The sequence below is a fragment of the Rhea pennata genome, chromosome 6 (assembly GCF_028389875.1).
Source record: "Rhea pennata isolate bPtePen1 chromosome 6, bPtePen1.pri, whole genome shotgun sequence".
In the NCBI taxonomy this organism is placed as follows: Eukaryota; Metazoa; Chordata; class Aves; order Rheiformes; family Rheidae; genus Rhea; species Rhea pennata.
The window spans coordinates 14,255,207-14,399,385 of NC_084668.1; the positions used below are offsets into that span (position 1 = coordinate 14,255,207).

The window sequence follows — 144,179 nt, forward strand, 5'->3', positions numbered from 1 at the left end:
CCTAAAAGTAGAAGACAGTGAAGAACTGGGGCCAGAAGCCCTCTAAAGAGCTCACGATCTGCTGCCTTATTAAAGACAGTATTGATTTGAGCAATAGCTGCTCGCTGGATACTTGCCTGGCATGTGTGCGTTGCCTACGTGATCCCACAGCTGGACTGTCTTGTCTTCTCTATAAAAATACAAGCTGTCAAGGGATGCATTCCTAGATGAATCCATGGTGGACTGTGTTGTTGGGCCTTGAGGATGTTATACGAAAATAACTAAGCTCAGCTACTATCACTGCCAGGGTACTGAAAGCAGCAGTTAGTGTGAGTGATAGCTAGAGAGCAAAGGAGGATGAGCATGTGGAGGAAGAGCTGGTTTGAGCGGGAATGGGAATCCCAGCTTCTCCGTGGAGTGTCCCACTCCATTTTACGCCTGCCCTGGAGTGTGCAGCTTTGTTGTTCTTATATAGACATTTTTAAAAGTGATTGACAATATGCTGTTTTCCCGGGACTGTATATGTGCGAATCGCACTCTCACTCCTTCCATGTTACACCTGAGGCATCTCATGGTGTCCCCACAGTTCATGCAATTACCCAGTGACAAATTCAAACACAGAAAAAAGACCCTGGTTTTCTGTGCCAACTGCTAGGATGTGCTGCCTTGTTTCAAGCAGTCAGTAAAGGCAGAAATAAGAATTTCAATCAATTCTTAGGAAAATTCTCTAGGCTTTTCTGCTTTGTATTTACTTGGACATCTCTGCAGCACCTCTGCGCTCTGTGCCAGCACGAATGCTTTTCCTGAAGTGAAAACCCACTCCAAATGGCTGCTCTCTCTCTCTCTCTCTCTCTCTCTCTCACACACACACACACACATAAAATTATTTGTTTTCTACTGTTTGTCGCTTTCTGGGAAGAAGGGGAAGACAGTGTGACTTGGGTAACAGCAGTCAGTCCAGAGTTTGCGAGATTTCCAGGGCTAAGCAGAAGCAGAGTTGGAAAACCCCCAAAGAGAGCAGCGTGGTGTAGCAAAGGGGACTGGCGGTGGCTGGCACAGTGGTGAATTGACGTGAGATGAGAATCACAGCTTGATGACTTTTTACCTCTTAATAGTTTCCATGTGAGAGTGTGTCATAGAAATGGATAAATAACAGAACACAGTAGAAACCACTACTGAAACCAGTAAGTACCAAAATGATATGAGCTGCTGCTGTGTGATTTGCCCATGAACATGAACTGTGACTCTGCTTTGCAGGCATGAGAGCATCTTGCACGTGGGAATGTCAGAAATTGAATCTTATATCTTTTACATAAAGTATTTGCTCTGGAGGAGCTACTGCTGTTATTCACTCAAAAAAATTGGAAAAATACCCTATATCTTCTGACTGCTTGGTACAGCTTAAAACTGCCTTTGAAGGGCTCTTAGCAATATGTTAGTAGAATATTATACTTCTGAATAGTTACAGCAGCTTTACCTAGTACCAACATTAGTATGGCCATCAAAAAGTTCGTCATGTTCTGTATTTCAAAGCTCCCTCTCCCACCCCGAGGTCTTAGCCAAACATCAGACACCAAACACCAGTGACCACACTGCACCTTCTTGCACGTTTCTCTGCTGTCTGGGAAGCAGCACACTTTCCCCTCTTTCACTCATTCAGATTCCCCAGGGCTATCACCCCTTCCTGCTGCTGTAACAAAAGTGGTACAAACAAAGCTAGACTACCCCGAGCTTGCATCAAGACTAACAAAATTATGCTAATGCATCCACACAAGAAGTTTTCCAGTAGGAACCGAGAGGAGCAGGAATACGGAGTGCATTTTTGTTCTTTGCCGGATAAATGTGGGGGGATGAGGAGGATATCAACAGGCAAAAGGAAGAGGAGGTTTTCTTTCAAACATGATCTGTAGTTACATTTTGAACAGTAGCAGAGCCTAAAGCAAAGAGCCTGAGCCACTAACCAACCCGCTCAGTGCTCCTCAATGCAGATGCGTCAGAGCAGAGTCCAGAAAAAAAAAAACCAAAACTCACACATCTGATCAGTCCTGCACTGAATGAAAATTGTGGCTTTGGGATCCAAGCAGCCAACTGATTGCTGGTGCCTTGTATCCTGGGCAAGCTCAGGTGGAACCCCTGCAAGGTGGGTACCCCTGCACCCAGACGCTACATGTACCAAAACTGAGGTACAAATAGCTTTATTGTCCATAGCTGCTGAGAATATGGATGTTTTGTATGTGGGAACATTGCTGCATATGGTAAGAGACCTTAGATAAACACAAATTTTAAATAATTTTTGCTTTAATGACATTTAAATGCTATAAAGAACCGTGGAGGAAATAAATAGAAGAAAACATCTTAGGAGGTACAAGAAAAGCTTGCTCACGTTTGATCTGTCTGTTGTACGCTTTGGAACTAGTTATATTTATTTACAGCACAATCTAAGGCCCACTAAAGTCCGTGGGAAGTCTGCCACCAGCTTTGCAGGCAGTGGGCTGGTGCCTTGAAGGGGTTGTCCTGCGAGCCCGCTCGCTGCCTTCGCTGCACAAGGAGCCACTAATGCGTGCCCTTTGGCTGCCTGCTGGGCTAAACCCATTTATCCGAACCATGACAGCATAAGAAGCAGTTTTAGCGATTAACCCAGTTTTGCTGCCATAAAATTAATCAAGCTGCTTCTTTTTATTTACCGCAAGAGTCTGTTAAAGTTTCCAGATGCTCAACTGCAGGGGAAATAAAAAAGGATGGTGGTGGGGGGAGAGCGTTTTGCACATTTAAAATGGAGTATTGTTTTCGTTTAAGAAGCAGGAGGGGGAGAAAAGATGACGACTGACAACCGGGCGGCCCCCGAAACAGAAGAGGGCTTTGTTTCTGCCAGCCCGGCCACGGCGCCGACAGCTGTCAGGTCGGCCTCTCCCATGCGGGCCCGCTATTAACATCAGGAAGAATCACTGTGTCCAGTTCAACAGGGAAAGGCTGAACACGGTCATCAAAGCAGCATACGGGAGCTGAGCCAACAGGTTGGGCCAAGTCCCAGGCTGCAGATATCTGGAAATCAGGGTCCAGGACCAGGATCTCCCTAGAGATTCAGGAGCGTTTAGATATTCTGCACTTCTGCAAGGTGGTGGAACTAATCTTTGGGGAAACTGCAATGTAAGAAACCTGTCAGATACTACAGAGAAGCATGGTTGGAAGGTATGACTTCTCTTTGATGTGAATTAACAGGGTTAAGTGTGTGCTTTGAAGATCAATTATAATCTGGAACCATGATGCATCCCATCTCCCGCCTGCTAATCCTGGCCAGGGGCAAGGACCAGCAACTCCTGTCAGCAAACCCGATGCGGGTGGATGGAGAGGCAGGCGACTGAGGAAGCCTTAAACTAAGGGCTCAGTTCACATGGAAAAGGCCTGAGCGCCGCTGATCCGGGAACGGTCCAGGGGCCTCAGGCAGCCGCGAGTTACACAAGCAGCCAAGTTGCCTCACTTTCTCCCTCACCGCCCTGTCCTGCTCCCCTCTCGCTGACCGTGCTGCTGGGGACCCCCCAAACACAGAGCCCTGGAAGGGCAGCACAGCCCCAACCCATTTCATTAGCGATGGCACCTTGTTACTGTGCTTTGTCCCTGGTGTTTCCTAAACCACAGGCCACATCTCCTTTCTCCTTGAGCTCCTAGCAGCCATGAGAAGCTGCTTAGATATATAAACAACTCCTTGTCCACCAACTTGCAACTCTACCGCTGTTGCCAACTATTTTGGCATATCGCTTCCACCAGCCCAGATGCTCCAGCTCTACCAGATCACCCTCGAGCTCATCCAGGGTTATATTTCAGTTGGGGGACTAAGGGAAAAAAAACAACTTAGGAAATGCTACCTTGAGAGCATTAAGCTTTGTACCTGTACTGGGACCTTTTGGAGGCGCTGCCGCAAGCAGGCGGAGGCTGGTCGTCCTGCCAGGCTGTGTTACATGGGGCCAAGCAGCTCGTGCTTAGGCAGAAAGGCCAACCTCAGGCATGGCTGCGGCAACACTGGCAAATGGCATAAATGCAGATAATAGTCTAAGTGGAGCAATGGAGCAGTTGTTAATAGCCCACTTTGATTTGAAACTCTGGAAATGTGGAAAACAACTGGCTTCAACTCTTATTTTATTCTGCCTCCATTAGTAGCAAGTACCAGCAAAACTAATTAAGACAGCCAGAAAGCAGCTTTATATGTAACAGTAACTGGTTCTGAATTGCTTGGCAATTTTAATAGTTTTCAGCTGACTCAGGCAAAAGAGGCTTTGTGCTACAGAAATGCTGAAATGAAATGAGCACAGAAAGGAGACAAACATATCATAGACCTTCCACACTTAAAAAAAATAAAATAAAAAAAGAGAAAAAGCATCCTTCTTGCAAGGGTTTTCAAGTACTATCTGGGTGTCCCAGCAGGGAGGAAAAGCCTGAGAAGGGTGCCATTAGCTCTTACGAATTCTTCATAGGAGTGACAGACATTACAGCAAAAATGGTTTGCCTGAAAGCAGCTGGGACCTTCCCAGCTTTTATACTTTGTACTGCGGTGCAGAAGCTAATGAGGCAACAGAAACAGCAGTGCCTCATCGCCAACATAAAAGTCATAGGCAGGGGAAAGGAAAGGTCCTGGTGAAGCCCTGGATCTTGTAGGAATGAGTCAATTGCCCAATAGGGTATATATCATGAGAAACAAATAAGAAAAGATAAAATGTGTAATAGTAATTGAAAAAGGCTATCCTTCATTGGGTTAAAGCACGGTATTTTTTGCTGGAGGAAGAAGTCTGAAGTTGTCTTTTGGGGAACAAGGAAGTTCTGAGCAGTACTGAGGAGATGTGAAGCCCTCTCCCCCTGAAATGCCCCCTCAGCATCTTTTTTGCCTCTTGGCAGGTCCAAGCCGGCACAAGACATAGCTGATCTGATGCCACACGGGTGCTGACAGCTGGCTGCCACCAAGCACTCTTGCTTTTCCCTCCAAAGAGCCTTTAGTAATTTTCTTTTCCCTTGAGCCATGAGGTTTTCTGCATGGAGCTTGTGGGAACATTTTCTCTGGAGGCCTCCATCCTGCTGCCTGGTTTGTTTATGAGGCCAAGAAATTCAGGTTACCGTGAACGGATAGAGGGATGGACAGAGGGACTGCGCAGATGCAGTCTTCTAAGGGAGCTATGTTAAGAAGCTGGGATCCTATATTTACATACACCTGAAAAAATAAATCTATGATAAGAGAAAAGCTTCTTTTTAACTAGCCACCAAAGAAATATTTCTGGAGGGAGATAAGAGATAGCAAATTGCTTTCTGTGAGTCACCAGAGACCAGGCAGGTGCCCTCAGAGAAACAAAACACATTTCTACATGCTCAATTCCCCCTTCGGGGGACGCACCTTCCTCAGACTGACATTTCAGTTATGTTCAGTCCCTGAGGCATTTCACAGGAAAATACAACAACATATTTGCTTGGGTAGAAAGTGCTGAACTTTACATAGATGACATTTGGAAACACAGAGAGATCACGACTGGGAGCCCCAAACTGCTTTGAAGGAAGCGGAGCTGCTGGACTCAATTATGTAGAAAAGTAAGTTTGGTGTAGCAGAAACAGCACGACAGGGGGAAGAAGTTAGCGTGGTTATATTGCACTAACCTCGGCTTTTTTTTTTTTTTTTGCAGTGAGAAAGGCTCTGTGGGCAGAGCTGTGTTTTCTATTACCCAAAGCGGCCATCAGCGCGATGGAGTCGGAGCCTAACGAACGCGAACCGTAGCTCTCAGTGAAGGTTTTAAGAAATCCGGGCTGTTTCAAAGGCCCCCCGGGCCGACAACGAGCTCAAAATGAAAATATCCATCATGCATTTTAGATACCGCTTCGGTTAAGCGGGCAGAAGCTTCGGCAGTGTGCCGGGAAGCGCCGGCCGGGGTACGTTACTGCTCAACGGGGTCACAGGGGAGCTACGGCGATGCGAGGGGACGGCCGAGCCGAAATCCCGACTCTTCCCCGGCGCTAGCAGGGAGACGCTTCGCTCTGCAGCAGCCAGCGGCCTCGCGCGGGGCGCCGGGGCCGTGGACGAGACGGCGGCCCCCGAGCCCGTCCCCAGGGAGCTGCCCTCGCCCGAGCCCGGGGGCCGTCACCCCCCATTTCCCCCGGTCTCGGGGCCCGAGAGCCGAGGAGCAGCCGTACCGGCAGCGCGCTTTCCCGGAGACCGGCGCCGCAGTCGCGTGTGCCGAGCTGCGAGACAAGTCCGCATAAAGCACCAATTTCTCACTCGGCCTCTCTCATTTCCAAGTAGATCTTGAAATACGTCCTCGTCCCTTGAAAAATCTTCCCTCCCGTCTTTTTCCCCAGCCGGGGGGTGCAAATGGATTTGCGAACCTTAGTACATCGTTTATCGCTGCTGTAAATCTGGGGCAACGTGCACTATCAGATGTGCAGGTCTCATTTATAAAGCAGGATTTACGATTTCACCCCTTAGATCTGCAGATGGGTCTTACTGTGATTTATGCTTTTGTGGTGAAGGACCATATATAAGAATTACCTGATGTTATCGAGGGACCTATTCTTTTTGTCCCTTATCTTTCTTCTCAAAGCAGAGACTACTTAATCTCTGTTAGCTATATACTGAGTGTAGTGTCCTCTGTGATTTACCCATATCCCTGTTTTCAGTATTATTAGCTTGTGACGGTAAAACTAACCCCATGAAATACCTACAGCACATGCTGACTTGCAACTACATATATAAATTATAAATGGTTTTTCAGTGACTGTCAGTAAATAATTATGATCTTTTTAAAGGAGACATTGCACCAATATTAACTGAATGCTCGCATCAAATGGAGGTACAAAACAGGCTTTTTGGGTCCTCTGAGATCAGATTTAGTAAAGTATTTAGATTTTCATGATTATTGGTGAAGACTAAACTGCAGTAGCCTAAGTTGTAGGGAGCATACTTAATTCACATTTCTCAGAAAGGTGGAGATGAGATTTCTGAAAATATACAGGCATTTAATTGCCACAGATTTAGAAAGCAGTCAGGTTTCAGAAGATCTCACCTGGAAAAGTAGAGGGACACCTAACGAGGGTTTCAAAACACCCCATGCATTAGGTTCCCATGGTTTCACTAGATCTAGGTACCTAAGAGGTTGTAAGGAAGCCACTAGGTTTCCCCATACCACTTTCAGTGCTGATATACACTCAGAAATCAGGTTGATAATCTATTCTTCCTTGAAAGGTCATGACTTCAGCTCCTGAAGCTGTTTTGGTGTCTTACAGTCATTGGAATCACTTTTGAGGGCTTGGGTCTAACTGTGTAAGCCTGTGTCAGCTATCTGGTTTTGAAGGTCAGCAGCAATTTCTAGGAGATGCTGCAGTGATTGAACAGGTTTAGTTACTCTCTTGCGTACTAGTCACCAGGTGAAGGCCCAAATGTGAAGATCCCATAATGCATCCTACTGTGCAAATGCTCCCTCACCTTGTAGCCTTTATAGTCTGTTCCTCCTTGTCTGGTCTAGGAGAGATGGGGGCCTTCTCCACTCAAAAATCTGTACAGTGATGATGCGCCGTCTTGACAGGCAACTTTTTGACTCTTTTCAGCCAAGGAGGAAATTAACCCTTGGCTTCCTGCAGAGCCCACCACTAGGAAAATCACAGAAAATGTGGCATTACAACTGCCTTTCCTGCAGCTGCAAATGTGTGATGTAAGAGAAGAACCTAATTCTGTTCAAGGCTATCTCTGCACGAACATGCTTTTAAAGCCGTAAGGCCTGGCATCAGGTACCACAAAGCTAATATATGGGCAAGCCTCACGTCTTGTCACACATTCATCCAGATGGACAAGATAATCATAGAGCAACATCCTAATTCCCCCTGTCCTCCTTCCCCCTTTTCCCCCAACCATTTCTATCTCAGCAGCAAGAAGGGCTCCCTGCGTAAAGGTAGGGGCAATGGGTGATTGCAGAGAGCACTTTCTTACCTCTGCCTCTCTGAAGCTTTTTGTCTTCTAGGAGAAGAACTCACCTGGCTTATGGCCATGCTTGTACTTTGCTTGTTGCGATGGTGACTTCTCCTTCTCCCACGGAGAGAAACAGCAGATTTCTGGAAATAAAGATGGGAATCTGGGTCATCTAAAAGATTACACAAAGTACGTTGGGGGCTTGGTGGAATGGTTTGTTTAAATAAAGTTAGCTTCAGGAAATTACTCTCGGACTTGAATTCTGGTTATTTTTCACATCCACACGAAGGTATGTGATGTGCCAGGACTTTGATCTTAAGCACTGGCAGAGAACCCACAGAGGGTGAGATGTCAGGCATCAGGCTTAAGCTTTTGGTGAACTATACATGGATGCTATAAAGTCCTTTTAGGAGCTTGCAAATGGCCTAATCTGTCTGCGTAGACACAGATGGTTTGTCTGAGGTATTCTTAGTGCATGCCTACCAGGCTGAGCTGCTGCAGGGATTTAGGGAAAGGAATGCTAAACTTCTGGATCCCGAGCAGCTTTAGATGGGTTTTACGTGCTGAGCCGCTCAGCCTCGACAGGACTAGGGCACTCTGAGTCAGAGAAGTCGCAACAACTCTAAACATCTGGGGAGCTTTAAACGGGGAGGTGCTGTTGACGCTAACACATATTGGAAGCCTGTCAAAAGCTGAACAGGGATTTTTCAAGATCACAATTTTAGATTTAGGCACCTCCATCCCACTTTAGGTTTAAGTCCTTTACGGGATCTTGCTCATACTACTTAAATTAACTTCAAGAACTCTTCCCTTGTTCTATGTCTGGGTCCCTTTTCCAACGGATGTTCCACGTGCTTTCAGGCTGACAGCCTAAAGCACCCCAATTTAACATTCTTAACTGCTAAGTAGCATATATTTTTCATCAAAGCAAGTACAATTTTTGAATGAGATCTATATTCTTACCAAAGTTTTAGCTTTCAGCTAGTCTTACCATTTTCATTTATAAAGGTGCAAGCAGGGTTTTTTTTTTTTTAAGGATAAAATTAATTTCTTCTTCAGGCTCCTATAATTCAAAACGCAATGCAAGAACTACAAAAATAAGACTCATTCTGGTGCTTTTTGCCTGTGTGTGCCTATTCTCTCTCTCACACACAAAATTTAAGAACAAAATCCTCAGCCCCAGAGGGGCATCTGAGATAGCAGAAGCGTGTAAGAACGAGAAGGTGTGATGCTCAGTGTTTTGTGACTTTCTAAGTAGGCCTGGAAACATTTACAGCCTTAGCTAATCACATTACATTGGCTTAATTAATGGGAAAAGCCTGTGTTAGAAAGCTGACAGGTGTTGATAGATGAGTACAACTGCCCTGGCTTCCAGCAGCATGTGTGGGTGCTTAATGGGATGACGGGTGGTGGTGGGGGGGGTTGGGGGGGGTAAAGGGGGTGCAAAGCAGAGTGCAAATATGCTATATACTATGTAGATACAAATGTATAATGTATATGTACATACTATATGTATACACTATATACAGGCAGAACTCCAGAGACTAAGCGCTAGCTCTAAGCCGCCTTTGTGTTTGCTGTGGTCTGTGGCTGTGCAGAGCGCAGCTCATCGCTGCCATCCGACAGATGAGCCTTTGGCTCCTCAGCGTTGTCCTGAGCCGCTTGCACTGGCCAGCGAGCCCCAGGGAACAGCCGTGCCCGCTCCCGACACAGCCCAGTCTCGGCCCCACGCAAGAAACCCAGGGATGCCCAAGGTCTCCAGCTCCCACCTGCTTCAACATCACTGCAGGCTGCTGCAGCGCCTTCAGAGAGCCTTATTGCAACAAGGAGCTGGCTATAAATAAAAGCTACAGGAAAGGAAAAGCGGTAGTGGTTTCCTAGGAAGGGGCTGAGAAAGCCTGCTGTGGGCAGCATAGAAAATCACCTGTGTCGTTCAGGGCTTCCCCTGTATTTAAATCAGAAAGGCGGTCCTGTCTCTTGATTAACTGCTCCACTCCTGTCCAAATGACCTCTTGCATGCTTACCTTGTAGCACACTAGCCTGAAATACATGTAAGCAGCTGCCAAGCCAAGCAGTCTGATGGGAATAGAGCCAGTTGTACACAGCTTCATGCATTGTCCCCTATCGCGTCCTACTCTCACCCATCGTGCTACCCACTGCTTCTTGGCTGTTTTCTCCAGCAAATGGACTTCGTCGGTATAATTTGCATGAAACCCTGCAGACTCCTGCTATGGCAGCAGTGCAGTTTCTCTCTCCCCGACCTTCCTTCCACTGCTTTCTTCCAGCCTTTAAGTTGTGCAGCAAGGCCAATTAGGAATTCCAGCCAGGTAGAAAGTGAATATACAGTAGCGATAACAGCCAGCGACGTGATTGATGAGGCTTGTACAAATGCTACTGGCTTCAAAAATGGTGTCTGGGTTGATTCCAGAAGCTGTGCCTAATTTCAAAAGGATCTTCTGAAAAAAAAATGTTTAGCAGCGCATGGTACAGCAAGCAACTTCCACAGGTTACTCCATTCCTGAAATATCAACCATTTACTAGCAGTAATGCGTGAGAGCACTAACAAGCGCTTTCACTCATACTGATCCTCCAGCACATTTCCTGAAATAGGGATGAGGCTTTCTTCTGTGAGCTTCCCAACAGTCAGTGTTGGTCTAAATATGATTTTAATCAGTTGCAGGTAGTGGGAATCCTGGCTGAAAATTAAGAAAAATTGAGAGGCTATTCAGCAGAGTGAGAAAGTACACACTGGATTTCCTACTGATGTAACTGTATTTGTGCAATTTTTTCTGAGGAAGCGAGACCTTTTCTTGCATTTCTGTCAGCCTCTGATTTTTACGGAAACTCGCTGGTGTGTGCCCTGATATGGGGCTGTGCATTTTTTCACAGCTTCTACATAGTCAAGCCAAAACCTGTCATCCCCTATCTGTCCTTCCTCATCAGTCAATGGCCCCTCAGTACTATCCTGCCCCGGCCCCTTCTGCCAGCCAAGTCAGGAAGGGAGCTGAAATGCTGCGGACAGGCGTTGACCCAGATTTACCCTGGGAGCAGGCGAGCCCAGGAGCGATGGAGATGAATGCCGAGCAGGCTTTGGGGAAGTGTGTGCAGACCTGCCAGCTCTGCACAGAGGCAGGTGATGAACTAGTAGACATTTGGCTCTTCGCCAGCCTAGACTACCGGACGTCCAGAAACCCCGAGCGAATGCGGGGGGACCCGGCGTCCTGGGCCCTGGGAGACATCAGATGTGTCTGGGATGCTTTAGACTTCCCCCACAGGCATGGAGACTCTGCTGAGCAGCTGGGGTTGGGATGCTTTGAACCATGCTTTTGAGTTAACAAGCTGTTAGGGTTATGTTAGAGACTGCAGTGGGATCATGAGAGCCCAGAGGGGCAGGGTGAGAGCACAGGCAGACCCGTGCAGGGCAGGGGAGCCAGGGGACTCCACTGAGGTTGACGCCAAGGCAAACACTTGCACAAGCCAACCTGAGCCAGCTAAACGAGGTGTCCAGGCCAGTTCAGGAGTACAGTCTCTTTAGGCCCTTGCATGCACCATGGAGGGACGCAGGCTCTTCCAAAGTCCAACGCACAGCTTGTGCTTCTCAAGACAGGAGCCCATCTCCCTGATAACTACAGAGAGACCCTGGTGGCTCAGATTCTCTGCTTGCACCTCTAAGCTGAAACCACAGAGTTATGCACTGTGACAAACACACTGAGCCACGAGGGGAAAAGCCTCATATGCAGGTGGTTTAACAGATGCCTGAATGGGACCGGACATCCTTGGCGTTAGGCACAAGACCCCTAACACTTTACTGGAGCAAATTATGGCGGCCCAAACAAGAACTGTTTCCTCCTAGGCTGTACCAGGCAGAACCACCACTCCTGGCCATTTCTAGCTCTTGGCAGTATTGTAAAATATTATTTTCCTTTAACCAAGTGTCTGAGCAATACAGTGGGATCTGACTGGCACCTACCACCTTCAGCCTGTTTCCTGAACTGTGGTGCAACTGCTGTGTGACTCTGGTGGATCAAGACTCTGAGCACCATTAAGAGCAGTAAGACATGGGGCAGCATAAGAAGTCTCACCTCTTTGAAAGCTTTTGCTCCTTTGAGGACTTCTAATTCTTTGCCTTTAAGGTGGGGGAGCTCTTTAGCATCAGTAGGACTCTCCAAACAGGTTTACATTCTTCTGGGTGTTGACCATTCTTTTATTTTGTAAATACCTAGCAAGTGAGCTGCAGCTAGATGGGTAGGTAGCTATCACTGAGATTTCATTTAAGACCTTGTTGCAGCGATTCATTAAAAAGCCCTAGGGAATTAGAACGAGGGTTTTATTTTAAAAGCTGTAATCTCTAGGACATTCACAATGCTCTCCCAAGCAAAATTCGTCACAGCCGGCGGCTACAAAGCAGCCGTTCTCTGCTGTAAGCCAGCTCCAATGCATTGTCATAATTGACAACAGATTTTTTTTCAAGCGACACTGGAGGAGGATTGGAGGATGACAGCACATGGCTGAATAAAATTTTAGTTAGGGAAATATAGGAAGAGCTGACTCTTCCCAGAGAGCTTGGAGCTCACAGGCAGGGTTTTCTTTTGGTGTTTGAAATGGGATTAAGCCAGGAGGCTCATAGATTTACTGCTGTTTGTGCTTTGGTCCTTTATAAAATCAAATAAACCCAGGTCTATTCTGAAAACACTAGATTAAGACCTTCAAATTTTGCAGGGGTTTGGGCAACAGTGCACGTCCCTGTGAAGGCCCTGTGTGCACCACAGAGGCTGGAAGGACGGAGCGAGCCCACCCCACTGGCCTGTGGCTTTCCAGCATGGTCAGAAATGAGCTCCTTGGGCTTGCCATGAATGCCTCACTTGGCAGGCACAGGGGGATCTCCAATTTTGATTGCAGAGGGTGAATGATGTCTCTCTCCCGCTAGGGTTTCAGATGAACAGCGTTACACTCGTTTTTGTCTACTTGCTGCTTCCCATCTATCTATAAACTCCCACCACTCATCGAAATGACCAAGACTCTTCTTTGTTCAGATGAAGCCCCTGCTCTGGTGCCACCTTACAGGCACAGCCCTGAGCAAAATGCTCCAGCTAATAACAAGCCTCAAAGAGATGGAGAGTCAGTGACAGAAAAATAAAACAGAGACTGCTACAGAAAGGCAAAGCAATAAAGAAAGGGTCTTACACCTGCTGCAGAAGGAAGACAGAAGCTAGAGATGGACGAGTGAAAGGAATAGCTAGGAGAATTAGGAACTGAAAGGGAGGAGAAAGATATAAAAGGGAATACGATCCAAGTGCTAATTTGTAGGGTGCACGTTTACTCTTGCATGCTGCAAAATACAAGTGCTCTACTTGAAAGTATCCTGCACGAGCAAGGCTAAGCAATTTTGTCCATAATGGATGCATTTGTTCTGCACTTCGGCTTATGTTGTAATGGCCTACCATAAGTCTCTTAAGCATAACTGAATGTATGTTTAAGTGAAATGGTTTTATGAGGGGAGCAGGTCAGATAGATAGACTACAGCCCCTCTGCAAACCACGAACTTGCTGCACTGGCTCAGCAGATGTTGCGGGCGCTGGTTCTTAGAGCTCAGATACATCTCTCTTCATTTTCGTATGGCAAAAATGTGGAACACGCGTGTTAACAGGCTGCCTCTGCAACTCACCACTGCATGTCACTGGTATTATTAGCTGGTCTTGTATTAATAACCCCAATGAAGACAAGATCCTTGACTGAGCAGGGTACTGCGCAAACAGAGCAGAAAGCCAGTTCTCAAAGCAGAAGAACTAGCAGCGCTCATAAGGCAGAAAAATAAAAAGAGGCTTTTATTTAAAAAGGCATAAACTGCTGTGATTGATTTACCCACATAGGCGTCTTTCTGCCTGGTAGAGAAATGTTACTAGATGAAGACAGGAATAAATTATGTAGCAGAATTGAATGTTTTATAGAGAGGTCATTTCTTAATTGAAATTGTCCAGTAAGAATGATGGCGATGATTTAAGGGATAATTGCAGAATTGCATGCCTTTTTGTATGAGTAAAGACACTGGTCACAGCTTTTCTGTCAAAATCATTGAATGGAAAAGCACTGGTGAAGCTGACACTTTCTGTGGTGTATGGTTAGTTCATAGAGTAAGTGTCCAAGTCTGTTACTAGAAGGCTGAATGTTGCAACGTTTAAGTCACATTTTTTCCCCTCCTTTCACAGTTATCTGAAGGAAAAAAATATCAGATTTGTATTTTGGCTTTCTTGAAGACTGTGAACGTTTTTCTGCATTTCTCTTTGCTGCCCTCCCCTGTATGCTGACTAAGAAATGAGAAACATAGAAATTGAGCAGCTACAGAGCGCAGCCTCTCACCACCTCCGAACGGACAAGGTGCTTTTGCAGTGACTGAGGCGCCTTTGAAACCAACAGTAAAAGCATCTTTTCTGTGGAGAGGCACAAGGCTCGCGGGGGCAAGAGCCTTTAACGACACCATTATCTTCCAGGCAATTAGGCCTGGCTGGCGCAGTGCAGCATTGGTACAGCCACCGGTTTGATTGCACTGAAATGGCTTTGTGAAACACAAACTGCTGAGACTTCTGAACAGCGTTAAACCGCTTTTAATCTCAAACCACCAGCATGGACAACACTGTCCTAACCCAGGCAGAAACAGAATTCGCAGCCATATTTTTATTTTCTCTTTTAAAAACATATGCCTGGGAACAAAATTCTCCCCCTCACTGTGTGTATACATGATCTGTGCAAGTCTTGTTTCTCTTCTAACCTGCTGCTGAAGGGGGGTCGAGCCTGCCAGCTGCGCGTGTTTGTTGTGCATTATGGATTACGCTTTAATGACTTACCCTAAGCCTCTTGGGCACGGATGCACGGGCGTCCAACTGTCCGTGCATTCGGGCTGGTTTGTGAGGTAGAGGGGTCAGACAGATTATCCCGATTTCTCCGCGAGGGAGCTGTCCAGGAATTTTAATGGTGCTTTCCAAAGCCTCCCCGCTCGCGAGGTGTCCTTAATGGACAGTAGTCCTGGCTGCGAGCGCTCCCTCTCGCTGCGACGAGATGCCAGCCGCAGGCTCCGCGAGGAGCTCCCGGCTAGCTGGAGGCACAGGCAAGGCAGGACCCCCGCGCCGGGCTGCCAAAAGCCCGGGGACCTGTTTCATTAGCCTGGAAAGCGCCTTCAGAGCGCAGGGAGGTTATGTGGGTCATGCACTCATGCCTGCTGCCTTGCAAAGAGACTTCGTTATGAAATTTCACTTTAATTAACGCAGTGCGCCGGCTCTTAATAATATTCCATCAAGACATGTGGTAAAAGCACGTTAGCTATGGTTTCATGTTGAGGCACAGCTGAGCAGAACCCCATGCAGAGCTTGGCCTTTGCAACGTGTTTTGCTTCTGCATCTCCTCCAAGCTTCTGATTAAAGGAACTGTGGGACTCCGGCGTAAGAGGGTGATGCAGCCCAATCCAGAGCCTGCTCAACGTACAAGAAAGGCTCCAGTTGGCATCCACCGGCTCTGAAGCGAGCCTCTGAAGAATCAGACATCCATACTGCACTTACGTACCAGGTGCTCTCGGTACTGCTGCTGATCTATAATCCTGAATATAAAGCAGCTCTCGTGCTTTGTTCTAATTTTGTTTGAAAGGCCAAAGTCAAACGGTCTTTATAAACCATTTTCTTTTGTCTTAAACTTAGAGCTTTTTTCTCTCCTAATTTTATCTCTGCATAATTGTTTGTTTTAATACTTATTTGATTATCTTCCCAAATTAATGTCAGAGCAGCAGCTTTCCAAACAGCCATATTAAATATTCACATCCAAATGAGATTTTTCAGCCCTTTGTTTTACAATGATCTCCTGCAGTATAAACATGAAGTCTCGAAAGATTTTAGTTACTCAGTATGCACTAGGCCATGATTATTTAACTCTAATCAACGGGCTAAGAATCTTTGGAAGATTAATGTGTTTGGAAAAAGTTTGTGAACCATTTCAAATCCTCTGTTTTGTCTGAGCCTGACTCCTGCACTTTTCTCTCACTTTGCTCTCTTTTTAGGGGGGAGGGGGGTAAGTGTCTGAATAACAAGTAACAGCAGTAATAATGAACATCCTCCACTAAAAAATTTCAAAGCAAGCAAAGATCTTGGCTTTACATTCTTGCCCTTCAAAATTTTTCACTGTTGTTTCCCAGGCAGTTTAACTCCCAGCCTTTGCGGAGAACTAACACAACAGACTAAGATGTTTGAAAAGCCTTCTCTTGCTGCTTATTTATTCCTCAGGTTATTTTATGCATGGGTTTCTAAAAATCCCTGCGGGTTGCCCGTGGTGGCCAGCTCCTGGTGGTGCTGCTGGCAATGTCCGCACCACCTCTAAGAGGAAGGGTCCTGAGAGCACATCCGCGTTCCCAGTTACTCCAGCCACGGGGCGGGCCGTGAGCTTGATGCAGCCTTAGAGGCTGCTCTGCACTGGGGACTCAAACCCAAGCCTGCACCACCAATTCAAGGCACTCTTCTCTCTCTCCAGGGAGGAGCCCCAGCTCCATCCCACGTTCACAGGATCTGTTGTAAGAGGATATTGCAGAGAAAAGGCCACTGGGTAGTGAAAGATGCTGTGGTGGAGCCCAGCTGCCTCTCTAGGGACTTTTTTTCAATGCTGCAAGCCCCACACTGGCCGTAGCAGGGGGAAACCCAACTGAGACTGTTCCTAAGGTTGAATAAGCTTAGCTTCAGTGAGCAATAAAGTATAGAAAACATAGGCAGCCTTCTTCACCGTAGTGTCTATCAGGCTGATAACCGCTGCCCAAGGGTAGAAGCAGAAGGTAGTTTAAACAGCAGCGGCGTCATTCACATTATTTTATATGGCCAGTCCTAAAAGTCCTCTCAATGTTAAGAGGAACGGCCATTCTGGCATCGAAGAGGATCGTTTGTTTGTTGTTGCCTTAGGACAACATTGCCAATGGAGTTGTTGTCATTTTAAAAATAAGCATTACCCTTTGCCCCTTGGAAACTTGAAACTGCGACCCAGCTGTGTGCTCGCATGGCTTATGCTGCATGCTGGGTACACACCTATATGCTCTCCCAGGCAGCCCATCATCGATATAGCCATCGGTATTGGGCACGTGATGGAAGAAGCAGGATTCAAGCTTTTGTTCTTTAAGAAAAACACAGCAGTCACATAAATAACTCCAACGGCACTTTACAAAGAGTTACAAAACATTTTGTATTTTTTTCCTAAATTAAGTAGAACTTGTGTCCTTTTCCATCCTTAGTTATCTTCACAATGTGATAAGCTGAACTGCAAATTAGGAAGAAGATTGATTGTTTAGGAAAATAAATTGAGAAACCTGGGAAATATACCATTTCTAGAGGCAGCAAAGATCTGGTAGATATTTACAGTATGTATCACAGACTGATCTCACAAGATAGCCGGTCCTCAGACCCCTTCTTTCAGCATTTAATGTTCATCTTCAATTAAGTCTATGCTAATTATAGTTTCTCAGCTTGAGGCAAATTGAGTCCAAGCCCAGCAGCGCTAGGTGTCCAGACATCTCACAAGCTCCAGCTCCTTCTTTCTCCACATCGCAGACCTCTGTACTCTCATTTCTGCAGCCCTTAGAAGGAGACGTGTTGCTTCCGTGTGCCCAGACTGCAAAGTTATGAACGCGTTTCTGAAAAATGCTTTAAGATCCTTCAATGAAAAATCCTTAGTGCCACTTAGCTGTTCTTAGGGGAGCAAGTACTGTCTGAATTCTCCAAGGGTATTTGTTACATGCAAGAATAAAACCAACAAAAACCTAGCAGAGGCTCACCTCTGACTTTAGGGAGTTAATATCCGTGGTGTGACACTTTTGCTTTCCTCCTCTCCTGCTGCATACATCCTCCTCTCCATGCAACACCTTCTGCCAAGGATGTCCAGGCACCCACGCATCAGAGCTCTAACTTTTCTAGCCAAAGGGTGGTAGAGGAGACAGGACAGACACTTCACCTCGCTAGGCAAAAACGTGGGAACGAAACTCTGCGACCAGCTCTGTGGAAAATTCAATGCCAGAAATCAGCTTAAAACTCTTCTCAAGGTTTGGAAACCAATATGAGGGAAAGGCAGGAAGTTCCTAGGGGAGGGAAGGGGAGCACTCTGTCCCCAGCACACACCATTGTGCTTTGTTCGGCCTCCACAATTGTGTGAGCAGAGCCTGGTGCATCAGCCTTCACTTTGAATTTCCTGCTTTTTGTCCGTTTGCATCCAGGGACTGTTGTTTCAAACACAGCTTTTATTATGAAGCTTACACAGAAGAATGCCCAGCACCATGAGCATGTGCCCGGGCCTTTCAGCAGGTTCCCAGCGCTAAGGCACCAGCTTTAAGGGGACACGGGCTATTGAGATGCAAAGAGGCATGCCGAATACCTTGGTTTCAGACTGGTTAGGCATGATTACTGCTGTCAGTGGGAACTGCTGTTAGGCAGAAGTTACAGGCTAGCCACCGCTGCATGCAAGACTACTTGTTCAGGCTGACTTTTCAGCAGTGACCGTCCTAACTATGGTCCTACAAGTGTCTCTTACCCAGACTTGCAGAAGATTTGGGGTTTGGTTTTACAGGAGAGGTTCTCATTTGACTGAGCCCCTTCTTTCTCCTCTAGCTTCTAATCTCTTATCAAACAAATATAGGATTTTGGCTGATTCCTTCCTCTTTGGCTCCTGGACCTGATCACATGCCCAGCTTGAGCACTCTGCCTGTGTTGTCCATGCCCTGGTCTGCACGATAGAGACCTGAGAGGAGGGATAGAAATCAGGCCAGAGAAATAGTAACTCATGCATCAAGTCCAGCTGCTGTGTTAGGCTTGGCACTTCGCTCTGCCTCGTGACATTGCTGGTCCCCTTGGGATTTGGCAAAAAGAAAGCGTCCTGGATTCAAAACAAATACAAAAGCTCCCCCTAAACTGCTGGGCTGAGTGCAGATGGGATTAGGTGATTTTGTACTCTGCTCTGCACGCATTTCTTCTTGCTATACCCTTCCCTGTCAAAGCGGTTTAGCCCTCAGCCCTGCCCTCGCTGCTCTGGAGGGGCTCACAGGCTAAATATCAGCCTTCCTCTTCGCTGCCCCCCTCCCTTTCCCGGGCACCGCAGCACCCACGTGTCTCTCCTCCTGCAGAAAGTCTCATGCCGTAGGCAGCTGTTGGCCTGCCTGATCTGTTGGCCACTTTTATGGCTTCTCAGAGCTGAAGGGAAACCATCGGAATTTGCCACAGCGGTGGGAAAAATCAGATGCGAATGTACCTCACACTGCAGCTCCTCTCCACTCCCCGTCCCGGGTCCTGCACACCCAGCACCATCTCCCAAGCCTGTGTTGTTGCACGTGTGCTCCAGGTCTTCACAGAAACCTGTAACTGTGTCTGTGAGATCACTTGTGAAACATTTATTCTCCTCACATGCGTGTGTGGGGGGAAGCCTGCATAATATCGATGGAATCTCTGATAGCCAAATATTGAATTATTTATAGCCTAATTGTACAAGTAATACCCATAAGAACGCTTTGGCTGCAAGATGCAATTAATGCGTTATGCAAAAAGGGTGACTTCTCTTTCAGGCTTTGTTTTGAAGCATTGGTAGGTCCCTAAAAAACAGGTGAGGTCACTTTACAGAAGAGAAGCGAGAATACACACAGGCTTTTGCAACTTTCCTCATGGCAGCACTGTAAAATAAGAAAGGGCATGAAAGCCTCTCAAATCACCATGGGTTCAACTAGCCACCTAAAGACAGGCATGTAAAGCCATTTCAGATGCTCAGGAGACTCTCACCTGGCCTCTGGCTGCTGCTCCAGAAAGGCACAGATCTCCCACAGGTCCTGTGTTGCATCCAAAAGTCCCATCTTGGATATCTCAAAGTACCCCAAATAGCACTAGATCCACGTGATGGCTGCCCTAGCACACCTGCCAGCACAGGGAGCTATTTCCAAAAACTTCAGCTCTCCCTGTGCAGCAGCATCCTAAATCTCCCTGTTACTGCAGTGATAAAGATGTAGGTGTAACACAACACTTGATACACTAAAGATCCTCCTTCCTGCCCAACCTACAGCAGATACAGTAGCTTTGGCCATGGAAATCCAAGCTTTTTGCGCTGGATTTCAAGATGCAGAGACCATCTCTTCACTTCCACCTCCGTGAGCTTTTATGACAGTTGTCTCAATGCCTTGGATGTTTCTCTCCTGCCAAGCTTTTCTCAAGCCCTCCACATCGTTAGTAAATGAATAGCTGAAGCCTGACATGCGGAGTAGTCTGCAAGTTGTGCTACTTAAAATACTCTTATATTCTAATGGCTGCTTAACAGAGCTCTGGGGCAATCATTTCCTTCTCAAGCACTTCAGCTTGAAACCATTTGTAGTGACCATCCCTTGAAAGTACCAGGGCTGAACAAGGCTCTGGGCAATCACGTTTCCGCCTCTAGGATGGTAACAATTAAAAAAAAAAAAAAAAAAAAAAAAAACAGAACCAGTATTATAATGCTGTCCACTCCAGGCCTAATAAAAAATGCTGCCTGCTCATTTCCTCTTAAGACTAGACACACAATATATGTCTAAGCCCCTCAGCCTATCCCAATTCACAAATTTGAGTACAGCTGTAGGTTTAAAAATTCAGCCAAAATTAATTTTGACAGATTAAGGAACAGAACATCACCCTGCAATGGCCTCTTGTTAAACAGAAACATGTGATTCATGCCAAGTAATCTCAGCCTGTTAAGTTCTTGCTGCTGTCGTGCTCACCATCTCTGCTCTTTCCATGCTGAACACCGTCACATGAGCATGGTTTGTTCAGACATACCCAGGCTCTCAATTCAACAGCTTTGACAGTGATAGCTCTGGTCTTGGTTGAGACAGCCAAGAAACTAGGTTTGTAGGTAGCCCACCACCAGTAGACATGGACAGGTTTGTGATTTTTTTTTCCCCTAAGACTTTTGTTCCATTTAGTGTTGGCAGGGCAATTAATTCCTCTGCTCATGTCACTCACATCAGAGGAAAATACATCTATTTAAGCCAGGAACTTCCCCTCTTTTCCCTTCTACCCCTTTTCCTTAAGTGAAGGGCAAAGGTAGACAGACCACAGTGCTTGTGCAAAGAATGCTACACATCTCAAAAGCCTGTTACAAGACAAGCTGGTATCGTTATCCCTGCTTTACAGACAGAACACTTGAGGGAGGAACAGCGCTGTGATTTATCTAAGGCAATGGCACATCTAGGACGAGATCCCAGGCTGCAATTTCTTCCATAAAATTTTGAGGTGAAGTATGCCTTTACAATGCCAAAACTTATGTAGCTTAAGAAAATTTTTGTGTTTGACAAATACTGGTCAGTGCCTAAAAACAAAGAAAAGCCATTTGGTTATCAAATCCAAGTAACTGCAAAGTTTTATCCCTCTCTTCTCAACATTTTCATTTTCTTTGAAAATATATATTGAAAATAAGGTAAGGCTCTGGTCACCTCTACTCTCTGAACTGTCGTCTAGCGGAAGGGGAAACAGACTGCTACAAGATGAGTGAATGTAGGTTTTACCCAGGGGCTGAAGGTGAGGTTGAATCACTTCTACTACAAGATTTTTGGAAAACAGGCCCCCACCGCATGCTTCTGAGATCTGCCCCCAGACTGGCCTTGACAAAAGCAGAAATGTCCTTTTCTGTTGGCTATTCCATAGGAAAAGTCAGCTACCACCAGCACACCTGGTGCTTTCTACAGCATCCGTAACAGCATCTTGCAACCCTGGGCTCAAGGCGCTGTGCACCGCAGGAGAGATGCTCTCGGTTTAGTAACGGACCTGGATGGGAACGGGTGAGTTAGATGGCAACAGGCTTTATGTCCCTTCACTATTTTGCGTACCCCAGGCTGCTTATAACCCTCACGATGTTCATTAGAGACATGATCCCCACTGGAAAACACGCCTTGCTCTGAACCAATTAACACAGGAAAAAAACACGCCTGCTTTCCTCATTCGCTATTATGCACAGTGAGTTGTTCATCTGCTCTTCCCCCTCTGCCCTGTTATTCTGCAATATCTGCTAGTTGCTAAAGAAGCTGAAGAAACAATTAAGATGCTTCAGAAAAAGCAGGTAATTTCTCCCATGCAGTGCTGGGCACCCAGCAGATGTGACTTAAGATACACACATGCTGTTTTCAGGCAAGCGACCCCAATGGTTTAGATAAAAATAATAAGGATGAAGGGCTTCAGCAGAATGGCTGTGGAATGGCTCTTGGGCATATTAGCAGCCCTGCCTGAAAACACCATCATCTTCTTGCATGAGGGATCGCATGGCATTAGTTGTTCATAATTAAAAAAAAAATCAAGCCACGAGTCAGACTAGACAGGGATTCTGGCTGGAAGACAATAACAGGATTAAAGCAAGTTGTTTGGGTTGTAAATATTAGATACCTTGTGATTTGCTAGAGGTTGCCAGGGCAGATAAATGAGATATCTACAGGGAGATCTCCACCCCACAGAAGATAACCAAGTCTTAAGAGTCAGGATTTTACCTTTATGCTTTCAGGCACCTCAGTTCAGCCAACAAGGAAACAATTTAGTGGGAGAAACCCTGTGATGTGTTGGAGCCAGATCTTAGCTGACACAGAGTGTTGCAGTTGTACTGGAGCATATGGCCCCTATCCAAAACAAGAGTCCATGAAAAATATTTTTTCAATATCCCCTCCCTAATCCATCCCCAGCATCTGCCATCACACGAAAGAGGACAGAGACAGTTGAGGCAACGTTATGCTAAGCAGCCTGTTGAGATCGCTTTAGACATTTGCCATCTTTTGGTCATGAGGAAGGATGACAAATTAGGAAAACATTTTCATTAGCTGCACTCACCTGCAAAATAATCAGCCAGCTGACTCCAGTTCCTCATTGTTTTACACGGTGGCCTGGCAGAGTCAAGAAATTAAAGCCACTGGCAAACAGATGATCACACAAAGCAAATATAAACAATTAAGTTTGTGGTGATCCACCATCTTGAACGTACTTTCTGCACCCAGTACCAGGATTTTCTGCATCCAGACACACAAATCTCAGGCATTCACGCTTTGCCAATATTTTAAGCCATGCCCATAAAGCATATTTGAATAGGATTCAAACTGATGAAAAGCAAGTTGTTACTTTTAAGGGGGGTTGCTGACCCAGTGAATTGAGCTGATGGCTTCAGTCCAGCAGATGACAATCTATTAAATTATGAAAAAAATTACCACCACAATTCTTAGTGCCAGCAGAGGTGCAAAAGAAAATGTGGCGCCTCCAGGATATGCAGGTCTGTATTTCTGGTGTTACAGACAGCAGCCTGAGCTACTGCAGTGTTTTTTTGCCTTGCCTTTTCATAAAGCATAAAGATACTTGGACTCTACTGTTTTCAGTGAAACATTTTAGATATACTAAGCTCATGAAAAAACATCCTACTTGAGTCACTTTGAAAACACCTCTTCAAGTCACCAACTTTGAGGGACAGGGAGCATGGGGAGAGAAGAAATGAAGAAATGCTGAGCCAAAGCCCATACACTTTTTTTTTTTAAAAATGTTGGATGAGCCTGGGAAAACCAAAACAATTCATCGATCCCAGAGTGGCTTTGCAGGGAAAGGTTAAGGAAATAATAAAGAAGGATTTAGGTTGCACCGCTTTACGTATACTTATGAAGGAGAAATCCAACACCCAGATAACAAGTTCGGGTCAGGTTTTACTTCCTCTCTCCTCCCATTTTACCCCTCAAAGATGCCATACTCTTCCATTTGTAAATTATTTTAATTTAAATACCTCCAGGTTAACAAAATGTCTTAACTTCGACATGCCCCAAATTACAAAACAGAAACAAAACCTCGTGACAAAGGGTAAGAAAAAACAAAACAAACCAGAACACCCTCCCCCCGCCCCGCGCCCGAAGCTCCTTCTGCGCGCTGGCGTTTCTGGCCCGCGAGCTGGCCGCCCTCCAGAGTCTGACACAATGTCTGGAGCGCCCAGAGCAGCTGGGATTCATTTTCTTCCTTCGCATCTATGCACTTTCGTATGAAGTCGTGTTTTGGCACCGCCGTGTTGAGAGAGAGAGAGTTCAGTGCAAAAAAATCCACCCCCCAGCCGTGTTTCTCCCCGACCCAATGCTCACTGAGCAAACAACGGGGAAAAAGAGAGGGGGAAGAGGGAATAGGGGAGAGGGGGGAGGAAAAAAAGAAAAGGGGGGAAAGAAAAGCCCTTTCCTTCCCCCACACATGCACACACGACTGTACCAAACGGGGGCTGCTCACGGCTGCTTCTAAACGGGTCACACGGAGAAACGTCTGCAGATAAAACCAACGCTTTTTCTTCCTTTTTTTTTTTTTCCTTTTGCTCTTGTTGTTATTTCTTTTAAATAAATCACGGCGGAGGCCGCGGGAAGGAGCCGGCGCCGCGTCCCGGCCGGGGGCGCCCGCGGGCCGCGTCGGGGCCCCCCCGGGCCGCCCTCGGTCACAAAATCGCGCACTGCAGTTTGTGGGAGCCCGTGGCTCTGTCCCCGCGCCACTTGGTCTTCTTCTTTTTCTTCTGGCTTTTCTCTGGGATCTGCTGCCTGTCGTGGAAGACGGAGAGGAAAAGCAGCGGGTGAGACGCAGGCGCTCACCGGGTTGGGGCAGACATCATCTGTGCGCGCATATGTATATTTAAACATGTATATACGCACACACACGTAGGTACTTCCACACCTGGAGATGTGTATATATACACACCATGTATACATCTTCACCCCCCCCCCCCCGTATCCACGTCTCTCCCTATCGTATCTATCTTCACGCGCCCTTCCTCACCCTGCACAGCCACGGCAGCAACCGCCTCCGTTCTCAAGGCAGGAGGGAGAAGCCAAGAGCAACGACCAAGGGTAAAGGCGGGACGTATGGCGGGATGAGGGGGCACTTTGCCCCCCTCCCAGCCCCGGGTAAAGGGCCACCCGCCCCCCTGCCCACAGGCTGCTAAACGCACCCGGGAAGCAGGGAGGCTGGGGAAGCGCCGCATCGCTTACCAGGGACAGTCGGGGAGGAGGGCGAGAGGCAGAGCATTTAAACGCGGGCTCGACGGCTCAGCGCGGGGCCAGATCCGCGCTGCGCTGACCCTTCCGCAGCATCGAGTACACGCTGGCATCGGGGGAGCCGTGCCTCTTTACGCCAGCCACTCACCTCGCCCAGAGTGGCAAATCCAGCAAAAAAAAGGTTTTGTAATTCAAACACCCCAGGCAGAGTCAGTAGACATAGATTTTACTGCAAGATAAACCGTATGAAACACAGGCAGCTTCCTTGGATTCACAGAGTCTAAATAACAAACTCAGAACTTTTCAAAAGTTAAAAAAATGAGCCACTTTTGCTATGTAATGTCAGACACTAAACTGTTTAGAATAAGTTATTCAGATCAGAATGAGGCATAGCTAGGGAACAAATTATTATTATTTGGTGTGTGTGTGTGCATATATCTATCTATCTATTTTGACAGCCTCAGCCACCAAATGCTTGCAACAATATGAAAAACTTAACTTTGAGGCTCAAAACTAGAAATCAGGAATAAAAAAATATTCTAAATTAATTTGTATAAACACGAAGGAGCAGCAAGCTGCTTAAAGCATTCTGGAACTATTTTAGAGATCCAGAAAACCACGTCCCGCACGTGTTCAAGATTTCTACTCTGACAGTGTTTACATAAACACAGCACTGTTGCAGTGTAAAAGAGTTATCATGAAATTTAAAAGATCTGCTGGGTGGATACAAGAACCCTGCTCTTTTCTAGATTACTTTCAGACAGTACAAGCTCTTGCAAGGAACTAAACAAACTAGGAATTGGCTAAGTTCAAGGAGCACAGATGCTGTCAACCCTGCATGAGAACCCTCACCCTGCAAACACACAGGCTTGAATCCGTAAAGTGCTCCAGAAATGACACGTTTATTAGGGAGCTATATAGATTTAAACTGTATTGGGCAAAGCTCACTTTTTTTTTTTTTTTTTTTTTTCTTCCTAAAGCACTGTTTGGTGGGTGATGGTATCCCCCAGCTGCAGACAGTTTTGCAGTTTCCAAAGACCAAGCAAATTTGCTTTGCAGCAAGTGATCAGGTAGCACGCACAACAGCTCTCTGTTCTCTGACTTCACCAGTGTTCAACTTTTTTAAAACATTTTTGGTGCCCATGATGCCACAAAGGGTCTTGTCTGCTGGTAAAAACTTTCATGATAACTATGAAGGGGACTGAAGTAGATTACCTGTATCTGAAGCCATAGGGTGCATTTTCACAACTTGAACTTAGTGAACACATATCATTAAAATGCTGCTTCTGGCCTGTGCCTGTCTGCAGTGACACTATACAGAAAAAGCAAAACCATCTTTTTTTCTTTTCTCCAGAATAGTTTATGGTATAAGCTTGCTGTAACACAAAAAGCAGTATCTAGCCAACTAATGCTGAGTTACAGAACAGTTGGGAAATAGCTTGGGACATTTCCAAGTCAGCTCCATAGTTCTCCAAAGATTTTCTGCCCCCTGCTTTTGAGATATGTGGGAAGAGTGGGCAATACCATCTGCTTTTGATGGAGGCTGACTCGAGGCTGTGCCGAGACAGTCACAAGTACAGGAACGCCGTGAACAAATGCCTCCTGGCTGAATTGCCGAGCGAGCCCCTTGGGCTGCGTGACGGCGAGGAGCGCTACTTCAGGTCACGTCTCCAACAGCACCTTCCCAACATGTGAAAACCGAAGGCCCACAAAAATCTGTCTGACAGCCGGTGTCATAAAAACGAAACTCCTTGAAGAAGATCGGAGGTTTCTGGCGGAGAAGCGGAGATGTGCGTGCAGCTCCTCTCCCGGGGGGCAGCGGCCGGGCACGGCGTGCAACGCCAGCCCCCCGACAGCTGGGGGAGCAGGGCAGCACCCAGGGAGCGAAGCGAGCTGCCAAAGCGAACAAAGGCAGCTCGTGCCAAAACTGCAAACAACTGGCTGCTGTCTGAGGAGGAAACCTGTGGCTTAGCCATTAGATCATACAGAACGGCTTAATTTTTTCCATTTAGTGGGCAGAAAATGTTAAATGTAACCTACATGATTAGAAGATAGCTGGTTCCTTTAGCCTCTGGCAACGCATGACCTCAAGACTACAAAGCTATGAAAACCCAAATTACTAGTCCCAAGCTTTAATACTGTCCTTTTAAAGCTGATTGTTATAGTAAGTTTTGTACTGCTCATTGGCTAATGCAATTTTATCATGGCCACAGTCAGTGCTCAAACTGCCTAGCACTGTATCTTACAAAGGTAACTAAGTGTTACTAACATCCATTTGCAGATACAGAAGAAAGTTTAATAAAACCCAGAAATCCCCACCCCTAAACCAAACCACCTTTCTCTCCTGCCACCCTGAAAGGTGATCCACTCTAGGACGCCTGAATCATCAGTGGGCACTAACGAAGAGTTTACAGCTTACCTGATTACTCTAACGAGATCATGGAAGGCCTTGTCGACATTCAGAGGTGGATCCTTGGCACTAGTTTCTATATAAGGAATCTGAAGGACAAAAATGAATTACAAAAGATGTTAGGAACAGCTCACGTGTTTATAAGCAAACTAGTTTCAAAATAAATACCCCAAAGACTGTAGAAACTGAGTCCCAAAGAGACTGGAGAAATACAGGTACATAAAGTGTTGTCCTGACACCACTATCAACAACTTCACGCTCACAGTAAGGTCAGCAAGTGCTTACAAAAGATACGGAATAAGTGACATACAAAACAGCTGCTACAATGAAGTTCCAGGTTTTAGGAAGAATGATCACAGACCTCATTTAGTCAGATGCTCTTTTCCACTGAGTGCTGCTTGCAGACATGAAAATAGCTGAAGGTTGCTGAAAGACTAGTACTTGCCAAAAATTCTTGCTTGCCACATTTTATTAGGACTACTGCATGAATATTTCATGACTACAATTCCCCTTTAGTGTAAAACGATCTTCTCCTTCAAAGCCTGACAACCAGATGGGGCCTTCTAGAGTGCTTGTCCAACGTGCTGGCAGATTTATAAAATTGCCTTCCGATAAGGTATTTTCATACGTGGCCTTTCCCAAAGAGCGTGCCTACAGACGAGTGCAACGTGTTACGCTGTTGTCTAGGTGCACTGGCTCTTACAGAAATTGTCTTCGCTGGGGAGGTGAAGGAACAAGCATGCCCTGCTGAACTCCCGTTAGAAACTTAGTGCAGTTTGCCCTTCAGGCATAGTAAGCCGCCAAGAGGTCTCAGGCTTGTCGGCCTTTACCTTTCCCTTAAGTTCCTTCTCCTGGAGCTGCCGCCTTCCTCTGGGTGTTTAGGACTACGGGCATTTAGAGGTGATTAGCAGAGTATCGTGCGATCTATACCAATCTGAGACCTATTTCTCGGGCTGAACTACAGTATGAATATTGAAGAGCTAACACAGCAGGCCACGTTTATATAGGCTTTACAGCCCTGTTAACTTCATCACCTTTAACACGCTGACTTCGTATGGACGGACACGTCGGGGTACCACCTAACCGCTTCCTCTGCCCCCTCGCCCTGGGAGGGCGTGCTGTCTGCCCCGCGTTTTGAAGGTTTGCATTTCACACCACGCGCCCACAGCCGGTACACACGGCTTCGCGATGGTCACAGCCTCGCTGCAGTCTGGCGCGCAGCAGAGGTTCTAGTTTCAGCGATGAACTGGCCCAGCTGAAAGGAAACTGTACAGCTCCTGCTCTGTAGCATTTGAAATAGTAATTGCAAATGTGTGATTATATGAGAGATACTCTAATTCAGCTCCAAATGAGTAGTGAATTCAATTTTGAATGCCTGAAATGGGACTTACAACAACTGATTAAACAATCCTGCAAACTTACATTATGTTTTGTTGCCATTTCTCTTCCCTGCTCTCTGGTGATTTTCCGTAAATGCATTAGATCAACTTTGTTTGCCACCAATATCATTGGGAAAGACTCTCTGGAAAAACAACAACAACAAAGTTATTAGCAGAATACAATAAAAAAAAACATTCAGTGGAAGTTTCACTTTCTAATACTGCCATCATCTAACATTTCCAGCTCCAGAAATACCACATAAAGAAATATATATATATAAAAAAAACCACAGCAGCCCTAACACTGTGCTACAGATGCACGTTCATGTTACCTGTGTGAGACATTTAGCTTGACAACCTGCGTGCATGCATACATTCACCTTTATTTTCAGGCACTTCAGGAACTTAAGAGTTGTCTTTTTTTCAAAGTCTCATAACAAAGTCTCGTAAGATCCAACTGTATGAAAAACTACAGCATTAGTCTGTACCTGTAAAAGGGCATTAACTTAGGCACAGAGTTAGATTCTGGGCAGGAAAATGGGACTCTTACAACAGCTAAGGCTTTTTGCTAACCATGATCTTGGCAGCTGCTAGTCATTGTCAGGTTAAAAGGCATCTTGGAGAGCCCTTTAGGACAGTCCTTAGTGAAGCTCTGCTGAAGAAAAGGAATTGCGCTTGGCCCTTGACTGCAAGAGTGGAGGAAGAAAAGACAGACTCTAGGGGCTGGCACTTCGGAGGACACCAAATAGGGGCAAAAAAAAAAAAAAAAAAAAAAAGCTTCGCCATCAGTTGTTACCCTAACACAAACTGAGGGACTGGCAGTGGTAGCTGGAAGGAGGCTGCAGGGAACTACAGAGTCTTGCTGAGTTTCTGAATGCCATTACCTATCTTCTTCCGCTTCTAATAATGGAGCCAAAACCTGACGTCCAACTGCCTTTTTGTGCCAAAAGCATCTAGCTCTGTAATAATGCTCAATATTTCTTTATCAGGCATATAAGCGATTGCCTTCAACCAGTGCCTGAAAGGTGACCCATCTATCCACAGCACATGATGTTTAAGGCTTTCCTGATGAGATGCATGAGCCAGGTCCTCAGGTGCTACAAATCTCCTTTACTAACTGCTAGTAGTGATACTGTCAATTATCACTCGATAATTGTGATATTTCACAATTTTAACTGCAATATTGTTTTCTTATCTTTAAATCCCCCTAAAGTGATTCCAGCCTTCTGCTTTAACAGAGCTTATTTTATGGGTGTAAGGACCAGCTGACCATACTCATTTCCGTGTAAAACGCTTCGCTGAGTAACTTTAAATTTTCAGAGAGTTTGTGTCATTTTTCATCGAAACAGATAGGGGCTCCATCTTCTCTCTAGCATGTTGCCCCATTGCTCTGCACTGCAGAAATACATGGTATTGCACTCTGCATTAGAATGAGTCTCACAGTTATTTGTTCTGATAATTTGCATTTAATTATAAAACCTGAGTGTTGATATATCTTAACTCTGATTATTCTGGAGCAAAACACTTGCTTGTCTGAATTACTTAATTTCTTCTGGCTTGTGCACATTGGTAAGTGTGGACACATTTGGACAGTGTGTCTCATTTTTTTCCTTATATCAGGCATAAAACTCGGTGGGCACTTTGTTCCCTGCTGTGAACTGTATGACCGCTGGCTGGACAAAGCTACTACAGCTGGAGATTTTGCTATAATTAAGGATACAGCAAGAAACGGGATGAAGGCTTCGAGCAACTCCACTGAAGAAACAAACTGCAACTTGTTTATATGTGAAGTCACCAAAGCTGCCTGCTAGTCTGAACACCTTAGCTATGCTTTGTTCCCAGCTAAGTGCAAATCTGGCAGGATGGTTTCTCGATTCATGCTGTTACTATTGCTGTGATCTGCCAAACAATCTCAGATTTTAGATGAAACATTAAACCCCTTGCTTTATGCTTTTCAGTCGCATTGAGCTTGGAAACAAAAACAGTTTTACCAGCCTGTTTCACTTCCTGGTTCTCACACACTAACTGTTATGTTTTTATGGGTATGAGGAGGGGTAAAAGTTTCAGTTCGAGACAAAACAATGAATACCACATCTTATTTTCATGAAGTTTGATAAAAGCAACATCTGTTCAGGGCAGGTTACAGGAACCACTGTCCTGTCCTCTTTAGCTTGCAAAGCCAGATTTAACTGCAGCCCAAGCTAAGTTGTCCGTGAAGAGAATGTTGTCCATATCTAGGAGGCAGTCTGAGTAACTGACATTTTTGTTCGTTTAGATGAAATCAAAGGGTGGGTTTTCCTTTACTTTTCACCCTTGTGGGCTCTGCTTTGGATGCTTTACTGGAAGAGCTGTCAGCTGTGAACCTCACATGATACGAGTCCACCCTTCCTGCGGGGAAGTTATTCAGAACTGTGAAAGGAAGCCAGCAATGAGGACTGAACCCTCTAGTGGCTTTGCTTGATGACTTTCATAATTAAAAGCCATTATGAACGGAAAAACTAAGTGTTTTAAAGCTACAGACATCTAAGGGCTTAATTCACACTCCACCCAGTGAAACTAGATTAATCTCTTGAACTAGGATGGGGAGAGAGTTATCTGGTTGATAGCCCCCGAGTTTCCTTTTCAGCCTGCCAGGATGCATTTGCTTACCGTGATTTAACTTCCAGCCCTACCTTCTCCTATGTGTTTGCCAGGAGATTACTGAGGTGCACGTCCTGCTTTTCCCCCAGTCACGTGGAGATGGGTATTACAGCTTGTTCGTTCGTTGAAGATGAATGCTAAAGAGTGCAACGAGTTAACTGCACTATGCCCCCAGTTAAGAAATACACTCTCTCCTCTGTTGGCCTTCAACTGACATGAGGTGTTTTCTCCTTGAAGATGTTTGGTTGCAGCCCCATATCATGTAAGGCCTTTTAAGGTTTGTTTGGCATATACTGAAGCCAGGGAAACCGAGGGTGCTGCCAGGACACACACAAAAAGATCAGGCCTGAATAAATACTTGCTGACTCTCTGTGGGAGTTTCCTAAGTGCTGTGATGTGCCCAGAGCATCACTCTTCCTTATTCAGAGCCAAACTGACTGCTTTCACGGGAGTGAAATCTTTCCTTTTCATCCTACTGTTAGGAGCACTCTGGCTAGAGTTTTTCCCTTCCAATATCATTTTCACTTTCTCATGAGGCCCTACTGAACTTGTTCATATAGAAAGCTCTAAATGCTTATCAGAAAAGGTAAAATATTTCTTCTTCCCTGTATCTACGTCTTAAAAAACAGGGCACAGAGCATGCAAGGGTTTGTCCTGAGACACCTAGCAGGTTGAAGGCAGAGCAAGACATGCAACCTCCCCATACCGTGTTGCCCCCACAGGGGTGAGGGAGCACCGTTGTCTGCAGCACCCACCTGTCTTTGACTCTGAGGATCAGCTGGTGGAACCGGTCCACATGTTCAAAGCTAGCCTTGTCTGTGACAGAGTAGACTATCAGGAAACCATCTCCTGTCCTCATGTACTGCTCCCGCATTGCGCTGAACTCCTCTTGGCCTGCAGTATCTAGAACTAGGACAGAAGAGATGAAAATTTTTAGTCATGGCTGCTGTCACTACTCTGCGTCCTACATCGCATTTCTACCTCCACTGGCCTTGGTCCTACTGAAGGCTGAAAGATTTGAAGAAAGTTAAGTCAGATAGACAAGTTAGTTTCTCATTACAAAGTGAATGGTGCCCCCAGATCCCCACACATCACTCTGTCATCATTTGACAGAGAGGAAGAGGACTACGTGGGTTTTACTTTCCTTCAAAGCATCAAACCTGACCACTGAACTTAGGGAGGGGAGCAAGTATGGCTCAAAATATCTTGTAGCCCTTGGTCTTGTCCTCTTCCAGCTTTCTCTGATGCCCGCATGGAAAATCCCAAGATTGGAAGAGTAAGTAAACGCCAGTTTAAATGAAAGGGACAATCTAAAAACTGTACAGCATAGTAGAGCTGGGAGATGCACGTACATACTACTCTAGGTTATTTTCCCTTTCTCAGTACCTGGATGTTATTTCCAAACAATTCTGTGCTTTCAGAGCAAGATGGTAGAGCCTTGAGGGGCTCCCCTAAATATTTAGTCCCAAGCTGTATGTTACTATTCAGAAGCTAGCTAAAAGAGAAGAAAAAGCTTTAAATGACTTGTTTATCCTATACAGCGGATGTGTGCCTGTGCACAGGCTTGCATTACAAGGCAGCCAGTGAAGATGCCTAAACCTAGAACCAAACTTCTGAAACACTCCCATTTGAGGAGGCATCCCAGGTGGACAGTTACTACTGTTGCACAGTAGATTAACCTCTTCCCTAATATGGCCCTAAGTCACTGCTTCTCCACTACTCTCCCTAACAGGGGGTCCCACCAGCTGCAGCACAGGCCACATCTAACAGAAGCTGCAACTGCCTTCTGGATAAATATCACATACAGGGGCATATCGTCAGTGCCAGTTCTTGGGCCTCAGCTTAATGCAACTCCAGGACCTTGGCTAGCAGGAGGAGGGTAAAAATGACTACAGGAGTTATCAGCTTAGACTATGCCAATACAAACAGGGCATAAACTCAAAGGGTACTGGCTGTTCTAAAGTAAATTCCCATATGCATCATTTTACCCTAGAGGCAAAGGCAGGATCTTCTGGAAGACTGGGAACATTTTAACTTCCTAATCTGTTTAGATGGATGGGAAAACTGTTTCCACCTCTGCTGTAACAGTCATATTGTAGTATCTGCTGCCCACAGGTTAAAGGGAAAGCCCAGGGAACTGGTGGATAGCAACTGTGCAGCAGGTGAGTACCACTGACAGAGCAGCACAGTTTTACACAGGTTTTTCTAGTCTCAGCAGATCCACAGTATTAACAAGATGCTCCCTGTAGGGACAGGTACTCAGGCTGCCTTGACTTCCAGTTGAGGCCAGGATAAAGCCCCCTTCACCGCTGGTGCAACTTGCTGAATCAGCATGGGTAGCTGGCTGTGCTAACATGCCAAACGTACTATACACAAAACCATGCCCCACAACTCAGCCCATGCACTAGTTACACATCTACAGGAAAGGCAGTTATGCTAGAAGACTCGGAGACCATGTTTTGTGATGGCCAGTCCTCCAAACTTTCACTGTATTCATTTGTTTCCCATAGCTGTTTTGTCATAATGGCTGTTTCCAGGATCGTCTGCAATGGAAAGAGCTTCCAGATGCTTGCAAAGACCCAGAGCTTTAGGCTTGACTGTTGAGTAGCTGAACTTGCTGAAAAGCCATGGCTGTAATTTTGTAGCCTTTCATGCTGTACACTCCTCTAAACCTAGAGAACAAGGGTCTCAGCTCAAAGACATACAGGCTATTCTTAAAGAAGGTACAAAAAAGGGACAGGGAAAAAAAAAAGGCAACCCACACACACTGCTTGCACTGGTGATTTTCTATGCCCTGGGCAGAAGAGCTAGCATGGAATAAGGCCAAGACCATGTGGCTAGGATGGAAAAGGAAATTAATCCTTGCTATCTACCCAACACGTAAAGAGATTGGGCTGTCCTCGTCACTCTTGCCCCAGGTGGATGCAATGTCAAGGCAGGGCTGGCAGGTCTCCGAGCTGACACCAGCACATGCTCCCGTCCCTCTCAAATACACATACACAACCCTTGGTGATGCTCCTGCTGGGGGAATCTGACTGCCTCTCCATGGAGCATTTGAAGAACCCCCAGCTCTCCCATTTCTATAGCACCCATAGACCCAACCCCAGCTCCTGTCCCCTCGCTCCACAAGACGGCAGGGCCTGGGCACTGCGGTCTGAAGTTACAAGGGCACTGGGGGCTGTATGCACACCAGACCAACAGCACAGCGCTCTGTTCCTGCCTCGCCTGGATGTTTGCCATGGCATCGCACTAAACACAGGCAGAGCTGCTGCGTCAGCAGCTGCTATTTAAAGCGAATTCACTTACAGCATTCATAGAAAGGCAAGCAAGCCCAGGCAGCATTCGGCAATGGCACTTTGGAAATAAAAAGACATGCAGCAGTGGAGGTTAAAATTAATCTCAAATGGGTTATTCATGCAAAGTTAAGGGTGATGTGGTTGGTCAAAAAAGTCCCTAACTTCCAGCAAGCTCTTCTAAAAATAAAAAACCCCAATCCTAATAGTTCTATGCTATATAAATTGTGAAAAAAAATAAGGAGAGAGAGTTATCTGGATCCTCTGTATGCAAAATGAGACCATATCCTGGAAAGTATCAGCTCTGAAAAAGGGTCAGACGCAAGCAGCTTTACTTAAACTTCTGGTGTAATCTTGTGGCATAAAAGCTTCTGAAAGGTTCTTGCATATGGCAATGGGGAAGTAGCAAGCAGAAAGGGGGAGGCGATTTTACTGGCTTTCCAAAAGGGTTAGAAGATTTGGGATTTTAGCCAGCATTCACCTTCTTTCAAAATGTCAGCTTCTACAGATTGGATGCCAGAAGACATAGAAATATCATGAGCAGAGAAAATTGCAAGCACCCTCTTCCTCTGGTACTCTTTAAATCAGCTGTTACTCGTTACAGGCAGTTGCCACACTGGCATCACATAAAAGCCAACGTGGAAATAAGCCTGGAACAAAGCACAGCAAGTTTGTCCCTACCTCAATTCTTCCAAAAACTGGAATCAAATTCATAGTCTGTGTAAGACATAGAACAGGACTTCCAAGAACAAATTTGGTTAAGTTCCCACAAACCTGACCAAAGAGGAAGTAAAGAGGCACATTAAAGAAAGCGTTTGGGTGAGCAGTGAGGAGAGAGAAGCCAGTGGCTATGTCTGAAGTAGTGACAGTCATTCAGTGAAGACAAAGGAAATGTCATTTTACAGAGCTATCATGCAACCAGTTGGAGAACAAACTGCAAGCAATTTAGGTTAAGAGCACCCAGCATTGAGGTCTCTGGCTGCATGGGTAAGAAGAGGCTGCTGAGCAGCAAGATAGCTTCCTTCTCCACTCTTCAGTGGGTGTGACCACAACTGTCCTGACAAACTACGCTAATTGAATCCTTCTTCATTAGAGCTTTACACCCTCTTTTCCTCTGAATCCTGATGGCTTAGGCAAGAGCTTGGCTCTTGGCTTACAGAAAGCACTTCCAGGCAGCCAGGCAATCGCTGTAGCCCAAAGCAGAAGCACTTTGTGCTTCAGGTATGAACACTTTTTATATGGCTCTGTCTCTATAACTGAGTGTTTTCTGAGTGCCCATCCAGGGAACACAGGCATGTAAACTTAAGACAAGGGCAGAGACAAATTCACTAGGAAATCTAAAGCATTGCACTACTTTTTCTAGATATCAGGTTGGATACATAAGCTCAGATTCAAAACAGCCTTCCCAGCCTTAAGGGAGTTCAGATTTGGTTGTCCAGCTGAATTCCTCTTCTCTTTTCATACATAGCCAGAATTTTCTTCCTATGCCCTTAACTGCCCGCCAGTGTAAAGTTATGTATGCAGATCAACTCAAAAGAGCATTCTCCATGGCACCTAAGGAGCTGAAGACACCCAGAAAAATATTGTAGGCTGGACACATTTTTCATTACTCAGCCTTTGGGCTTAACAACTCAAATCAGAAGCCAGTGGCCCACTCTAAGAAGGGACTCGCACATTACTGCAACTAGTCACAAAAGCAGCTCTTTACGCTTCTCGAAGAGCCTTGCCCCTTTCAGCACCCAGAAATGTGGCTGTGCCCCACAGAAAGTCACAGCCAGGAAGCAGTTGTTTGTGCCCACCTCAATCTCATGCTCAGAAAAACGAGCACAATGGGTATTACCTGATTTGTGCAGGTACCCTCTAGTGAAATCCCTTTGACTATGTATGTGCAAGCACATGTGCAAGCCTTTAAGTGACTAGACGGGTCCTCACACAGATAGGAATCTGGGGTTCACAGCCCCAGGGAGAGAAGCAGCACAGAGGAGATGGACTCCAGGCACTTTCTGCTTCCTCAGTGACTTCTTAATGTGAAATATAGAAACAGTCCCTGGAGCAAAGAGCAGAACTAGGAATGTGCCACTGTCGGGGGAGTGCTGTCAGCAGTGGCTCACCGAGCCAGACTCCTCTTGGCTTTTTCTCTGTCTGAATGTTGCTTTTTGCTCTGCACAGCAGCTCTGCTTCAAAATGTGGGGCCAGGAAGAAACTCTGTTCCTAGCTATCCTGCAGCTTAGCAGTTAAGGTCAAGTGAAAACTTGACATGAATTGACAAGTCAATCCGAACACTTCCAAGCTCAGGAAGGCCATCACCACAGTCTTCATCCTCCTGGACTTGTGCCCTGATGAGGCGCTCTGTGGGAGATGGCAACCTCCTTGTGCTTCAGCTGAGGAACTGGCAATTTAGGTGCCAAGCAGATTGGGCTCAGGGGGCTCCTAGTTTTAACCTATATTCCCATACACCGAATCACCCCCAAGGTGTATCAGAGGTCCCCACACCACGAGAAAGGAGAGGCAAGCACTTGGTCACTTCGATGCTGCTGGCTCCTTTGTGGATACGGCCGCACTGCCCTCGGCATATGAGCCCTCCACAGGGAAAAACATGAGACAGGGAAACACTAGGGCTTTTGTGAGCTCTCATTCTGTGCCATAACTAAATACACAGATGTTATAACATGGAAAACCCAAGTACTTGAATCCTTGCCCTTTCTTCAGGGAAAAAGAGAAGAGGGGCCTTCAGAAAAGGGACTTCCACATCAATAAACAGAATAAAGATGTGAATCCTTAAAGGAGTTTTCTCTAACAAAGGGCAAGTATTCAAAGCCCTGTGTTTTCCATGTTGCAACATCAAAATTTTCCTGGCAGTAAAAAACCCCCCACAACCCGAAACTAAAAACCCTCTTTCAAGGTTGCAAAATCCAAACAATTAAGAGAGGGAAAATACTGTACGCACACAAATAAGAGAATAAAAGTATAAACTTAATTTACATTTTAATTCTTTCAATGATGCTACCCGAAGTTTAAAGAGAAAAAGAAAGCAAGCCGCAAACCAACCATCTGCCTGCAAGGCTACAGTGACCTTTGATCTCCCTCTGGCCTCCTGGTCGAATTATTCCCAAGCTTCTTGAAGAGCAAAGTAAAAAAGCAGACAGCCTGTCCTGAGAGGACCAGCAGCAGAAACTCTCCGCAGATGAAAGACTTTGTGGAAAGGATAAAGAATGAGGGCACAAGGGGAAGGATTAGCACTTGCCATTATTCCCAGGGTACAAACAACAGGACTGGGGAGGTCCAGCCCAGTGAAAGGATGGCTGGGGATCAGGAGAGGAGCTCGGACAGAAGAGGAATGGGAAACATTGGTAATAGAAGACTTCTGAGAAGTGAGATGAGCTAGAAATCAGACTAATGCAAGAAGTCCCCACAAATAGACCACATAAAGGAAAGGCAAATGCACAGAGCAACACGAGCTGGTTTTCAAGAAGTGACCATTTTCATCTCTTTGATTTTCAACTTGTCCTAGCAGTAGGATTAGAAGCAGGATTAGAAAGAGAAGGAAGGGGAGATGTTGCATCTAACTTATACTGGGGAAGGAGCGTGAAGAGGAGATAACTTCCTCTCATCCAATCTATAGGCAGAATTGCTCGCTTCTTCTACCAGACTCTACTGGATCAAGGATCAAGCAGCGCAGTGGTTAGGATCAAGCCCACTAAGCGTTCAGCTCTGAGAGCAAATAGGGTAGAAGCTCAGTTTCACCAGGTCAAGCCCAATTCATCAAAAAGCCCAAGGCATGTGTTACTGACCATTTCATAGTCTCTTTCCCTTCTCTTCCTCACCACCTTTTTATCTGTCTATAGCTTATAAACCATAAGAAATTTTGAACTGTTAGGAATTTTTGTCATATCAGTGTATTCCCCTTCATCTTCACGCCCAAATTAATAATTCCAAACTGCCATATTGCAGCCATGTAAAAAGAAATTATCTGCTAATTACCAAGTTAGCCCGCACACAGAAAGGAGTGTACAAAATTAATGATAGTAACTCAACTGGAGCAACAGCTAATCAAAGCAGATTAACCCTGGCACCCAGTTAATTCTGACCTGATGTGTCCATACAGCACCTGCGTGCAGCTGCATTTAACCAAACACATCACCACACTAATTGCAGCAAGAACAGCAGGAAATAAGTGAGGATAACATATGCAGAGAAAATTAGAGGCTGATCTTAAAGCCTTGTTGGGGAGGCAACATGCTAAAAACCAAGGGCTAGCCACGTGCATCCGCTATTTGAGTAAAGTGCCCTGTTCTACTCTCTGTGACACTTGTCCTCCAAACACTGCAATGACAGTCTTATAAAGCTGGCCTAAGACCACCAATAAAGCAGTTTTCCACTCAGTACACTGTATGGTTTTGGACTTGAACAAATCTGGGAACTATCATAGACATTTTTGGTAAGAAAATAGAGAGACACAAAGACCTGCCCATGCCAGAGAGCAAATATATAATAGAGGAGTTCGAATTTGGATTTGGCTCCAAAGTCTAAAATCTGAAATAAAAGCCTATTCCATTTAAGTCTACTTTCAGTGAGAGATCTCAGCAAAGGAAAAAAAAAATGCAAGTATGCATTTCATCTTGCTGCTGGTTAGTACTATTGAATAAGGGCGGGTGGAAGTCTTCATGGAGAAAAGCCAAATGCTTTATGCAAGCTGGCTAGCATGAAGGCTTTTTACAATATAATGTTAGGATGCTATTGCACATACTAAATGCTAGAGCCGCTTTGCACAGAACTGCTCAACCAAGAGCCTGGAAGAGGGGGACTGTGTTTACTTTCTCTTACTCAAGTTGTTGAATGCTGATGCATTTGGGTTTTTTTTATTACTATTTCTGCAAACTTAGAAACTTATGAAGCCCGTCACTTGAGGCTTCACTAAGTAATCTCATCTTCTGAAACTAGTTCCTGTTTGGGAGCAGGCAGAGTGAGGCAAACGGTTCTTTCTTTTCCCCTTTCCTCTGCCCATCAACCACTGGAAGAAACATGTCTGTAAAGGATTTGATGGCAAAGAACAGCTGGACAGCCTAGTATTTATCACGATGCATCTTTATGCTTTCCATCATGTGTCTCCCTAAATTTATATCATTTATGACTCATGCAACCATGTGCTGCCATGACAAGAGCAGCTGCTAGAGTATATGGTGGCCTCTGAGAGCAGGATGAGCTCCAAAACCATGAGATCCAAAACATCTGACAGAACTGTGGCAAAAAACTCATGTGACAGTCTTTATGTCCTGTTTCTACTGGGCAGATGGTAACAGATCATATGCTGTCCCAAACAAAAACATTCCCTTTCCTTGACCTGAATGTGATTGTTCAAAATCTCATGGAGCAGGAAAGAGAAGGAGAAACTGCAGTTTTACTTCTATAGTTGCAAGACATCTGTGGGCAGAAGAGCTCTGAAATTCAGAGAGATTCCCAGCATGCCATTCATGGCCACAGCTGAATTCAATTCAGCCTCAGTAGAGCTGTTAAACTCTGAATAAAAAGGCTTTTTCATTAAAACAAATGGTTAAATCTCTGCTCCTTGGAAGAAAGCCCCTTTTTCCACTCCCACCTCTGGCCATTCCCCACCCCCCCCAAATAAACAAGAATTCCAAATATTCAGTTAAAGAAACAGTTTTTTTTTCTTCTAAATCATCTACAACAAATACACTCTTTTGACCAACACCAGTGTGTACAGCAGCTGGTAATGTTATATCAGAACATGAAGCACACCAGCAAAGACAAAGGTTGCTCTTTTTATAGGGCTGAATTCTGGACAAAAGAGACATATGAGAGAGATTTCATTGACAGCAGGATCTGTTCTTTTATAGAATGCTGACATTTAAAAAATAAAATTACATAGGTGCCCTATATGTGATGGTTAATTGAGAACTGCTATTACTGACGCAGATAACACCATGCAGATCAGTGATCAACTAACAACATATTTAAATGAACAAACATTGGCAGGATTAAGGGCTTTTAAAATACTATTTTTTTTTTTTTAAACAGACTTTGTAGGGACATTTGTACTCCCTAGACACTTCTGGTCAATCTGTCTCTTGCAGTACAAAACTACTAAGTTGCAGTTTTAAGGAATATAGGGTTTTCCCCCTACCTGCAAATCAAATAATACATGTATTTTGAATGATAGGAGGTGAGAGGTGTTACAGTTCTTCCCCACCAATGGGTAACATTTTTGATTAAATGCTCTTTCTGGTTATAACCCTAACTCAGTTATCCACTTACTCTTATTTCCCAGGGGATGAGCTGAACCGCAATGAAGCATCATTAGCAGTAGCCATCTCACAACCGTGTAACACTTCTGTTGTGGATACCTCCCTCCAGATGCCATTTCCAGCCTGGTGCTGGTGCACAGATCTAGTCTACAGTTCATGTTGTGAAGTTCTTAGTTTGCAAAGCTGTATGGTGGCTGTTTCCTGGTGAGGTTTAACTTACTATGGCAAGTCCTCATGCAAACAGCAGATCAGAAACTAGACTCTAAAAAGAATGTGGAGAGTTTTTCACCAGATTGGTGCAGCAAATTGAACTCAGCATTATTCAAGAGGAGAAAGCACAGAATCACAGAGATTTGAAAATAAATGATACTGTACTTCTCCTCCTCTCAGTACTGTTTGAGCATAGGGCAGCCTCCCTAAAGGCTCTGCAGGCGAACTGTTAGAGGTGGCCAAAGTGGCGCACAGCCTGTCTACATAGCACTACCCAACCCTTTTTGCTAGCTGCAGAGGGCTGAAAGAGGCACTCCTCAGTTGCTCTGAGGACTGACACTATATCACGAATCTGAGGAGTCCGGCAACTACTACGCTAGATAATCTATAGCTTTTCATGCTCCTGCAAGAAGCAATACTATGCAGAACTGGAACCACCACATCTGGAAGCAGAAGCTTTACTAGACCACCAAACCAAACCCAGCAGCTCATAGGACCATCTGCACTAAAATTCCAGAGAGCCTACTGTGGACCAGGAGGACCACAGGGGCACAACATGGTATAAAAGGCACTGAAGTCCTTTTGGGCTTATGTGCAGTTAGAAGGGAAAGAGTAATGCAAGAGGAGCCTGCTCACCATCAAGAATTGCCCACTGCCCATCTATTTCAGTGTGTTTCAGGTAGGAATCTTCAATAGTCGGGTCATAGTCTGGCACAAAAATCTTCTGGAAAAACTGAATGGTGAGAGCGCTCTTCCCCACACCTCCATCTCCGACCACCACCAGTTTGTACGTTGGGAGGTTCTCGCTGGGAACGGCACTTGTAGCCATGCTGCCGGTACGTTAAACCTGCTGGAGAAAGAGATCATCTCAGATCACTCGTAAGCAATGAAAAGATGGCAACTTGCACAAGACGGTCTTTTCACCCAGGAACGCAGGGGCGGGATTGAAGGGAGTAGGCCAAGGCAAAGCACCAGGGTTTACCTTCTCTGGTCCTGCATGCTGACATTCACAATCCTTTTGGTCAGAAGGGCAACATCTATGCTTCCAGCCACCACTATACCATAACCCAGATGGTTTACTTCTAAGCAGTGCAGGTGGCCTTGCTGCTGTGGCTTGTTCACTCCTGTCCCCATCTACAAGGATTACTAATTGCCATTAAATGTGTGTGGAAGTTTTATCATCTGAATACCTTTTCTACAGGGACTGAGCCCTCAGAGCCATGTCAAAAATCACCCTGGGTCAACACAGCTGTCAAGTTCTAAATAATTTCCATTTGCCAGCGACCAAATCCCATCGAGAAGCTGGAACCGTGCTAGTCCTCATTGCTCAACACAGTGTACAAGCAAACATTAAATAGAGCATTACATTCTGGGGCTGGGCTGCTGCGTGCCAGATCTGCACGCAGAAGAGGCTGTGATAAATGAAACTGGAGCTAAAGGTCTGGTCCGGGCTCTGCGGACAGACAAAAATGCACTTAACTTCTTTCTTCTCTCTCATTTTAAAGTTTGAGAAACAAAAACAAGAAACATGTACAGCTGGCAGCAGGCCAGGAAATACAGGTGTTTTTTGTTTTGCTTTATTTTTTATTTTTAAGCTACACTGGCAGGAAGGCTGGCTTTTGTGGCTAGGACACAGCCGTGCGAGTCAGGAGACCAGCTTCTCCTGCAGTGTGGTCACAGATCCCCTGTCATCTTGGGTAAACCACAGAGGAACTGATTCTTTAAAGGAAAAAAAAAAAATATACCGGGTGCAGCCGGACCGCGACTCTCGGGTGCGCGCACTGCCCAGGTCTCTGTGCTGGGAGAGCAGAAGAGGCAGCCGCTGGCTCAACCGGCCGTTCCAGCACTCAGTAACACAACCACTCACGCCAAAGGAAGCCTGGTGAGCGGTTCTGAACGCACGCGTGGGGAGGCGGCTCTCCCGCCCTCCTGCCACGCGCAGGCGACAATGATGCTTACACAGGGAACGCGGTGGCCACCTCCAAAACGTTAGTGCCCGTTCCATTTTCTGAGAGGTTTTTGCAACAGTCCACCCCAATTTTGATAAGGCTCAAAAAACGCCGATTCATTTCCTTTATACCAGCTCTCTTCACGGAGACCTTACAGTGCGGGCAGCAGCTCCGGACGATGCTTCTGCGAGCAGCAGCCCATCCGCTGGCACCTGCCATGATCCATTTTGGTGTCGCTGGTGACCTTCTGGTCCCGTTGCAAAGTCTCGCTTGGGCCCAAGCTGACAGGTGGTGGCAAGAACCGGGCTACTCGGCTCTACTCGCTCCCAGGGGATGCGGAGGCAACTGCCTGCGAGGCTGCAGAGACGCTGCGGTGCAGCCTCCCGGGTGCCCTGCAAAAGCGACGGCTTGCTGCACCCGAACTGCCCCGGCCCGGGACCCTCTCTCCCTTTCCAACGGCTAATGTTACTCATTAAATGGGGGTTGTGGGGAAAATCAGAATTCACTGTGCTGCCAGGAGTGCTTCCCGCCTCCACAAAGCTGCCAGCGACCTGATCTCTCTGCCCGCTACCCCACGCGAGCCTTTGGAGGTTTTCCTGCTAACTGCAAGGGCTTTTCTTCATTAAAGACTCAACTTTTTCAACCTCCAAGACTACCAAGAGAGGCCCATGCCCTCAGCGGGGCATGCAGGCTCTGGAGCTAAGGCAGCAGGCCACTGACTACTCCCATTTTATTTAAGCCTACAGTAGAGCAAAACCCTTTTTCCAGATATTGTTTCATTTTGCTACTTTGCACAGAAAACGTTTAATTCTTCATTTCCAAAAAGGCACAAAAACCAATGTGAGCCATTTTCTGAAAAAAACATAGCCTCATTAACAGTTTCATTCCACATAGAAGAAACCTGACCTCAACGTTTAGTTTCTGGTTTCTCTAATCCCTTCCTTCCAAATCACTATTTCAGTTTAATTCAAAAATTATTGAACCATAAAGACACTTTTTACCTAGTATGCTAGGAGGCCCCTTTTTCTACACATGAGAGTCCAACCCTTGAGAAAGTGCCCTTCACGTCCTTTGCCAGCTCTACTAACCAGCTTTTCCCTCCCAACACATTCCCAACCATGCAGGCAAACGCACAAAAGGAGATAAAACAAAAATAGCTGTGAATATTCAGATTTGAGTTTAAATTTGACTTGGGGGAAAAAAATCACCTCAGGCAAAAATAGCCCAAGGATTTCTAGCTGCAACTCCAAAATACACCCACCCAAAATCTCGAGGGTCAGCAGCGACCTGAACCATGCCTTGAGAGGTACGTTCAAAGCCTTGCGATGCCCAGTACCAATATCAATACCAATATGACAATGAAACTGGAATGATTCACCATGCTGTACACTTGCGCTTCTTCCTGTCCACAAGGTGAGCACCAGGACACGTTTCTTTGCTATTTCTTGCTTCTGATCACCATATCATAATCACATGTTGACAACTGCCAGCATAACATTCCCAGCTGCAGTCACAGTTCAGTGCCAAAACTGAGAACACCCTCAGCTTTTCCAAATGAATCTCCTCTCTTCCTTCCTCCCCAGAACCATGTTATGTATGATAACAAGGTGCAGCTTGTGCCCAAGGGACTTTTGCAAATACAGGAATAACTTGCAGAACGCATACTCCATATGTTGCACAGGTTGAACACCTTGACTTCTAGTGAAAATCATGTACTGGACATTTCTCCTTGAACCAAATTTAAAGAACTATTCTTCCTGTAAACAGAAAACCTTCTAAAAGTGAGAAAGAAGGTTATCACACAAGTGAGATCACTGAGGCTATTAAGATCAGCAAAATCTCTTGTCCAAGTTGAGACAAGTCAAAACTTTCAGAGCAAGCAGAAACATCAAGTTACCCTTTTTATAAGCTACGTTTAAAGAAATTGTTGAGAACAGCATTTCCATGGCAAGCAACGGCGGCTGGACTGAGAAAAGAAGATGAGGCACCTGCTGACCTCCCCACCTGGGTTATCCAGTGCCCCACCTTACACCTAAAGTAGAGCTTCTTGTTCTAGTTCTGGGGTGCATAAGTGACTTCCCCCTGTTTACACATACAGCTACAGAAGAGGAAGCAAATGAACCCTCAAAGTCTCACAAGACCACACTGTCAACAAGCAGTGTGCTTGCCTGCAGGTTTGCAGGAACCTACGAATTTCAACAAGACTGCTTGATTTTGCTCGGAAGACCAAATTTTCTTTCAGTGCAATCTTGCCAGGGTCAGACACTCTTTCCAAGCTCCTTAGGACAGAGACCTTGGACAAAACCTGCTCCCAACCTCTGTGCATTTGACGGTAATCTGCTTTGCCTGTGGCCAAGATTTCGCCCCTTTTTATTCACCCTGAGGAGCACCTGGGCGTCAGTCACCCTGCCTGTCCCTGCACAGGCCCTGTGAAAGAGCAATTGTGCCCATACGGTAGGAAAAAGGCCACAAATATGAAACAACATATCCAGTTTGTACAGAATTGTTGACCTCATTACAAAACCACAAGCTACTGCTCAGTGGACAAGTGTTACATTTTTGCAGACATTTAGCAAACCCCTTCAACTCCCTTCTAAGAAGCCGCAAGTTTATCTTGCATTAAACACTTCCCAAAGTACCATGATAATATTTAGCCCATTGGACAAACTGTGACTTTGCCCAACATGCGTATGAGTAGAGTCAGGGCATTTTGTTCCAGTTGTCTGCAAAAGCTTGGTTAAACAGTAGAAGTCACCACATTTAAGAACGACACAGCTTGCAGAGCAGCAGCCAGAACTGAACTTGGGGGCAGCAAGCAGGTAGGGAACGTAAACAAACCAAGTGCTGTAAGTTGGTCTGTTGAGTGCAAAACTGTATTTTAGGTGATGTCAGCATGTGTGGATGAAAACTTCTGTCAGAGTGTCAGGAGGCAGCAGAATTCAAATGTTTCTACAAGGCCCTTTCTACGGCATCAGCAGCAATTTGAGCCAAGCTGCTTTGGCCCCTTTGCCCCGCGCTCAATGTGCTATTAAACAGCACCTTCCTCCAAGCACAGCCTTTCTCTTGAGGCCACGATGGCCTCCCCAGCAGCACTCTTCAGAGCCTGCAGAAGCCCATTACTTAGGTCACTTAAAACAGAAGAGCTTTTTGGAGGTTGGGATTGCATGAAAACCGACGGCTGAGGCAGCCGCCAGACTGCTCCGATTCCTGAAGTGTTTGTTGAGGAGCTTTATTGTGCACTCTGAGCCCAAAAGACACACTCGGACCCAAAGCCAGTGAAACATCTTCTCCAGACATCAGTAATTCTTCTGAAAACAGTCTTCCTGTTGAGGTGGCAGCTCCCATGCTCCTAACATGCAAGTACGGAATACAAAACCCTCCAAAATTCAAATACTTCAATCCCTCTACTCCTCCACCTGCCCTATCCTGATAATTAAAGGAAGATGACAGCTTGTGCATTGACTAGATTATAATCCACACCAGCCAGTAAATCAAACCTTAAAAACAATATCTGTCACCTGCTAGAAAACATTAAACACTCCTGAAGGCATGCAGAACTTTACACAGGCTGGTTATGTTGCTACGGGCAAGTGCACAAGACTCGGGCTGATTTTCATGCTTTTTTTGGCAAGAGTACTGACACAGTCCTCAGAAAGGGAAGGAAGGCAGCAAGGATAAATGTGTTTGCTGTAAATCTGATTGCAAGAAATGAAGCACAGACCTTTATCTATTGTCTAAACACAAAGCAGCATGTGGTATTAAGCTAATGAGCTCTGATGAGTATCATCTTACAATTTATATAGTTGTTTATTTGGAAGGAGCCAAAAGAAAACCCATACCCTGGGCTGATGTATGCTGTCAGGGCCGTTTAAGTCATGGGAAGTAGGCTGATTTATATGGCTTCCTTCGTACAGCACGCCAGTAAGATCCCCGTCCTGACAACATAAGCTTGAGACACTGAGCCAGTTCGAAATGTGGCTGCTTCTGGGGTAGATGGCAAAGAAAAGGAGAAATGTTGACCCAGGAGTGTCACTGAGGTTGAGACCTTCTCTGCAGGAAGGAACTCTTACTAGATATAGGAGCAGAATGAACTGTATAAAACATCGCTTATTTGTCTGCAAGTGGAGTTGGAGGGGAAGGGCTGAGCTAATCCCTCAGAGCAGCCAAGGAATATAATATTTTCTCCACTGAGGGTGGAGAAAGTTTTCACAGATTTCCAGCAAATCTGTGAGACTGGACCACCAAGCCCCATCAGTCACCACAACACAGATATAGTGTATCTAATTCCCCTCCTCACCATTGCAAAACTCACTCTGAATATAAGCGGGGCAGATCTCAGCTCGTGTAAATCATTACAATTTCTGCTTGTCTGAGCGCAGGCATGGCTGTGTACCACCATAACAAAAATCTGTCTCAGATTTTGGACACACTAATGCACATATACACGGTTCCGGTCCTGTTCTCATAGAGGCAGAGCTCTCGGGCCAAAGTTGTCAAAACAGGTAAATGAGTGCAGGTTCAAGCCTTTGACTTGCGGGGGGGGGGGGGGGGGGGTTAGTGCAATTAAAGACCTGGGCTCCTTCCCCGAGAAGCCTAACATGACAGTGATTTACCGTCTCCACGGCAACATGAGACACAAATTGCTCATTTCTGTTATGAAACCTTGAGAAAGCTACAGAGGGGTCTGTGTGGGAATGCCCAGCTCCCTCCTCCTCTGCTGCACCTTTCCAAGACCGACATTTTCAGTAAGTCTGCATCCCCCCACCCCATAGTAACAGGTCAAGATTTAGCATATATTTATGCTGACCAATTTGACCTGTCTGCAGCCAAGGAAATTTGCCTAGGGTTGCCTTGCTTTGATCCATGGATAGTTCTTCACATTAAGCCTGGCCAGAGCTCTGCATACCTGAAGACACCAACCTTACCTGAGAGGCTGAAAAAGACTGTATCAGCCACCGAGTCTCTGCCAACTACTTCTACCGTTGCAACTAATAACTCTTCCCCTAGTCGCAGCTCACTTGGTTACTTCCTTTTAGCCAGCCAATTTGCAAGCATTAGCAGCTCCATACAACGCCTCCAGGGCTGAAACTCTGCAAGATCTGAACACTTCCCTCTCTGTTTCTGTTGTAGGCTGCTGGATGGAGTGCTGCAACCACCACGACACACCCAGAGAAGCTAGCCAGGTACCAAAATAGTTCAGCCTTCATATGTCACAGCCAATCCCTCAGACCAGAGGTCCCTGAAAACGCTTGAAACACAGCACATGCCCTTTTGGAGACAGCTGCCTCCCTAGAGTCATGCTGGTCAGAGCTGAACAAGCTTCAGGAATTATTTCCTCACATTGGCACAACTATTTCCAAAATCTTCAAGAGCCACAGAACCTGCAGGTGTATGGACAACCAATATCAATTATTATTAAATAGAGATGATTAACTCATAGCCAGGTTTCCTCCAGCCTGTTGGATTTCCTACCCAGCCAGTGCCTCAAAAAGGATGCACAGAGTGAAAGCTGGACTGTGTGGTAAGTTAGTATGGAAGAGATCAGTCGTGAGCAAAGGCAGTGCCTAACATCCTTTATACTTCAGGTATCAAGCAGTTCAGAATCCCAAGTGAAATTTTAACTCTGAGATTTTCTAATAAGAAAAATCCTACCAGGTGAGAGTGCTCGCAACTCCTATCAGCTTCCAGGAGATCTGATGGAGCCCAGCACCTAGCAGGACCTATACAGAAAATTACAGGCACTTCCTTTCGGAGCAGTGATCAACACATTATCTGAGTATTATTAAAGAAGAGAGAAAAGAGTCATAAATCGACTGTGGTTTAAAAAATAAAATCCTCAGCCCAGAAATTAAGATCTGCAACTGGACAGATTTCAAGTTTGGGGGATGTAGCTGTGGTTCTTAGAAGCAGTGTCTTGACTTCTCCTCCAGGGCAAAAAGATGCTGGACCCAGAGGGCGGTCCTCCCTGAACTCCTCACTGCGGCTCCGGGCCAGCCAGACCTCTTCTCTCTTCTCAACCCAAGACTACATTGCCTCCCCCACTGCACAGATGCTGCTCCGATTTACAGTAAGAGAAAGAAAACTTACCGGGGGAGTAACGAAGCACTTGAGATTCACGCAAGGCAGCTAAAGGCAGTAGCTGCCTGATGAATCCTTGGTAGTTATTTCAGGAAACAAAATTATAGCCTGAACGAAAAAAAATAATAAAAAAAACATGTCACAGAGAATTAGTGGGGTGGTAGGCGGCTGCCCCCCCTACGCCCTCCCAAATGAATTCTTAGGTGGTAACGACAAGCCCTCACTGTAGGACTGAGCTGTAACGAATGGCAGCAGCTTGCCTTTGGCCTGGCTGGGCTTGAAGGTTCATTTATATTTACTTTTAAGCATGTGCTTGTCAGTGTTCTGATCTATATGTAAATAGAGCACAGTGCTCATCAATCATCTTGAAAAATGTCATCTGAAATGAGCTCTACTTCCCTCCCCCACCTCCCACAACTACTCCATTAATCCTCAGTGTGTTTCTCTCTATGATTTAGTGCCCTTTTCAAAATATCTAAGAAGATTCTTGTCATTCTGACAAGCCAGTCAGATGTAGAGGCTAGATATTTTTAAAAACTTTTAAGTCAGGTTTGGATCATCTGCTGAATTGCAGCACTGCTGATAGCGGTTTTGTAGGAGGATCCAGATACGCAACTTGGAAGCTAACAGAAAGCTCCACAAGAGCCATTCCTCTATCAAACTTTGATTAAAAATGAATGATTTCAATTCAGGGTTGTCCTCCTGAGATTGTTCCAACTCTTCAGCAAGAAATGAAAGCATCCCTGCACGTTAGACTAGAGATGGAGGAAGTAGATGGCTCAGCCACCTGTACTTCCATACTTCTTGTGTAGTTAAATACAACATCCCTTTCCTTACTCATTTATTTCCAAAGCTCTTGGGAGACATCAGGGGATGACAGGTTCCTATATTACTCTTGAAAATTCTTTACTAGTGAGGCCAGGAATGCCTCTCCTATGTTATCACAGAAACCATGAAGCTGACCTAAACATACTGTAACAAGAAATCAGATAGCCAAGATGTTCTCCTGCCCTGCCCAGCTAGAGATAACACAACAAGAACAAGCCTGCCATGGAGGAAGCGCACTGCAGCTCCAATACTGCCCTTCCTGCTCGCACAATCCCTGGAAATGGGCAGCTTCCCTCCTACACATCACAGCTTGCTGACACACCAATAAAAAGACTCAAAATCCACTGCCCTCGGTAGTCTCTCTAATGTGTCACACTGCTGAGCAAGGTTTCTAAAGCAATAACCTGGGCTGCTGCAGCCCTCCACGGTTGGCTCTCATGCTATGGTCATGCAGACATTGTGCCACGCAGAGTGTGGGCAAGGCTAAGCCAAGGCAGAGACTGCCCGGCACCAACACTCACTTTGGACATGTTTTATGGATGGAAAGGGTGCAAGGCCACCTCATTCTAGTCACTCTCCTCACAAATCAATGAATGCGCTTGGCTCCAAGTTTGTCTTCCAGTCAGGCTCAGTTTGGTATTTAATGCTTTTTACATCTCTACTGCTGCTACCAGACGTCTTTGGGGATGCAAATAGCTTTTTAAAGACTCCCTCACCGCCCAGCAAACATGCTCTGCATCTCTTCAGGCAGCTGTGAAGAGTTGAAGGTTGGAAAGGTCCCTGGTAATAGCATTTTCACAGAGGGATGGATGAATCCTGTGAAGTCCCAGGATGCTGCTGCCTAAGTCTTTGGGAGTGATAGAAGAGGACACAAAGCAAGAAGAGGAGGGATCTCAGGACTATTTCCAAAACCTCTGCTCTACTGCAAGTCTCCAAAACTTGACTCAAGAATACATACTTTCTAGGCAAAAAGCCTACTGCTATCCATACTATGGAAAAATGCATATGGGCCCAATGCTCCCTTGAACTACCTGCGAGCTACAGAGCACCACAGATTTTTTGGCAACACTTTAAGGCCAAAGGCAAAAGAAAGCTTGTTTGGGCACTCTGTCCATTTTACCAAACAACTCCTGAGTTGAGGGTAGTCCTTCTGGTAACCTGCAGATCATTTAAAACTCATTTACAGATACAGAAGAGTGCACAGTCCCCACCCTGGCTAGTCTGTGACATTCAAACAGGTCTGAAGTTTGGAGTTTTAGTAGAGCTTTGCCAACAAGGACTTAGAAGACAAAGGAACAGCTATCTCCAGTTTACAGATACTTGGCTGCTTTAAAACAGTTTAAAACAGAACTTAATAGCTGCAAGTCCTAGAACTGTGTGGAAGACTGTTTTCTAGACATTTTCTGCATCAGCGTCACTTAGATTCCAAAACCTCCTCACTGGACTAGGACCCATAGGGTCATTTTTTTCAGGCTCATCACAATGTCTGCCAAGAGCATGTGCCTCTTATTTATGTACAACATGCTGGGGAGATGACTCCACACTTTGCAGATTCAACGTGCTTGTTTGAAAGAGAGTCATGGGCAGAGCTTAGGGTCAGCTGTGAGCATGGCAAGGGTGAGGAGCAGCACCCTGCTGCGCAGTCACATCCTTTACCCCATACACGGCAACATGTGTCTGCGCCACAGCTCTCCCCACAACCCGAGCTGAGGACACAGTGAGATACACCACCAGCATTCTACCACAGGCCAGGCTTACCCTGGCACCTCTCCTTGATACCCTGGTGCTGCTCTCCAGCTCCCTGCCCTGCTGCTCTCCTCCTGCTCCTTTGCAGCTCAGAAAGGCTCCCTCTGTGGCAAAGGCACATCTCAATGCTCAGATGTTAAACAGGTGCTAAGGAAACACAAGGCAAGTATCCAAACCATCCTTGGGCAACAGACTTTAAAAATGCATGACTCAAGTCCACACTCCTATCAAGCGCTTTTGCCCTGCCAACACCTGAGAAGAACAGCTTGCATGGATGTGAGTCGGCAGCAGAACTGGGCACAGCTCCCTCTGCATGCAGTGCTGGCTTTCTCTTGGAAAGAGAGTTAACCAGGTCTCAGCATTTACCAGTCAGCACTGCTTAGAAACCTGAACAGTCAACAGCAAAGCTGAAGTACTATTTAGGTAGCATGACTGGACAATTCCATATATTAAGAGAGCAGTAGTCCAAGGTCAACACATCTTAGACACCACTCTACAGGTCAATTCACCCAACTTGAGCCCCTACTACAGCTGGTTAAGTTAACTAGATGCTCTCCCTCTGCAGTCAATGCAAAGAGAGACAAATGTCTCCAGAGGGTAATTGAGAGCAAGAAGCAACTTTGATTCAAGACTGTGCAGGCAGGCTGGGAACATGGGTGGTGGGGACCACAAATCAACTTCAGCAAAAACCCACATTAGGGAACACTAAGCCTTTTTTCCTTCCAAGTTTAATCTAAATCCCCTTGCCTCAATTTTTAAGTCTTTCAACTGGTAGTAATGTGGGAGAGTATATATGTGTGTTCATTAACGCTTCCATTATGCTCCATGGTTTGGCAGGTGGTGCTGCATTATGGATGTAAACAGTGCCAGCAAATGAGTCTACAGCACTTCACTAGATTAGCATGCTATGAAAAGTCATACCTCAAGAGTCTCTGGCACTCACTTAAAGCACCTCAGATGACTGAGGCAACAGCTGGGCTCCAAACACTACTATTCTGTGCAATCACATCAAAAATTCACTCACAACTTAAAAAAAAAAAAAACCAAACTCCATTAATAAAACAGAATCCCTTCTATTTGCCAATTAAAGGGAAAGCGGGAGGCATACCTCCTATTGCCCCAAAGCATCTTTCCCATACTGAACTGTAACTTCTGGTTTTTCCACATATAAAGGTTCTAGCATCCCCACCAGTGAAACACACCATACAGTTACATTGTTGTTCTTATTATACTAACAGATGTCCAGAAACTGTGGGGTCAGGTTCCCTGCAGACAGCTCTCCCAGAGGGATAGGACGCACATAGCTACCCCAACCACCTGATGACTATGTAGTGCTACGTGTCATTACATGCACAACCGTACAGTGCGCCAGCTCCCATGAGCCTGCAGGACTCCTACTCTACCTGGACAACAGGAAGAGTCATCTTCCAGTAACACCACGTGGAAGTGTTACTGGAAGATAACCGGACAGAGTTTCTGAGGCCAGGCTCACCTACGCTATACTACCAAGGTCAATGTGAACTGCTTTCAAAGAGGAGTCCCTGGTTCTTGACTAGTTCTGCCAGGGCATTGTTTTGGTTCAGTTACTCTGCTCTCCAGAGGATTAGCAGAGGGTAAACATATGTAAACACATTTCATTGCTTTGATTCTTACATGAGTTTTAATTCCCTGTAGACCTCTGAGGATAAATTTCATAGAAATGCTTAGGCTCCGCCTTCAGTGCCTACAACAATCTATTTTTCCTTCCATTCATCATATAGCTACGATGCCCAGCTACCCTGCTCCAAAGTCATGGCAGAGCAAAGACATTTCTCCAAAATACTGGGATGCAGCCTTGCATTGCTCTGACCTTACTTTACCTCCTAGCAAAGTCATATGGTCTCGTTTGCCATCCCTATGTCTGTAGGGTGCCATTATTTTAAAACATCACCAAGACAAAATGCTAGTCTTAGTCTTAGCAACTCAGCTACATCTCTTGTGTATCACCTTTTAAATATCAGGCTCATAGAAAGAACAAGAAATTAGGATCTGGCCCTTCTTTGAACTGCTGGGTTCTCCTACTAACACATATTCACTCCACATAGCAGTCTTTTTCATATGCTTCAGTACAGTCAAGGACATTGTAAAAATAAAATTTGAACTGAAAGATAACTAGAGATATCCTTATGTTTTATCTTGACCTTGTGAAATTGAATAACATGAGATGGCTTCCCCTAACAGTGTCCTGACATATTTCTGCACATAAAATTCTATTGAAAGCACAAAAGCATAGATAGGAACAGCATGGATTCCAGTCACTTTAAAAAAAAATAAAGTCCCAAAGCATTAAAGGCTGGTAAGGGACAAGATTATTTTCATCCTGCCACAGCATGTTTCAATTTAACCACTGCATCTCTCAGCACTTTTGGTTTATACTCTTTTACCACACAGAGACACAAGTTTAGAATACACCCAGCCTTATGAAGGGGAAATGATACTTTGGGTCATCAACTTCATGCGCTATGTCCACTCACCCACTTCTTGTCAAAGCTTTTGAAGTGCACTGGTCTTAAAACAGGAATTAGTTCACATTAGCCTAGGGTCGAGAGGGCTTGAAGAGTGAAAGCTCTAGTTTGGGAGGCATTTCAGGAGCTTGCTGGGGCCAAGCACCTCCATCAGCAAGTCTCTCCCTCATCCATTTGCTAACTAGGAGGCCCTGCCCTGGGCTGCCTGCCTCTCCCCACCACAGAAGGCCAGAAGACATCTCCTCACAACCTTCCCCAACTCCTCTTTTCCTGCTCTAAAGATGACAGACGTCCACCCACCTCTTGAGTTTGGAAACCCTTCACTGCTCTCACGATTCATCTTTGCCCCTTCCTGCTGCTCAGTTACTCTTCTGTCTCTTGCAAATCTTCCCAAGCCCACGCTAACTAGAGCCACTAGTTAGCCACTATTTTTCTCACGGCTTTTAGAAACAGATGAGAATCTGACCTCCAAACCAGAGGATTCCTTCCAGTGTTTGGTGCTGCTAAAGAAATTATTCTTACACAGCACAAAATCAGATCAGTTCTTTACACAGTTCATGCTTGAAAACATGATTTTTTTCCTCCTTTTCTTCGACAACTTAACATTTATTCCCATATCCTTGTGAGGCTAGTGTGTAAACAACAGGGAGTGACTTGCTGTGCTCAGGAGGCCTTAGAAAAAGAGTTGTATTTCTCTGCCCTCCCAGATCCAGGAAGCCACCCTCCTGAGGTTCAGAGTTTCTGAAGTTCATAATTTTAAAATCCAAGGAATAAAAATGGGTTGCCAGAGATCCTTAGTAGCACAAAAGTAGCTAGATACTGTTCCATTATTAAATAACTCAAATCCCAAATGGTTAATTAAACAGACTTGCTACACCGCAAAAAGAATAACAAATTATATATTCCCTTAGCAAACTTCACTGATTAACATGAAAGACTTTTCATGCTCCATAGGCATTCTATGCAAGCCAAACTTTAGAAGATAGACTTAATACTCCATAGGTAAATTTCATGTAACAAAATACTCACAGCTCACAGAATAGGGCTAATGCAGCATCTTATCAGCCTCCGTGCCGCATTAAGCCATACTGCAGAATGAGCAAAGGAAATGATGCTCAACAGAATATTTTACCAGAGCTTTCAGTATCTTTTTAGACAGGACCAAACCCCAGGAAAGCAAATGGCCCACTCAGCTGCTCATGCACACTGTATCTGTTTGCAGATTAAGTTTAAAGACCTTGGCACATGGATAAAACAGAGAAGTCTCTCCCAGCATTCTGCCCTTGAGCTACAAAATATTTTTTGAAGCAAAAGCTGCAAGTACTTATTCAAGTCCACCTAGGCACTACGGCTCATGGTGACCTTCACATTTTCAATCTAGAGTTACAGTCTTTCACTCAGCCACCAACAAGGTGGAAGTGAGGCAGAGTGGGCACTGGATGGGCTCAGGCAACACGTGCCTTATTTGCCATGGCTGGTCACGTCTCAGGTGTAGAGCTGGGGTTATACAGGGAACTAACAGCTAAATCATTTGCTACTCTGAGAGCTAAGGCCATACATATTTGATGTGCTGTTTCACAAAAACAATTTGCAAAAGTCTGGGGTTTTCCCAGAGCACTGTGGTGTGTCTCCTCCTCCTCAATTAGCAGCGGACTCTTGTCCCCACCTAAGGCCAACACCCATAAAACCAACTCCCAATCCGCCCCTTTGCAGCCTGTCAGGAAGCCATCCTGAGCCAAAACAATTCCTTTGGTGACCTCCACCTTCATTGGCCCACAGTACCAGTTCAGTGAAAACTCTCGATGGCTTTTTCTAGGATTGAACGCCATGATTCCTATGTAGAGATAGATGTCCTCCACCCAGCAAATCTTGTATTAACATTGATAGCTCTAATGTATCTGTACAAGTATTACACAAGCTATCGGTTATACGTTTTCTGAAGATCACAATCTCTATTGGATTGTCAGTTGCTTATGCAGACCACTCAAGAGCTATTTAGGTATGTTAAGTACAGATGATAGACCTGATAACAATGTCTGGATGCGCCTGAAATTAAATTCCATCTACATCCTGTTACTTTACCTCATTCTGTACCCATTTGGAGTACAGTACTACTGGTAAAGGAGCTTCTGTCACAGCTCACAAACTTAAGAGATGAAAATGCATCCTGCCAGTGCTAGATCATTTTTAGTTTAAATGGAAATGTGAATTTAAGTCTTACTTATGAACTACACAGTCAGAAAAGTGGTATGATCACATAATGTGTTACAGTTCCATTCCTAGCTTTACACACACGAGTTTGAGCTGCTTCAGGAACCCATACCAAGGCATTTCTAAGGCTTCTGAGCTCTTGATTTTTAACCTTAAGCTTTGCATAAGATCAGTTAAGTGTGAGGAATATACGGTTCTGTTTGATTTACTCTTTTGGAGTGACTGGGCGCCTTAAGACATGTGGCAGTGCAGAGGATTCTCACTGCAGCAGGAATGGCCATTAGCATCCTTTTATGTTGGGCTGGGTGGGTCGTTGTTCCAGCTATAGGGTATCGGACTCCCTGTAAGATGTTGTGCTTTCAGCAAGGCAAATAACAGATCCCTATTCAAAACCTTTATACCGCCTCTTTTGGTGGCGAGATAAGGAAGTATTTGGTTCAACAAACTAGCCCTAGATCATTACAGACTTTTCTGTTTTCTAGCATATCCCTCAAAATATACTGAAGGAAGCTTCAATAAGCTCAGTTTCATACTGGTATAACAGATTCTTTCAAAAAAAAAAAAAAAAAAAAAATCCCCAAACCACTATAAGCCTGAAGATTTCACTTTGATTATTATTTTCAGTTCTGTTCTGCAACTCCTCCTCTCAAATAAGTAGGCAAAGCTGAGACTTGGAGTGCCTGTAAAACGCAGATTTGGTAACAGACGTTCGCCTGAGTTTGTTCCCACAGCTTGGCACAAAGCCCAACTCCATCCTCTCTTCTTGGCCTACCTAGTAGAGAAGTTAAAGCCCCAGCCCCTCCTCTACCTGTGCTCAGAGCTTAGCCATGCTGGTAGGCAGACACTTGAGAAGATTAATTCATTGGTGCTCTCAAGCAGACCAATATTTCATTAATGTTAAGAGACTTAAAAGGAAAAAAAAGAAAAAATGTTGCACTTAATTAAATGCAAGTCAACTAAATTCAATAGCATCATGACACACCATAAAAGAAAGTATGCAAAATGTGGCATCCTTGTGCCCCTAGCTGGCTCCGAAAGGAAAGCAGCTCTGGCAGTTTGCACTACAGCAGACCACAACCTTATTTCTCTCTGGGACAGCTGCTCCTGCAAAGGGCCTGGCAGGCTGCAACGGAGGCACAGGCGGTGCCTGCTCCCACGTACGCCCCAGACACTGGAGCTGTGGTGGGATGGAGAGGCAGAGGGATGTCCCTGCCCTGCAGCTGAGGCCGCGGCTCTCCAGCAACTGCAGCAAGGGCATCGCACAGCTGCAGCCCTCGGCTCAGCAAACTTGAGTCTGGTGCCACTCGCATCTAGGTCCGGGGAAGCTGATAACACCGAGCACTTGCCAGGTTTTCAAGGAGAGCATTTCACTGTAACTAGCACAATCTGGGCCTGGGATAAGGCACAGCATGTTTTACAGCTGACTTGAGTGGGCTTTAGTTTGATCCGTAAATCCTCTAAACACTTCACAGGAGTATTACTCTATTCCTGCTGCCTTCAGCCTCACAAGAGGTAGACATAAATATTGAGCATTAGCACTGTGCCCCATGACTCATTTTTTCTCCTTTTTAAATATAGCATCCCATAAATGTGAATACATTCTGGGAAATAAAACCCACATTGTTACTGTTCACCATGCAAAAAAAAAAAAAAAAAAAAATCATTCTGCAAGCTGTACAAGTTTCCACCACCCCTCAGGAAACACTTTGGTGCCTCCTCAAGAGGCCCAACACTGAGCAAAAGCAGTTCTTTGTCGGGTAGGAGACATCTCCCAGGCAGTGCCGAGATGCAGCGCAGAGGAGTTTGCAGCGCCCTTACCCCGCATAGGTCTCTCCTGCTCCCAGCCCCATCATCCCCACCAGCATCCATCCTGATATGTCTGACTCCAGCAGAGAGGCAGAAAGCTTCAGTGCAGTCAGTCCAGCCACTTTTAGTAACCCTGTCAACGGGAAGGCAAGCAGGGCTGGCTCTGGGCACAGGAAAAGCAGGGGTTTGCCAGGGCAGCAGTTTTGATTGCTGTGAAGCAGCCAGTGCCACATTTGGGAGGCTGGGTTTTCTGGAGAAGCAGCGGTGACTCCTCAAGCTGGAGAGACACCCCTCAGTCCCCTCATCCTCCAGGTATGCTTTTCCTTCTCTATTTCTCTCTCCCTCACCAAGCCTGAACTTTCCTCCTCTGAAGAGCAAAACTCCACCTCTTCTAGCCAAGGAAATGCCCTGAGCTGGCTCAGAAATGCCCAGAAGGAACCTGTTGGAAAAATCTATGGATCAGAGCTAGGCACTTTTCACAGGAGCGAGATCCAATTTCACGGCTCTCCTGCCTGCTCACCTCCAGACTTTCCCATACAAGCTTTTGTGCTTTCCTGAACTCCCCAACTGCAGAACAGAAACAAATCGTATGTCCCTATATCACAGGTATGATGCAAAATAAACATACTTAATCATTAATACTTAATCATCCAAGAGTGCTTGAAAAAAAATGTATCACAAGTACCCAAGAGTAATTTATCATCTCTAACAAAGAAAGCTAAGACTGAAAGCAAATTAAGGTCTTAGCTATGCAAACATGAATACGACAACATGCAAGACTGTTTGCTTAATCTATTTGCTTCTTCTGATAACTACGTTTGTTCTGGTGACTCAAAGTGTTCCAGCCTCAAGTTGCTTGCAGTCAGCACCCCAGTTTGCATCTAGAGAAATGCACGTATTACTCTGCCCACAGTGATGGCCAGGCTGTCTCTTGTCTTCCTAGTTGTCCTAATGACATAGCTGAAAATACATACATATGCCCAACCCTGCTGTCAGACGACCAAAGAACAGACATTTTAAAATCCCTGACCTCTCTAGCAAGAGTACCCATTAGAATCTATTTTCCATAGCATTTTTTCAGATGCTTTCTTCAACCTCCTTAGTTAATACCTGAAATACGTGGAGCAGTAGAGCTGCCACACTCATCTTAGAAACTGACATTTTAAAGACATGATAACAGGAGTCTTTTGGTAAAACTTTCAGGATTCTGGGAAGCTTAAAAACCTGATTTAAAACAGTGACTAAGACTCTTAAGAATCTAACTCCCAAAGTCACATAGGTAGTTTTGAATGTGTTACCCTTTTAGAGTAATTATGCTATCAAAGTTCCAGTCAAAAGCTAATGAGCATTACTAATATATGCCAATGAGTGAGCTCGTAAATGAAAGACCTTCTCACTTTATTTATGCTCCAGTAAATCAGAAAGCACTCCAAGACTTACTTACACATACGAGAGCAACGGAACTGACCCTAGGAAACACTTAGCTAGGTTAAAGCATACCCCAGGGAGCAGGCTGACTGTAAACTGGCTGTCAGCAAAGTCGCAGTGGGGGCTGATGTAGTTCTGCTCATTTTCATCTTAAATGATGAAAACTTGGATTACTTTTTTGGTCTTCAGCAGAGGAACACCAGGTGCTATGTGCTCCACCATGTTTGATTACTGCTAATCACCATTCAGGTGCCAATAGCTCTCAGTAAGTCCTCAGTCATGCTCTTCACTGAACCAAAGACTAGGCAGATGCAATCACGAGTTGGCTGGGGGAGATAGCAATAACCAAGCACGAGAACAGAGGTGAGCAAACCAGCTGGAGGCATTTCCCTTATATTTGGGAAAACACATGGATTTTTCCCTCCATGAAATGGGGCACGATTTCATAGCACCCCATGAAGAAACGGGCCACCAACTTACCATCAGGTAAGTTTATCAGGTTAATACAGGAAAGAACTGTTGTACATTCGGAAGCGAAGCTTTGTGTAAAACTAGGTGAACAGATTTTGCAGCATTAAAAACGGCTTAGACAAAGCAGAGAGTTGAGAAGGATGGAGAAAGGTAAGAGAATATTAAATCCATTTTTAACCACACTGCATAACGTTACATATTTGGTACAACGTTCTTTCCAAAGCAGACCTTCAGAAAAAGGTAAGCAACTCACGGCAGGCAAGACAGGCATCACGTTATCTGGGGGCAGGAGAAGGGAGTCAGCACACTGTTCAAGCAGCTCTTCATAGAAGTAGAAACAGAAAGGCATTCAAGACTAATCTCAAGCCCGAGAGTTGGGATCAATGGCAAAAAAAAACTCCCAGAGGTAAATGCAAATGAGGAAGGTCAAGATTTAGCCAAAAATTGTAAGAAGTCTCGCTTGTAGAAGGGCTGAGCAATTCCGTGGGCTGTTTCTGGCCAGTATTCAATCAGGCACAGGACAGACATAACAGAAAAGGGAATCCAATCCCAAAACATCTCAACTATTTAGGTGTCTCCTGAGGCACCTCAGCATTTACTGCTATATTTATGCTCCCAACACACCTCATGGAGAAGAAACTTTTATTACCCCATTTCAGAGATAAGAAATATGAGTTCAGTGAGAGGCAGACTCGCTGTCAGAAACAGGTATAAAAGGTGCTGATTTCAGCCTAACTGCCTTTGACAGAGAAGATATTCGGAGACAAGTTTTCCACCTCTTCAGCGAGCTCCAATTGCTCCCTCTGATGTAATCTATACATCTGCGCAGCGCTAACCACCAGTTATCAAAGATTTAATGTCTGAAGCAGTAATATCTGCAGGAGGGTCAGTAACAAGTACTATAGCAGACTACCTAAAATAACCTCCCCTGATCCTTCCTCCACCTCTTCCTTCAATCCTTACTTCAGCAGATATCCATCTTATTTATCTGTAGTTACTTCATGATTTAACAGCAGTCAGTTCGCCACATCTCCATGTAAGCTTTCCATACGTATTGCTCCCTCACTGACATTTTCTCACATATACATGCCTGGATCAGCAATTGCTCCACTAAATTCTCAAATAGAGAGTAAGGGTCATAAATCTCAAAAGGAAGCATGCCAAGAAATCCAGCACCTGATGTTACAGCTGTTCGTTTCTCCCCTCTGCTCAGAAAGAGCCAGTCATAGCTTATTGTGGGTATTATTAAAGTTTATGAATCTGCTCTAGATTTACATTAGATGTAAACCATCAGCATGTGACCCACCGGGCTGCTTACCTCTCAATACTTGATATTCCCTGTGGGGAGGAAAAAAAAAAAATACAGGCAGTGATGCTCTAGTAGGACAAGATGACTGTATTCCCCCCTCCCCACTAAATACTTTCTCTGTCAAGTCTCTTCTGTAAGCAACAGCAGCAGAAAACAGCAGCAACTCCATGAAGGAGTGGGCCAATGTTCCTCCCATCTGCCAGTCCCACGCTCATTCTGTTTTCACTTGGACCGAATCCTCTGAGCCCCTTCTGCTCTGTATTTCATTAAATTTGGGTGCCTCAGACACCAAGAATAATACTTGTTGATCTTTGAAAGGTCAGCTTCAAGTATGTTTTGATATCTTTTAAGACTATTTCTCTTCCTCAGGACTGTTTACAGCACTGTTAGAAGCCTGAAAATGAATTCCGTATATCCCCTACTGAATCTGTTCCTTCAGCCCTGATCTACTCAGTTACAGCAGTAAAAGCTCCTGCAAACACCAGTCTCCTACCCCTCTTTGTTCCTGCAGATATATGTTAATATTCTCCATCTCACAGGGTAGGGCCTGGATTCCCCTCTGCGTTGAGGGCTGTGTATACCCATGCTAAGTTATGATCCCTTCCTCCTACATACAACCAGCACATGTAAGGGTGGAAAAAGAGATATGCAGTCATGCAGACGATGCAATGCTGAGGTAAGACTGAGGGTAGCTACCAACCACAGAGGCAACACTGTGCACCAGAGCCCCAAACACATTGTAAAGACTGAGGAAGCCAGAAGCAGGGAGTCACCAACACCAACAGCTTCGCAGTAGCAGTAAAAAGCAAATAAAACACGTGGAAAAAACAGACTAGTCCAGTTGAGGTCTGGATTCTAAAACTTTCAAAGAGCAGATTAATTCATCTTAATGAATTAACCCACTCATACCAACAGGCCAGCATGGAGGGCCCGTTTTGCAACCAGGGAAGGTAGGTAGAGGCTCTTGGTTTGAACTCACCACAGAGAAATTTCACACCTAAAGAGCAAAGATAAAAAGGAATGGGCAGAAACAGAATGAAACCAAAACAGCTTTCCTCAAAGAGCCCTCCAAAATTAAGAGCAGAGGAGCACAGAGTTTCTGTCCCGACAGTCTCAGCAGCAAAGCACCATCAGGTGGCCACAGAAACCACATGGTACGAACCAAGGGGGCCATGCAGGTCTTGGGTACAGGACCCCACTTCTGTTCACCATTGATGAAGAGTGCCAAGGAACCTGCAGCATATCAGCTATGGTAACGATTCACCACATTCGTTTGTCCTATATTTACCTGTCCTTGCACTCTACTTTGCCAGTACCACCACCAGCTCAGGTGCAGGGCTTATCCTTGTCCTCCTCTGCCCAGTCCCAAAATGCCAGCAGGTGTCTCTCAGTGTCAAAAGGTGTGTGGGGAGAAGGAGAGATGCAGCCCTCTAACGGCTGGATACTCTAGTTTCATCCCTCCTTTTCAGTAACCTCAGTCCCTGTTTAAGGAAAAAATCCCAATCTTCCCCCCCCAAAGCTTCCCCAGTAAAAAAGGCAAGCTTTGTTTCTTTAATTCTTAGTTCCTCTGCAAAAAATCTTCAGCTTATGAAAACACCCACCAAAAATGTCAACAAATAGCAATTGTTTTTCACATAAATTCTGAAAGCAGATGCTGGGCCAGCTCCATCCCTGCTGTAACTCCTCTGATTCAGCAGTGACACTAGTGGGATGTTTAGCCCTCAGCAATCCAGGCTACTCACTGTACCGTGCGAGAGATCTCCTGAAACAGGAACACAAAAATCAAAGAAGAGTCTAACAAGTGGATGCAGAACTATATAAGATAAAGAACTTCAATTTTTTATAAAGTATCTGTACTATTATTTAAAGAGATACTAGTGCTTTTATATCTTGGTGCTTATGTACCACAGACAGAAATCCTCTCTCAGGTAGGCTGTCCAAAACTACACTTTTCTTTCTTTCTTTCTTTCAAAGCTATTGCTTCATTGTTTCCTTGCTGCACCTTTGTCTTCTTCTCTCTTACCTTCCCTTAAAATATTTTTACAAAAGCAAAAACTAACAGGACACTATCAGGACACTTTCGTGATAGTCCTAACAGATTCAGAGCACTAGAGAAGCACCTTTCATAAATAAAAATAACTGTACCTTTCATACAGTCTTAGGCCTTTGAAATGGCTTTATCCCGCACACAAGACCTGAGCTAACTCGATAATTTCATACCAAAGTACAGAAAGGTCGTCTGCACAGAAGTATGACTGCAAAACCGGTACATTTGTTATTGGTGCTATTGTATGAACAGTTTCCACATCAGACGCAAATAGATTTTTTTCCAGTAACCAGCATCCCTTTAAGCCTGTCACTAAAATCCTGACTTTAGATGACTCATAAAATAACTAAGGAATAGAGAGCTTAGATTTTCATACTTTTGTAACATACGGCAACTAAAGTGGAAAACTGCCAGTCAGTTTGTGCCTAAGAGTGCTGCAGTCGCCGGTACGAGGGGAGGGTCTCATGCGGGCCCCGACTCCACCGCGGGGTTTGCTCCTCTAACAAATCCCCAGCCTCTACCCCAAACAGCTTGCAGCGTAAAGTCCCGATCATTAAATCAGATTAACAGAGATAGTTGCTACACCAGCCTAAGACCGCCAACGCACAGGATGCTGAAACTGGTCCATCCACAGTCTAACTCTAACTTACTCCTTAACTTTCGCTTGGCTTAGCTTTATGCATTAGTTTCTCTGCCTGGGCAGCAGAGATTTCTACACAGTTTCCAGAGCTCTGGAGCCATTGCGGGGGGGGGGGGGGGGGGAAGAGAAAGCTGCAAGTTTTCTCTCTGATTACCAGTAATCCCAGACACAAGAGCTGAAAACTCCCAGTTCTTCAGCTGCATTTCAGTATTTTTCTCCAAGTAAAGAAAAAAATAAAACATGAAAAGTATCCCCTCCTCATTCCTCTGATAAAGGTAGCATCTGCATCTTTCTTTCAGAAGTCTAGCAAATTAATAAACCAATGAAATACCGAATGACACTAGGAAGCTTTCAGAAACTAATAGCCCCAAATCAGTTCTAACGCAAGAGAAGAAATCTTGCGATGCAAACACCAGAACAGGAACGCGGTGCTAAGGAGATCATTGTGCATATGAATGTGCTGGAGAGGGGGGAGGAAAGACCCAACCGCCACCAAAGAAACGCCAGCTCCGACAACCCCGCAGGCTCATGCCCACCTTTCCGTAGGCAGCGCAGTCCCGGAGGCCCCCTCCCCACCAGGCTCTCCGAGGAGGCAGAGGCGCAGCGCACAGCCCGGCCCTCTCCCATTCTATTTTTAAGCATTCACCAGAGAAAGAAAAGAGGAGGGGGGGGGGGGGAAGAAAGGAAAAGGCTGAAGAAAGCCGAAGCCCGCCGGGACGGCCCCAAGCCCCCCGCAGCACCCAGCTCCCGTACCATTGACCGAGGCTTCAGGTCCTGCGGGGCGGCCGCTTCCTGCCGGGCTCCAGGGCTGCGGGCGGCGGCGCGGGGCGCCGAGGGCCCGGGCGCGCTCCTGCGGCCGAGGGGCTGCGGGCGCCGCTCATGCCACGGCGGGGCACCGCATTCCGGCAGCGATGCTGCGGGGGGGAGGGAGAGGGGGGGAAAATAAAGAAATAGTAATAAAAAATAAAAAAAAAAAAAAAAAAAAAAGGAAGCCCGGGGGGGCGTTAGAGCGGGGTGTTACAGTAAGTTGGCCGGAGCGAGCGCGCTGGTCGCACCCCTCCGGGGCACCGCTGAACGCTGCAGCGCTTCCTAGGCAGAGCCCCGCAGAGCCGCGGGGCTCCGCAAAGCCACCGCACACCGCCGCGCTTCCTGCGGGGCTTAAAAAAAAACACTTAAAGAGCCTTCCCCCTCCCTTACAACTGAAAAACAAAACGAGAAACCAGCCCAAGACACCCAGCACCCCTCGCCAACGCCGCCCGGCCCCGCTCACCGGGGCCGCCCGCGCTGAGCCGCCCAGAGGCGCCCGCGATGGGCTGGGCAGGGCAGGGCAGGGCAGCACCGCCCGCTCCGCCTGGCGCGGCCCGGCCCGGCCCCGGCGCGGCCGCCGCGGGAGGGCAGCGGGCACCCGGCCGCCCCTTATAGCGCCGCGGCGCCTGCTATAAATAGCGCGGCCCCGGCGAAGGGGGGACGGCGCCGGGGGGCCGCGCGCGGCCGGGGCGGCCCCGACCACCCCGCGGCGGGAGCGGCTGCCCGGCGGCGCGGGCGCGCGGTTGCGGCGGCGCCGGGCTCGGGGGAGAGCGCTCGGCGCCCGTCCCCGCCCGCGGCCGGGCGGCGCCGCGGCCCCGACCCCCGCCCGGGGAATGGGCCCGTCCGCGGCGCGGCCTTAAGGTGGAGCGCGGCGGCGCCTTAAGTGCGGCGGCGGGGGGGGGCACGGAGCCCGGGGCAGGCGCGCGCACGGGCCGGCTACTAAATGCAGCTATATATGTGCGTGTGTGTCTGTATGTATATATACACACACACACACGCACATTATATATACACATATGCATATACACATATATTTATCCTAAACACACAGAAGCCTTATCAGGTTTTATCACAATAACAGAATTTGCATTTAATACACAGAGTTTTACTCCAGGTGGGACTTCAGGGAACAGATTGGCAGCGTTTACTTTTTCTGCCCCTTCTTTCTGCCCCTTCCTGGCGCTGGGAACCCAGACCAAAGCAGTGCTTCGCCTTCACGTCTCACCTGCGGTTTCCTTCGCCTCCACGTTCCTTGCTGCTGCAGGTTTATTTACACCCTGTGGCTCGCGGGATGCAGGGACCAGGCATGTGAGCAAGCATAGCCCGGGTTAGCGAGGCCCCGGGCGGTCGGGCTCTGCCCCTCTCCCCGCAGCAGCCTTCACGCACAGTCCCGCAAGGTGTCAAGCGCCCAGTGCACCCAGCATCACGGGACTGACTTACCTTGCTGGATCGTGGCCGGTCTCCGTGCTGCTTTGCAATGCAGATGAGTTACTTGGGTTGGTTCTTCTACACAAACACCCCCACTTTCCATCCTTTGCCAAATTAGCAATACTTACACTCTAGTACTCCCTGGAAACACCTACCCAAGGCAGCCTTGCAGTGCCACATCCTGTGGTTTCACACGACAAGAGCCTCCAGGACTTTACTACATTGGCAAAAGGCAGAAGGAGAAGCATGTTGCCATTTTACGAACAAAAAAATTAATTGTGTCTCCCTGTAGAAAACTGCATTGGTCTGCAAGCGCTGAGGACATGAGAGGGAACAGACATGCAGCAAGCAATCAGAGCTGGGCTACCCCGGCAAGCGTTGCCAGTGCTCACCCCATCACACAGCAAACAAGACTCCTTTGTTGTGCCCCGTCCTCACCAGAAATCATCTGAGCAAGTGGACCTCTCCGAAAGGCTGAGCTCCTCAAACAGCAGCCTCTCAGTAACAGGTAACCTGGGCAGGCCTCCTTCATTTCACTGAAAGGGGGCCTAAGCTAACACAAAGTATTTTACATTTATTATGAACTAGGAGTACTGCCACAAGCACAAACTGCAGATCAGCTGGCTTTAGTCAGCTGTAAATTCTTCACTAATCGCACTCAGTCTCAAGACTCAGCAAACGAGTCCAGAGGAACCCCATAAGCTTCTCTGACTAAAGCAGAGGACTGACACGGTTTGTTCATGTGAATCTACGGCTTGGCTTGCGAGACAAGCGTTTGTCAACAGGAGTCACAGGTTTGCATGTGAATTTGATGCAACCATTCGAGCTTAGCTCCTCTGCTGGCTGCAAGGTTTCCTGGCTGGCCAAAGCACGTGTGGGGCAGCAAGGGAGGTGCCCAGCTCCGAGCAATCCCGCTCTGTGCTGTCGCCCCGGCAAAGCTGCATGGTGTGCACGTGTTGCCACGAAACGCAGCAGGTTGTTCGTGTACCCCTGGAGGCATGGAAATGCTGTAAGTGCTGGGAAAACTACAGCCCCAACACCTTGTAGGCCCAGGGCTTCAGGCTTGGATCTTGAAATCTGAGCCTCTAGCTTCGCGCTTGGGCATCTTAAGTAGATTCCTATTCAGAGCAGGCACATTCCTACTTCTGCCGAGGCAGTTGTATTTCCAAATCAAAAGCATCCCAGCGTTCAGACCTTCACACCTGAAAACCTTTGGTGGATTTCATACCAGAGTCAGTAATGTTTGAGAGAAAATCCTCACGTCCTACCTTCTGCACTTCGGCTTCGGATCTCCCACATGGGTATTCCTTGGTTCTCAATAGTCTTCCTGCCCATATGAAATACTGAAGTTATATAAAGAGGAAAAGACAAAAATTCCTATTTCAACTTTCTTTTTGATTCCAGCCAGTATCTGGAGCAGCATTAATTTTTTTGCAGCGTGTGTTGGTTAACATGGCTAAAGGGGAATTGCTGCTGTGGTTGACAGCTTACACAATCCAACTCCTATTAAAGTGCATTTTTGTATCCTGCTGAGTCACCCCAAAGAGCCATCAAACAAAACTGCAAGTTCTGGTTGCTGACAGACATGTTGCCATGAAGAGCCCCCGTACCCCAGCTCTCCCTTGGAGGCCAGGAGTGCAGAATGGGCAAAATTTCAAAATGCAGAACTTAATCCAAAGCCAAAAGCAAAGACAGTCCTAAAAACTTCAGCCAACTTTTCCCCACAACATTTCTTTCCCCCCCCTGTTTTAGCTTCAGAAACAGGAGATTAAAGTGACTGTCCAGTCTCTGAACCGCTGGGGTGGGAGCAAACATCAAACAAACTCTAAAGATGCAGGTGCATTACTTGCATAGCACAGTGCTTCACTACAAGGGCTAGCTGAATGTGGCTCCTTATTGCCTGTAGTAAAGCTGAACAGGCTAAGGCAGCTTGTTTTGCCAGGGGCTGCCTTTCAGCCTGGCCGAGGAAACTTCTCTCACCGGCCCCTGGCGAGCTGTGCACCAGCGCTGGTTGTAAATGCACACGCTCACGTAGCCGGGTGGAAAAGCAAGAAGAATCAAGACTGTTTGTGCAAAGTAAATACTGGTTTTTTTTCTTTTTCTTTTTCCCTGCAGAGGCAGTGCAGTGGGTAAGACTGTGCCTGTAAAAGTCCCTGCCAGCGCAGCTGCGCCTGGCCAAAGCCCGGGCAGGCGAATGTGCCGTGCTGCCCTGAACGGCTCTCGCTGCAGCCGAGAGCAGCAGGGCCCCGCGGGCCTCGCGGTTGGTCCTCAGTTTGGAGAGGAGCACTAGGAGCCCAAAGCCTGAGCCCTGCCCGTGGCTCCATCTCAAATAAGCAGCAAAATAGATAGTTGCAAAATAACTCCTATAACATGCCAGATGTCTCCAAATCTGCATGAAACCAGTATTATGGCTTTGCTATCGTTGTAACTCCAGTCAGTAAAAGTTAGTAGATCACTCCTTCAGGCCATATACCTATAGGAGTATCCTTGTGCATCTATAGACTAGGAACAATGAAACTACATTAAAAAAAGCTTAAACCACCAAGATTCATTTCACTAAACTTCTGTGTAGTGCTTGGCACAGACTGCTATAAAGCTACTTAGCTGTAGAGGACATCTAGTGATATTCAGATGCAACTACATAAACCCAACAGAAGCTCACATGTGACTACTTCAGAGGCACCACAGCTAATGACAGGATACAGTGTGGCTGTAACAGCTGCAGGCGCACTGTGAGAAGCTAACCAAGCAGGACTGTCTATAAACACACTATGAAGAGGGGGGAAAAACCAGAAGATTTATATATAGCTATACATATTATATATAAAAAAGTATACAGAGGAGTCATAGGCAGAAAACTCTGGGTGGATGCTGCACTCACCTTTTAACAAAGGGACACCACAGGGAAGCACAGTGCTTTTATTTCAAAAGCAAAGACCCCATAAGCAGGGATATAAAGATTAAAATTGGTAGTCTTCTTGCAGGACTCTGCTCTTATCTCAATTTGCCTTTCCTGTGACTCACCCTGAGCACATACTGCAAACATGAGCCTCAAGATCAAGATTTTTCTTCCTCCAAGATATGAACCCTACCATTCCATACCATTTTGCAGCCTGCAGCTCTTCATTTTTGGGTAGGATACCTAGAATACTTCTCTTCTCCCCATTATTTATAATAGGAGATTCTCCAGAAATATTTTTCCATACACATTCCAGGCCTGATATGAGGAATTTGACTATGAAACAAAGACTACCAGTTTGGTTTGTACAAAGACAAAGATCAGCAAAGCTTTGTAGAAGAACACGCTTTCCCAAGGAAGCAGACCTTCATTTTATCCAGTACTTCCTTTGACTGGAATTACTCGCATTAGTTTAGGAGCAAATCACAGTTGAGACCTTGCCATCTTGCACTTATTTCTATGTCAGATGCACTCAATTGCCAAGTGTTGAGGGAAAGGAGGACTTTATTAGGAGTCATGATATGCAAGACAAGGAAGTTTCCACAGGCCGGATTAGATCCTTGGGAACAGCTGTGCAAACCTACAGTAGGCAACAGTTTGCAGTTTAACTGCCTTAGCTGGCTTTAGCTTAGCAAACAGCCTGATCCAGAAGCTGAACGGTACCTCACTATGAAATGATGGCAGCAGACCAAGACTAGGAATAAAATCTGCCCAGTGCAACTGCAGAGTGACCCACAGTGTCAGTGAGACAAGGCTTTCTTACAGAGTAATTTTCCAGGGCTGAATTGTGCACTGAAAGCCTGATCCTGGAAACTCTTGCAGTGAGAACTGCTTATTTGATGCACTTTGTCTACTCAAAATGCAAAGGACACTATGAAAGGCCACAAATATATGGGTAAAAAACAGAGGAAAAGGCTATATTAGCTAAGAGGACACTACGACAACTGTTAGCTCTCGCACGCTTCATGCATTTGCTTTATTTATCAATGGCCTCTATATTTAGCGATCACAAGACTGGAGCATGGAGCAGCCCTAGCTCCCTGCTAGGCAAGGGTGCTCCCTCGGGAGCTGGTGGCAGCAGGAGGCCAGTACCACTTTGGGAGCACCACAAGCTGTGATAGCCCATCAGAGAAGGCAGGGGGTTTTTCTCCGGTGCACTGAGTCATCACAGGAAGGAGGCTGAATCTTACCCAATTTCCAAAAGCAGAACAGCTCTAAGCTCTTGTGTGATGAAACGAAAGCTGGCAGAGCACACGCTGTTACGCGGCAGGCAGGGAGGCCACTCGAGACACATTCAGTAGATCTTCGTTTGAGCAACAGCAGAGGACACTTCAGAGGCTGAAAGCTGCTGGTGTCGAGCAGAGAAGGCACCATGCAGCTGCTTCAGTACTGGAGAGCCGCAAATTAATGTACAGTGGGAGTTTTAAGGCAGAGGAGATGAGGAAATCAATGACCCAGACAGAAGGGGAGATAATGCCAGATGAAGCCCGATGACGACATTTCCAGGCAATTTGTTCACGCTGCTGGGTGAGCTGCTTGTGGAGAGATGGAACAGATTAAAGATGACTGCATATACTTTGCCCAGGAGCAAGATTGTGTGACTTGCAGTTGCAAGGGCCTCTGTGGCTGTGCTGCCTCTGTATAAAAACATTAATAACCAATTCTCTTAACTATCAAAGCATTAGCTCCAGCTGACTTTACCATTTCTGCATGTAAAAAGGCAATTACTTTCCCTCTTAGGAATTTTGAGCAAGGTAGGATGTTACACTCAGTTACATGTTCACTCACAGATCCAGGCTTAAGACGACAACAAGCTATTTGAACCTGAAGGGACGCTTGTCAATCAGAGCATTAATGAAATTTAGCTGTGAAAAATCTTATTCAAAGAAATACTTTAATTTCCATTTTACTGGAAAGAGAATGACAAGGGCTTCTTGCATTGCACTAGTAATCCAAAAGCAACTGTGGTGCACTAATGGGGAGAAACCTAACATCAAACTGGAAGTGAAACTAGTTAATCTAGTTAATACTTCTGATCAGACACTTGCTGCATGTCAAGAGCTAAGGCAATAGAATTAAGCACAGGAAAGAAAGATGGACTAGACTGTGGCTGCGCATTGTATAACATGAACATAGAATGTGGAAAGTGGGAATTTTTATTAACATTAATTCTGTTTAAATGATCTCAATTGCATACATACACACAACAAAGTGCTTGGGCTCTGGGAAAGTCAGTTCAAGCACCAGGTGTAAGATGCAGCACCAGGACATGCTGGAGTGCTCTCTGTCTTAGCCCCCGGCTCCAAATACCAACCAGCAATGCACACTAAGAAATACCATACTGGCAGAGCTGTAGCAGCTGCATTGGCTACAGTGGTGGCCTTGTCCTGCTCATCTCCAACACTTCCCTCAAAGCCTCGTTCTTCTCCAAGCTCTTTTCAACCATCTTACCCAATAGCCTTTCTTATGCAGCTGTTTGGCTTTGGCATGGTTAGAACACAGGAGGGAGAATCCCCAAAGACAAGAGGCAACACACAGGGTCTGGGAAACAGGCACAAACCCAGAATTTCCTAGACACCTGCCTTTGCACCTACAGCTTATTTTTGCTTCTGCTGCAAGTGCACCTCAGATACATGTGCAGTAAGGAGCATGCTGGGGGGACTGTCTGCCCACATGCTCTAGAATTGGCAGGGCTAGCCTGCACCCTGCCATTTACTATGGGCAATACCTTCATAAAGTAGTTGAGCTTGTTCTGGCTGTCAAACATACGCAAGGCAGGGACCCTGCCCTTTACTTGGCCTCGTTTATATGTATACAGAGCAGAATGCCATAAACAGAGCTCTAAGGACTGTGTTCTGGAGGTCAGAGCAGACAAGCATAGCAATTCCTCTGGCATTAAAATTAATCTATGAACCAATGCATTAACTGCAGGCTGAGTATTTCTGGAATAAGATTGATAGTGCAACTCCAAAACACTGGCATTTGGGGCAAGAAACCTGTTGAGAACTAGGTAAATGGTGGTGAGAAGCACAGAAGAGAGGATGGAGAAGTCAGGTCTCTAAAACTCAGCTATATCTGGAAGTGATGCAGCACAACAGTGAATGCCAAGCCTGGAAATACCTGTTGGTTTGGGGAAATATTTATAACCCTCTGAACAGCACTGACCTGTCAGGTTACATCCCAGATCTCCCTGCTGCTTCTCAGCCTCCTTTCTCTCCAGGAGAGACTCACTATCAGCACATAGCCAAGGGAGCAGGATAGCTGAGAGGAATGGGCAGCTGACCAGGCGACGGAAAGGCAAACCTCAGCCTTAGGCAGGGCAACACCTCCCCCCAGCCTGCACACCAGCTACCCTGCAAGTCCAGAGGATGCAACAGAGGGAGCAGGATGTGTCCTTCTCAGCACCATCAGGAGCAAAGCTAATGCTCCACAAACTCATTCAAGCCCAGACTTGCACCTTGGATCCAAGGATTTGCCAGAATTATACAGTGGCAGAATCCAGCTTTAAATTAATCCAGCCTTAGCCACACATGTAAACTAAGGCTAAACTTACCTACATTCAGTATGGGAAAGCCTTATAGATGATACACCTAGAAGTGATGCAATCTCTGAACCAACCATGGGCGCCCCCTCCAAGGAGACACTTCTCTGGCTGCTGAAGGATAGTTTTATGGGGAAAGAACAACAGTCTCCATTTTTCTGGGCCAGTGACTATGTTAGCTTTTGTAGAAAAACATTTCAAGGAGACCCTCCCTTGGATTCTTTCTGATTCATAGTCCACTTCCCCTCTGATACTTACTAACTTTACAAATTCTGTGAGTGAATAACATTTTTGGTCCACTGCCTGTTGCAATCAAGGAAAACCTTTCTATTGACTTCTGAGACAGTCAGGTCCAGCTACTAGCAAAACATAAAAGCATTCAGACCCCACATTACTGGCACTGTGTGTGTAAATGGCATTACTTCCCTCTTTCTGTGGTTGCTCATGAGATCAGGACACAAAGGCAGTCTGTCTATTGGGAGCCTCCTTGCCTTTAGAAGCCTGTTTGTCTTTCTATCTTATAATGACAGTGAGAAATCCTTAAGGGTTTTCTAACTCCCATTCCCTGGGAGAGAGCCCCAGCAGGCAAAGGCTTTGTCAGGCAGCATATTAATGAAACAGAAAACATGACCTGAATTTTTATAGCTTGTACTTAGCAGGTCATTTACTTGTCATGAAAAGGGACATTTTGCATTGGTTGCCAATAATAGCTTCAGAAAAGCAAGCACTTAGCTTTCATGTTTAATTCCCATGAGCAGGGAGGGAGAGAAGAGACCCAGATTGCCTTCTTTCCCCCACCCCACACTTGGGATATTGGAGCTGTGCAGAGGGCTCTCCTAAAATGTAGTTACAGGAACAGGAGAGTTTGTGTCACACCAGTATAGAGGCCAACACACATGGCTAGGCTGAGCCCTGATTCCCAGCTTCATGGTCTGCTGAGATGTCTGGCCCTGGCTGAGCCCCTGCCCACAGAGGCCTCAATGAGAGCAGTTCTTCCAGTCTTTGTCCCAGAACAAAGTCACCCCAACCTCCCAGCTATAACCTGGAACCAGAGGAGGAGAGTATCTCATCCTTGTGCCTGGCTCAGCAGCCACCAAGTAGGTCTTCACAGAGTGGGGTCTGCGCTGTTCTGGCTGAACATGCTAGTTCGCTGGGCTAAGGCTGAGGGCACCAGATCCACGCTAAAGATGTAGGTGTAACATTGATTAACACATAAAACTCCATGTATAAAAGTGTCCTAGCTGCAGGCTGATTTTCACAAACTGGACAGTCAGGCTTTCTAATTTATCAAGGGGAACAGTGAGGCATGCAAGCACCAGGAGGATAAAGACGATACTCCTAAACAGTCTCTACATCCAAATCAAAACATCTATCAGTTGCGAGGCAACTGGGTTCAGCAGCAGACTGGGCCTCTGTCAAACCGCGTGTATTGATTAAGTGCTAACATACATTTCGAGTCTCTACAAAAACAGCACAGGGCCCATTTCACCAGTCATCTCTCCCTGTGTAAGCTTAGAATAAGAAAAGTGAGCACCTTCAGCAGTTCCTGTGCTGGACAAGAGATTTTCCACTGATTCCAGGCACTAGATTTTTGGCTATACAATGATTTCTCCTTCTCATGGGAAAACATTAAATGTAAGAACCAAAAATTCTGGGATCTCCAGCCTTTAAAGTGGGCAGAACCTCAGATTTCCACAGAAAACACTGGAGACTAGCTAATCTTTCCAAGCTACTACCAAGTAGTTTGCTTTCTGCTCTGGATCTTTTAGTGTTTTGGCTCAGCTTTACCCTCCTGTCCTCCCTGCTGCTATAATCCACCCCTCCCCAACCTCTCCTTGATGCCTCCAGTCAACTGAGTCTCTTCCAGAGGGGCATGCTAAAGGCTGATGAAGAAGAGGAAAGCAGCACTATGATTCTGTTTCCAGCTAGCTTATGGCTCCCTGTGCTTATACTCAATATTTCTACCCCATCCTCCAACTCCTTTCCTTTCCCAGAAATTAGGATATAAACATCTGTGCATTGTAAAACATGACAGGACTCATGAGCAGAGTCACAGACTCCTAGAAAGGTAGGCTAGAAGGGACATCTGGAGGTCTCTGGTCAGACATTCAGCTAAAAGTGGGATTATTGCCAACCCTGGATCAGTCAGCCATGGCTCGGAGCCCAGACAGAACTATAGCAAATTACTGTCCACCAGTCTTTCTTCCACAGATGAGCTATATGATCATTGGTAAATGGCAACAAAACAGCATCACAGTAGGCTCCATCTATTATTCCATTAATTCTTTTTGTTCCTACAGTTTGCTTCTAAACAAGTTTTGCTGTCATCTATACCATAAATGAAATCAGGGATTCCAACTAAAATCATATACTCATTTTTCTGGAGGGCATATAAAACCAAATGCCAATTTTCCCATACCATCACCAATTACTAATCACGGCAGTTCATCACTAATCAGTGGGGCTGCTGCTGAATAACGCTTTGCTTACAAAGAGTCAAGGGGCGGAAGACAAAGCAGAAGATAGAGGCAGCCTCTGCCCTCAAGAGCTGAGGTAGACCCAGTGGAGGAGAGGACGTGTGATCGCAGGAGGCGGAACCCAGGACAGATGATGTGATGCTACTCTAACTCACATCCACACACTTCAGGATGCATTTCTATCACTGAGGTACAAATCCACACTGTCAGGCTAACCTGATTGATGCCTTTCACACATGAGTAATGGAGCCGCCAGACTCACCTCAGTACGGGGTACTTAAGACCCTGGTATCTATCTCTATTCACCAAGGCAGAATCACTGAATTACTGAGTGCAGGATATTTAATAAGGGCATGAAAAAGCTACCCAGAAACAGAGATCATGACCCTGCTTCTGCTAAACCCATTTAATTTGAAAATTAAAAAAGCTCTAAAGAAAAATATAAAGGGACCTGAAAACATGGATAGCAAGGCTCATAGGATTAATTACAGGATAGAGTGCATTTCAGATATTGATCATGGTCTGGAAAGAATTTAATAAGATTAGTTAGGAGTTACTAGCACAAGATGCAGATATCCATTCAGTTCATAGCTTTGCTGAAGTCAGTGTATTTACACTAGACAGTTCAGCCCTTTGAAGTCCTCAAGCAAAAACTACCATGAGATTTACAGACATGAGCAAACTGAGCCCCAGTAACTATTGTCTCATTTTATATATGGGAAATAGGAGGGTGGGGGCAAAGACTCTGCCCCACAGTTTCAAGGGCAGGCTGATGGGAAACCTTCAAGCACAGCAAGTTTTAGGAGACAGTCTACTCACAGCTCAGAACATCTGATAATAAATTTTTAGTCCTTACCTGATAAAGGACTGTCTTAAAATGGAAAGTCATCAAAGTTACCACTGTGGTTGATAAAAGTTAGCTCCCTTCTCAGTGCTTCCTGAAGAGGAGTTCAGTCTGAAACAGTTTCAGAGATACATTAGTTATTTTAGTCTGAAGACTGCTCCACAGCATCTGGGTACCACCTGCAGACCTTACGGGGATGCTGCTTCGGTTGTGCTTTTCTTCACGTTTCTTCTGCTTGCTGCTAACTTCTACTAAAACTGAACTGTTGCTTTTCAGAGGGAAGTCAATATGCTCTCCAAAAGAGCAAGGACTCAACCCTTCTTCCCCCAGCTGTCCACTCACTTGGTGGGATTTGTGGAAGGCTGCATATTTTTGCCAAAATCTCTTTGCAAGAAGCAATGTCAGGGATCACAGGACTGCAGTCATAGGTCTAATTCCCCTGACGAAGGCTCCTAATGCTCTAAGGATTTCTGCTTGAGTTATAGCTCCACCTCACCCTCAGCATATATGCCACCGTGAAATCCATTTGGGTAGAGGATGCTGCTCACACAGTCCTGATATCTGAAGATCTAATCTCTTGAATTATGCAATAGTCTGGGTTCCAAGGAATAATCCAAAGGCACACTAAATGAACACATGGGGGCTGTTTACACTGCCATGAAGCTAATTTTAATACAGAAAGATGCTTCAGCATGCTCCAGTAATTCAGATTGCACACTAATTAAATCCTTGGCCTTTCTTTTGTCAAGTTTGTCACTAAAATTTCTAGTATCCAGTAGCAGTCATACCCCTTTAGAGAACAAATATAAGTTGCCAGCTCATTTCAAAACCAGCTGTGAAAGAATGTCAGCTTTTCCTCAGACCCCAGCCAAGATCCAAATCAGAAAGACTAGAAATAAAGGATTCTAAAGTGTGCTACTAACCTGGACTTTTCTAGTCTTCCTCAGACGTCCAAAGAATATAAGGAGTTATTTTTCAAACAGAAAAGCAATGGAAAAGAGGAGCCCAAGTGTCATGACTCAAGGCATTTGCAGAAATAAGAGAATATGAGGAAAATTTAGTCACGTACAGAAAGAAAAAAAGCTGTGTCACGTGGGCAGGGGGGTCTTAATTCACTCATGGGTTGAGGAAGGTGGTCTAGATCATTCACGAGAGCTTTTCTTTTTTTCTGCTGCTGGAGACTGACGTAAGCAATCATGTGCGTTCTGGGGTTGCCTGGACATAGAGGCCCACCAAAAGGAGTAGAAAAATCTATTCTCTAATTAAGAGAATAGACTATCCTGGTGTGATGATGCGCAAGTGTCAAGTTTTAGTGTTGCAATTAAAGAACTGCTTCTGAGGAAAACAAAAGGTAACGCAGCTGACTGAAAACAAAATACTTGGAAGAACAGAGACTACGACACAGAATAAAGGAATTCAAGTAGCCGACATCACATGCATTTTAATAGTCAGAAAGGACCTGAATGTAAATGTAAGCAGTCATTTGTGACCTATATTTTTAAAAAAGAAAAACAGAAAGTGAGGGTAAAAATGCCTGACATACTGGAGGAAGAAAAATCTGATCACGTTCCACTCTTAGGAAACTGAGCTAACAAAGGATTTAGATATGAAAGCAAGAATGATGATCCTCTCTGCTTCCAGATTAAATACCTAACAATGACACTTCTACATAGAGTACTTCAGATCTGTACTCAGACATACACTAAATCCACAGAAGTTGTTTCAGACCGTACAGCCTGGGAGAATGCCAGCAGTTGGGTGTCATCTCCCCTCCTGCTAAAATGCTTCTCTCTTCTCCTCCTGCTCTCTTTCAGCTTTGATGTGAAATCACTATTTCCAGATGTGTTCTTGGGAGCTCACAAGTTGATTTGGGGGGAAATCCTCCATCTATGATAAGCTGTTTCCATAGGGATTAAATATTTCACCTCAATTTCTGTGCTAAGAGCTTCCACAGATTTACTACCCTGTTTTTATGCCACTAAAAGGAAAAGGAAATGTGATCATGATAGAGGTCAGTTCATGTATACCTCCATAAAGAAGGTATAGGATAGGGGGAAACATGTCATATCAAAGCAATATCCTATTCTATAGGATAAATCTAAAGGTTTTCCTGTTATAGAATGAGCTCCTTAAATAAATGAATGAGAAATTATGAAAAATGAGTTTGAATAGGTTCAGATCTCCCAGTCCCACATGCCAGGAGAGCTCTTCCCCCAGCAGAGGCAATAGGAAAAACCACCACCCAAACCCAACCTTTTTGGAGAGTCAGCTAAGAAAACAGGTAACAATGGTATACCTAAAGCCAGAGATTTCTTATTTGCTTTTTATTGCATTAATAGTAACTGGCCCCAACCTGAAATTCTGGAGGTATACAAGGTTCCCAGTGAAACCACCATGAGTTTACAGGGGCAGGGAGGAGGAAAACCTCTCACAGTGGCACTTTTGAAAATCTCAAGTAACTCCACCTCTGTCTAGAAAGGGCAAAAAACATATCTTGGCCATTTTCTGTTACACCTGAAGAAAGAACTCTTAAGGCTACATGACCTGGAGGTGTCACTTCACTGTGATAGACATCTTAAGTAGCTTTTCCTCTAACTAGATTAAAAAATTACAAACTATAAATGAAGCCCTCCAAGCATTCAGCATAGACTACATATTCACATTTCTTGATTGCAAGACATATTTGCATGACTTCAGGCTTTGGCTCTGCTATTTGCACTAGTCTGAACTGAGACTAGGCTCTCACAACTTGGTCTTCTTCACGCATTTCCAAACTTAGTAAGTGAAACCAGCTGTGAGCTCTGTGGGGGTAAATGCTAGTTTATTGTTTTGCCTCCTCAGATGGGCCACCTGAGTAAAAATCTGCTTAGTACCCTACTTTCAGAGGCAGGCAGCACAAATCCAAACCAATCCAAGCCAAGGCCTGAGCAGGAATGAGCCAGCACAGTAAAGAAAGCAAATGAGCCACACAAGAAACTGAAGTCAAACACTCACTTGGCACTGGTAGCTTCCAAATTGGGCACTTCTGCAAGGCAATGCAAATGCTGTTACTTGTGTTATGCACATCTGGATGGACCTTGCTTACAGATGACAATGGGAGATGCTATCAAAGTATAATTGGAACCTGAAGAATTTGCCATAGTCCTGGAACTGGTCAAAAAGTTGCCAGAGGAGGTGTTTCTCTTCCTTCCAGATGTGCCATTTCCTGTCAAAAAGGTGTGAAAAAAAGAAACAAACTCAGGGTTTTGTCAAAAATTGCTATGCTTTCATCGGAAACCTTCAAAACACTTCCTCCAGCATTTTCCAGTGATGTTTAGTTGAGAAGAACAACTGAAGAGAACCTCTTTGCTGCTTTTCCCCCACTCTGATATTAGAAGTGGGAAAATAATGAAAGATGCTTCCCAGGTAGCTGTGGTGGAGAGTAATTTGCAAGGAAATGGGGAATTACAGAATGCAGAGAAAAGCTTTCATCTTATTCCCTCCTTACATTTACATGGCTGGAGAAACAGCTGCACCATGTGTCCACCCTATTTTCAAATAACTATAGTCACTAGTCTTTAAGGTACACAGAAATGTGCTGGTTTGGGCACTGAAGAGCAAGCAGGTGATACTTGAGCTAATTTGGGCAGTGAGAACAGGGAGAGCCTTCCTTCCAGCTGTTCTTGTTATGTGCTGGCTGGTTCGCTCAGTGATTTATAATTTGTTGCTGGTGGAAGCAAACTGGAGCTCATACTCACAGCCGCCACATGAAGAGCAATGGGGGAAGCAGGATGTCTACACGACCTGCACCACAGACCTTCCCATTGCTGCTGCTAGGAGTGGAGCATGCTTGCAGCACACTGCTTGAAGACTGAATTCCTTTTTAAGAATCTTTAAAAAGCCACTTCCCTTCTTTTTTGCAAACATCATTGCTTGTTCCAAGAGATTCAGTTTTCAAATTCAGCTTGTAAAATTAATCTCACTGCTTCCCCCAGCCCCTGTTACCAGCTGGAGCAAAATATCCACGCTGTTTTCTTGATTAAAAGATTGTTGTAATCAGCAATGAATGAACAACTGTTCATGAGGGTAAAATCAAAACGAACCCTGATGCGAACACATGAGCTGTTACATTTTTTTCCATGCTGAGCTTTCAAAATAATTATAGTAACCCTGCATAATTCAGTTTGTGCTTTACTGTATTTCACATCAAATCAAACCCAATAACTGTTATTTCTAAAATAGCAATATTCCTTCAGCACAACTCACCCAAATAGAATCAGTTCTCTCAGTGGGTTTTTGCTTTTATGAATAAATGCGGCATGGTTTACAGTTACACACACAACTGGCCCACCGAGGCAGTCCCATTGCTGGTACCACGAGAGGCAAGCTCTGCTGTCAGAGATGCACCTACTTGAAGAGAGAGGGTATCCAACACTTATTGCACAAGTGAGGCATCGAGCCTTATAGTCACTACAAAACTACAGGCTGGGGTAATGCCTCTGGCTTTTCATCTGCGGTCCTGATTTTGTGCGCAAAAGCAGCTCTGCCAGGTGGCTCGCAGTAGCCCCAGTAGCCTGCTAGATTCTCTCACTTCATAAGCAAAAGGATCCAGTAAAAGCCTGTCCCCCTAAAATTTGCTTTGACAAAGCAAAAGGAATCAGGAATTATAGCAAAGGAGCAAGATCAAATTAAGCTGGATTTAAAGAGACTTAAAATGTTGTCAGATACAGTTGTACAAGTTAATGCTCATTTGGACAAAGGTTGGGAGATCTAGAAAATAATTAGAAGACTTTAGATTGATAAGTATTTAGTTTGAGGAACAGAAGTGGGAACTGAAAGAAATAATCCTCTTACTATGCTGTTAAATTGTGGAATTACTGGGTGAAAGTCCGACTCTTGAATTGATGCGTTCAAATATTTCCCATTAGCAGGAAATGTTATTCCTCTGGGTTTTATCATAGCAGGGAATGGCAGCAATGGAACAACTGGCTGCAGAGTGCAGTTAGAAAAGCTTCAAATAAGAAGTATGGCCAAGTATTATAAATCAGTCAGCATTCATTGGAATGAATCCCTCAAGGAAAGGCTGAGTTTTACTCCCATTTGTACTTTATGGAAACAAGATGCCTTTGTATAAGATCTCTCTCTCAAAAAAAAAAAAAAAGTTTTCTGCACTCAAAATAAGGAAACTTGGTAAAATTGGGATCAACTGAAACACAATCTTGTTCCTTTTTGAGAGACTTCAGTTTTGAAATATATTTTTGTTTCGTACAAGCTACAGAAGTAAAACCTTCAAGACTCCACAATCCCAAGGACAGAAAAGATAAACACCACAATAATCAGCAGGTAAACGACTAGCAGCTGGACTGCAATATGGAGAGAGCCTACCATACAGGGGCTTTTGATCAAGCCATTCCTTGTCTGCATTGGTGGAAACACGTAAGCCATTCGCATCATTCTGCACCCCCTTGTTTGCACAAAGAAACTTCTTTGCAGCATTTTTAAGATGAGTAATAATTATTTTTATCAAATCAGTAATAATTTCATTCATTAAACTCATTAAAATAATTCCTATTAAAAACAAAGAGATCCATTTCAGTTTTGAGAAACTAGAGGGGAAAAAGTGTAAAGAGCTTTATCTCCAATTCCACAGACTATTCAATGGCTTGCGATGTGCAGGTCATGGCAATACATGAGCTAGTGGGCATAACCTTATTCTCTCCAGCTTTAGAAATCTAGGGAATAAGATTTTATTAATGTGCTAGGTGAGGTTTAGAGGTAGAAGCACTCTTACTAGCCTAACAAGTAGAGATGGAAAAAGTAGACAAGTAGCTCTCCTTTAGTCTGATGTGAAAATGAGTTTCCCACTGACCATTTAGTTATTTAGTAAATGGTGCAAAGGATTAATGCCTCTGGAGTGAAACATATGCTTTGATATTTTTACAGTATCAGGATCCAGAATAAGACTACCACATTCTGTGTTCAGTAACTGACTATCAAATTTGGCACGGAAGTGTTTGCACTTACTTACCCACAATGGGACAGCCACACTTCTGGCATCAGGAGGGGTTCCCAGGTGTTCTCACACCAGGTCCTGCAAGTTAGAAATAGTTTGCAACATACCACAGGCTTTGGAAGGAGCTCAGCCAAGGCCCTGAACTTGATTACACTATCTACTAAGTGTGTGTTGAATCCTGAAGCTGTTCAAGCCTGACAGACTTTGTGCATCAGGATAGATGCCGGCAACCACAAGGTGCACCATCAGAGCACTTGGCTTTGAAGCTCGCTGTGCAAAGCCAGGGGATAGTCAAGGCTTGTTGCAGGGAGGAAGAGGGCTAAAAGGCAAGAGAAGCCCTCCTTTTTTCTAGCTGGTTTAAAAAGCAAGCGAGGACACTAAGTGGAGAGTCATGTAATAACACCCTCCTGCCTGAGTCTGTATCCAGGTGGTTCATAGCAAAGGGCAATACTGTAGGAGACCAGGAAGCAATACATGGACAGAGCGGTCGTTCGAGCTGTGCATGGCCAGGCCATATGACAAAATGGTCAAGCAACTACTCACACACTCAGCAGTAGCTCCTCTGAGCTGCAGATTCACACCCCAGCAGACTGGTCAAGTCCTGTGTGGGACAAGGACAAAACAGTCCCTTGCCAAGTGGTGTACATCCTGCAGCCCTGTCTGTCCCCACTCCAGGCTTGGCTTCTTCATGCTCCCTCAGTGCTCTCACCAGCTCAATATTTCAGATTGAGTCACCTCAGTGCGATGTTACAAGATATAGCATCAACTTTTACATCTCCTTGAGGAGCAGTGAGGATCACTATGCTTTCAGCATCTTCCAGCTGTGAAAATTTGAAAAGACTTAGCTCCTACATCGGCTGGGGGAGAAAAAGCCCCATCATCTGCTGGTAAATAGAAAAAACAAGGTGATTTTTAGAGGGAAATAATCTAGTTGCCTTGAAAAATCTGACATTCATATTAGATACCAGGAAGCTAAAACATTAATATCATGTCTGATGTTTTTTAAATACTTACCAAAGCATTCTATAGAAATATAAATTCTTTTCACTTCTCCATGTTTTTTGCCCCTTTTCCACAACTGCTGCCAGCCCCAGCTATTTTCACTGCTAGCTGCAATGAGAACTGTTCTCTGACTTATTCTTCTGCAGTGGATCTGAGATAGTTTAAAACTGTTGTTACTTATGTGAAACCAAAGGTTTTTCTCCTCTCCCCCATACCAACAGTTTTTCTCAGCCTTTTACCATGTTTGCAAACTCTGCTAACCATTTAAAAATTAGGTTGCAAACAACAGTTTTCAGAGGGAAATCTCAAAAGCTCATAGGGCATTTGCAACATAGCTACTAAAAATAAGAGCATAGTCTGACAGAGCATTCAATTATTAATGTGTTCAAGAGTGCAGGACAAGCAGGCTCACAGACTCAAGAGCTGCCACCAAACATGTCACCAGCACTGCTTTGTCCATCTGTCCATCTCCGATAACTGTCAATGAAGCATCTGCTGGATGCACTGCGCCCTTCTGCTCAGGGGATGCCCAGTTTTTGTTTTGATTTTTAAAACAAAAACCTACAGAAGTCCAAGGGGGGAAAAAAATTCACGTTCTGAGAAAGCTGCTTCAGCTATCAGAAATTTCATGGCAAGCTTGTCCAGGCACTCAAACTGTCACTACCACGCCAGCCTGCTCTTCGCAGAGAGAGGTCCATCAGGAGGCCAGCTCATGAAACATTTATTCTGTGTTAATGTCACTTAGTGTGCATCTTTCTCTCCAAACTATAAAAAATGCAGTGTGCCTTTCTTCCTCCAGTTAAAGTAAACAGTTTTGCATTAGCTGGTTAACCTTTCCTTTTCTAGCCTCTATGGCAAGATGACTACCTCCTGCTTTACTCTAACTCAAAAGGGACTGAAGTGTTTAAGACAGCTCTGTTGAGATGAACTTCCTTACAAATGAGTGGGTAGGGATCTCTGTGGGCAATGAAGCAGCAACAGAAGCATGTAAGAGCCTTTGATTGAAGCCTGGGCATACCTGGCTCTTATTTGCAGTATATTTAGGAAAGAGAAAGGAAGCAGAGACATCTTCTCATAGGCTTCTCAGAAGAGCTGTTCAGCCTGGGTCCATGTTACTTACTGTTAGACAGATGAGACACCAGGGTTTGTTACTCTGTTTCCCCTCTAAACAGGAGAAGAGAGGGGTGTTAGCTGAAGGACCCAAGACCTTTACAGAGATTTGTTGTGTGGGAAGTCCCAGGCACCACAAACCATTGCAAACAGAAAGCAGGCTCAGGGTTGGTGGGGGGTTTGAAAGGCTGTAGCTTACCGACCAAAGGCTAAATAAACATGCAGTCGGGTACAAGAGGACATTACAGTTACCTTGTTAGCAAGGTAACTTTCATGCAGATAAGGTAGCTTGCTTAAATTCTACTCCACCCAGTTCTAGTATAGCCAGAAGCTTCCTATTGCCAGTGCCTCAGGTCCCATCTCTGAATGAAGACGAATCAAGTCTGTTAAGGAGCCTCAGTTATAAGGAAATTTCCAGGTGCTATCAACATGCCAAACACAGAAGCAATCCCTGTCTCAGCTATTTTGAACACGAGAGACAGTCTCGTACTATATGATTGCATGCTAATAAAAAAGCTCCAGGTGAGTCCTCTAATGCATAATGACAGCAACCCACAAGCAGCGCTGGCTATTGTCAGATTAAAATTTAATTGGCCCTGGATAGCAATACACTTGCTTTGTTAGAGCTGTGCCTCTGAACAGTTGTTTCAAAATTGTTGAAGGAAAATTGCATGTCTGAGAAGCAGAAGCAAAATCATGTGCTAACTTCCCCTTGCTACTAGAGTCCAAGTGCTACTTTCATCAGGGCAAGTTAGAATATCGAGATCCATTTTCATCCTGATATACAGTTAAATAAGCTAAAAATAAGACTGGTGTGGTTCACAACACCCAGAATTGTCTCTATTTAAGAGTTTGGCATTTCTGTCCCTAATTAGTTTCTAACTGATAATCCCTTAACTGTTTGGGGCTATCAAACACTATTTTACATGCAACTTAAGACTTATTCTAGCACTAGTGATTATAATGCTGTTGCAGCACTCTCAACCCTTCGACTCACATTAAAAGCAAAAAGCCCAAAGCTGTAGTATTTAGGATGGCTTGAAAAAATTTCTTTTCAGGTAACATATAAAGCTATTAAAACTGCCACAGTGAATTTTCCTGAAAGCTAAGATGGTTAAACAATAGATTCAGCTCTTGCTTTAAAAAGCTGATTTAACTCATTCAGAAGAGTTACACTCAGGATGGTTGGGCCATAGAGTGGGATAGGAGCTTTGACTCAGATTTGCTGTGGTGGAAATGAAGCAGTGATGTCTTGTGCTAAGGAATATGCAATTCAAACAGGAAGGAAGATTCCCTTTCATCACAGACTTCAAAGTGGTTTGCAGCAGTCTCATGGACAGGCTTATTGATTCTATCTTTTGTTCTCAGAGAGAAAAAATCTTGAGGTAGCTTGCTTTAAGGAACAAAAGGCTATACTATGGATCTCATTTGAATTCAGTGATTATTCATTATTGGGCAGCTTGTTTCTAGGCACCTCTTCTGTTATTTTATATGGCTTCATTTCTAATCTGATCTCCGAACTCAGGGCTTTGCAGCAGAACTCAAAGTCGTCTTTCTGTGATTCTTATACGCTTTAACATGGGCTGTGCAAATATTGATAAGCAGCTAGAAGTACTGCATGCTCCAACCAGCCTTCCCTCCATCCAACCACCTTTCACAAAGCCCAGAGACAACTTGTTCAGGTGTGCACAGAGCATCAAAAATTGGGCTGAGTACTATGCAGGGTAGACTCAAGGATATCTTCCCCTCCTTTTACTCTGTAGAACCATCTCCAGCTCCACCAGGTCCCCATCTGCAGGTTCAGCATGACCTTGCCTCTCAAACACAGCAGAGATGTAGTTAGGAGAGCTTAGGCAGGTACCCATTAGTCAAGTAAGCACAATAGCATCTCCTATCTCCTACAAAATCTTCATTTGCTACAGATATTTGAACAGGAGAGACAATTGTCCCCTTAGTCCACTGGCTGCATCATCCTTTTGGGTCATTCACTTGCTAATTTCACAGCCAAAGGAAATTATCACCTAGCTCATTTCAGGTAAGTTTTCTCATCTGATGCATGGGAAACAAAGACTTATTCAACAAGTGCTTGGAAAAAGTTTAAAGCAAGAAAACACTGGGTTTTGGTCCTGAGACGAGGCATATTTCAATGCTCATGAGAGAAGTAGTAAAGTGGTGACTTAGAAGTACTGAGTAGCTCCTGAAAAGTACTTATTCCCACTATTTTTCTAGGTCATCTCTGATAACTAAGTAGATTTATCAAGACTGACAATACAGGATGGTTTTGTGAATCAAAGTTGCAAGTTTTCCTCAGTGACAACTTCTTTACAAAGAATCCCTATAATAGCAACTCAAATACACCTTCATGTTGCTATTTAGTAAACAAGGTTTCACTCCTATCACCCTTCTCCATTCCAAGCTTTCAATGGAAAGCTGAATCTACATTTTTGGCCTTGCACTATTAAAGTAAGTAAGTGAATGCTGTAATTGCACACTCACTCTTTTGTGGAAATTATAGGAGCTATCTGCAGGACTGACCCCCTCTTGATCCCATGTTAGAGCAACATTGTCCAATGGGGGCTTGAATTCAAGGTCAACTCCTAGTTGTAACTGGTGACAGTGTAAATGAAGCAACCAGAAGGGACATTCTTCTCTGGGAAGCCACAGAAGTTCTCTGGCTTTTAGGCTCTGACAGGTTGGAAAGCCCCTACACCACATAACTATTCCTAATCTTGGTAGAAGCCCTGAGAGTAAGTCAGTCCCAAGCCCTTATATTCAGGTTCCTAAACTTAGTAATTCTGGCTGCAATTTTACAAAAAAATATAAGTAGACAGGAAACTTCCTATCTAGAATTATTCTGGTGGTGGATTTAACCACAAACTGACAAGCTTCTGAACTGGTATCAGCACCACAAGGTTGTATTTGCTGCATTAAGACTAGTGTGTAGCCCTGTCAAATAGTGCAAATATAGGAAACAGCCCTAATAATCACTCAACTTGCATTTATTAGAGTTTAGCACCACCTAATGTGTAGGTGCTTCAACTTCAAGCACTTTCCAGCACAGGCAGAGTAGAAATTGCCTAGCTAGAGAAAGCCTGCAGCAGCAAACATTAAAATTTAAATCGTTGTTTGCTTGGCTTCTTTTTTTCCCTGCAATCTCCTACTAGGAGAGAAAAATTTGGAAAGAGGCAGCTCTGCTCTACAGACACCTGGGAGAGTCAAGAGGCACAAGAGCCACAAGGAGAGCAGGGAGCCCACGGCATGACTGTCCACAGATCAAACATACAACAGCTTCTACAGCACTGATATAACACAGTGGAGACTGAGTTTGCAGGGAAAGGTCATTTTTCATTCAAGTGAAAAATACAGCTGGGAAGAGTTACAGTCTTCTCCTGAACATTTTCATCCTGGATATTGACATTTGTAGGCTTGAATATGACAAATGGCCACTCCAGTGATTTTGGGAGCAGCAGTCAACAAGGGGATCTGAAAAGGTTTTCAGGACTCTTCAGAGCCTGGGATCAATGCTGACTCCTCAAGATTTACAGGAACAAATGCTTTAGTTTTTCTGGCTTGAGAACTGAAAGAGTTATTTACAGTTCCAAATTACAGCTGTAAGCTTGTGTCAATACCTACAGCACAGGCCTTTGGTGGCAGCACACACTGCTCCTGGCTAGAGGAGTTCCTTTTTCACTGTCCTTCCTCTCTCCAGCTTTTAGGTGCAATTGTTCAGTCCTTTAAAGAATGGATGATGCTTTGCCAGTCTTGGGACAGGTCTTCAAGTACTTCAGCATGGCAGTGCTGACTGCAGCTCCGGCATGCTGAGGTAAACCATTGAAAAGCCAATTCCGTAACTTCATTGCCTTGTAAATGCCTGATCCTTCATAGACATTTTTTATTTCCAGTCACCACAATCCATGGTTTTCATCCTGTTTTCCTGGTCACTCTTTTTCTTTCTTGCTCCATTGGTGCATTTGGAGGACTGATGCCAGGGACCCATCTAGCAGGTGCTTGCATCACTTGGAGCAAGAGCTCCATGCTCCCATCTGTAGTGCTTTTTAGTCTCACACAGCATCTAATAGCTGATAGATCAGCAAATGAAATAGCTACTTTGCTTTTGTTTCCTGCTGGGAAAAGTTGGTACAGCTTGCTTGAGTTCAACGAGCATCGAAAAGACATTTAGCCTGACAGTGGAAGGAATTCAACAGCCAGTGGAACTGCTTTCAACAAGTAGTGAACAGAGTTTAGCGGTAAGTGGTGGGTACCTCTCAGCCAGGTTTCTTTTGGTATCTTATTTCTAGCACATTTCCCTCTTCCTTTGGTAAGTACCAAAATCCCGTTGAAATATCTTCCTGTTTTATCAGCTCTTGTTATCCATTTAACAAATTCTCATTCAAAATTAGTGGGACTGAGAAGAAACCACTAATAAGGCTGTTCTTTTTTTAAGATAACCTATTTCTGCTCCCAGTTCACACTTACTGTTTTCTGTCAGATGTTTACTTGTTGAATGAATGGCATCTGCTACAGGATTTGTTTGGAAATACCCAGCCATCAGTATAAGCAGCACAGAGAATTGCTCCTGTGCATACAACTACAACCATCCCAAGGCTGCCAATTTGACAGTCTACACTATGCTGGAGCATGACACTAAGTTCCAGGCCTGCTTTAACATAAGTGATTCAGCTCTAACTTTTCTTTAGCCTCAAAAGAACTATACTTCGAAAAAAATTGCCTCTGGTAATATTTTGGAGAGGTCAAAATAAATGAACCAGTATATAAACTATCTTGCCCTTGCTTCCTTTTTTTAAAAAAACTGCAATTCCAGCTAGGATACATGTAATTCAACACTAACAAAACTTCAGTAAAACAAAAGACAAAAATTAGAAAAGACTCAGGTTTCTGAGACATCTAGACCCAAATCCATGGAAGGTTATAGGGGCTACAATGCTACACAGGTCTGCTGAGGCTCCCTACAGAGTATCTGGAGAAACAACTAAGAGCAGCTCACATAAGCCAGCTCTCTACCACCCCCTCCACTCCCATTCTTGGAGCACTTGGTTATTTCTTGTAGCTTAGCACTCAGGTCACATATATGCAAACAAACATTTAGGCCTCTGGGCTGGCTAGAAGCCAGCCTTAGCTACAGAAATCATTAGCTTCTTAATGCAGTATATCTAAAAAGCAAAGCAACTCCAAGCTCCCATCTAGGCGCCTCTCCCCTGTGACTCGAACAGGAAACAAAGTAGAGCAAGGTGACAGCGGCGTCTCAGAAAGACCCTGTGAGGGGCAATGCAGAGATCAGAAAATAAGTCCTTAAAGTAAATACCCAGCAGGATGTGAGGAAAAGATGAGACCATGCCCTGTCCAACCTGTGCCGATTTTTCAAAACTGACAAGAAAATCCTGCATTTTTACATCTGATTATCAATTTTGAGATTTCCAGCCTCACAACGTTCAGGTGCACATGCAGTTTTACCCAGGGTAGGCATCCCTGAAGACAGCAGCATGCTGCTTTCCATTGCACAAGCTGTACTATGGTTGTGCTTGACGTACAGCGCCCTCTTATCCCCCTCCACGGCATTTCCCTTCACTCTCTGCCTTTTCACACAGTCAGGAGCCAGTGCAGCTTGGCACAGCCCAATATATTGCTGGAGCAGCTGGAGATAGATCCCAGCCCACATCTCTTATAGCTAATCTTAAACAGCTACGATTCCCCTGTTCCACACTATGGATATGTCAGCCAGTTTAAAAAAGCTCTTTTGGGTACCCCAAGTGGCACAACTCACCCTTATTACGGCCGAGAACAAGGCTTTGGGTTTAGCTAGGGGCCCATCCAGGATAAAGAATAGTGCTTCAAATAAATCTACAAAACCTCAGTCATACCAGGATCATTCCAAGTCAGCTTAACAAATGGACCCTGATGGTACCCTTGAAAGCACTACCATCCCTCGCCCACGAGTACTCGCTAGCGCGATGGCTGGGACGTAAAAGGGTACTGCTGAAGAATGGCACACTAAGGGCTTACCCGGCTGTGACTTGTTGAGTTTACGTTACTTGGCAAGACCTAATTCAGTGACCCAAACCTAAGTGATTTTTTCCCTGAAATCATTCAGTTTGGCGGCACTAGATATTTTACTTAAATGAACTCTCAGAACACACTTTGAAAAAAATCAAATGTAACTATTATGCAACGGCTAACGTTGCCGAGTAGATGGCATTGCGACAAAAGGGACATTTCCTCTTTAAATCCTAAGGCAAGTGACTTAACAGGCAAGAAATTAGTATCCGTAGAAATAATCTGCTCTGTCCGCAGTTATGGTTCCCTGTATTCCTACATCTCTAAAAAGTTTGATCCAACCTAATGGTAGAATAATTCATGAATTCCTCAGTCATTTAATACTTGACTGCTCATGATTTTCAGCTAGATTCTTATAGGTATTTATGGGCTTAAAAGGGCAAATCAATTATGACTCACGGTACAATTGTAAGTAACTTTTCAAACCACATCCAGGGACCAGGCCATTCTGACATGCAGTGCTCCAGCTCTTTCAAGTCATTGGATTTTGATCACCTTTCCAAAGTATGTGAAAGTCTCCAGCACATCCACTTCCCCGAGCTCTTTTGAGAGGTGGTAGCTGTGCACAGTAAGTTCACTGGGTTGTTTTTGCATAATATATTCTAAGGCTGAGTTAAAAGAAACAGGAGAATTCAAGAGACTTGTCAATTTGCAGCATGAGGAAGAAATTGCCTTGAGGTAAACTGGGGCTAATACTCAGTTTTCAAAGCTGACACTACAGTAAAGGCATAACAACCAGCATTAGCAGGTCTATGTTATAGCCTCAACTCCAATCCCACTTCAGTAAGCCAGTATTTACACTGAGATAAATTCTCCAAACTAAGTGGGAGGGCTTTGAAAGGATAATACTTCTGAAAATGTGTGCTCTAACCTGACTGATCTGAGGAAAGAGAAGATCTATGCTACAGTGGTGCTTGGCCTAGAAGAGCAATCCAAGAAGCAAGAGACTATCTGCAGTACAGGAGCAGATGACGTACAACCTGTGGTGAAGAGCAATATTACTATGTAGAAAAACAACCACAGTCAGATCCAAACACTTGTTTTCAAATGGCGCTGCATAAAAAAGAAGTATAAATCCATCCAACTGTGCTGATGGGACAAGTAGCAGCAAACATTCACTGAAGCGTGGCAGAATCCAGCCGCACATACTGCCAAGTTTTAGGAGAGCCTCTTCTCAGTAAAGCACCAGAATATTTGGGTGGTGGTAAAGATGAACACTGAGAAAATTACCTTTTTTTGTTTGTTTGTTTGTTTTGCCCGGGCCATCATTCATAATACCTTTAAAGACACCTGTTAGTAGAGAATTGACTGTTAACCCTGTATTCAAAACCCATCATTCCACTACAGTGCAAATTTCCCTAGCTCAAGAAGATCAAGGACTGAAACCCTGTATAACCCAGGATGTTTATATGGTCATTGATATCTGAAGGGTTTTTCTTCTTTTCAGATGTGCTTTTCACATAACATACTTTTCATTTTTATTCTGATTTAGTAATTTTATTGCTGCACCTCCAGTAACAAGGCAGAACCACAGGGTGTCAGGTACTGTATGAAGAAAACAATTTCTGGTCTAAATAGGAAGAAATTCTATTTAGGTAAAATATTGCATCTGCTCTTCCATGATCATTGTCACAAGATCCTGCAAATCAGCAGCAGAGCCTGGAGCAGAACCAGAACCCCTCGTTCCTGTTCTACCAGCTGCTGGAACCAGTGCTCCTTTCCCCTTGAACGCGCTATCGTCAATCAGGAGCGCTGTTCTCTCGCTGTTCAGCGGTGCTGATGATGGTGCATTTTAGAGTGTAAACCAGAGGATTGTTCCATACTCAATATTAGCACATGGCTTTTGACATTTGGTCCTTTAAAAGTGATAAACTGCCAGTCAGAAGGCATACTGTGTACGAACACATTTTTATCATTACCCTTACTAATCACCAAGATTAGTCCCTGCTTGGCAATTATGACTGACAAACACACCGAAACTGTTCACATGTCCTCATCCATATTCATCTCCATTTATACAAATTAAATTCTTGTGTAAAATAATCCTCAAATACTCAAAAAAAAGCTGTTTGTTTTTCTTCAGTGGCACAAGTTCAAAGACATCTTGCTAAATATCCATAATTTCTCAAGATCAAAAATTAGTTTTTAATGGTGTATGCCTTCCTCTTCATGAAAATCTTTTTTAATGCCATAGAGATCTTTGAAGCCTAGACAGAAGTTTCCTTTTCCAGCCTGGGGTGGTAGGGTGGGAGCAGAAGCACCATCATTTCAGAACACACCTTTATCAAGGCACATTGGCACCCACAGTCTGAATAACACTGAACTCCAGCAAGCATTTCTACATCTCCATCCATAAAAGCAAAAAAAGCCTCCTCACCCCAAATCCAAACCAACCATAAACTCAGAGGCCTGGATAGTCCACCCATCCTGAATCTTTTGACTTTAGGCAAAGGAATAGGAAATAGCAGAGAAGTCTGCTTTTCAGTGGCTGGCTCTAAGAGGTGAGAAAGGAGGAGATGAATTTTAAGCAGAGATTAATCTAGTGAGCCACTGTATTAACAAAAAAAAACCTGCATTGTTTCAGGGAGTTCATTGTTTCAGGCAGATGAAATTGAGAAAGCGAAATAAAACTGGAAAGAAATAAAATGGATTCAGTTGAATTGCTAATTGGCATAGAATTCTCTCACTAGAAGAATAAATCATCAGAGAAAGAAGATTTTAAGATAGACTTTGTGAAGACTGTTGTTAGTCTAGGAAGGAGGTGAAATGAACCCAGAGGAATGGGACTGGCTATACAGGAATGATCTGTTCTGGCTTGTGTACAACATGAGGAAGTTCATCCTGTTTTATCACAACTCATAAAACTATAGTTGAAGAAATTTGAGTATTAATAAAAATTAATCAAAATTATGCTGCATGATTTGATAAAGTTGGCTTTTCTCCCTGTTTTCTGGTAATCTATCAGCTCAATTTCTGGTTTGCAGTTTTGTTTGTGTTCTCTACTTGGACATATTCTTTGCTCATTTCCCTAAATAGGTAGTAACAGCTTATTCTAAAAATTGCTTGTTGGTTTCACTGATCACTCCCTCAGTATGCTATTCTTCATTAGGAACATGAGTTCCTTACCTGAAATAATTTTATTGAACAAGTTGTCTTGAAAACTTCTTTCTTCAGATAATAGATATGACTATTCCTGAAGAATACTGGATCAAAGATTTTCAGGGTCTGTGTTTTGGTCTTACAATAAACTGTACCACTGGTTTAGCATCATCTAAACAAAAAAAAAAAACCAAAACCAAAACAAAAACAAAAACAAAAACAAAAAAACCAAAAAAAAAAGCAGCCCATGTTGTCATGTTGTTCCAAGATGCCATTCTAATGATTTTAGGGTGTTACTATGACCTTATAAATATGACTCAAGTTAGGAAATTACACTAATGTGAGAATCACCTGTGACATTCATTGTGTCCCTTCATGTCATTGCATGTATACAGAAAGACCATATGTCATTTTGCAAGTAGCACATCAAAAGATGTTTGTTTGATGGACTTGTTTTCCATCTGCCCTCCCAAGTGCATACTTTGATATCTAATCAAGCGTCAGCTTATGTTCCACTCTCCATTCTAGGTAACAGCACTAATCAAATCTCTTCTACAAAATACATGGGAATTCAGCACCCTTGAAGCTTCTACCTCTCTCAAACAAATTCAAACAGCAGGAGAGAATGGTAGAGATGCTCACACTACAGCAAAATTTGCTTCTCTGGGGAACCAGGATAAAGTGTTCTAGCTGGGCCACATTATTCCCTCATGGACCCCCCTGAAAAACATAACACAGCTTGGAAATACACTGTGGCATCAGGGACACTTTGCAGGCTGCCTGAGTTCACTGCACTCCAACTGGGATGAATACAGGTATGAAGGATATTCTTATTAGCCCCCATTTCACGGCCCTGGGCCCTGAGCAAGCCCCTGGGATGCGAAGGGGGTGGCAGTGCGGCAGCAGCGCCACGAGATGGCACAAGACACAAGTGAGTACGGATGCCACCTCCTGCGGAGCAGGAAAAGCAGGGAGAACTGCCTCGCTCCTGCCTGTGTTTAAATTTCAAAGTTTATTCAGCTGCTAAGATAAAGCTAATGAAGAAAAACAAAAGAAATTTGATCTCCCAAACCGGGAAAGGAAGAATACTATTAAGCCTGAGAGAGGAGTAGGGAGCATCATTTGCACATCAGGAGTATTATCAACGGGGATGTTCCGGATTTAAAAGTATGACTGCAATCAGAAGGAGCCTTTTGCAGAATTTTCTTCCCTGTTTAAAATGGACAAATCTTAGGAGCCTGAATTCATCCCTCCCTCCCTCCCTGTATGAGCTTCTTCCTGGGAGAAAATTTACTACCCAAATGTGTTGTTTGGTGATTAAGGCAGGGAGGTTTGATTGATGCTTGGCTCTTGGACAGTCAAGCATGATACCAATCCATCAATCTATTTATAGTAGACAGGCAAGAAAGTAAAGGGAGAACAAGGGTGGGTTTTTACGAAAAAAATGAAAACCTGTGGCTCTATAAGCTAATACTCAGAAAATAATTAGCAAGATGTGTCAGTCAGGATATAAGAAGTTTTTAAATGCTGTTACTTTTCATGGATTAACTACAAAGTTTCTCCATGCCAGACTTCAGCTTCAGTGAGCACCAGGCCTTCTTACCTAGCTGCAGTAATTCAGCAGATCAGACTCTCCCTTTGCTTCCAGCCGTGGCAGCTTTCCCCAGCTGGGTGATACAACACATTTCAACAAAGTGAGGCAACAGCCTAACAGCAGAGAAGGCACCTTGAAATTTTAAGGAGTATTACACACTGCTCCCTCTCTATCTTCTCCTTCACAGACTTCATTTCAGAAAATACCCCAAATATTGCTACCTGCTGTGACAGTCTGGGCCTAGGTCATGTTCCTCACTGTAGAAGCTGAGCTCAAGCAAGTCTGTTGATCCCTTGTGATACTGGAGATCACTTTACATTATGTCATAAAATTAGGTCTTCTCTTGTCAGAAAGGAGTCAGGACTCCTGCTTCATCCACCAGGAAGAGAGTAGTCTGTACCAGGGAGGGCGTTAGATCCATCGCATACTCTAGCTGGTCCCCTCCTTTAGATGTGCTCTGTGGAAATCTCCATCACTGAGGGACTTAAGTTTATAATTTGTGAAATTATTCAGATTTATGAAATAAATTTCTCCTCCTCTGTCCCTAGAATATTCTCATAGCAGTTTGAGGGGAGTGTACACAGCAGAATCATGCAAAAATATCTTCCTCACATCCTCACTATCATGGGACTTTGCATCTCATGCTTGCTTCCTCAGAAAGACCTTTTCTTCTCAGGTGCCTCAGTTCTGCTAAGATGCACCTTGCACAGGTCTAGGAAATGCCATCTCAAGATTTGTTTCTCTGAGGCAGTCTTCCTTTCTTATGATAACTCAGATTTCCATGTCTGTCTCAATGAAGCAGAGTCTTTTGGCAAGTTTACGTCAAAAGGGTGGGGTGGAATGAGAGGGTTATAGATTTTTTTTCCAAGATTGAACTGCAAATTAAAACTGTGCTTGGGTAGAGAGGCCATCAACCCTCTTTACAAACATCCCCTGTAACCACTGACAATTACTGATCTAAAAAGTATTCCTTCCATCTTAAGCTTAGAAAGAAAAACATCCTTCCATATTAATTAGCTTTAGCACTTTGCAGATCTACAATAAATCTGTAAAAATCCACACGTAACTAGTCATCACATAAATAATCATCCACTATATCTTTCCAGATGTCTAGATTTCTTGTCCTCACCTTTAGCTACAAGAGAGGCTCTTCCTATGTCAAGTGCATAGCAGCAGTGACATTACCACAGCTACAACAGCCAGAGATGCCCTCTCCATCCCACCCACAACAACCAGTTCAGTAAAGCCCAGAGTATTTCAAGCTACATAACTAAATTAAAAGATATACTGAGCTGCTGCTGGCCTGACATCATCTTTTCCAAAACAATTCATTTCTTTAGATCATGGCAAGCAAAGGCAGAGGCCATCTGTCACCAGTCAGGCTTACTTTTGAGTATAAGTGAACAAACATAAGTGATTTCACCTGCCTCTCCAACACTGATGCTACCAAATCATCTTGAAATTCCTAGATGACTCACAGACAAGATATGCACAGTCTTGTTTGCTAATTTTTAGCAAGCTCTGAGTTTTTAAAGTGAAATATTTTAATATTAAGAAAAACATGGGATGGTTTGTTCCATCTAGTTCACAAAGCCATTTTTGAACTTCTAAAATTTCATGAAAGCTCTCCTCTCCCTTAATACTTTGACTTTTGTGAAGGACTCTGCTTCCTGCAGGGAGTGAAACTAGGAGAGCCAAAAAAATCAATGGTTTGAGCTTTTCAATCTAGTTAAGTAGGCACAAGAGATTGAAGTCAGTTTTGAAGAAAACTAGAGTTCTGATGACTCTACCTGCATCAAATCTTATGACTTCAGAAGCTCTCCTAGTTCCTGAAAGGTAGTACTATTTTTGATCCTGATGCAGGATCAAAGCACTGGGGAGGCCAGTGTTGTGCTCCTGCAGCAACAAGGTGAGGGCTTCTGTACATAGGGTGCATTGTTTTTCAAGGAAAATTGTCAGTCTTCCACATTTCCACAGATTTACTGAGAGCTTAGACTGGAACAAAATGCAATTTCTGCAAATGATGTGACAGCAGGGAAGTCAGCTCGGTTAATCTTGAAGCCTGTGCATATATTCAAGGTGCTACTCCACACGTGAAGAGCTGTGGTGCTGCATGCTCTCTTCCTAGCAAGTTAGACTAGTGTTACTTAGCAGTAACTTTTATCTGTGAGAAGTTTGAGCTTCCAGGAGAGGATGGCAACTCTTCCACTCCTGCACTCACTCCTCTTCTTGGCAAAGTGCTGAAGTCCAGCATGTGCTTCTTTTGCTGTGGCACTGTCATACTTCACAGGAGGCACAGAATTAAAAGGTTTACAGGATGCTGTATCACTGCAGACTATTTTCCTCTACCATTAACTGTATTCCTCTCCAGTTAGTATAAGAGCAGAAGCACCCCTACTTCTGCTGAGGATGCAACAGATCCTCTCACCGTGCTCCCCTTAAATTCACCACTTTCACAGAAGATCATTACGTTTCCTGTTTCTAGGCTCTGTTTGCCTGTTTCAGAGCCAAAAAAGCTATTTTTTAGTTCTGCCTTTTCCTTTTTAGTAAACCTCCATCCTTTTAATTTTTTGTGAAAACAAAACTCTTTAAAGTTTTTTTTCCCCTCTTCTATAAGAGGGATTATATAACACAGGTATGAGCAGGGGACTAAAATTTGTCATCCAGAAAGTTGCTTTTAGTCCTACATTTGTGCTGATGACAAATCTTCAAGCTGTACTGCAACTGGACCTTCATTATGAATCTGAAATTAGCTCCATCTGAAATACAATAAACTCCCTTCAAGCTCCCCTCACTTCACACTCAGGAGATGTCATTCCATTAAAAGGGATGAGAGCTCATCCAGCTTCCCTCAATTCTGCAAAGCTGGAGCTGTCTGAGTTAAGATGACTTAGACTAAGGAGGACACATGGACAGACTCTAAAATAGGACAATATATTGAAATAATACAATTTTAAATGAAATTATGATAAGCTGATGGCATACTGCCTTCATAGTGTGTCCATCTGATGCCTACCTACAGGCAGAGGAAAAATTACTGTCAATAGGAAAGCCAGAGTCTAGCTAAAAGCCCATCTCTGTGACAGACAAACATTTCAGGTGACCTGTCCCCATAGCAGAAGTCTTGCATGGGTTCTCAGGGAGACGACTTCCAGAATTATGACAGTTTTGAACCCTTCCCCACCACCCCAAGAAAAAAGGGAGCTTCTACAAAGATGTAATTCCTCCCTCCCCCCTCCAAGAGCCCTGTGAACAGTATTTCAACAGACCTGGTAAAAAAAAAATAGCCATTCCAGTTTGTCCTTTCAGAAACATTCCACATTGAAGGGCTGTCCCTGGAAATTATGTTTCATTAAGAAATTAACATTTTTCTTGAAGATGAAACTTAAATGCAGCTGAGAGTCTGAATGTTCCTAGGCAAATCTAAGATGAGAGAAAAATAGCATTACATATCCAATTCAGCTGGTAGTATTCATGTTCTGGAGTTTAAGATTCTTCAAAAAATATTTTTTTGTTATTTTAAAGCCCCCACTTTTGAACCAAACAACCTTCAGCTTTCATTTAAAGTTTTTTTTTTTTTTTTTTTTTTTTCCACAGCTGTGAGGATAAGCTGCAAGACATGCCCAAATACACCCTGAAAGTTAGAAGGCAAAGCAAAACTCAGAAGGTACCCAAAAGGGATTTGTTTTCACTACTTGTGTGCTTTTTGTAAGTTTGGATATAGCAGCTTCAAATATGCAAGTGTCAGCCAAAATACTAAACACACATGCTTTTCGAGCCATCACTCAGTCATGCCTTAGAAAGGGAGCTCCCTCAGGGACATGCACAAGAGGGCTCTGTGAGGGGAATAAGCCCTGGTGGAGAGCTAATATCTTCGAAACCTAACCCGATTTCTGTGTCTCCAGAGGCTGCCCAAGGAATCTGCTCTTGCCCCGCTGAGCCAAGGAGCAACCGAGTTTTACATCTCCAGCAAAAGGACTCCAAGGCCCACTCTGGTTGAGCTTGGCAAAATTGTTCCCATCCACACAGGCAAGGGTTTCCTCCCCCCTTTTGCTATGCCTCTCCCAAAACAGCCTCTCCGAGATGAAGGTAGAAGTGGATACGGTTACTGGGATTGCTGCACTCTGACTGCCAATGAGAGAATATCCCAGGCAGGTTTTCTTCCTTTTGACTGCACTGACCATCACTTCTGGGAAGCTCTGATGGGATAGTGCCACAGGTCTCTATGCCTGGACATCAAGGAAGAGTTAGGTGGGTAGGAAGATGCTGTGGAGAGGAAACCCAGCAGGTGTCATAAGACTCAAGTGGCAGAGAAATAGCAAAAAACCCAACCAAACAACAATAACAAAAAACCAGAGAGGCGACCCTAAGAGGAGACGACTTTGGTGATTTACACAGGGAAAAAGATTTCATTTACTGTATGAGATCACTTTGTTGCTGAGTTAGAAAGGACACTGTAGACTGATTTTCTGTACTAGCTCAAGAGAAAGCCCGCCAGCCTGATCTCCTTGCCCGCTTACTCAAGAAGTTGCGTCTCTGCTTTCACTCTGGCTGTGATCTGGCTTAGCTGCACCTCCTCCCCTCCACCTCAACAACAGCGAAGGAAGAGGGACAGTCCATACACCTTTGTTTCCTTTTCTCTCTATGAAGTTAACCATCTTACTCCTGGAGATGGAATGAAGAGATGCAACAAAGCCCTGCCATATCAGATACTCAAATTTAAAATGAGCAGATACCACCACTGTAACGCATGGCAACGTGGCTCCTATGCAGAGCACAAGAGCACAATACCCAAGCAGGGCTGAAAATAGTCCCCAGCCACCAGCAAGCATTGAATCTGAGGCATTATACCTGGAAACCCTTCAGTGTTTCACTCTAAGTAGCAACTTGCTCCCTTCTCGCCTTGGTATAGCGCAAAATATTGCAACAGTTTTACAGGCAATGAATGAACCATGTTGTTTTGAGCCTCAGGACAGTACTGTAAAGGTCAATGTAAATAGTTTCTTAGTTACCCCTCAAAGACTTCCATAAAGTCCTGCAATAATGGAGTTGCTCTCATTTATAACTTTGTCCCTTAGAAATTCAGGCTGATGTACCAGACTGCTGTAGCACAAATATCACTGATACTTGGCAAAACTAATGAGCTCCCTGTGATTTTATAATTCCAGATCCTCCCAGTGACCCTTCAGTGATAGCCTCTCACCTCCAAACCTGCCACACACCAATAAAAGAAATTTGCCTGCATTTATAACATCTGTGTTCTTTGAGGGGGGGCAGGAAAACCCACATTTCTTAAATAAAGGAAGTGCAGTAAGATCAGAAAGAGGCTGGCTATAAAGGAAAAGCCAAGAAAAGCATGCTATTTTGTATAGCTGTGCTCAGTTTTAGTTTGCTCTTGAATAGATTTTTTTTTTTTTTTTTTTTTGTAGGGGGATTTTTGTATCAGTGGCTACAACCCATTAAACTAATACTAAGCATTAGTCACTGGAAGGAACCCGGGAAGGAACTGCCACAGAGCAGTTTAAGGGAACCTAATACAGAGGTTCAGCCAAGTCACTACTCAAAGCTCTAACGTATCTTTGTTGCTCTTTTTCCTCCTTTTTTCCTCTCTCCCCCTGAATCTGCCTACTAATTATGCAAGAACAAAAATGTCTTAGTTTGCAAAGGATCCAAACTAGGGAAGTGCTTTAAGGCTGCCTGACTGAGGGAATGTCACATTGGAGATGCTTCACGTTTTGTTATCAAAGGAAGAATCAGACTGAACCTCAAGCTCAACACAGATGTTTAACACCAAGCACTGAGTAACTGGGGCTGAAATACAAGAACTGAATTTATCTAAGATCAGCTCTTTTGAAATAAGCAACTGATCTGCTTCTATGCTGTGGGAGTGGGAAAACTAAGGAGAAGCTGACATACTTGGGGAAGATTTGGGTACTACAGACAGAAGGCTGGTGTCTATTTGTGTGAATAGATTAAGTCTAGCTGCAGAACTCATGACATCATTGGCTGTTCCTGCTTTTAGCTACAAAGATTTATTGGAAGACCTATCTTTAAGATATTTTAGATACTGCCAATCCTAAGCCTTGCCAGAAAACAGAATGGTAAATCTATAGAAAAAAGAATTGCACCAAGATTAGATAATGGTATTAGTGTGACATTAAATACGCTTTTTTCAATTTTAAAATTACCAGAAAATGCAAAAAGTGAGAGTAGGACAGTTAGAAATGTTATACAGTTAAACTTAAATCAACGTTTTGTGAAAAAAGGGGCAAAACTAGTGAAAATCTTTCAGCTTTCTGTAGCTCCATACACAAAATTAACTCCATCATGTTGGGCCTGCATATTCCAGTATCAACTAAATAAAGCTATCATTGAGCAGTCTAACTCTAAGCTAACATACTAGTTTGACAGCATCTTCCCATACCCCCAAAATGGGGAAATTCCAACCCATAAACATATCCAAGGCAACTTATGAGAAAACAGTAAGGTAAAGTTCACATAAATTGGAGGCTAATAAAACTATATTTTGGAAACTTCGCAAAACCTCAGGTTGGGCATGATTAGATTTGATTTCAATCCACAGTGATTAAGCTCTGTTTGAGATTTGGACTCGGATCACCACTCCTAAAACGTTGCTTCCATCCTATGAGGCAGCGGGTGGAGTACAGCAACTGAAGTAAAAAATAGATATTTAATCCTGATTAACTTCCCTTTCAATTTTAGGTCCTTCTTACCTCCTGATTCTCAGATCTTTTTAAGATCAAACTCGCAATCTTTCAAAATGCTTCTAAAAGCCTTTTTCTGTATAACTTATTTCAAAAATTCATGGAAAATGTTGACCTCACATGGAATTTGATAGTGCTGGGGGATGCATTTTCAGAGGACTGTAATTCCACAGAGTTAATAACGGACTGAATTTCTCCTAAACACCTACAGTGATGCTAAAGTAGGCATCATTAACGTTATTGACAGTGATTAATGAAGTTAACAAAGCTAATGAGGTCTATTTACTTCAACATATACAGTATTATCTGTTGGCTTCCCAAGCAGCAGAATGATGGTAATATCTAATGGCATTTGATATGCACAAAATGATTAAAAAACATTTGAAATATCTTTTAAGGGAAGAAGAGAAGATAAATGATCCAGTTTAAGTAAAAAGGAAATAAATGAGAACAAATAAGTGGAGTTGGGTAAATAATTCAGAGTGAACAATTTATTCCATATACTTAGTCCTAGTTTTTTGCTCATGGGATCCTCATAAGAGGGGAAGATTTCCTCACCTATTAATCACAGGAACTTGATAGCTTAAAAAAAGCCTACACAACAGCAGGACCAAGAGCACTGGAACCTCGGATTACATTGTGAAGATGCAAATGGTTGGGGAAGTTGCTAGTGTTACTTCTGTTTTCTTATTAGCTGAGCAAGCAAACATTTTCTGTTCAGTAATTCTGAACTCAGCAGATAAATGCTAAGTATTATCCATATTTATTGTCAAGCCCAGAAAGCTCCGGCTGTGACTGGAGCCTACTGCTCCAGGATATTTCCAAGTACGTACAGAAATATGATGTTTGTCCTCAAGGCTGCCTACACTGATAGGATCGATCTAGAATATCCTTAAATCCTGCGTTCTGATCAGCTGACATGTGTCCAGCAAACACCTTTTCTCTTTAGCACACCCTTTCTTGAATTTGCCATTCTGCTACACTGCTGAATAACATGTTGTACAACATCTGGAGCTTTCACCCATTCTTCAAGGTTCCAGCTCAAGCAGGCTACTGCCAGCAATACCAGCTGTCCCTGCTCTGATTTCTGCTTTGCACCTCATTTTCACAGAATCACTAAGGTTGGAAGGGACCTCTGGAGATCATCTAGTCCAGCCTCCCTAAGACTTCACTGGTGCTGGTTTCACTGGGGCTTGAACCCAGGATGCTCAGAATGTAAAGCAGATGTGATAACATTTTCTTAGTCTGCTACTTCTGAATTAAACGAAGTCTGAAAAAAAAATGCAAGTTAAGCCTTCAGACTGATTCTAGCCAGGAACAACCTCTAAATCAACCCTAAATACCAGCTAAAATGCTACCCCTATCCTACAATGTGACCCTAGCGATGGTTTTTGTGGTAACAGCAGTTCCCTTGCACAAAACAAACTATACGATCAAAACCTTAAGAGTAGTTCAGGTCTACACCTGAACTTGCCACACTTGCCACTGGTGGTAGCAAATATTGATGTTCTCAGCATCTTTCAGGTACCAGGCTCAATAGACATGCAAACAAGGAAGTGACTGAATACTCACCTATATCAACCTTGGAAATGTACTTGTTGAAAGTGCATGTGGGCATAAACCCAGATTATGTATGAATATAGAAGGTACATTAACAAGAGTGAAAGCAGGTGACATAAAAGGCATTCTGTATTGCTGTATGGACTATATTTAGGTGCAAATCAGCCCTATTACCAACAAATGAGGAAGTGATCTACTTAGGGGAAAGGAAGTAGAACAAATGCAAAATAAAATCAAGGCTTAAATTAAAATTTCCTCCTCCTTCCTGTTTAAGCCATTCTGGCTCACCCATTCTAAGCTATTGCCTTCTGAAGTTTTAAAGCAGTTGGATATGTTTTGTTTTCTTTAAATTGAGCAGCTGTACTCAGCTACCAAACGTGGATACTTTTCCTACAATATAAATCAGAACCTATTGAAATCGATGGGAGAATTCCCTTGGCTTCAAAGATGACTGAACTGATTGCCTGTTATAAAAGAAGCTATTTCATTTCTTCTGCAGATCCCAGACACACTCCATACCCTCTGCATTATGGGAATATTGGTCAGTTAACTTCAAGTGCCAGGCTGCTTCTTTCTTTGTGCATAAGGTATCTTTGAACAGATAGTGCAAATTAATCACTCCCTTCAGGTCATGTCACAGACATCTAAAATTATCCTGCTACCTATCCATTCCCCCATCCCTATTAGTTGTTGCCTGGAGCACAATCAGCCTGAATAACCAGGAAGGTCTGATAGTTTTGTGCTGAAACTTTTCCCCTATGAAAAACTGGGTTTTGAGTAGAAATAAGTTTCAGTGAAAAAGTATTCTTTTGGTTAATAGTCAGAATATTTTGCCCCAACTTGTAAAAATTTCCCATAAGGAAACTTCTGAACTTAAACTTCTGGCAGTTTTCACAGTAAAAATGTTAATTGCTGGAAATAAAAGTTTGGGTGTAAGTAAATTGAAGATTAGGACTTTTTCCTCTCTTGAATAGTTTCACAAATCATCCACGAACATTAATAGTTTAGAGGAACTCAGTGTCTACAGGAGCTCTGCAAGGCACATGTGCTAGCACAGGTGGGTACTGATGGGTTGTACTGCTCAGGAGGAAGTCCCATGTGGAACCCCAAGATAGGGCTTTATGATCAGGCTTTCCTCTATGATGGGAATTCAGATGATTACCTCACAGGCAGAAGCCTACATTTAAGTGTCTTCCTCTTCAAATCCTACCTTTTGCATCATGATTTCTCAAGAAAGGATTTTGGCTGAGCTCTGTACTCTTGTTTGTGAACTTTGGCTAATAACAGCCAGAGCAAAGATGCTACTAGAAGATGAACATCCTATAATGAGATGCTTCAGTTTCAGAAAGGCACCAGTAGGCCTGGGTGGTTCTTGTTTTCAAGCTGTTTGAAGGCCTTACCTTACTCCACTACTTTAAGTGCCAAGGTTTGCCTTTTTTTTTTTTTTTTTTTTCTTTTTTCTCCCCCCCTCCCCCCCCCCCAAAAAAAACCACTCTCCCTCTGAGGGCCTCTGGCCTCATGCCCTATCATTCTCCTTTTTGAAGCTTTCCTGCAAAAATATGTTGGAAGTAATTGTGAAAAGAACTGGTAAGACCAGACCATGTTTAACTGATTTCAGGAAAACAGGCTAGAATTCTTAAAAATCAATTCAAGATGTGATCTAGCAGTCTGTTGGCAAGCTTCCACCTTCTATGAATCTTCCCTAGGACAGGCCTCCCAAGATACAGGGAATTTAAGGAGACTGAAGTGGAATTGCTCATAGCAAAGGTCTGCAGCAAAAGCACTAATAGCAGGTCCTTGTAAGGCATTTGTGGCACCCACAAGACTGTTTCTCTGCACATTTCCCTAGTCTGAAACCTGGGGCTCCCAGCCCTATGGGTCCTGTCACTTTCACAGACACTACAATACAATTTTTAACATAACAAACAAAATTGAAGGATTTCAACTGACGAACTGTTCAGCAAAATCACTTGTGGGTTGTGCAGATGCTTCAGAGAATTTACATGAACTTAATCTCCCTAAATTCTTAGAAGAGCCTACAGATTGCACCATGGGGAACTTCACTGCTGGCAGCCTTTTATATTAACAACACATCTCCACAGAAAACCTTTCATTGTAATCCTTAATCTCAAGAATGGTTTGGCTCTTGGGCCTTATTAGCAAAGTCTATTAGACAGCACAGCAGCCCTCTGTCCATCCCTAAACTTGGGGGCAAGGCAACTAAGCCAACAGTGCAGTAGGACTCTAAATTGCAGCCTGTGAACTTGGATGGGTTTCCTGGCAATGATAGTTTGGTGTAAAGAGTTACAAAGGGCAGTACCGACTTCAGGATCCGGGAAAGTGCAAATGAAGCTCCTGAAGCCTCTAGTAACTTCTGCCATGTCCACATTATTCCTCTTCTGTTACTTGGCTAATATTCTTTACTTGCTACAATTGAAAAAGCTTTACCTGTATCAGTGATAAATAGGATTTTCTAACTGAATAAAGTGCCCTACTGTGCAAAGTGAAACCCTTCTGTTTGGGTACCATCTTTTGCTCTTTTTCACAGGGAGAACTGAACCCTCCAGGTTCATATCAGAAGAACAGTGCAGCCTCAGGAGGTCTGGGACCTGCTCCTGCATGCAGATTTTCTGAAGAGCTCATTGATAAGCACCTCCCTTGTGGTGCTTTGGAACAAATACTCAAAAACACAGCCCACTGGACTGCATCCAATCCATATTAATTTGATGCTTTGTAGCTGAGGCATTTCGAGCTGGCTCCAATAGTTGATGCTGAGCTTTTGAGAATTTGGCGTACTGTGACTTGCCCAAGGTCACAGTGGAAGTCAGTGGCAAAGCATGCTGATCCTGACTATTAACCCCAAAATACATTCAATACACCCACAGTGCTGAGCCCATAGGAGGCACATACTAGATAACCTGAAGTAAACATACAAAATCCCTATGTGGATCTGGTCATCTCTCCCAGAGAGTGAAATGAGCAATTATATATACAAAATCAGCTGATTAAATGAAAACAACACAAGCACTGTAAGCCACATCTTTTAAGTCTGTGGAAGAAAAAAAAGCTCTATAGCTTTTAATTGGCTCATGAGATTTTCACCCTCTGTAATCACTAAATCTATCACTTTGCAACAATGAAGATGATTTATGATTGCCTCAATTGTTTTTTATTTATGGGACATTTTTAGTACAGAATTTAATCAAAGAGATTAAATGTCATACTACCTATTACCTTGGTGTTAAGATATTAATCCTATAGAAAGACATATCAAACTTTGGATTAATTGTAAAACGAAAGTAGTAATGTAATTGCTTCAGGATTCATGATTTAACTTATTAAAGGCAGAAGTTGAGATGCCACTGCCTCTTGTAACATACTTGTTTTTCAGAATTAGAATTGGATATCAAAATAGGTAGAGTTAGGCCTTGATTTAAGAAAACACTTAAGAATACACTTAACTTTAATGTGCTTGCCTTGACTTCAGTGAGACTTATGCCGGTGCTTAAGAACTACATAACACAAGAGTAAATCATCTGCTTAATTCTAAGCATCTGCTTAAGAGCCTTTTGGTAGACAAGGCTTCAGTAAGCAAAGTCACAATTTGATAGGTTTGCCAGCTTAATAGTGTAATTTTAAAGCTAAGAAGAAATAAATATGCTGCCCATATTTATATCATATTTTCCATACAAAATGGTTTCCCAAAGACCTTTATGAACCATAAACTGGACCACATTTCAGCAATTGGTTCCACAGCCTTTTCTACTGCAATAATATGGGACTGAAGAAACATGAGCAAGTGAGCATGCACACACGGAAGGTAAAACAAAGTTCAACATAAACCTAAAGGGGCTACTGTAAATTTTAGGGGGGGGGATCAGAGGCCACAGGAGCATAGGAATGTGGTGTTAATTTTCATTTCTAATTTACTGATGCACTAGGTGAAGTTTACTAGGTGAAGTTAAATAGCCTCCTCCAGAGGCTATTTGCTGTTACCGAAAATTAGCAATCTTGAGTTCATCTTAAGAGTTTAATGATCTCAAACTTACAATGTGAGCATCTCTGATAAATACCACATTCCTTCCACTGAGAAGTGAGTGGGCACTATATTTGACATCCACAAATCCAAAAGACCTGATGGGATGCATGCACAAGTGCTGAGGGAGCTGGCGGATGTTGTTGCCAGGCCAGTCTTCAAGAAGGGCAAGAAGGAGGACCCAGGCAACCATAGGCCAAGTCAGCCTCACCTCTATCCCTGGAAAGGGGATGGAACAGCTCATTCTGGATGTCATCTCCAGACATATGGAGGAAAAGAAGGTGATCAGGAGTAGACAGCATGGATTCACCAAGGGGAAATCCTGCTTAACCAATCTGAGAGCCTTCTGTGATGGACTGACTGGCTGGGTAGACGAGGGGAGAGCAGTGGATGTCGTGTACCTTGACTTCAGCAAGGCTTTTGACACTGTCTCCCATAACATCCTCCCAGATAAGCTCAGGAAGGATGGGTTAGACAAGTGGACAGTGAGGTGGATTGAGAACCAGCTGAAAGGCAGAGCTCAGAGGGTCGTCATCAGTGGCATGGAGTCCAGCTGGAGGCCTGTGGCTAGTGGCATCCCCCAGGGCTCAGTACTGGGTCCCATCCTGTTCAACTGCTTCATCAATGACCTGGATGAGGGGACAGAGTGCCTCCTCAGCAAGCTTGCTGATGATACCAAGCTGGGAGGAGTGGCTGACACACCTGAGGGCGGTGCTGCCATTCAGAGAGACCTGGACAGGCTGGAGAGTTGGGCAGAGAGGAACCTCCTGAGGTTCAACAAGGGCAAGTGCAGAGTCCTGCACCCAGGGAGAAATAACCCTAGGCACCAGTACAAGCTGGGGGCTGACCTTCTGGAGAGCAGCTCTGCAGGGAAGGACCTGGGCGTGCTGGTGGATGACAGATTGACCATGAGTCAGCAATGTGCCCTTGTGGCCAGGAAGGCCAATGGTCTCCTGGGGTGCATTAGGAAGAGTGTTGCCAGCAGGTCAAGGGAGGTGATCCTGCCCCTCTACTCAGCCCTGGTGAGGCCTCCTGTCAAGTACTGCACCCAGTTCTGGGCTCCCCAGGACAAGAGAGACATGGAGCTACTGGAGAGAGTCCAGCATAGGGCTATGAAGATGATCAGAGGGCCGGAGCATCTGCCCTATGAGGAACGGCTGCGAGAGCTGGGCCTCTTCAGCCTGGGGAAGAGAAGACTGAGGGGGGATCTTCTCAATGTGTACAAGTACCTGAAGGGAGGGTGTCAAGGGGACGGGGACAAAGTCTTTTCAGTTGTCCCATGTGACAGGACAAGAGGCAATGGGCAGAAATTGAAGCACAGGAAGTTCTGCCTGAACGCAAGGGGGAATTTCTTCCCTGTGAGAGTGACAGAGCACTGGACCAGGTTGCCCAGAGAGGTTGTGGAGTCTCCTTCTCTGGAGATCTTCAAGCCCACCTGGATGCAACCCTGTCTAACGTGCTCTAGGTGACCCTGCTTGAGCAGGGGGCTTGTACTAGATGATCTCCAGAGGTCCCTTCCAACCTTACTGGTTCTAGGATATTGCCTAAACTGGATATATGCAAACTCAATTTACAAGCATTTACTGTTTATTACACCATTGATGTACTTTCTGAATGGGTTTAGTTCTAGTTTTAAAATGCTCAGATTAGTTGGCTCACTCTGGTCTCCCACAGACAGCTAGACCTCCCTTTCAGAGGTCATTGGGTAGCTAGCAATTTTCACCAGCCTTCACCTCAGATAAGCCCCTTTTCATCTATGCTCACCTACACTCAGGCAAACCTGACCTCTTTGAGGCCATGCACAAAGAGCTTTCCATTGTGCCTTCAGAAAGCAAATCATCTGTTAGTGTCACCTGTGGATTAATACACTTTCAGGAAAGTGTAGGTCACCAAAACAAGCATACAACATGTACTAAACTTATGAGTTGGCATTACATTGGACTGCTTTATAAAACCAGTAATTCCTCCAATAGCAAAACCTGAAGTCTCTCTCTCAACTCCAGGCAGGTAAACAGGCATTGTGCTGAAACCTACTCGTTAAAAGGGTCAGGATGTTGTTTTTCACTGAAGACTGAGGATAATTATCTGTACATACCTACAGTATATTCATTCCTTATAGAGAGATTTCCCTAAGATCATGCTGAATTGTTTGGAGCATTGGGCTGCTAGGCTTTCAGATCTGTATCTTTAACCTGTTGGCCAAAGAATATGCAACAGAAGACTACAGAGGCCCATGTCTGAGTGCTTCAGCTGTGCAAAAAGATATTTTGACAGCCTGACAGCTGTAGAAAGTTCTTAACCAGCTAGGCAAGAAGTCAAACCACTGATATTCTGTGACACAGTCTGGGCAGACCGCTGAGCTGTTCTGCCCACAGTGCACTGTACTGCTCAGTATCCAGATCCCTGTATTAACACTCAGTCTGAGAGCACAAGTCCACATGGCAGCCCACTGTCCACATGGCTGTGGTGTATCACAACTACAAGGGCTCCTTTCACCATCTTCTGAAGAGCTATCAGCTGAGAATGACCATGGCTTTGCTGCAAACACTGCCGGCATCAGTAAGATTGACTAGACTGGAAACAGTAACAAACAACAGCTTGCTATGAGCAGTTTCCCCCATTCCTCCTTGCAAAGACTACGGAGAGAAAAAGCTTTTCCAGGACATAGCTCCAGGCAGTGTTTGGCTTTACCTTGGCTTTGCAGCCTCATTAGGCCAGGGAGCACAGTGACTATCTTGCCATGTCATCCAGGAAATGCACAAAAAGCCTCAACAAAGAAACATCATCTGGCAACAATGAAATATTCAAACAGATCTGCAGATGACAGCGGCTCTTTTTGACAAGAAGATTGTTTGGAAGAAGTTATTTGCACAAGCCAGTGAATGATTGATGCAAGGCCAATGAAAGATTGATGTGTGAAAATGCAGAGCACATCTGCCCTAATAAAAAGTCCTGGGTTCCCCAGGGTTACAAGATGCAAAGTAAAATTTCTGGTGTAGATTCACCCTGTCATCTTGTCCTTTAGAAAATTTCTAATTACTCAGCCTACTTATTTTCATTCTGATAGCACCTTGATGCCTCAATCAAGATTATCATGAGTTATATACTGGGCATAGATAGAAGGCTCAGTAAGAATTTAGAATGGAAGCAGAAGAGACATGGAATAGGAGAAACAAAGTAAGAGGAACTGATAAGAAAATCCAGGGCTTCTTGCCTGCCCTTTAGCATCTAACTCACTGGAAACATGGTAGACACCATACAGACTCATTCTGGTGTTTGGGTGACTAAGAGTAAAGTCAGGAGAAACTCTTATTACACCCTCTTATGGTGTTTGTCCTTCCTGCAGGGAAATGCTTAGCAAACTTTCAGAATATTCTAGACAATGCCTCAAAAAGTATGCCTGATCTGCAGCATATCTGGTCAGAATCTGAATTGTGAAGTGTCATTAGATATGTTGGTCCCATGAAGTTCTTTGCCAGGCCAGAAAGACACTTAATAAAAGGCCAGTCTTGGCTTCATTTTGCAAACAGAGGCTCGAGTATTTTAAAGGCTTATGCCACACACAGCTTGCACACTTCACAGCTGCATCATCAGCAGAATTTCACTGTGACACAGCCAATTGAATTCCTCTGAACAGCAGCATTGCCACTTGTGCAAGACATGTCAAGAATATGCCTCTTATTCCAACACATACAGACACATAAGACCACACTACATAGCAGCATATTTGCATCTCCTCTTTTTGCCCCCATCTGAACTCCTCAGCCCTCTGCAGCTCCCTTCAGTGCTTCCACTCCTGCTCATTGACCTTCTCTCTGCTGACAGCATCCATGCACTTCTCAGTGTATGCGTTATCCGGCACCTCCAAGGCCAGGAGCACCACTAGGAAACACTAGTGAACCTGCCAAAGAGCCAGAAATTGCAAGCATTCTCTCAGCTAGGGTTCACCGACAGTTCAGAGTTCCCTGCAGCCAGGAGCTAATTAAAGAGAGCAGAGTCCATTTAAAACACATTTTATACCAACAAAGATCTCATTGTTTTCCTAATAACTGTACTGGGGGCAAGGAGCACAAGCAAGTAAATAGTGATATTGCAATAATAGGCATAAACTTAATTACTAGAGAAACTTGTTTCACCTTGGAGCTGATTTGTTAATATTATCAATATTGTCCTCTCCTCCAGGCTAAAGGATGGCAGACTGCAAGATTTGAAGCTGGAGGGGATTTATTTATCCACTGGGTGAAAGAAGGTGACAAGGCAGTGGAGAGGGTTTGGCCTTTCCTGAACCTTATCTACAATGTTCCTCTTCTGGCCCAGAAGAAGGTTCAGCCAGGAGCCCTGTTAGCATGATCCTTGCATAAGAAAACAGCATAAAGATGGAATAAGCTTTGCTCCTTGTGTCCTGAGGTTATCCCTACAGACCACACTTTCCGGATTCCTGTTTCATCACACTGAATGGCTCCACAAGGTCTTCTCGGGCACTAACCCTACTACTACTAGTGAAGACGTAACGGAAATTACTGATGCAGCCCACAGGATGCCTTCCTAGGCCTCAAAGGGGCTGCATGGTAAACAGAACACAGGCTGTGCCCCCCCCAACATGCATTTAAATATTGAAATAACTTTGCTTTAACCATATAGTTCCACTAAAGTTTGAACAAATGATTTTCTTCTGATGAAAATATTTCTCTAACACACATTTCTGTATGGTCACAGCATGGAGTTTTAAAGAAGTGTTTGAACACTCATGCAGTTAAAGAACAGATGAGATTTGGGAACTTGTCACACTATTTCAAGACAAATCAACCTACTGCAAGTTTGAAAAATCATATTCAGGTATGTCATAAACCATCTGATAGCACTGCCTGAAGAAACTGCAATGTGATCACAGATACTTTAAGACAACAAAAAATAAATCAAGTATGTAACTATTTTTGCATTGGTTGTACAGTATTCAGTATTTTCAAATTAATTTCAATTAGTTTTCAGATTAGCTGCAAAGCTACTGGAACACATTTGCCTGATGTAATTCACTGATTTTCAATAATGCCTGGGAACTCTGGTCACATATGAAAATCACGTGGACCACAGTTTGTACAAGCATAGAGTAACCATCTCTCTGCTCCCAGGGCTGTTTCACACGAGCTAGCCCACCATGACTGCACTGTCAGGCTGGATGCTAACTTAGAAGTCCTTCGAGTTGCATTAAAACTGCCAATACAAAACCTTTGGGGTTTCAAAAAAAGTGTTTAAATTGCTAAATACCTTAAAGCAACTGTTGATTTCTATTTGGCTGGCAAAATAAAAATAAAGGGAGGGCAAAGTAGCAACAGGACAGAAGCAGCCTTGATCTCTAGTGACTTGTTTCACGCATGTTGCACCAGGAACTGCGAAAAAGTAGCTTCCATTGAGGTGGCATTAGAGGGACTTCACTGCTGCTGAGCTGGCTGATCTGAGCACTGAGCACACACACTGCACTGTTATAAATCTGATTCAGCAAGAGTGAAGTCGCTGGTCAAATAACAGAAGAGGACTTACCCCTTCTGCTGGCTGTGCTTTGCACAGAAGGCTGGACCAGACCCCCGCAGGGCCCCTTCCCAGCCCCTGTGACCCCCAGTCTAACATACAACTCCTGTTCCCCACTATCTTCCAGAGCCCCAGTAGCTTGACCTCTGTCTTAAAACATCTAAGTCTTTGAGCCTCCTGTGCACCTGTTCTCTAGCTGACCAGAGAAATTTTTTCTTCACTACTACTGTTTTTAAAGGGGCTCAGGGATATCTGAGGCAGTGCTGTTATAAAGACTATGCTTGTAAAATACTTTGGGACACGCAAGCTATCCCAGCTCTCCCATTAAGTAATCGTAGCCCTAAAACAGGACTGGCATTATATACTGGTTTTTTTACTAAGCAACAGCAAGGGAGGACTGTCATTGCGACAGCTGCTTCTTGCGTGGGGCTGTGATGGTGAAGTGTAAATCCAATACGAGCAGGCTATAAATTGCATTATACCCTTGCTCCTCCTGACCCTATAGCCAGCTAGGTTTTCTATTACAAAGCCTCTATATTCAAAAGTTTATATCCTGGCTATAAAAGTTTACTCTAAGCTGAAGCTGGCATAAAAAACCCCACACTCTGGAGTCTTAAATTAGATAATAGCCTGCAGTACACTTCAATAGCTTTCTTCATACAAAGAAACCAGGGTATTTAACAAGCTCTTCACTCCCCATGGAATCACTTTTTTGCATGCCTGGTTTTGTAAACTGTTGAGAGGGAAGAAACACAGACTCAACCTTTTTTCTTTTTGAAGACATTCTTCATAAATTACTTTTAAAGATATTTAAAGTTCTAAACCAGTTCTGAACTTAGCATTTCAGTTATGGATAGTCCAAAAAACCCAGAGAAGTAATAAATTTGAAGAGTGCCATTCTATTTGTACATTTTTAAATTATCCTGGGTAAGAAATAGAGGAAGGTTTTAATTGAATTCCTCCCTTACTTTTCTCACCTGTAAATTTCTAACTTCTAAATGTTATCTTAGTTAAAACATTTTGGCCTTAAAAAAAAAAAAAAGAAAACTCCCCTCCCAGTTTTCAGTTTAGCTGGTTAATCTGGTCACTGCATCGTCCCTGTCCTCCACATGCATGAAAGCAACAATGCACCAGCAGATGAACAAATCAATTTCACTATTAACCCACAAAGAATAGACACTGCCCAATTCCTCTTTCTGAGGAAAACTGGCTTACAAATACTTTTTATAAAAACTGGTAAGACATGACTGAGGCCTGCTGCCCCAGACACCTACGCCCAGTCCCTAACAGCTTTGCAGTAAATAGCTCCAGTCACAAAGTGGGCTCAGACTGAAGTCTAGGCCAGTATGGGGGCTTTGCACTGGAATCAGACATCATTATTTCAAAACTAGTCAGCTCAGTTTTGATAACTTCATTCTGCAATTCTCATCCCAAGTTCCTGTGATGGAAATCCTCTGTGGAGGAAGCGCAGACCAGGACATTAAGCTGCGGTCAATGTCGTACTTGGATCACTCAGCTCAGAAAGGTGCTGCTCAGGATGCCAGTTTCCCCTCATCCCTTGCTTACACACATGCTCTTGCAGAAGGAAACAGAGCTGACAAGATAATCCCCCATGAAAGTCTCCTAACATGATAAATACCCTCCTTTCGCAGGCCCAGGCATTGCTTTCTTTGACTATTTGGACTAATGAGTGCTGATGGTGATACGGATCTTAACACAAGCTAGTCATCAGACAGGTGGAGCTCCTGTCCGTTCCTTATGGGTACCCATGGAAGAGGCAGAATTAAAACCTTTGAGACCTAATGATCCACAAGGCAAGTGGGAGGAATGGGGAGGAGGAGCCATTAATCTCGCACTGTTTAGCATCACCTCATTCTTTACAGAGAAACACCTCTTAGCATTAGAGTTTTACAGATTACGCTGTCACCTAGCACCTCAGTACGTACATCCCTGGTCCCTCGGGGGAAATCTAAGGTTTCCTACTAAATAAAAATCTCCTAAAACTTTATTCCCTGCAGCATGCAAGGCTGTTTCACAGAAAGTATTTCCACCTGGGCTCACTCAGCTCTGTGCAGGCTCCAGGCTGGCAACACAGCATGAGAAACCCCACAGGGAATTTGGAAAACCCTTCTTCACCACCTCAAAAGGAGGGAAACAGAGGTGACTCTGTTTCCTGATTCTTCAGTGCCAATAGATACTTATTTTACTAATTATTATTTCTGTAGCTGCTTCCCAAAGTAAAGTAATTAAGAGGAACAGAGTTTCCAGCAAGCATCATCATCTTTCTGTAGCATAAGCTTTAAAACAAGCAGAAAACAAATTGCCCCCAAAGATCAGAGACCTTTGTTATTTATAACTCCTTGCTCTGATGTTTTTCCTCCTGCTTTAATTAGAATTATTTCTGAATGTCATCACACATGGCTGAGGGAAGTGGGACACAGATTCAGGGCATAACTGTACTGTTAAAGAGAACATAGTGCAGCCTTACCCAAGGTAGCAGTGACCACACGAGAAACAGGAGTCTAAGCCTTGCCTCTCAGGCTGTGTAAAATATAAAATGGACTCAGCTGAGCTACTGTCAGCACTCAATAAGGAGTCTCAGGGTGAGCCTGGATACACCCAGAAACAGGCCCCTTGGCTCCAGTGCTTTTAGAGCTCTTGCTTGGGACTGTGTTGCAAAAGCCTTCTCAACCCCCTTGTCAGATCAAGCTCAAATATGATCTGCAGTGAAAAGGTCATTACACAGGGATCAAAAATTGCAACCATGGCAAGCACACCCTATTGCTGCCCCTGTGGTCCTGCTTCCTGGCTCTATGCCCTAACTGCATCCTGACTATTAAAATAAAATGGATGTGCACATCCTTCCTTTGCTTTGGATGGTTACCTGAAGGATGAGCAAGCCACAGCATGTCCCACAATTTCCTCTGATCCAGATGCCTGTGAGTCCAGATTCCTGAATATTTGTCTTCTTCATCCACCATAGGTCCACAAGAAGGGCTTCAGTGTTATTCCTGCATTCCTCAGTGGCAACTCTTCCAGGATTCCCTGGAAGAGATCCTTCCTCTCCACTTTTCTCCATCTTATGATCAGGGAGTACTGAGAGCTCCATGAGGGAAGGCAAACTGGGAGCTGAAGACAGCAACAGCATAAGCAATGCTGATAACTCAGTCCAATAACAGCCCAGGGAAGGTAAAAAATCTAAGGACCAAACAAAGTTCCCTCAAGAGCAAAAGGAGGCAAGAGCAGAGACAGGACTGGAGATAAGTCTACAGCATAGGTCTAAGGCCCCTCCAGGAGGGAAGCTACTGGCAACATAGGGCCAAGGTCCAAAAGAAAATGTGACTTGCAGCAGGATTGAAGACAAGTACACCCACAACACAGCTAAAGGAAGAAGTCTCCTGAACATCAGAGTTTAAATAGAGCTCTGGGCCCATGCGCAGACGGTAGAAGCCCCAGGTGAGGCTGGTCAGGACAATTAAGGCCTATTAAGCTCTGATACCTAACTACATTTTCCTCACTGCTTGTGCACTGGAGACCCAGCACTAGCTGGGGCCTCATGGTTTTATTGCAATGAAAATTCACTAGCTCCTCAGTGGTGTTAATTAAATTCTGGTCAGGTGCTACTTGATGGGTGCCCACACAACCTACCAGGATGACTGTAGCTGCTAATTAGCACCCATGTTGTCAATTCCAGCAAAGACATCAGAGTGTGAAAGGAATATAGAGAATAAACTATCTACACTGGTAAACTGCAAGTTAATAACAGTCTTTTCAGAGGCAGATTTTCTTTAGACTAATAAAGGATACCATCAGAAGAGACAGAAACTCACAGAGCAATAGTGTCCCCTGCAAAAGGGGAGTGTGGACCAAGATTTTGAATGGAAAAAAAAGTAAACTTTGCAGGCAAAAGTATCTTAAGAGAAATGGGTGCAAGCTACACAGAAATACTGAAAAATAGAGAGAGAGAGAAAAAAAAAGGCAGTGGAGCTGAAAAGGGGAAACTAAACCTTTTTAATCATTTACATTGGGCTGGTCATTTACATTGGGCTCTCTACGGCTCTGTAGCCTGACTCCACTGGCAATGTCAGTAGTTTCTGAGCTTCTAGCTGCATTGATTTTCTTAGTAGAAAAAGCCTCAGGTTATCTAAACAGTTTAGTTTCTTGCCTCTTTGTGCTGAATTCATTATTTTCTTTCTACCTGAATATAATGTGTTGCACACGCAGTGTCAATCCATAACCTGAACAGAAATTGTCCGCAGAATCAACTAACAATTGAGGTCAGTGCTTGTTGCTGTGATTAAAAGCTTAACACTTCCACTCCTGGAAAAAGATTTCCATTAGAGCTCCAGCGAGTTACTCTGAGGAGCAATGGGCCAGTTACTGTTGGTGTCACGGGTTGCAATTCCTGAATTCAGCCACATTTCTTTGTTTCCGAGCTGTATACAGCCTTCTAGCACGGGCAAAGGGGACTCTCTGAAGGTATTTCCCACCAGGACAGTTGGTACTGACTTTCCTGAAAGGCTTTTGGTGCTTTCATCCGGAAAGAAGAGCAAAGGGGAAACGAGAGGAGTTTCCAGGTCAGGCGCATAATCATTTGCATACTAAGTCATCCTATCTAATCTCTCTTGTACCTGAGGTTTCAGAGGGAGGTAAAAATCTCCTAGCAGGGCTGGCACATACACAGAAAGCCAGGCAGTGTGAGAATGAGACATGATTCGCCTCCAACTCAGGCCCCCGTAAATCACAGACCAAACTACCGCCTTGGAGAAGTCATTCAGGGCAGAATAAATCCGTAGAGGAGGTGTGCCAGAGGAACGCAGAACGGGGCGCTCCTGCAGACAGCCGTGTCTCACGCTCGCTGAACCCCGCGCAGCAGCCCGGGCTCTGCGGCCGTCTGGCGCCTGGCTGCAGCCAGCGCTCTTGGGAGCGCGCGGAGCCCCTCGGGCGCCTCTCCGCCGCCGCTAGTGCCTGCGGTAGTTGTCGTGGGAGAGCCCAGCTCCCGAAGCGACAAGAGCCTTTCTATGGCTAATAACCAGATTCTCGACTGGTGGCCAGAGCCCTGCGAGGCTGGAGAGCAATCACCGCCGGCTGCGCAGCGCAAGTCCCTGTGGGCTGTACTGGCAAAGGGGAGAGGGTTCCTGCCTCCTGCCTCTGACATTCGGGGAGATGCCAAACAAGCTCTCTTCCAGCGCTGTCACAGCGGCTGCTCTGATCTGGCGCATCAAGTGATTTGCACTTCTCCCCCAGAAAAGAATTTATTTCCTCGCAGAGCTGGTGTCAAAGCTAATATTAGTGGGGGTTACTGAAGCGTTTTGCATCTAACAGCAGCCTCTCTGCAGGAGGGTGACTTGACAAGAGGACAGGGCAGAGGAGAAAAGTCACATTAGGCGCTTAACAGAAAGGGCAGGAGGGAAGGCCAGGACGCTGCGGGGCAGCGGGAGGAGGCACGCTGCTCTCAGATACACAGAGATGCAAACAAGAAGAATATAAATACAACAGAAACAGTCCCTTTCCCAGGTCCATGTCCAAGTGGCATGAAATGCCCCACAGAGGAGAAGCTCTGATTACATAATTGTCACTGGAGAAGCGTGGGGGGGTGGGGGGGGGATGAGCCAAATTAGCTCTCCTCAAAACCTGCCTGTAAAGCACTTTGGCAAAGAAAAGAACCGATCTGTGGATTTTCTTTTCCCTTGTTACTGAAAAAAAGCTGACTCAGACCATCACAATTCTGAGATAAATTAATAAAAACTTTGAGTTTTCACTTCAAGGAAATAATCAGGGCCACCATCAGCATGTCGCTCTGCAGCCTAGTTGTCCCGGTAGCTCCTGAAGGGGGACTGCCTGTGGAGCATCTCTTTACTGGATATTAGGGGTCAGCCAGACCCTGGCCGGAATAAAGCGGTACAGCTCTTCGTGGCACTTAGTGGGGGTTAGACTGATTTGTGCCAGGGACGGTCCTGACACTGTCAGTTCCTCGCACAGGCTATCCTTGCGCTGTGTGGCCAGCTGTGGAAGCTCGGCTGTTTCACTTAGGTCAGTGAACTTATTTTAAGGGATTTAACTCTGAAGTGATGATCTTATTTCAACAGCTCAGCAGATGGATGCTGGATCAGTGGAGATGAAGTGGAAGCCATTTGGTCAACAGGCCAAGGATTAATTTGGGAAACTCGAGAGCTTAAAAGTGTATCTTTTTTTCCCCCAGGTGTGCTCTAAAGAGTTGACCACCGTTAGTCGGAAGCTGTAATGGCCCTTCATTCTCAGGATCTCAGGCAAAGAGAGGGATTCAGACTGGTGGAAAGCAATGCAATAGTCACTCTGCTCTCTACTCTCAGGAAGACTTTTGGGTTTCACAAAAACTTTAGACTTTTTTTTTTCATAAATATTAGGGATTTGCAAAACTTATCTCTCTCCCCAGTATTCTGGCTCCTTCCACGGACCATTCAATAATGAACAGAAAGGTCCCATGGAGGAAGTAGGCTTAGACTGAAATTGCTTTTTCCAGTCTACGAAGCTTTGAGACTTCAAAGCAAGTTTCCCTTCTGTGTAGGGATGAAACCAAGAAACGAAAAGCAAGTAGTAGCATTAAACCCTGCATGGAAGTGTATTTTACTGTTGGAAATCCAAGAAATAATAATAATCGAAGCTGAATTTGTGTCCCTCTTACGATACAGACTCTTGAGCCTGCCTTTTGGCAAAGATACTGCAGGGGGTGCTGGAGATCGCAGTTTACCTCCCCACCCACCAGCCCCACCACCATCTCCAGCAGTGTGTGTCAGAGACTTGTTTACATCTGAAAAGATTTATTTGTGTTGTAAAACTATCTGCTAGCGAATAGATGAGAAGAAATATGTGAGGGAAACCATAATCATTTAATACTTATTCCATTTATTTTCTATTCATTTAGCAATCTTGGCATTCTCATCATAATTAAAGGGATCTGGGTGGCTTCCTAATGCTTTTCCACATGTGCTTCTTCCTTCCCTTTGAAGATGCTTGGCAGATTTAGGTCATACATTTTCTTCCTATTGCACAGCAAGAGGAAGAGGGGAAAAAAATCCCAGCACCAATCCTTTCTAATACTTCTACATTAGCTCAATCCAGTAGAGGTTTGCTCTGCCTCAAGCTAAAGAAAATCTATTACTATCTTTAAAAAAGTAAGTCAAAGGGGATGCATTCAGGATAAGGTCAGGCAAAGATGTGCACAGCAGCAAATGATAGTGTTCAATATCATTGCTTTGGCTGTCAGGAAAAGTTCACTCCATGGGATGCCAAACTCCACTTAAACTAGCTTCCTGGTTTAAAATGCCTCTGCAAGCTAAAGACAAGCACTTTGTGCTTTTTCCTGTCACTCGACTGAGATAGGTGGGAAACAAAAATCCAGAGTCAAGAACCAAATGTCCTGTCCTACCAACATAAACTGTGACTAAGTTGATACAGAAGCCATCCAAAAGCCATGTTACTGCAGCCACATGGGTCATTTAATATACTCACATTTAATGACTAACACTTATTCAAATTATTACAAGTAGCTTTTTTATTTAAAGAGCAGCATCTACAAATCACTGAGGTATATGTTTAATTTTAGGCAGATGATTTATGGTTAACATGGGTGGTTAGACCTGTATCTTCACTCTTAATGTTAGGGGCTTTTGTTCAGAGTCCAAGATTGCAGCAGAGTTACCCAAGGTTTCCTTTATACTCAGTGGCGAGAGATAGTTGCGCTCAGAACAGTTTCAAAAATTTGGATTCCTTGGAGTCCGACTCAGCCCACGTGAGATGTGACAGCTCTCTGGGAGGTCTTATCTGTGTCCACACAAAACGAGGGTGATACCTCAGTTAAAAACCTCATGTTAGAGTGAGTGAATGAAGGAATGTGTTGCTGAACTGCATCCTGAGTCCCTTTTTTGGACTCTGGCACTTGATGCAATTGCACACTCAGCATCAACCACCCTGTATCTCTCTGGTGCCATCAGAGCCAGGTGCCAGCTGCTGCAGGTGTCCCACTTTTGGCAGGCCAGGGCCACCAGAAGGGGAGCAGTCCCTTTTGCCTATCTGGTGAATGAAGTAGAGAGAAAGTGGGAAATGGAACTGTGTACCTTTATGGCATTTCCCCTTGGTGCTCTCTGATCCAGCTAAAGCAAGGATTTGCGGCAATGCTCTTTCCAAAACAGCTTGGCTTTGGCAAGCAACACCTTTGATCCCACTCATTTTCTTTGGCCATGCCTTCATTCTCCAAACCTGGAAGCTTTAGCACAGTTTCCTTGTTGGATCTTTAATCTCCTCTGTATTTTTGGTGCTGCCAATGTTTTCCTGAATCACAGCAGCCAGAGAGGAAGGACCTAAGCTGGTTTCCTTTTGAAACTGTGGCCTGTAATAGCCTTTATAGAGCAGCAGTGCCAGGAGAGGAGATTTAGTTCCAAAGAGACAGGATATGTTTTAGGACTGATTCCAGTCTCCCCAGCTCAGCAGCCCTGGAGGACTGGACTTAGAAGATGCTATAGGTGTGGAGGATAATCCGTGGTGGCTTGATGCAGTCTGACACTTTACAGTCAGTATCACTTTGGACATGAGCTTTATATACTGCAAACTTCACACGGCTGATACATTAAAGCCAGTGGCTAAGAGAGTAAGCAGTGGTTACTCACATGGGTAATTTGAAATATCTCAGTTTGGGGTTACCAAAACCTGAAGCCTTGAAGTGCTTATGTCATCAAGAGGTATTTACAGTGGCTTTTGCTTGGCCAGCTCTTACAGCTTCCCTTAAAAATCCTACCCAACACTGTGCCTTTTTCTGACCTTGCAGGTGGTGATGATCTGTGGGCAGAGCTCTCTGGCTGCCACGTTGATGAAACTCGATAGAGGCCGGGCTCCTGGGGCAACCTCCCTGCTGCCACCAGAGCCAACCACCGTGGCTCTGGGAGACTCCATGCTGTACTAAGGGTTCATTTTTCCTAGAGCCTGACTGTAGCCACACTAACGCCGCCCTGCTATCTTTATTTCAGCTGCTGAGCTCCACTAATTGCTCTCCAGAGGAGTCCAATGGCAATGGGGTGTGCTTTGCTAAGATAACGGCAGTTATGCAAGTTGGGAGCAAATGACAAGGGCTATCAATCCCCATGCTTCAGGGTACAACTGAATACTGTTTCAGGGTAGAGAGGAACCCATGCAAATTGTTCCTAACAAAAATGAAAGCATGCAAAATTCACTTGTTTCCTTCAAATTCTCAAGCTCAGATTGGGCCTGATAAGATCTGCATAGTTTTGGGGCAAAGGGGGGATATTAAGCCAAATCCTATTGTAGCAGAAGAGCCGCAATTTCTTGATTTCCCTGTTTTCCTTGGGCAGTGGCTTTGGAATCACTGCAGAGCACAGCCAGTATTAATTTGCAAACCTGGCCTTGCTTGAGCGTGAAACCAGGGTGCAAGGGAGGAGCTCTGCATGGACAGAAATGGAAGAGTCAAAATGTCGACTTAGCAGCATTTTTGTTCATCTTACCTTTCCCGCTTGCTCACAAAACCAAAAATTTCCAATGAATCATGTCATGAGCACAGAGTATGCTAATTGCCTTTGCTTCCACCTAGCAGTTCTCCTTCCAAGCCTGCATCTCCCAGCAGCTAATTCCAGTGTTGCTTAATCTAACAAACTACAGAGGAATCCCACTGCCTTTTAAAAATCCCTTTTTTGGGAGACAGCTGTATCTGATTCTCTAATAAGGATTCTATTAAGGGAAGCCTCTGCTGTGCTTTGTTAAGGAATTGATGCAATTTGATTTTTGTTACATGAACAGTGTAACATGGATAGTAGCTGTCTCTGATTGAAAGAACCAATGTAAAAAGTATTGTGCTTCTTCAAGCAAACCAAGATAAAATAATTAACTTTATATAAAAAAAAATCTCTGTTGAGATCTGTTCTGCATAATTCAACACCTCACACCAATTAAAGACAACTTATTTGGAAAATGGTTTAGGCTGTAATTTTGTGCGTTCTCAGATTTGTGTGTGAATATATGTGGCTTTATGAATGTTTCAATGACTGTAATTTTTCTTTTAGAGTTTATGCATTTATTTGCTTTTATTCATAAAGTGATACAGTTTAGAAGGGCTCCTCAATCAAGCCTAGCTGTCAGACTTGATGTCCCTGCAGGGCTAGAAGAATTCCTTGCCCAAGATAAGAAAACTGAATGCTACAGTTCCTCCTTCTGCCCTACCTTGCCTTCCCAATCCTCAACACAGACATTGGGTTTGGGTTTGATTTATTCACCCAGTTTCAGGATGGGGTGAAAAAACTGGCAGAAATGCCAGTGAAGTCAGAGGAGCTACGGTGATTCACCAGGATGCTCCGTGCTGCCTTGCTGAATTGGAGGGAAAAATTCAAGAGAATTTTGGAAATATCAAACTGAGTTGAGGACCAGTTGGGAACCAGCTCAGAAATGGTGACATAACCCATATATTCTATTTCTTTCTGGAGAATGATTTCTTCAGGACAGCAGGCAGCAGGATGGGTCCTACCGCAAGGTCATGCTACCACATGTGCATGGCCGGCCTGCTTCCCCACTCCTTGTATCATGCTAGGAGTCTAACTGGCTCTAGCAAGTACCTCAGTGAAGGGATATTTATTTCGCTTCGACTTTCTCATTATGAAATATAGTAAAATACTGTTTTTTTCAGACATTTTCAGACATTTTTTTTTTCAGACAGCCCAACAAATGACTAGTATATTAACTCACTTTAATAACTCACTAACTCACTGCTTTATGGTTATCTGCTAGAACTGCAGAACCCTGATGGGTCAGAAAAGTCATGTTAGAAACTTTCAGAATTTTATAGGAAAGCTGATCCCGACGCAACACACAGCAGACAGCCAACCATGCGGCCCTCCTGTGAGAGCTTCCTGCTTTTTCTAGTATTTCTTTGCCTTTAACTTGTGGAAGTATTCAAAATAGCTAAAAAAAAATGATGGTAAGAGCAAGGCATTTCTTGCTATCCTGGGACGCAGCGAATCAGGTTGGTTACTTCATTGAGATGCCTTCCTCTGAAGGCATAGTGAGGATGGCTGCGATATATAATGACAGTCCTGCATTGGCAACAGTGAAAAAGGCTGTTGGCGTAGATAGATTTGGCCAACACCAAGAGATTAGGTGGTGTGCAATCAACTATTAAATAGGATAAATATTGTAAACAGGGAGTCTAAGCTTTTAGCAGAGAAATTGCCAAATAAAGATCGAAATGAGAAGTAAATTTCTTCTCTCAACAGGCTATGTACTTACCTGGGCTGATAAGCTGACACTAGGGTGACTCCGTTAAGAGGATAATAATTAACAATCCTCCAGAGCAGACAGACCCACTCACTGAACCGGAGTCGTGATTCTCATTCCCCCTTTCACATCCTCAGCTATGCAAGCACTATAAAGTCACTTCTGCCAGTGCTAGTGACACTAAGGCAGAACAGCCGTTGCATTTTAGCTGAAACTTTTCAAAGTGGCTTTAGTCGGCCTGACGCAACCAGAGGCTGTTCTCCTGAGCTCCAGTGTTGTGATGCTCTTCGCTATGGGTGAGGACTCTGAGATGCCTATTTCTATCCTAGTGTTTGGACTTTCAATACTTGTAAAGTTTCCCTCCTTCTATGTCTATATCTACATCTGTTTTTATTTATATCTATATTTACACCTGTATCTATCTAGGTGTATGAGTATGGTTAAGGAGTTTCCTAGTATTAAGACTTCTGTTATCAAAATGTTGCTAAAAGGCCCTAATTAAAAAAGACCTGATTAATACTCTGGGTTCCATTATGGTTATCTGCAGTTTGTTGGGGCATGTCTCAGACCTTTGATTAAGCTTGTTGGTAGGCTTCCAAATTGATTTAAAGATTTTAAGTGGGGCATAAGCCAGCACATTCCTTCACCAGGTTTTCCAGTGCAAAATTAGAGTCAGCCCCACTCTAAGGCAGGAAGAAAAAGGAAAAGGTTTGAATCACAAATATTAAAAAAGCTCTTCTGATGTTGTTTAATATCAAAAATTAAGTTGCTTTCAAAACACTAGCATAATAAAAATGGCACAGCATCATTAGTGTAGATTCATGTGTATTTGTTTTAAGGTACTTGTAGTAGATCTTATTTCTGTTTGGAAGGGCAAATACTCAACTATGAAGAACTTTTACACCAATACAATTTATAAAGTGTTATTGATTTAAGTGTTGCAGTATAAAATCATGTCACATGCAAGCAAAACAGTGAATTGGTATAAAAATCTCTGGGCAGTTCAAAGGGGGCTCTGTAGGAGATCTTGAAACTAAATTAAGCTTTTCCAGGGACTCACATATGATTTTTTGCACTTGCATTTGTTTTTTTCCTAGATCCTCATATTTAGAAAGGAATCTACATAAAAACAACTCATCAGTGGGTTCACTTGGGAAACAATAGAACTGGCTAAACAAGTCGTCCTAGGTTCTTTTAACCCCATCCACATGATCCAAAGAAAATTGGAAGTCTCACTCACAGAAATTGTTTACCACAATCTCATTACGTTCTTTCCTGTTTCTAATCAGTTTAGAAATCCCATACAAACAGCTTGCTTAGATTAGGCCAGACCAAATAAAGGAAAAGTCATCACTTATAAAAGAGATGCAACTTTCTCTCTCCTTCTCCTAACTAATTCTTTTTATTTAATATTTCCATTCTGGATCAGGTTCAAGAGTTGTTAAATCTTGGATTTTTTTTTCTTCCGCTTTCCAAATAGTTCAGCTTGTCAGTCCCCATTAAACAAGAGAATGAACATGTGGTTACAGCTATGGCTTGTAAATCAGGAAGTCTGACCTCTGACTGCCACAGACTAATCATACATACTTTTTTTGCTATGTTGGTTAAACACATATTTTGGGATTTTTTTTTTAATATATAGAATAACTATTGTGCTACAGCTCCTAGAGAGAACAAAGAGAAAAGCACAATCACTTTAGTGCTATTTTACTATTACAGTTAGCCTCACATGTTCCTCCATGTCAGTGTTGGTATTTGGATTTCTTTATCTGTCCCAGTATAATAACCTGGTCCATCAGTATCCCAACTAATGAAGAGTGGGCTCTTGTGGATTTCTGTTTATAGCCCTAGAGCTCTCCCACAATAACAGACTGAGTTCTCAGACCCATTAATTTTTTCATAAAACTCATCAGACCATCTGTAAGATCTCTTTTGCGATGGCAAAATTGCTTAGAATACACTTAAAGCAGGACTCCATGGACTCAAATTGAGAGGGGAAGGACAAACTGATGGAAACATAGACAGCATAAGCACATCATCTTTTTGTCCTTTAGGAGCCAAGCTCAAACAGAAGAACTTCTGCCTTCAAAGGGGTGTAGAAGGACTGATTTTTTGGGGACTGTATCCATGTGATTACGTGCTTTAAAATTCCCTGGGCACAATCTTAAGGCTGCTGTTGTGAAGGTCAGACAACATGACCGTAAAAAGTCCTTCAGCCCTAGCAACATACAAATCTGTCAAAAATCTCTTCTTGTGAGTGGGAATCTAACCATTGAATTTGATTCCCTTTGGATGTTAACTTCGTGACCTCTTCTTGTATGAAGGTGGTGTAGAGAGTTATCCATTGCAAGGAATGTTTCCAGGGTTATGTATTAAAGTATGTTAATTAGCACCTGGAGATCCTAGGAGGGAAAGTGTTGAGGAAATGTAAAGCATTATTTTTATACAGAGCATTAGGAAACTGTCAAGGTTTTCTTGTCAAATGGGAATGGCAAGGTTTTGATTCTGAACTTTCTAAAGTAGCCTTTAATAAACAAATCCTTTAAAATGCAAAGGCTATTGGCTTACGAACATTTGTAATCTGCTGTCTGTCTGGGGAGAGCTGTAAGCTTCTCCATGCAAATGATGTAAAGAATAGTCTAAAGCCATGGGTGGAATGCAGCAGGGTAAGCTATTTAATACGAGAAGCACCAATGAGCTTTTGAAATATATTTTCAATCCTTTTTTTTTTTTTTTTTTTTTTTTCCTGGAAAATGGATTACTTGTCCTTTGTTATTTTTAAGCCTTTCCTAGAGATCAGCTGGTGGCACTGATAAATTATCCATGGAGCCGGACAGTCTCTACTAATTCCTGGTACTCTTTTCCATCGGGGAGATTGGTTTGAATGGAATGTGTTACTTCCCATTGACAGGATTTATGAAAGATTTCCTCATGGTAATGTACCGGCTTCACTTACAATGCATCATTTGAACACAGCGTGTCATGATGACAGAAAAAAAAATATAGTCAGGGATTTTGCACTAGGGATGTAACATAGTGAAAAAGAATACACATCCCCCCCCCTCCCCATGCATCCCTCTGTGGCTCCCTCCCCACACTCATTTATATAAGAGCCGGTCTATTTTAAATGATAATACTGAGACAGATCTGGTTCTTTGTTCTGTCCTCTTGCAGAAGTCAGCTGGATTGCCTTGGATATGTATTTTAGCAAGCAGACTGAGCACGCAGCATCAAGAGAGTTATCAAACCACCACAGCTACTTTTAGCATATTAACATTAATTTTGACCTGCCAATTAAAACATGCCTCTTCTTTCAATGAAGGCTACTCATTTCTACTGTAAAATAAGAATCACCAGTCCGTGATGCCCGCTTATTTGTATATTTTTTCTCCAGCAATGGCTGACACAACCTGCAAACACAGTGCAAGAAACCCCATAGTAGTTAATTATGGAGTAGGCTGCCCACAAAGGCCTCTGCTAGTTAGAGGCTGAAATATAGCCTGAGGCAGGGAGGTTTATATCTCTTTTAAGATTTCTGTGGTTTTTTTTTTAAGTCTTTTCCAGAGGCTAGAGATTTTCTTATCCAACAAATGACCATTCTTTCCCCAGTACAATGCATTTATTGACTTTTGGGAAGAAGTTTCCCCAGATACCTGTGCATCAATAAGAAAATTGCTTCCTTTTTGTGAGCAGTTAGCAAAATTGTTCCTCTTCCAGAGAAACAATACATAAATACATATAATTAATGCAGTGTATATACAGTACTTACAAAAAGGTTATTTGCCAGAATATTGAAGATATCTAGCCTTCATTTAATTTTAAATGCTTCAGAAAATATATCAGACAGCTGATCAGCAAAAGAATTTTTTTTGATGGTTAAAGGTCCTAGATTATTTTTGCTAATGGTATTATCATCTGATATCCTCCTCAGGGAAGGTCTGGAGCACTGAGTAGCCTAGGAATTTTTTTCTTTTAGGGAGTTCAGCTCCCTAAAACTCAAGCAGTAAAGATGAATATGATCTGAAGAAGTACTTACTCAAAGTAATTTTTCAATCTATAATGGAAAGAAAACTCTTATTTCCCAAAGTGATGCCCAGATAATTCTAATTTGGTTTCGGACACTCCTCAGCCTAGTCACAGCCCAGAAATATCTTGGTGCAATTAGCTCAGCGATTACAGTTACATAGTGGCATTTTGTCTTTGTAACCCAGTTGTCAAATCTGGACGTCCTGCTACACAAGAGAGGATCATCTATGACAAGGTGTAGGGCAGAACAGCAATTCTGTCTCTTAATTTTCAAATACAGCAGCGAAAGGTAGAAAACAGCTATGCAAAACATATGCAGAGGTGGAAACCTGTCCCCACAGGCCATGGTGCTGTTTCCATCCTTTCCTGATTTTTTCCAATTGTGCTGACTAGAAAATGGATCTCCTACCCTCCTTTAATAGTATTTTTGGCTAGCTCCTCCCCCCCCCCCAAACTGTGAAATAGCAAAACAGTGCTTTGCCAGGATGCTATTCAGGAGCTGTAGTTCAGGCCCATCATGTTCCTCCTCTTCTTCTTGGCCAGGTGTCCAGGTGGGATTTCATTTCCTAGTGTGGCTGAACCCACTGCGACACGCAGCTCTACAAGGCAGCCACGGTGCTACAGCAGCGTGGTGTCACCTCACTCCACTAAGGACGTGGAAGTTGGAGGAGCCCAGAAAAGAGGGCAGAGAACGATCAGAGTTAAAGATGAGAGTTGTTTGAGGAGAGCTGGGAGTTATGTGGGGAGAGGACTTGGTTTGGGTAACCTGCAGGAAAAGAGATGGAAGATGAAGGCATGGGAACAGTCACTGGGTATGGAAAGCCCTTGCAAATCTGTTCTCTGTGTCTGTGATGCCTGGGACAAGAAGTATCAGGCTGATGCTGCCATCATGAATATGTATCAGTTAGACTTTAAGGCACATACATTTCTTATAGCATAAACAGGTGGCAGCGGTTTTGTAGTCCTCACTACTGAAGTCTCTTAAGAACAGGCTGGTTGAATGTTGTGTATATTGCATCAAAAATATAGTGAAACTGCTTAGGGATGGGCAAATGGGTTGGATTTTTGGAGTCCCTTAGTGCTCCGATGTTACCATCTAAGATCATAATACAGCTGATGATTCTGGTCTATTGTGGAGAAAAAGGAAACAATGTATTTCCTTTTGGAATATTTTGTTTTTGTCCAGCAATAGCAATTCCCCCCTCCCCCCCCCATGATATTTAGCAGTTTTTCAGGAAAAAAAAGATAGTATCTTGAGAAAAATGGACACTTTAACCTTCTCTATCCTCTGCTTTTTGTCACTTAGGGGAAAAATGAAACTTCTTCTGAGGAAGATTTGTTTGAAATTTTCCAGTAAGCCTGGTTGTCCATTTTGAATTTTTTCCCCTCCCTCTTCAGATAATTACTTCTCATGGTGACTTTGCTGTGATATAAGCACTATTAAAGATGCAGTACCACACAGAGATGCTCTGAAGCACACAGCACCAGCCTTCTATGAATTTGAGCCTAATTTGACCCTCATCACTGGCCTTGTCCTGAAAGCATATATGAAATTTTAATGAGGAAAAAGCTCAACTTTGGGACGTGCATTAGCTTTCCATTCGCAAAACATTTGCAGACAAAAGAAACATTTTAAAATCCTCTGGATTAGGAAGCAGTATTGCCTTCTTTAGTATGCACTGAGCGTATCTTGCTAAAACCTCAAGCTCCAGGCCAAGAAGGAGCAACACCTATGAAGTCTGAGAGCCTGTGAAGAGGAAGAGATCAAACTAGCCTGCTTGCACTCTGATCCAGTTGCAAGATCAGCAGTTTTATTAACCCATTTCTAGTAAGGCCGTTTAGTAAAGTTTCAAAGAAAGTCCATGTGGGATTACACTGGTTTTACAAATAGGGGGAAAAAAGAGAGGAGGAGACAATCAGGAGAGTGATAAGTTGAGCAAAGCCAGAAATAAGATTTTGAGCATGGATTTGTTCCATTTTATCTCACCATACACACATGCAGCTACCTTAGAAATACCTGGCACTAGCAGGCGCGGCAGAAAAAATAGAAAAGAGGCGAGGAGTTGGTTTCTGGCCTATATGTGTGGCAGAAGCAGCCCTATTATGTTGCCTGCCTGAGCAAACCTCTTCATAAAACGTACGTACATTTGTAACATTTTATGTGCAGTTTAATAATTTATAAATACTTAATATTTCAAAAGAGTAAAGTAGAAAATCAGATAAAATTTTTATATCTGCTATTAGAAACTGAATGGGGCATTGAGAGACAATCCAAGCAATCATCCCCGCAAATCTATCTACTGAATCAGCCCGGCTTCGAGCAAAAAGAATACCTTACGCGTTATCTTGAGGTAGATTAGTACGTGCATGTGTGTCTGTCTGTCTGTCATCCAGTAACAATTATCCTCTCCCTGGCACAAACTTTCAGCTGGTCATCAACTTGTGCCGTATGATTGTCAAGATGACCCAAATACCTGGCATTCTGCTCATCTTTGCTCAACTACAAAGGCTTTCGTGACTACTGCCGTGATACCTTATATATCCAAGGCTTGATCTTTCAGCCAGTGTAATGCTGAGTTATGCCATTTATACCGTGCTACTACTAATACCAATGAAACTGAACTGATTTATAACTTTTTGCCACTTCGACGGATCATGGGATATTTCAACGAAAATCTGTAATCTAGTCATCCATCAACCTACACGGAAACTGTTGGCTCTGACATAAAAAAATAGTTATGCAAAAATTCCATTAAAAGGAAAGGAAGAAAAGGAAAAGAGAAAGAAACCCATAAACTACTTTAAATGTTAACTAGTCTTAAAAATAGATCTTAAAATGTTCTAGAGGCTTTTAGTTTTTGCTTATTTCTTCAATAAAAAATGGTCATGACTAATATAATAACAAGTATGATATTGTAAAGAAGGTTAAATTCAATTCAAGTCCATTAGGGGAACTTTCCCCTGCTGTTTTGGAAATGGTCTCTCAATTCTCTTTTTTTTTTCCAAGGGAAAAACAGTCCACTTATTTCCAGCTGTACAGCTTAGTGGACTGAGCTAAGGTCAAGGTGGAGAGAAACTTGCTTAGTAAGTCAACAGGCTTACTACAAGAAGTCAAAGCTGACCTGTTGATTTTGGTGGGCGAGAAGAACAAGCAGAAGCTGGGCAAAGACAAGAATTTTGCTGCAGGCACCCCTAGCTGAAGCGAGCACAGGTTTGCAAACTATTAAGCAACTCACAGCAACGGTCAAACATTTTAGATTAGGAAGCAACAAAGGATAGAGTAAGCAAGGAAGAAAACCGAGGAAACTGTATCTGACAAAATTGCACTAAAACTAAAAGCGTTTGGTGCTAGTCTCAAAAGGCAATGCCTTATGCCATAAAACTACTTAAAACTCACTCGCACTTACGTAATTGTACCAGTACATGGATATCTGCGACAAAAATCCCAGCATCAACGGCTACTGAGAGCCAGCTGTCCAAAAAATTCAGCCTAGATTCCTACCAGCTCTCTACATCTGCAGGATGCTACTACTTAAGTAATCCCGCAGGCTTTGGGCCAGTCTGTAGCAGCACTGGTGGGACTGAGATTAGCTGTAACAGAAGGATGAAGGTTTAGGGAGCATGACTGCGAGGACCAAAACTGGAATCATGTTGAACTGGACTCGCATGAGGCAGTGCCTGACTCCCACGCAGTCCCACTGAAGTGCTCCGTGTTGCTCATCCTGATAGAAAAGTATTAACAGCAGGTCCAGCCTTCTGTAGTAACATACTGTTATTTATTTGGCACATTGTATCAATCATTCCCCGAATTTCACAGACTTAACCAAAGTATCTGATGAATTTTTTTGCAGACATTACTGTAGCTGTGTGTGAGGGCATCTAAGCACTGCCATGCATGAGGGGAAACACAACAGATCACACAATTTAGCTGGAAGTCTAAAACAGTATGTGAAGACTTAAAACTGCTCTTTGTTGCTTTTTTAATCAGTGGGTAAGAAAACACATGGTCTTGTTATGACACATAAATGTTCCCTCATTTATGTTAATGGAAGGGAGAAGAAAAGACACCCGAATTACATATCCTGAATCTCAGAAACCTGCGTATCTTACAACACCTATCCACAGAGCAGCAATTCAGGCTGCAAGAACAGAGATGGCTGAACTGCTGTCATATAAGTAACACTTAATTCCCTCTGTCCCTAACCATTGTAATAATGTATTTATTCAGAAAGAAGCTGATTCGAAGTCCTCAGAAGTTAATGGGACTGTTTGTATTGACTGCAGTGAGCTTTGAATCAAGCTGTGAAGATTTTATTTCTGCATGCTGCTTGCTTAACTGGTCAAACAGCATTTATTTTTACATGCCTGTGAGGGAAAATGTGCCATCTTCTCACTAGAGCATTTACTAAATTCAATTTCTTATGTTCAATTTTTAATAGTGATGCTTTTTAATAGTGAAAAACTAAAACTACCAATGAGTTCTATCTGAAATATGATATCACATGGAGAATATATACTTAAAAAAGACAGATTCCACAAGCTTTGAAAAGCAGTCAACATTTTGCTATAGTTAAAATTCTTGATTACTTTCTTATAGCTAAAACTGTCACTGTTTTAGCATTAAGACAGTTCAGACTCACTCTAGATCTCTGAAGTTACTGAAAGAGGTAAAATTCATTTATTAATTGTTAATGCCAACTATACCACTTAAGAAAAAAGCTGTGTTTTCAGTAGATATTTTACTGAAGCTTGAAAGATATCTCCCAGGCTACTTATTTAAAATATTTGTGCCTTACAGACTACTGGAGAAAAAGAAATTTACATATTCTTTTAGGATTAAGAAATTCTTCATAAAAGGACAATAAGAAAAAAAGGCTTTTTTTCCCCCCTCTAAACCGAGCTAAGAATAGTACAAAAATGATCCAGTAGCAAATCCTTAAGTGGTAAAGTAATATGCAGTTACATCAGGGTCATTAAGAAATAGGATTAGTGCATTTGTTCCTAGGATATTGTTAAGTTTGAAAAACAAGAGAGACTAGCTTTTCCTATTCCCCAGGAAGAAAAAAAGGCATGTATTTGTGCGTGAGCTACCCACAGCCAACTGGTATCTATCAATTCCAGTAGATTCAATACCATGCCCCTAGGCTAGGAAACATGCTGAGGTCTCACCTCATATTGCTGTGTCACAGGGTGCAAGGGAAAGTGGAAGGAAGTTGGAGATTTCATCAGTTCCAAAATGGTAGTTCAGCTCCATCCACCTGCCTGTTCCAGGTCCTAGAGATGAAAGAACTCCCTGCAGTGACAAAACCCACCTGAGGAAGGTGTCAGCAAGAGCAGGAGACCCATATGACCTCACATGGAGACACCTCAGCCCAAGAGATCCCCAAAATGCTGACAGAGGAGAGGCACAGCTGCAAGTTCACCCCAGGGTGCCAAGCATGGGGCTGCACTGACAGAGTCTCTCAGTCCATCACACCCTCAGCTCCTAAGAGCTCTGCTCACCCAGAGACTTCAACACAACTGAAATGCATGACCAACCTCAACAGCACGGCCCCAGGGGTGCAAGGAAGTCACTGCAGCTGGCAATGCTCTGCATCGCCATCAGGTCCTCTCCCTGCCTTTCACCTGTGTCAGCAACCACTTCACGATGAACAAATCAGCATTGTCACAGAGACCAGACAAGGTGATAGAAACAGGCCCACTAAAGAGTCCTACTCAGGCATTTCCTGAGTTCAGAGTGCTGCCTTATGCCTACTGGGTACATCCAGCTTCTTGATACACATAGTTTAACTTATTTGTAGTTAAAGATCTATTTTTTAAATCTTGATAAGACTCCCAGTTCAATTCTCCATTTAGACATTTTCTATAATTAATGTTTCTGCTGCTGGGCTTTTAAAAAATTTTTAATAAGCTCTGTAACTGTTGACATAATTTAGTGATGTATAAATTGTATGTAACAAATTGTCCTAGGACAGATATATAACACACGACCTCTTTTGAAGGAATGACCTCTCTGCAGTTAATAACAATGTTTTCTCTCCTTCCTTTAGTGCTAATTTACTGTTCACGTAGCAACAAGTTGCAATTAGAAAGTATGAATGTCTAAACATTTTTGGGAGCAGCACTGGAATAATGAAAGATCAGACTGTTGACTAACATTGTATATATCAATCGCTATTCCTTGAAGTGTACTGTCATTTCATTTAATCATGCTAGTTACAGCGATGCCAAGGGCCAAGATTATTCAATGTGTATATGTGTAAAAACAAACACTGCACAGTGTTCAGGGCATATTAAACCCCACAGTTTTGGAGGGAGGAGGGCAGCAAACTTCTTCCCTTGCTGGTATTTCTGTCTCCCTCCTATTTTAAGTATGCTTCCATCTATTTCTCACTAGTTAGGCTAAGCCATGGCTAGAAAGACACTTTCTGCAATACTGATTCCGAGGCAGCTGCTTGAACAAACCTGGCTTGATTCTCATTTATATTAAAGCCCTGTTGCACTGCTAGAAGCGTGTAAATCACAGCAAGACCAGCCTTTGACAACTAGTACAATAAGTGAAAAATGAACCAAAGGGCACAAAGCAGACTTTGAGGAGTGTTCTTGAAGAGCCATTTTCAGTTTACCATCATCCAGGAAACACATGCCCTTTACCTAATCCCTAGTTATGGCTCCCTATATGGCAGGCTGGAAAAAAAGGAGGTAATTTCCATGTTATTTGTGCCCATAGATGTTCATAAATGGATATACAAATTTGCATGTGGAGTTCTACCTTGGCACTGTGTGAGTATCACCAATAATTTAAGCTGTATGAGTGTGTGTGAACAGTTGATCTCACCACATCTTGCAAGGATTGGAGGCGATCGTGGTCAGCCCATGGAACATGAATTTCTTCTTCTCCTTACAATCACCTTTTTGGGGGTGAGGGATGGCACTTCAGGTGCTGACAGTCTCCAAAGAGCTCTGGATACACTAATTCATCCTTTATATATTGTTCTGGTAGCTCTTTGGCTTGGTTTTTGTTCAGTTGCCAGTAGATCAGCCTGAGAGGATTTCTACAAACCTGGGGAAGATATTCGTGCAATTTGAAGGAAAGTGCTTGGATGCACCGGTCAGAGCCAAATTCAGTCCTTGGGAATGTGCAAAGCCCTGGCTGTGAAGAGTGAGAAGCCACATGTATAGACAACAAAAGAAAAATAATGTGTGAGCTCACTGCTAAAACCAAGAGTTTTGTGCAAATAATGAAAGAAAAGGGAACAGCAGCTTTCTCTCTGGCCCTCTTTGCACAAACTCCAAGTGCTATCTATTAGTATCCTTCCTTCAGGCCTCGTAATGGTGATTTCTTACTGCTGGCCTTGCTTCTGGCTCTGCGTGGCTCTCTGCACTTCATAGGAAGGGATCATTAGCACTATGCATTATTAGAAGCTAATTAACCCATGTCACCACTGCATATAAAGAAGACTAAAATCTGAAGCTGTACCTTCTTGTTAATAGTGGATGCAGTGTCTACATTGTGGGCAAAATAAATTGTGAGCGCTGGTAAGAATGCCAGGCTTTAATGCTCTCACATTGTCCAAACCCCGAGTGGGAAGCTGAGGAAGGATGGATGGAGGTGAGGGGAAGTGACAAGATCAACCGTGAGTTAGGTAAACATCTCCTGTGTGCACCAGCCTTCCAGCTTCATTAATTCCACTGTCTGAATGCAGAAATGCTGTTGCACCCAGGGAACAAACTTCAAACTGGCAGGCTGCAAAATCATCCCGGGAGGTATTTTCCCCATGTATACTTCTGCGTCGGCAACAGCCAAGAATGTTACAGATAACCCCACTGCCAGTGCTAGGAACCTCCCATGTCCCACCAGGATATTGGTCCCAGTTAGGGAGGCATTATTGCTCTTTGTAAGGTTAGTCTAGCAGCTTGGCTACTAGTTTAAGTCTTAAGTGGTTTTCCTACCCAAAAGGCGGGGGGTCCCTTTTCTTTCTCAGTTAGGCACTCGGCTGTCTTACACATTGCAGGGCGCCTGGTGAAGGGAGACACAAAAGCCAATACGCAGCGCAGGAGGTGCCTCTTTCCCACCAAGAGTGCCCTAAACAGCACTCTAAGCACTTTTGTACAGCTTACTCAGATTCTCCTGATGACATTGTTCCATTTTTCGTGGATAAATTAAATGTTCACATGGTCAGAGAAAGAGCATAAGGATGAGTTCCCCACTCAGGGGTCAAGGAACTAGCCAGGATTTGAGAACTAGTATCCTTTTGAGGCTCCAATGAATTTTAGGCTCAGGCTAGTAAAGCTAAAGGGTGCTAGCTCATGGCTCCTTATATGCTAAGGCCTTGGTTATTCAGCAGCGACAAGAGGTAGGAAGTCCTCAGCATGCCTAGCAGGAGGAAATCAGGGAGCTCTGACTTTCAGAAAGGTAAGAGAGGTGAGAAAGTCAGACTGGTAAATTGGGTAGAAGCTGAGGTAAGGGTCTGGTTGCCTATTTGTAAAGTGAGGAATTAAAGTTTTAAGAAGAGGAAAAAACCACTAACACTTAAAAAGAGTTCAGAGTAATAGGAAACCATGGGTGCATTTAGCATAAATAAAACTTATTTGTAAAGATTTCTAAAAATATGCTCCCAAAACAAGAGCTCATGGTTCCAAAATGATCTATGCAGTGATGGCTGTCCTTGGGGATGGCATGCCATGGCACAATGTGACAGACTGCACAAAAGCAAAGGCATAACTACCAAGCCTTAAGATTAAAAAAAAAATAAATAAAAATAAAAAAGTCTCTTGATTCTAAAGCTAATCAAAAGCTAACAAACAAAAGGAAAGCCTCCCATAAACTTCAGCATGCTTTTAAAATTTGTGGACTTTGGAACAGATCGTTAGCCTTTTCTGGAATCTGGGCCAGTCTAACATTTTTTAGGCAGCAGGGTTTGACCTATTGTCTAAAACTGTGATTACAAGTCTGGTGATATTATCAGAGCTGGCATCCTCACTACTTGGACTTTCTCTAGATAAAAGCTTAAACTTTTACTTCAGAACTGTAGGAGACCTAATTACTGGAGTACTGAGACATAAGTTAAATATAAATGCTGGGTTCAAAAAATTCTGGCATTTGGTCTGAACTTTTGGCAGTTTGGAACTAAGCAGGTCAGTCCCTCAGCTTGGCTTAGTTCAGTTCTGGTTTGCCTGGAGGTCTTGACTGATTCTTATGGGTAGCCACCGAGTCCTTCCTCGGCCAGACCTGGTTTGCCAAGGTCCCCAAATAGATGCTACTGCTGAATTCTTTTCCCCCTCTAGCCTTTTTCTGCAATGTAGAGATGGTGCAGCTATTTAATGGTAAACTTAAACACAAACAATTTGTATTCATCTCAAAGGAGAAGCAAGAATAAGCAAATGCGCTGTTATGATTGTGTACATTTATATTTGATAAAAACGGTTGCAATTTATATGCAAATTAAGTGCGACTCAGCCTGCTGGCAATTTGTCAATGCGACCCTCAACATCAGAAAGCATTGGTGCCCTTCCAGCCAGCAGCCCTGAGCCCATCTGGAGGTATTTTTGCTGAGGTAGGCCAAATTCTACTTTTAAGTAGTTGTAAACACCTGCAAGCAAGGTTCATGCTCGGTTTACCAGCCCCTGCTAGACTAACTGGACCATCTTTGTTCATTCCTAAAGATGTTTCCTTATATAGCATCTCTTCTCATAATCTGTCCTTTCCAAGAGATGCCTGGTGGTAAACATTTTGGCTTTGCTTTAAAGCACAGATCTCCACAGCTTTTTGCTATAGGCACAATGAGCTCGGGATGGACAGCCTCTTCTCGGCCAGCATGGGAGCTTCCTGATATTACTGCATCCATCATCCCTTTACAGCACTGGAAGATGGCACTAAAAGCGAGTGACATCTCCCTGATCTATTGGAAGATGCAGCTTGTCTCACGATCTTGATTTATTTGTTTATTCTTCATTTGGTTCTGGAACTGTCCTGGTTTCAGGGACCTCTATTTCCTGCCTTTACCCTACTACTTGCCCTGTCCTTCCAGCTTGTCATCTGCCTTCATAAAAAAAAGAATGATGAACATAAAACCTGTCTTGTGTCTTTTCTCTCTGACCACCCTGCCATCTTAGCTGGGCATTTTGTAAGCTGTTGGGGCAACTGATCATTTCTTTCATCTACATGACAGATTGCTGGTTTTGATGAACACTTTCGGGAGGTGCAGTAAGCAGTATGAAGACAGGACGTCATCGGCCGGGTGCCAGTGCTCCCCACTGTGTGGACATCACGAAGAGGAGCACACAACCATGGCTAACAGCAGAAAGGCTGCATGGGTCTGGGAGGAGAGTAGTGCCAGATGCGCAGCCCACATATGCCCTCAGGAACGGCACTCCAGAGGAGAGGCAGAGAAAACAGCAGTCACAACAGACAGAAAAAACGGTGAAAAGATAGACAAGGCCAGCTCCAGGGAAGCCTTCAACTGCAAGTGCCTAATGGGATACTGTCAGTACCAAATAACCCATCTAAACAGTCCAAGAAGCAGATATACAAGGCATAGTAATAACAGAGCTTTTCTCTAAACTAGATTTAATTTGAGTTAAAGGATGGCTGGAATTACCTTCAGTTAGATAATGCATTTGTAAATGCTAGTACAGACAGTCTGCAAACATTTATTTCAAGAGATGAATGTTTGTGGCCCACTGAACTGGCTGGCTAACACAAGTTAACTGGCAATCAATGAAAGCAGCAATATACCCGGAAGGAGGGGTCTCAACCCACCTGTGACTCGGTTTGCTATTTATAATTTTTAATGGATTGAAAAGTGAGTTCTTAAAGAGAAATTGAAAAGATATGGATGTGTTTTAAACCAGTTATTTGGTGGCATGAAAGGTCAGGGAGATGTAGAGGATACCTGTCATTGGGGAGGATGTTTATGCCTTAAAATGGAGTGGCCTTCATATTCCCTACAGATTGGAAGTGCTCGTGGAAGGAATCTTTACTTTGTGCAGATGAGGAAATCAGAGGAGGAAATTAGTTTTTATTATTGGCTTTGTTACACCAAAAAGGGTCACTGAAAAAGCCAGTGGATATTTTTCAGATCACCTTATCTTCCCAAGGAGAGAAATGGCTATTAAGAAAGGAGAAATTAAAAAATAAATCAACATACATAAGGAAGCTTGTAAAAAATATAATTATAACATGTCATTTATGATGGGAATGAAACTTTGCAGCTGTAGAATTCACCAGTTCTGGTGCGAACATTTCAAAGTCAGCTGCAAGGTATTATTTATTGGATTGTTTCATTTGAATTAAACTCACTTTAAAGTTCCAGAAAGAGCACTTATACCTCCATTTTTCATCCAAGGGTTTGCAGTTCTGTGTGACATTCTCCTTCTCCTTTCTCCTTCTCTCCACCCTCCCAGAGATGAGAGAATAATCCTATACAGAGTCGCTGTAGATATAATTGAACCCCAGGGTGCTGGAGCAGTACGGCTTTGACATGAATTCCATATAAAAGTGTTTCTGTTACTCTACATTTATGCTGTCTGTAGAATTTAGTGGTGATTTACAATACTGATTGATTACTATCTGTGTTCTTTGCTATTCTACTTTGCATTCCACTTCAGAGAGGCGGAATTAATCTCTGACAAAGCTTGCAGTCTTAAAGCTATATCCTGAAGCCACACTGTTTTATTAGGCATATATGCTGGTAATACATTGTTTTATAAAAGGGTATTTTTGCTAGGATCCAAGCAATCAAGCTCATGGAGCTCTCAATAAATTAAAAATAAAATCTAGAAAAAAAAAGAAGTTAATTGGAACTGTTTTTTTCCCCATAATTAAAAATTTAAAAAATCATACTATTTCTACCTTGAACCTCCTCCCTCTGTAATTTTACAAATGAAAATGATTCATCTAAATTTTTTCAGATGAAAACATTCAGCAAATTTCATCGTAATTTGTGATTAGTTTCAGCCTCTCAGATGCATTTCTGGTGTTTTTTATGATTTAGTCTAATGCAACTCAAGCTACTCAAAGTCATTTGCTGCTTTCCTATAGGTGACATCCTGGTTCTTTGAAAAGGCACAGCACATGGTTTCACTTTGTTCTTGTGAAATCAGCTTGGCTGATCAGTGACACTCACTTGTGCTACCAACATTGTATAAACTGAAAAAATATGTATGTGCCTGTGCTGACATATGCTATGGGCTTCACCCAAAGCCCATCAGAGCCAAAGGGTTTCACTGAGCTCAGGGAGATTTAGATCAGGCTTATGATTGCTCACAATTGTGCCATGGTATCAGAAATCAAATCAAGAAAGGAGAGTTTATGGATTATTGCACCTGGTAATATCAAAATGTTGCAGCAGAAGAGCTAGCTTGGTTTTCTGCTCACCATCATGGGGTGAGCACAGCAGGGGTACAATGGGAATCTCCAGCTCCTGCTAAGGCCTTGTGGTGCTTGCGAATAACACTGCTGGCCACCAAGGGTGTTTCAAGGGGAGGCTCGGGGAGCAAACTGCTCTCCTTACACCTTGTAGAGGTCTCTGTAAGCACAGGCTGATCCCATCATATGTTCTCTGGGCATTTGGAGGGAAAGAGGGCAGGCTTTTTTGCTTCCAAAGATGCTCTGTGTGAAACTGGACCACCATCAATACACGAAGGGAGAAAGGTGATCACTCTTCTCCACTCTTCATCTTTCTCCTGTACTTCATACCCTCAGGATTCATTGCTCTTCTTGCTATGGAGAGTTTCTGGTTCTGGATAAATGGTGATAAATGGGTAGGCTGCTTTTCAAGGTAATGAAACTCCCTTTTCTAACCCAGCCCATGACTTTCCTCTGTGCCTTTAATCTATGAGGACTGCATTGAGGTCAATGGCAAAACTGTCTTTAACTCCAGCAGAGGTGGGATTTTACCCTGCAATGCTGAAATGGTTCTTTCTCCTGACGCTATCCCCTACCCAAAGTCTGTGTTTAGGAAATGGTGGGACCTGGGAATTTGATGCTGCCAAAATATAGGAATACAAAAAAGGGAAGATATTGTGAGCAAGGAGAAATAAAAATACCCAGAGTCATTTGTCACCAAAACAATAGCAAGACAATCTCCTTTACCCAGCACTATCCAAACCCTCAAATTCTTTACAAGGCCTACTTCCAACATGCCAAGGTGCAAATAAACTGAATACTCCAAACAAAGGTTAGAAAGGGCCGAAAAATGAGAATTAGGGTGGGAGGACAGCTCCATGGAACTGCCATTTTTTGCTGTATTCAATCAACAGGCGGTGGATGATATTTATTCACCAAAAAAGGCTTAAATATATCCCTGAAAAGTAGCACACTGTAAGGCATCACTTGCCTTTCTTTCTGGGTGAGAAGAAGAAATGCAAGGTGTGCTTTACTTTTGAAAAAGCAGGTAAACATCACTGAAGTGTACATTTTGCACAAATGAGTGGTTAAGAGAAAATGACTAGCTTAATTACAGTATGTGCTTTATGCTATTATGCCAGACAGCCAGTTGACTGTGTGCCCCAGGGCCAGTTTCTAAACTGTCTCCACCAAAGTGGAAACCAAACTTCAGTTTAATTTTATTTGACTTGTAGGATCTGGTGTGCACATAATTTGGCAAGAGCTAATTTGCTAGTGAGCAGCTTTTAACATTTCACATTAGATTAGAACGGGATATGCTCTAGAGGTTTTGGATGATTATTCACTAAACAAACAAGCAAACAAACAAAAATCTGTAAGCATCCAGAGTTGAACTGTTGCAGAGAGAATGAAATTAAAGAGAAAGGAGAGGATTACAAAGAAGAAAAGACTGGTGATGAGGGTGAAACAAATAAGTGGGGCAGATGAGTAAATGCAATTCCATTTATTTGTGTTACAGATTCTGCATACAGATTGGCAGCCAGATCTGTAATATAACTATCTCAGTTTGCACTTTTTGTGTAGTGAGTCCCAACAGTCCTTCCAAGAGTTAAAGATTTCTGAAAAGCACCAAAGTAAACCAGGAATACATGTGGTATTGACTTAAATGGGATCATGTTCCTGAGTCACTTATGCACCTTTGAAAATAAATACATTACAGTAAATTATTGTATCAGCTGCAATTATCAGAAGTGCTACAGGTTCTGGAGTTACCTGTCCGTTAGCCATTGGACTACTCATATCATCCCTTTCCCACTTTGTTCAGCATCTCCACTCACGTATTCCTCAACTGTTCCTATGACTCTTAACCATCTCACTACAGAAATTATCCTACTCAGTTGCTATTCTCAGCAAAGCTCATCAACAGTCTCACCAACAAACTGTCTCCAGTTTCTGCTGGCTGCCTAATCTCAGCCTTGCATATTGCCATCTAAATGTTCCACTTCTGTAAATTCAATCCTTCCTTTTTTATTGTGATGAAATGGCTATTCCCAAAGTCTCAGATGCTGTTTTGACCACATTTCAGACTTTCTAGTCAACCTAATCCTCTTTATCTTCTTAAATATTTTCAACAGTGCCTCTGTAACGATGTATTTTCAAGTTTTTTGAGATTCCTCCAACCTGTCCAGGTGTTCCCCCCACAGTGTCAGAGTTCTTCCACTCACTCAAATTTGTTCAGTTGCTATTTTCATGGAAATGAATCCAATTTCTTTTCACTCCTAGCCTGTCTGCAGCCATACATCCTTTCTTTCACATTGTGGGTTAGCCCCTGACAAATGGCTCAGTATGAAATTAAATGACCAAGCCCCCAATCTTTCCTGCAAACCTTCTTTAACTCTGTATGACCTCAAAGAATTAATCCCTCTGGCCAGTTCCTACTTCATTTTTTCCAGTAGTTCTACATCACGACTAAATCTTGCTGCTACTTTCATCAGCAAATCTCTCTAGTTGGTTTATCTGGAACATGTTCACAGTAGTTAGATCAAAAAGTATGTGTGTGCGCATGTGTGCGTATGCTTATGCTTTCTCTCACACAGGAGAGAAATAGATGACAATATTTGTGAAATAACTGATATACTATTTTTCTGAAGCAGTTTTCAAATACTGAATTACCAACTCTGGAGAATAGAAGAGAAATTCAAAGGGGAGAGAAAGATCAACAACTCAGAGGAGTATAACTGATTACATAAACAATTTAGACTTCTCTGTTCTCTTTGATTTTTGCAAGCTTATTTTTACCTGTATTTTATTACAAAAGCCTTTCCAATTACTTGACTATTTGTAAAGCTTAGATTCTATATATGAAATCTGCAGCCTGTCTTCACAAATAACATCATTGATAGCTCAATATATTTTTCTCCTTTGGTGGAAAAATGAAATGAGGAAAACTTTGGAGTTAATGAAGAAAACACAATGAATATTGAACAATGAACAACTTTTATAAATGAAAAGTTTTTCTTGCAGAGAAGAGAATGGTGTTCACACAATTCTTGATTCATTTTAAATGGTCATAGGTCTTTCTTGAGGACTCCCATAAGCTGTTATTCAGAACCTTAGTAGCAATGATTTAATGTATTTTTATGAAGTCAGGCTGCCTGTGCTGAGGCAGTGATGCTTGATCAGATCAGCACAGTTTATTTTTGCAGTAAGTAAATGTCTTTTATATATATACGTGATTTTCCAGCTATGGAATAACATCAGGTTATCTGTGCTTGAGGAATTACAGTGACCTTTGGGCCTATGGGATCTGTAGTAAGTCACAGTGGCAGGATGATTACATTATCCCTAAATTGTTTCTCATAGATGAGCATCATTTGGCTGCATTTCTGCTAGAAAAGACAAGCCCACAAAGCTGCCAATAAGTCTCTGAGGTGTCACTGGTGTGGAAAGCAGTGGGGCTGGGCATGCTGAGCAGTTTTTAATACTTAGCTTTTCTCCTTACAAAAATTATCTCTGCTCCATTGCACTATTTCCAGTTTAAGTTCAATACTGTTTTATTTTTCTTTTTCCCTTTTAACTCAGACTATGTTGCCACTCAGTCCTCACAGCCTTTGGCAGGCGGAGCACCACAAGATACAGTGCCAGCTCTGTGACAT

The 144,179-nt window shown here is 43.9% G+C and overlaps 1 protein-coding gene across 6 annotated transcripts; it reads right to left on the reverse strand.

The window, feature by feature from the left end:
- Positions 1-23,643: 23,643 nt before the first annotated feature.
- Positions 23,644-65,500, reverse strand: MRAS (muscle RAS oncogene homolog). Of its 6 annotated transcripts, none has more exons than XR_009958734.1 (9): positions 65,394-65,500; positions 64,877-65,037; positions 49,143-49,241; positions 41,743-41,956; positions 32,096-32,249; positions 28,744-28,843; positions 27,331-27,410; positions 24,906-25,140; positions 24,371-24,458 (listed from the first exon to the last, which is right to left on the reverse strand). XR_009958734.1 is itself a non-coding variant. In XM_062578344.1 (8 exons), the coding sequence occupies exons 4-8, from the start codon at positions 41,933-41,935 to the stop codon at positions 24,359-24,361; spliced, it is 627 nt and encodes a 208-aa protein (XP_062434328.1). In that variant the 5' UTR covers positions 41,936-41,953; positions 49,143-49,241; positions 64,877-65,037; positions 65,394-65,499; the 3' UTR covers positions 23,644-24,358. The 6 variants fall into 6 exon arrangements, 4 of the variants coding, with proteins under 4 accessions (XP_062434328.1, XP_062434325.1, XP_062434329.1 ...); XR_009958733.1 differs by lacking the exon at positions 24,906-25,140 and adding an exon at positions 26,127-26,223 and having other exon boundaries at positions 24,410-24,458; XM_062578344.1 differs by lacking the exon at positions 24,906-25,140 and having other exon boundaries at positions 23,644-24,458; positions 41,743-41,953; positions 65,394-65,499.
- Between the last annotated feature and the right edge of the window lie 78,679 nt (positions 65,501-144,179).

What these genes read in the sequence shown, in the direction of transcription:
- MRAS (XM_062578345.1), bottom strand. Translation starts at nt 41,935, where the DNA reads ATGGCTACAAGTGCCGTTCCCAGCGAGAACCTCCCAACGTACAAACTG. An exon ending in ATCCTCAGAGTCAAAGACAG is followed by an intron (nt 28,844 to 32,095) that starts GTGGGTGCTGCA and finishes TTGTTTTTCCAG; the next exon opens with AGAGTCTTTCCCAATGATAT. An exon ending in AAATGGCAACAAAACATAAT is followed by an intron (nt 27,411 to 28,743) that starts GTAAGTTTGCAG and finishes TTTGTCCTTCAG; the next exon opens with ATTCCTTATATAGAAACTAG.